Source organism: Chaetodon trifascialis, chromosome 10 (assembly GCF_039877785.1).
Source record: "Chaetodon trifascialis isolate fChaTrf1 chromosome 10, fChaTrf1.hap1, whole genome shotgun sequence".
Lineage (NCBI taxonomy): Eukaryota > Metazoa > Chordata > Actinopteri > Chaetodontiformes > Chaetodontidae > Chaetodon > Chaetodon trifascialis.
Window position 1 is genome coordinate 13,454,475 of NC_092065.1, and position 137,996 is coordinate 13,592,470.

A 137,996-nucleotide genomic window follows, 5' to 3' on the forward strand; every position below is an offset into this window, starting at 1 on the left:
TTTTAGGTCTTTTCGCTGTTCAGGTGTCGCCCTCTGCTGCTACAAAGGTAGCATTGCAGTTGCATTGTGCTTAATGTGTTTGTCAGACACATTTACATGAAGTCAAATCATCAAATACTGTGATTAAATACTGTAGTGTGTTGTGTTTTTTAATAAGGCAGCATGACAATGTGCCCTATGTGCAGTAATTTACAGAACATTTACAGTGTGGAGCTTGTGTTTACGGACCATTTTTAGTCTTTTTCTCCATCACACACACACACACACACACACACACACACACACACACGCATACACACAGACTTAAAAGAAACAGACTACATCAAATACAAAGATTAGAGACATATTATCGTTTCATTTTTTTATGAACACTTGCAATCACAAAACATCTAAAAAATATCAATTCTAATTCCGCCAACAATGATCCCTTTGAAACATAAAATAATGTTTAACGCTTCTACTACGGACACCTCCTGCAAGATTTCTTGCTTCTGAGGAACACTCAACCTCAGGGTTTTAAGAATCGCAGTTGCATTTCCTCGTCCCTTCAGTGCTTAATATATACGCAAAGAGGCAAAACTGCTTCTCAGAAAGTATGACAATGGCTAATGATTACACAATAAATAACACCGACTGGGTTGATCTTAATTTACTGAAAAGGTTTGAGTGGAAAGGACTAGATTAATAAACTATGAAAATGTCTGGGTTAGCTGCGATTAACAATTGGGGAAAGAGGCTCATTTTAAGAGGATTACGACTATGTGAATTCTGACATTAAAATCAGAATCTTGAGGTCGTCATATGTGGCCTTAATCCTGTTCTGTTCAAAAGAGACACCAACTGTGTCTCAACAGCCTCCCTGAATCACTCTCAACATACTGCTGGTCGGTGTTTGGTGCATACAACGCATATACTTAAGCATTAAACAAGTGTAGTATACAGTACATGTAAGAATGTGCAGAAATAGCCTGTGCAGGAATTTGCATAAAAAGAAGTGTGTGTATACTTTGGCTGAGGTTGTAATAAATTTAAGTCTACAATTTTGTATGAAGGATACTGTTCTTTTTCTCCACCTGAGAAACAGGCACCTCATCCCCCTCTTCCTCTTTTATCTCCTCAAACACCCCCAGTAAATCCCAGGACTGAGGAATTACTTGGTGACAGAAGCCGAGCTCCATCAACTTAGACACTGTAACAATAGATACCAAAGAGCAAAGCATGGCCAGAGTCCTGTAGGGAAAATACTGCGAGATCACTCCGTCCTCCTCCCTCCAGCCGGGGTACAGGAGGAGAGGAGGAATCCCAAGCACTGGTTCCCCGCTCAACGCACGCATCAGCAGTCCCACTATGAAGCCGCTAATAGCGCCGTAGCTATTAGCGCAGCTGAAGTGCAGCACGCAGATGAGCTGCGGGAGGATTATGCAGTAGAGGAGGTCTCCGCTCAGCAGCCAGAGGGCGAACACGCTGTCATCACCAAAGGCCAGGCCCATTCCTGCCAGGCCCACCAGCAGCACGCTAACCCGGATCACCCGCTGCAGCTCTCGCTCCGAGGCCTGCAGGGAGAGAGAGAGAGAGGAAAGAGACAATAAAAATGGAGTTACTTTGCTTAATGCTGAACCCAACACACACACGCTCACACACACACACACCTGCTTCCTCAAAGTCGTCTTGTATATGTTTTGTGTGAACATGGATGCAGAGGACAGCAGCACAGAGTCCATGGAGGACATAACTGCTGCAGCCACAGAACCAATGCCTAACACTGACAACCAGGGGGGTGTGAGGTAGTGCAGAGCCAGTGGCAGGATCTTCCCTGCCTCCCCTCGTTCAAAAGGAGGGGGTAGACCATACGCAGTCTGGTTCCAGTCTTAGAGGAAAGGAGAGGAAGAAGGAGGAGGAGATATAGAAGTAGAGAAAGAGACAGCCAGGGTTGAGAGGAAAAGAAATAATGGGAGGGGAAGAAGCTTTTATGATTACAGTGATGGCATCAAAGCAAATAAAATAAAAGCACAGGGGAGAAAGAAGCTAAATATCTGAAAACAGGCTACATGCCCCACCATACTGATTATAATATGCAACCATCACCGGTGACGCAAATGCTCCCACACAAACAAATGCAACAAATTATATCATCCCACGCCATTTACCCCGGTGGTGGGAGCTAATTGTTCAAACATGTTGTTTAACTGAAAATATGTGTGTGTCCTGCGTGTGCACAGCTGAGTGTTTACATTCATGTGTACCTGCGGAGGCAGCCACCACCCCGATGACAACTGAAGGGATTCCCATGATAAAAACGGTCCCAGCAGCAGCAAAACAGGTGACCTGAGCCTGAGCGGAGGACGATGCGGAGAGGATCCTCTGGTACAGAGCTTGATAGGCCAGTCCCCCCAAAGCCTACAACACACACGTACACATGAGAAACGCACGATTTTTCAGTGAGCAACTAAGCAATTTGTGCAGTTTCAAAAACAGATGTTTCAGTTTAGACTGGTCAAACTCAGATTTATCTAAAAAGATGAATAACGGCTGTGTTACATTCAGATGTGCCAGCTCTGGTATTGTGCATTGTGGCTTGCTAGTATGACTTCCCGCTGCATCTTTAAAGGACTGGATGACACTTGTTCAAGTGTTTCAAAGTAAACAAGATGTGCCCATACAGGCCCTAAAAAGACGCTCTGCTGCAATTCCAGTGGAGGATATGGGGGGCAAAGTCAAAAGTCCTTGTTTTGGGCAAGAGCATATCCCAAAGCTCAGCCAAAGCTAATATGAGGCGTGTGGAGTCTGACTTAACAAATCAAGAGTGTATATTCCAAACTTGTGTTACTAATCCTTTACAGCAGCTCAGCGAGGGAAACACTGCCGAAGAAAACAGGAGAATTTTGAAAAAAAAAAAAAAAAAAGACGATTTGTGGGTTTTGTCTCCCATCAGTTACATTCAAATCCCACTAGGAGGAGATCTTTTCACTGTCAGCATGGGCAGGAGGAATTATTACTGCACCAAAAACCATTTCAGTGTACATATGAGTATGTAAGCATTATGACTGACTGACAGTTGTGAACTTCTCCTTGAAATGGAACAGAATCATCATCAATGTTACTGATTGCTGCTTTTCATTTCCTGACATGACGAAGTCCAAATGTCCACAGCCATAAATGCTACCAATGCTACAACTGCATTTCCACCTTTTTCCCCCTTAAAAAAATGTACAGGGGAAAAAGTTGTGTTCTGCTGCACAGGAGACATTTTAACATGTCAAAGACAAAAGCTAGATTCCATTTTGCTGTTTCAGTTTTGACTGCAACAGCAGGATGTAAGCAGAGCCGATTCTCAAGAAACATGTTCTGTGGTTGCATGTGTGCAGTGATGCAGCTTGGGATGTGGTATTTCAACCGCCTAACTCTTATAAACACAGACTGACACAAAATAAATTTTAAAATCTAACCAATAACAGCATTTCATCTGCCCATTTCCCAGCATCTGCCAGCTCCAGCTCTCCTAACCAGGCGTTGACACTGGATTGGTTGAGGTGGACTCCTTGTGAGACGTCAGTGACGGCAGGACTGATTACCAAAAAAGGAATACAGAGAAACTGAAATAGAGGGAAAAGAACAGCTGTTAAAGCAAAACCCAGAACAAGTCATCAATTGCATTACTTAAATTTATGGTGCTTCACCATGGATGTATTCATCTATCTCATTTAAGTGCCTTCATTTCTGTGGCCATCCCTCCACCCTCCTCCCTCTGTTATTTCCCTCCCTGTGTGCTTCCTGTGTTTCTCACCAGGCTGACAAAGATGAAGGAAAGCTGAATGATATCAGTATACGCGACGGAGTAGAGACCCCCTAAAAACGTGTAGATGATGGAGACAGCGGCCGAGATAATGATGGAGAGGGCGGATGACAGTCCAAGAATTATGCTCATTGTTCCTCCTGGAAAGCACACAGAACATTAAATCAGAGATGGAACACAAAACATAATGTAAGCGTTAAGATTTCATGTTACAGTCGACTGTGGTGGGAAATCCGTATTTACAGCTTATATTACTGTCTATATAACCATGATTACTTTTCATATTTTATATATTAACTGTGTATATCAAGTGTGTCGCATGTAAGCGTGCAGGCCAGCGTGCAAGTCCGTTTGACCGACGCTGTGAGAAGCCCTTAAACTTCTACTCTCACACACACAAACTAGAAGGTCCTGTCTCTGGAGGACGGCAGGGAAGATAAGACTCAAGGCAAATCTTTCTTACAAATGCTTGTGTTGTTTAAGCAGACAGAATGAAAAGATTACAGTTCGAAGAGCTTTCACTTGTTTATGACTGCCGAGAGGACAGTGAGAGACAGATCTAAATATAAAGTCTGAGTGAAACTGCATTCTTTGGTCTCCAGAAAAAGGTGTGAGCCCTGTACGCATATGAACAGCTGTCAGAAACTCTGAAAGAACCGCTCTGTTGAATTCACTTTGCTTCAGACACTTCTATGACCGCGTTGGCCCTTAAAGACTGAGGCACATTACTTACCGAGGGCAGCGAGGATGCAGGCCACCCACAAAATATCACTGACCAAAGCAGGAAGCAGCAGTGTTGCGGTGAACAGGTTTCCGTAGCGATGCTGAAATGGGTCCAGCATGGTCACGTAGCGCTTTGACCTCATTGGTTTTGCGAAAAACAATCCACCTTGAGAATGTACACAGAATAAAAAAGGGTTGAAGAGATAAATTACTTGAAATAATGTTTTGTCATTAAAAATATTCAAATTTTAGTTGTCCAACAGTAACAACTGAGAGACAGCAGCAACATTTTTGATCCATCCATAAATCATTGTGATCATTTTCTCAGTAAAAGTTGACTGGTTTCAGCTCAAATGTGAATATTTTCAGCTTTTTATAGTCTTCTATGATAACAAAGTTTGGGTTTTGGACTACTGGTCAGAGAAAAGGAGACGTTTGAAGATGTCACCATGGCCTCTGGTAACATGGACATTTTTCAGTATTTGCTGACATTATGTCCAAATAATTAAAAAAAGGGAATAATTCACAGAGTAGGTGATAGTGAAAGTAATCATTAGTTGCATCCCTAGTATCATGTATTCTAAAAAAATCCTATGAAACCCCCCCAAAAATCCCATTTGCTTTTGCCAACTAGGTATGGGCAGAAACTCTGTCCAATCTGTTTTCCTCACACAGAGGCTCTGTTGTTAGTGCTGTCACCTCAGAGCAAAGAGTTTGTGGGCTTGGATCTGACTGGAAAATGCCTGCGTACAAATCCTCCCTTTGTTGGGGTTGCCTTCCTCCCACAGTCCATGAAGACGCAGGTTAGATGAAATGGAAAATTTTTAAATTGTGTGTAGGTGTGAAGCTGTATGTGTGAATGTCTGTTGGCCCAGATAGGAGAACAATCTGCTGATGGTGTGTGAAAGAACCTCGATGGGAAAAATAATGCAGTTGCACAATATAATCTGACTGCTGGGCATGTTCATTTAGGCTTAAAAATCAGCATTTTCTTTCTTATTTAAGTATTGTCATGGATTATCAATTATTTCAATGAGGGATAATGCCTGACAAGGTGTCCGTTGTCAGGAATCAGTGGACGACGGGGAGGCCAGAACAATCCAACATGCATAATTCCTGATTACAACTGACACCTAGAGGGGAATTATCCCAGTAAAACATGGTCACTTGCCAAAGGAAAAAAAAATGAAGATCATTCATTTATATTTTCATGCACTCTGTAAACAAAGTCTTCCATTTTTCACTAGTCATAACTTGTTTTCTCTGGTAACCTCTGAGGGTTTGACTAATACATGGACAAACCATTACTTCCCATTTGGTTCTCCTGCAAAGGAAATGTTGTTCACCACACCAGTAAACACGACGATCCTTAGAAACGGCTTGGCAACAAGAGATATTTCTAGCACACTCAACTTATATAATCCTTTGGCTCAGAAAGCTAACGTTATGCTAGCAAGATTCAAAGTCATTTGCATTGTGTCCAGTTGACAAGGTGAATATAATCTGACAGATCTTTACCAGCAAGACTAGCTAGCTGTCCAGCCATGTCATGGTTCCCAAATCAATATCAAGATTTAGATGACCAAATGATAGGTCACGTGTACTGAATGCAGCCTAAAGTAGGAAGTTGAATAGCAAACGGCATGTGAGATGGTCGCTAGTGTGTCAGAATGTGCAGAGGGACAGTGTGCTGCGTGTTACTGTCGCCATCCTGTGGTGTTCAGAGGATAAGAAACCGAGGGATCACACTCATTGTGCTGAAGTCACCCATTGTTCTAATTAGCTGATAGCTTGTTAACGTGTTGAAATAAATTGTAAACAGAGGCTTTGACTGTCTCCCTGTTCCTATGGCTGCTCATCTTAAATGCAAGCTGATACCATGTAGCCAGATCATTGATTTAGATGATGAACAGACAGTTTTACTGGAACTATTAGATAGGCATCCGTTATTAGGAATTAATGGACAAGCTGCATCCAGTCGGAATCGAGTACTCACCCAGACCATGGTATAATCTGTGGGAAGGTTTTGATTTCCAGGTCTTAAAAAACAGAATTAGTTATTGCTTGGCAGACATCCACTTCTAATTGGACTCTGCCTGACTCTCAAGTAAAGTCTCGAAGTATCTCTACCCTGCTTCTCGTCCAGTGCACGCTGGGATAGGTAAAAGGCCACAACAACATTAAATGAAGACAAGCAGGTAAATGGTATGAAGGGATGAAATACCTTGCTTCTTTTTAGATGCACAAAGTTACTGAGGCTGCTGTATGCTTTCTAATTTTAATTGCTCTTTTATAGTCTGTACTTTTAGATCCATTCTTATTTTTATTCTATGTACTTCTAATTATTTCTTCTATTGAAGTACTTATTTCTGTATCTATGCTGCTGCTGCAACACCTGAATGTCCCATTGAGCACAGGCTTCTATCTCAGCCAGGAACCTTTACTTTCACTCTTTCAGCTTGCCAACATGACAGATTTCATTTCAGTGTATGTGGCACCTTGGCCCTGAAACAGGTCAGTGAAGCCAGTGTTGAGATCCTATTAGCTAGGTATGTGCAAATCCCAGTCAATCTATGCCCTTTAAATAGTTTCAGCATGACTTTTTGTATCTTCTTGACTAAACTATTGTTGAAGAGTCCAGAGCATGTGACTAATCATATCCTGCAACACTTGACTATGTGAGGCTGAAAATAAAACCGCACAGTGCTGCTACTTCCCCATGACAAGAAAAGACCTCAAAATGCCACAATGATTAGATATGTTTTTGCAGCGGTGTAGCAATCTTGATTAGGCTTGTACCATAACCCTCACCTATTCCGCTGCAGTTTGTTATTGTACAGAAACTTCATTTGTTTCAGCTACTTACCCAACAGAAAATTGATAAGGTATGCAGGAGGCCCCATAGCCCAGATGAGACCTTGACTGGGAGAATAAACAGCCTCAGCAGTTCCCATAATGTAACCTCCACCTACCCATGTTGCTACAAGAAAAGCACAAAACATTATCAAGTGAAAGACAGAGACAAAAAACCCACAGAGAATGGAGCAGAGAGTGAACACAAAAAGGAACATATATAAGAACTTCTAAATGACTGGATGGAGTCAAAGTTCTACCTGTCATGGTGAAAACGCCAACCAGGACGCTGATGTTGCGCCCGCCAACAATGGTAACTTCACTCTTGTTGGCAGCGCATTTCTTCTCTACTTTCTTGGATTTTCGAGACGCCCAGATCCCAATTACCAGGATGACAATGTAAAAAACCACCACAGCCACCAGTCCAGGGACATTCACTGCCATGATTGTCTGGGCACACAATGCACAGTCCATCAAGTACACTAACATGTAACATATAAAACATAGTAAATACACTTAAATATACAGAAAACAGCTGTTGCCATTCATTTAGCTGCAGTCAATGAGAGTTAGAGCTATTGTCTTTTGTTATCTCCAGGGAGCACCAAAGATAAAAGCTATAAGACCCTGTCAGCCAACTGAGTCTCAACTTTACCTTGACAGGCAGTGAATAAGCACAGAAGAAAGACTCTTCTCCTTCACTTAGCAAGTCAATCATTACTGGGTAGTCATAGCAAGACTTCTGAGAGAATAATGTGACCAATCTTCACAACAGTACAGTACGACCTGCTTTTTATTGGGGGAGTTTGGATTCTTCAGTTAAAAACACATTTCCTCAGGGTGCTTCCAATATTTTAAGATCCAGTATTTTTCCACTAGGCTTCAGTCTTGCTCCACCAGAGTTTTTTTCCCTAGGAATGTTTTGAAGCAGCAAGCAGACCTTCATATTGGGAAAAAGACTCATTTCAAATGCTTTATTTTGAATCACAGGTCCATAATTACAAAGTCAGTTCATTGGCAGCTTCCTGGAAAGTGCTATGTAATCTAGTACTAACTGCAGGGAATAAAGTTGGAGAAGGACAGTTGTTTTAGTTAGAGCTGACCAGAAGAATTTCCTCAAATTAACTATTCCAATAAAATGAACTTGCAGAAAAACAAAATCATTTTCACTGAACTAATCTGGCTGTGTAGTTAGGTTGCTTAGATCTTTCACTCACATTTCACACACCCACTGTTCAAGTTCAAGTAATGCAGTTACTCACTTGTGCCTAAGCTTGTTCCAGTATCACCTGGTTATCAAGAGTGCTGCAGGTCATGTTGACATTGACCATAAATTGTTAATCCAGATTCAGATTGTCTGGTATTTTATTGTTTAGCCCTTTTCTAATGTTTGATTTCATTTGAGCAAGTGTGTGTAGAATAGTTTCTGATTGTTAAATGTGCTTCAAATGCTTGGTAGACAGCAGCAGCAACATCAGAACCAGTCTTAGCAAAATCCTCATTAAATCTGTGACCATTATTAAGCTAAATTCTGCCCTTTGAGGTATCACTAAGCACATTTAGTTTCTATTCTTAACCTAAGTAACAAACACAATGTGAAAATACTCAAGTAAATTCACATTTTTACTGAAGTGCAGACACTGGATTATTACCAACAAGAGGTCATGATGAAGGCAGGATTGTGCTTTCCATCGTGTTACAATTCTGTATCACTGATGTACTCATCTGCAAGCAGCGTCTGTTTTATCGACTCGAGGTGATTTTATCTAAAACAATACAATGTATTTTGAAAGATAAACCTTTTTTGTGTCTAACATTCGCAGTGTGACTATAAGCCAGCTGTTAAAAATGGTGAAGCCAAAGGGAAAAAATTGCCCTCAATGTGTCGGACAGCGTTTCTGGCAAAACGGCGTTCTGTAAGGTGATTCCTCTGTAATCAACGAAGTAACGTTCAAATATCTTCGTAATCACCCTAAAACAACCGCAATCCGCGAGAAAATCGCCACAAATGATGAAAGAGCCGTCGTGTAGTACATGGGTATTTTATAAAAGGATTTATGTGTCCCAGGTTTAATTCTCTCGTAAAATACCGTTTACTATTACATTACCGACGACAAGACAGGCCAGACGCCAGATCGACGTTCAATTCTTCAGGACGGACATCAGCACTAGCTACAGAGCGTTAAATTGTTATCTGCGTGGTTATCAATATGTTGAATATTGGTTTTATCGCCTGGAAACAGGTTCACATATCTGCGCCCTCTCAGTCGGGCTCCACCATTCATTACATTATTTTTCCTTTAGCTAGCTTAAAAGTTAAAGGCAACAGTTAACGTTAGCCTCAAACCGCAATTTAAAAAAATCCAAATATTAGCCAAATGAGCGAAATAAATCCGATGTTTATCTTTATTAAACAATGACCGTGGTATTTTTGTCTACATTTAACAGCAAGGTTAAACGTAAAATTGTGCATTATCTTCCCATGTGGTGGCTAACGTAACGTACCTTTCAGTCGAGCCGGAGCGCTGTCCCCCACACATCTGCTGCCTCCAGTGTGGTCCTGAAAAGCCGCGGCTGGTCAGTTCATCCCTATTGTCGTCCCTTTGAAACGTGACACCTGGGGTCGCGTTCAACACGGTCAAAACGTAAAGCTTTTTTAAAAATAGGTGGCGGGGTGATAAATGTGAGTTTGCGAACGGATGCAGTTGCTGCGCCGCTTCCTTTACATCATTTGGAGACAAATCGAAAGCGTTAAGATACAAGATATTTTTAGCGCTGCTGTGAAACGCACTTGCGCACAATCGGAATGGAACAAAAGGTTGCAAAAAACGGAGGCGTTTAAACGTTTTTCACTTGAACGCACCCTGGACCGTAGGCCATAATAATAGTATTAGCTGTGGTAGAAGGTGCACAGATTCAGTACATAATACATCTCCCACCATACATGACGCTATCACGAGTGACAGGCCACACGTATTCCACTCCCAAGGCGTGCAAATGTACCATCACGCGCCGTTTAAAGTCTAAACGTAAAAATGTTTTCCACTGTGTTTATGAGGATACAGAAATAAGATGCCCGAAAGGTGACACTACCTGCACAGTAAAGTGTTGTGCAACCACGCAGGCTGTGTGGAGTAAATGTTACACACGTTTTTCACGAGAATATGAATGAGGCATGTGCAAAACCAGCAAACACATGTACGCACACTCAGTTGTAGCAGACTTTGCAAATGCACAAATTACTTACATAAAAGACTATAATAAAATTATATAACAGTACTATAAATAATAAGAATACATTAACTAATGCAATTCAGAGATACACATCACACATATAAGTATTGGGGAAAATAAGTTTTCAAATTTGAAATCTATTAATGCATTTTGCCTTATCACGACCTCATTGCTTGAACACACCATCAGTAGGGACCCGAGTGAGAACGACAGCAATGAGACTGCAAGCAGGAAACAGCAACCGTGATCACATGTCCTATCATTTTGCTTCAGTTGAGTGACTGGTTTAAGATGCATGAAGTTGAAATATTATTAATGATCCTACTTCTTTCCTCATCAGAAGACAATAATAAAGCTGCCATTAAACTTTTCACTTTTGAGAGTATTTTTAACACACTGAAAAGGGTGACAGGACTGCATTAAGTCAGCTGGTGAGGACTGCTCTGATTCATTTTTCTTGAATTCAATGTCCCTTTCATGACAGGGCCTATCCTTCGCTCCCTTTTCTCATTAATATTCTTGTTTAAAATTTATTTCAGAGGAAATTCAAAATGCGTGGGGAAATCTTGCTATTACCTAACTAAAACAATGAACCCCAAGTTTACCCCTCCTTTGTTTGAAGAAAATATCAAATGCTTCTTTCTACACAACCTCCTGGTGGCTTGGCTAGTTAATGTGTATCATATAACCTCAACATTCCAGGTTGGAGTCCAGCCTAGACTCTTTTTGCTCAAGAGGAAAAACTCAGTGACCCAAACAGAACAAAAAACAAACTTTATTTAAAAAAGTTTAGGTGTTGATAATAATGTGGTGTCTACCTGCCCTATTTGTACACATTACAGGGTTATGAGAGTGGATTGTGTTAGATTTAGATGACAGGGGTTGCCTGCGTGAGCTCCTTGTTGTTAGCCGCTGACTGTGGGTGGTTGAGTAGTACAAGCCCATTTCCTGCTGGGTCAGAGGTGCACAGTATCCAGTGGTTGTTGTCCTGTTCAGCTTTATGGGAATCCAAGAAGGTGTGTGCTGTCACCTCATACTCTTTGCCATATGTGGTCCTGCAGGGACACAAGTACTGTTACTTATAGAAAGACAGCAGGCATGCAGCCATCACTTTTAGCAGCCATATTGGAGGTCATCACCTTGTGACAACAAGTGGCTCTCAAGAGCTAACTGAAACTGAATACTGTACTTGCCCATGCCAACAGATATGAATCTACGGGGTGCATTTCTGACATATTTAGACAGGAAACTGATTATTTTTATTAATACATATCAGATGTCTGTTTGGGTTAAGAAAGCAGATTCTTGTCCTACAGCTACAACTCATTGTTGCCTTGGAGTTGAACCTCTTAGACATAGACCTCTTTTTGAAAAAAGGAAGAAAAAGACACACATCAGACAGCTTACATATAGTAAACTGACTTGCATCGACACTGAAGTTATCTTCCTCTGATATCTCTCGTCTTGTATATTACATATTTGACTATTATTACTATCCATTTTTCAAAGGACCTCCAAGATGACATCAGACATGAGAGCCACACAAATCAAAAGCCTTCATATTATATTTAACACAGCAAGATATTCCTCTTGGTTTGGGATTACATTTAAAAGGTGAATGGAAATACCAATGGACTTGATCACTCAGAGCAGCGAGAGCCTGGTTTGTCTTGCAGTGTATGATCAGCACCTTCACATTGGCCTGGAAAAAAACAAAAGCATGCAAGTAAGCATGCACACAACTGCATGGAAGTTCTTAATGTAATGGAGGTGAGAGGAAGCACAAGAAACACGAACCATTTTGTAAACTGTGTTTAGTTAAAGATTTACAGAAAAAGAAAATTCCATGACAGGTGGAATAATTAACCTTGAAGCACAGTAACACTCACAGGTACTGGCAGTTCCTCATATTCAAGCCTCTCCTGGGGGTCAAAGTGCACTATCTTCCACCACGACAGAAAGCAACTGTCAACATCCAAGTTCACTTCTTGTAGGCGGGACTTTTCTGCACACTTTAAATGAAGTCACAATAATATGAGTGTGCACGTGTGCATGTAAGCTTTCCTCCTTGAATAAGTAATTAATGTTAAGACTAGATCTACCTTTTGAAAACTTTGCAGGTCACTCGTCAAGTAAAGCTGAGGAAAGAATGGAAGAGAAAATACTGTATGAAAACATACAAAGTGATGCGCACAATGCAAAGTGAACCAGGGTTGCTACTTAAAAATCCCCATATAACAGAATCATGCCAATTCGTTGCTTTTCCAATACAATGAAAAGACAGCACATCTGTTCAATAAACTAAATGACCATGAAGAGCTGATGGTAAAGGGGGTCTCTTATTTTTATCAAACATTACAGGTGTATCCATCAGTCTACAGTCTGGTATTGAGCTTCCACAAAGTTGGGGGACTTTCTGAGAGACAGATTTAAAAAAGACTAGTCAAGATCAAAGCAGCTGAGGCAAAGATGTTCTGACTTTTAGTCCCTATTATTACACCTCCCATACTGCAATTCAGCTGCAGCTATCATTACACCCACCCTGCCTAGTAAATACCCTCTTCTTTCAAAGTCCACACCCCTAGTTTGTAACACAAGCTTTCTGTAAAAACGTTAAATCCTCCAAGCCCCACTGAGATAATCTTGATCCATAATAACCCATCATCAGGGTTATTTACTTATTCTCCCTTCAGAGCCATAGAGGATGTTTCACAACTGTTTTCACAGGCTCTGGAGTACAATACAATATCACATTGAACTCCGTGTAGAAAAATGGTGGAGTGCCCCTTTGACACTGTCAGTTTTTGTGTACTTAAACCTGCAGTTTGGAGCATTTGTCTCTCTTTCTAGCAGTGGCAATAATTACCCAAACACAAGACATGCTCACTATGCCATGGGCTCCGCCATACTCATAGTTGCTGTAGCCTACTCCATTGATAAGGCTGCTCCCCGCTTCAGCTCTGGCAAATCAATCATTGCTGGTTGACGTAAAATGCGTCACTTCAAGTGCACCTGCACAAGGATGTTACCAAAGACACCAGATTTAAAAATTCTGGTGTACTGCAAAATACAGGGACTTACCTAGCAGTGACAGGCTCATTAAGCATTCTGTGATCTTGCTTGGCAAGGGACAGGGACAACAAAAGGGAAAATGGGGAAGTTGTGGAATGCTCCAAAAACACCTGTTTGGAACATTCCACAGGTAAACAGGTTCATTGGTAACAGGTGATAGTATCATGATTGTGTATGAAAGAGGCATCATGGAAAGGCTCAGTCGTTCACAGGCAAGGATGGAAAGAGTTCACCACTTTGTGAAACATGATTGTATAAAGGTGTGTGTGTGTGTGTGTGTGTGTGTGTGTGTGTGTGTGTGTGTGTGTGTGTGTGTGTGTGTGTGTGTGTGTGTGTGTGTGTGTTGACTTACTCCCCTGGCAAAGCCACTGGTTGTTTTTAGGGCAAAACTTTGCTCAAAATGCAGCATTGATCCTTCAGGACTGCCATCTACACTGCAATCACACAATCAGTGTTAAAGGGTGTACCTGTGGGTGCCATGTGTGTTGATGTAGTTTTACGTGTGCTTGTGTCTGTACCTGGTAATGATGAAGGCAGTGCGTGTGCAGGCCTGAACAACTCTCCCTGCACTGACTCCACACGGGGCCTGAATGCCGGGCGAGGGAGTCTTCGTCAAACTGTTAATGTCTGTGTTAATGCTGACTACACTGCACTCCCTGTTTTCTCCTCCCATGTTCACTAATATCACAACATCCCCAAAGTGCAATCTGCCATCACTAGTCACTGTGAGCTTCACCTACACACACAAGCAAACATGATCGTTACCATCCCACTCATCTTTGTGATATAATTGTTGCTGTTAACGGTGCTTTTGAACAGTTTAAACTCAGTTTACCGGTCTCAAGAGGTTCTGTTTGAGGAAGTCTACTTTCTGGATAGTAAGCTCGCCCTTCTCTTTCTTCTCCAGATACTCTTTCTTTGCATCCTGGAAAAACATCAGCATATTAAATGTGAATTTTTCAACATGTCTCAACTACTGCTACTTGTATACTCTAAGTCAAAATAAAAAAACTTTCACAATATAACTTCATCATGCTTAGGGCTACTTTTTTGCTATAACCCGTTGTCTTGACATAATGCTATATAACTGTATGAACTCCATGGTTCACGTAGTTATTATCTCTCCCTAATCTATATTTTCCTTCTAGTATTTGTTTTACAGGCTGTCACCATAGCAGAACAAATGTAACTTAATAGCTACGTTAACTCATAATAACCTAACCTAAACCTAAGTGGCTAACCTGATGACTAACGTTACTGTCTTTACTCATTACAGTTCGGTAAGCTGAGATGAGTATATATATATACATATACATACACACACAGACACACACACACACAGACACACACACACACACAGACACACACACACACACACACACACACACACACACACACACACACACACATATATATATATATGTGTGTGTGTGTGTGTGTGTGTGTGTGTGTGTGTGTATAAAAGCATACCTATAATATTAGATAAGATGGATGAGTTAGATAACGCTAGCTGCTATGTGTCCAATGACGTGTTACGAACGGCTTTAAATTATCTTAACCATGAGAACTTCTTTTTGACACAAACCTCTGTTAAGCGCAGGTCTTCATTCCAGTTTCCGATTCTGACATTTGCGCGATACTTTCTAATATGAGTCATTTTGGCTCTAACACTGAGAACTATTTGTGCACTGATACGATAATAGCTACGTTAAGCTACTTTGGGTGTTTTCGCCGTTAAACTTACTGTAAACCTTGTTTGTGTGGTGGTTGCTATGGCAATTGATGGCGAAGAGTCGACTGACGTATCAGCTTGTCAATTCTCGCTGATTGTCGCGAGAGGGCGTGCTGGGAAAGCCACTGATGCACAGTGCTTCAAAGCCAATGAAATCTCTTCATATTTCTGCTTATTTTCTGCTTCCCGCAGCAGCAGGACGAGGTCGTGGAAAAATACTGACACATACACAACAGTGCTGAAGGCATAAACACACATACAGTAAGTCACAGTCTTATAAACATGAATTTCCCTTTAGTTTTGCGTTTGAGCTCCAACAAACACATGTACACACGTGAATGTCATCATTGTCATTATCATCATAAAAATTCTCAGAAACCGTGCAGCTTCATCTCGGTTAACCTGTCAGCCTTCACAGTTCCTTTAGAAGTGACATTCTCTGCTTAAGCATATTCACTTGTTGTATATATATGCAAATGGGTTGTAACTGCTGAAAATCAAACTAAATCTGTCCATGTGTCTGCTGTCCATTTTCCTTTTCCTCTGTTCTTGTCTGTCTGTCTGTCTGTCTGTCTGTGTTAATGCCCACTGGCCCGGCCTCTGGCTCCAGAGCCATTTGTGTGACTCGATTTGTGATTTCTTTCCTTTGATGAGTCACTGTCATCCTCTTCTTCATCACTCCTGTCATCGCCTTCCAGCTACAGGATAAAGATGAGCCGTAGAGAAGAGGGAGAAAATGAGGGTGAACCAAAGAAAAGCAACAAGATGTAATTTGTAGAATATGTATAAATTTCAGACATTTCTTTCTTTAACAGAAATGAATATACACACAGGAACACCTATAAACACACCTTGCTGAAGATAAACTTGTTAACCATTCGTAATATGAGAAGAGCCCAGTAGAGGTGGAGCATCTGTAGAACCACCAACATCACATTGAAGAAGTAGTAGCCGAAAAAGGGATCATAGCTCTCCATTGAGTACACCCATGTACAGTGGATCACCCTGTGAAAGATATGCATACCTAATACAATATACCAAGACCATCATCATGCATCATGCTGCATTCCTCCAAGTCACACACTTACCAGAAAGGAAAAATAACAAGTCTTGTCACCATAAAGACAGCTGCAAAGACCACAAACATGCCGTTAGTAGTCTTCTCCCACCTGGCGTAGTTGAATAGCTTTCCAGCCTGTGAGAGAAAAACAACTCAATTCAATTCAAATTCTGTTTGTATAGCACTACCTCATTAAGCTTTACACAGAAACAGAACAGAAACAGCAAATATGCTTATAAGCAAAGACAGCCCCTCTCTCTCTGCACATAGAGATACATACAAACATCATGCACACTGTACAAATATGGGGCATTCATTTAAGAAAATACTTGATTGAATAAGAAGATCTTTGATTTGGTTTTATAAGAACACAGTGTTGGAGATCAGCAGACTGACTGTTTCATTCCTTTGCCACATAAATGCTGAACATCATTTCACCAGACTTGCCCTCGGCACAAATGTGGCTTCAAATTTCCCAAAATTGTGACCAAAGAGATCTGCTGGGATTGTAAACTGACAGCGTGTCTAAAATGTACTGTGGAGCCAGATCAGCGAGCGCTTTGTAAACTAAAAGCAGGATTTTGAATTGTTACCAATTAAGGTTAAGGAGACCCAGGATGGAGCTCTGTGGGACCCCACACACAAATTCATGTCTGTTGATGTAAATTTCTCCAAGTGTGATAATGAAGTGTTGAGTACACAGGTAAGATTCAAACAACTGGACAACCATACTAGATAGACCCACCCAGTTTGTTAACCTTTCCAGCAGGATCCACTGAGTCAAATGCAGAGCTTAGGTTTAAGGGTATCAGGGCTAATGGGTCTTTTATTGTCACTGCTGATTTCCATGTCATTAACAACTTTTAACAGAGTGGCTTCTATCCTGTGAGACGTGCAGAAGGTAGACTTGAATTCATCATGAATGTTATTATCTGTTAGGTAACCTTTCAACTGCTGATATACAGCCTTCTTGATAATCTTACTGAAGAAGGTGAGGTTGGAGATTAGCCTGTAGATTCTAAGTAGGTTTGGGTCCAGACTAGGTCCTGACTATCGACAAGATGTCATCTGTTCAAAAATTTAGAACAAATTGAAAAATGGATGCTGGGAATGGATAAAGGGCTGTTCGAGGACTTGAATCCATTTATGGCATCAGAGATCTCTGGAGTCCACAGTGTAGACTCCTGGGAAAAAAAATCAGGCTCACTTTTTTGTTTAAAAGGAAAAGCTTATAGTCAGCCATAAATTCACTGCAGGCATATTTGCTATTAATATTTAGTTTGAATATTAAAATAATCCCCATACAAGAAGGTTGTTCTCTTCCTGTTTTTATACAGAAGGTAGATAACCACCTTTACATAGCTGCCGGGCAAACACAATATTCAGGCTGGAAGGGCAGTAAAGAATGGAGCCGGAGAGTTGAGTATATATTCTTTCTTTCTTTCTTTCTTTCTTTCTTTCTTTCTTTCTTTCTTTCTTTCTTTCTTTCTTTCTTTCTTTCTTTCTTTCTTTCTTTCTTTGTCATCAGGCCTATGTGTGTCCTGGCTACAGTGATTTTAGCAATCAGTCAGACAACTTGAGGCTCTGAATCAACCACAAAGGCCCATTTTTAGCCTTGTTGTGATGTTTTTCTTTGAAGATGTAAAAAGACATCTTTGTATTCTTGAATAACTTTTCCAAGTTGATCTTCTGCTGCAGAACCATGACAGTGCAAAGTCACAGTTATATTCTAATACCACATCAGCCTACAGTGTGACAACAGATATCACATAGATTATCTTGTAGATGCACTGATGCAAAAACAGCGCTGACCTCTAACAAGATGTCAGAGGAGTCATGAAGTGCCATCACAATGGTTCCAATACGGATGAAGTTTGAAATCCAGGAGAAACTCAGAAGAATCAGAGTGGCTGTATGATGAATCACCTGCTCTTTGAAGTCCTGCAAACATACAAATGACAGGTAAACATGCACGTATATGACACATGGACACCCCCAATTTATTTCATCTTTTTAATATAAAAGGTAAAGACAGGTTTTGTTTTAAAACTGATACATCTGCACGTATCTGAGCACTCACCTTCCGTTTCACATCAAAAGTGAGCCTGAGGACAAGAGAAAGGTAGAAGCCCAATTCCAAGATGTAATACCAGTACTGAGATGGCAGCATGGACTGCATGGACACATAACACACAGGTAGTAGATGTTTATTAAGCTGCATACTGTAATATTGTATAAGCCATCTTAAAAACAATGGCAAAAACACTTACTTGTTTAGGGAAGTCTGCCCAAACCTCCCTCAGATTATAAAACCAAGGTTTCTACAGCCAACAAAAACAGAGGGAGAGGAATGTGACGTAGGATGGAGTCTAGCCTTGAAAAAAAGTAACTAGGGTAAATGTTAGCCACAAGCTCATGCATAATAGTCTCCTGTGTCAATTGCCAGAGTGTGAGAACAACCCTGAACTCACAGAGAGACATGAGATAGGGAGAGAGACAAGGAGTGTCACATGCTGGACACACTGAAATCAAAGTGGGGCACACAAATAGACAGACAGAGAGAAGTACGGAGACAGAAATGTCCCACAGCGGCAAAAGCAAACAATTTGTGCAATGGAAAAAATGACTGACACAAGAAACAACCCCTAAAATAGAACAGTCACTGTGATAAAACATGGGAAAAGGCCAAAACTACTTACATCATAGAGAACTAGGACTCCATAGACAAATGCGAGTAAATAAAACGCACATCTCCAACTGTTGACAGACGAGAATAATAATGTCATATATTTACACATACATGCTTGTCGTCACTTTGGCATATAATCACACAATTCACAAGCAGACACACACCTGGCCTCGCAGAACCTCCTGCGAAGCCCTGGACGATCCTGGTTCCTCCTCCTCCTGAACCAGACTTGAACTCTCCTTTCTGGCCAGTTGATCTTCTTACACAGAGCCCTCACATCAGCCTGAGAAACGAGGGAAACAGTCCAGTCCTTATACACACTCTCTGAAGTTATACACCAGTACAAAGTTTTAATCTCTGATAGAAGAACATTTGATTTACTGTGCAGCAAAAACGTCCAATTTGTATTGACAAAAAACCAACCTACAAGTACAGTGACCCAGAATATCTGTAAAACACCACAGAAAATGCTCTACCTAAAATGTTATATACCATATGAGTGACTGTTGATTGAGACTGTGCCGTGTAACCAACAAACCTCTTTTGTTTTTTAGTGAAATGCCCCTTTTAATATACCTGTGATGGAACTCGTGCTTTGCTGCAGAAGTAGTTTTCTAGGATAGGGTTTGGTTCTGCGGTGGCACGTCCCCTGTCCTTGATTCCCCAAACATCAGCCAGCGGTGTAGCTACATACCTGCAAAAGCACACAAGCAACATAACAGTAAACGTGTCAGTGTTTCATACTGAATAACAAATTATCTTGACCAGCGCAGCACGTCTTTGGAGTCATTGTTCCATGCATATTGCACAATATAATCCCAGTGCTCTGAGACCAGAAGATTGCATTGCTAAGCTTACAGCCACACCACCACATTTTACTGTCATACTATACTCTCACCTCTCAAAAAGGTATCTGACTAGGAGTATGCAGAGGGCATAAGGCAGAACAGCATAAAGATGAGAGGCTTTAGCGTAGACGTGACCTTCGCTGTCCTCCAGATCGGACCAGGAGAGGTTTCGTGGCAGCCACAGACGCTCCCAAAACAGCCACTCCTTGACTGTCTCCAACATGCTGCTGGGACACAGAATACACCCGTGAAAAAGACACACATCTGATCAATCAGATTTGAATGTAATGAATGTTAAATTCTGACAATGTGAGAGAAGTCTTCTTTTCCAGGACAGAACATTAGGTCACTGATGTCAGAGTCATTCCAAGATTTTTTTTCATCTTCCTTTACAAAAAGTCTGGTTTAAAGACTCTTTAAAATGAGATTAAAAGATTTGTTAAAGTGGATTTATTCAATTTTCCAATTATAGCATGAGAAGATGTCAGCTGGCCAAAGCAGTGCACATTCACTGTATAGTCACAGCCAAACCATTTTATTTATTTTTTTATATTATTTTATTTTTAATCTGGACACAGGCTGGTATGCTGAAGCAGGCTGGTTGGCATTGCAGCCCAAAATGCACCACACTTTTTTTTTTCTTTTTTTTTTTTTTGCCTTGAATCACAGTGCCAGTTTTTTTAGCTGAAGCCACTATGACTTGCCAGTACCTCCCACTGGTCTCTGACAGTACAACTTCTCTGTGGACATGAACTCATGAAGAAAGTGCGTTATGTGGCAATGGAGAATTACAACAGATATCAAAGGGCAAGGAAGATAAAGATGGGCGAGGATCAATTTAAGGTAGTAAAGTCCTTTTCCCCTCGGACTCTGCCCATAACAAAGTCGAGATAAAAACACGTCAGAAAATTACCTATAAAATGTGCAATCAGAGCTGTCTAAACAAACATAAATAGTTATAAATATCTGCTGTGATCTCCTGAATTATTCACTGAGATACAATATAACTCATATGTCCCCACATCCTAATGTAGGTTAATAAGTCAGCATGGGAAGACCACCATACGTACCTGTAGGCACTGTTTTCTTGACAAGTTCCAACAGATGAGAGCAAAGCTGAGGCAGAAGGTGGATACAGAAAGAATGTATCCAGTGAAACTTAAATCTTCACTTAAAAAAGGTCCCGTTTGTATATTCAGTCCTTTGTTGTATGTCAGTTACAGATTGTGCCTGTGTACACACACACACACACACACACACACACACACACACACACACACACACACACACACACACACACACAGACTCACCTTCAGTAAGCCCACCGTGAGATGTACAGTGTTTTTCCAGGGAGCTCTCTGTGTGGAAAAAAGTGTGTTACTCATTCACCTCATGGACTTAAGTTATCCTAACTTACCCTTATCTAATAGCCCTGTTAGATCATACCTGTTTACTCTTCGAGCTATTGTGAAGCCATTCTTCAAAGACAGTGTAAAACATCTAAAAAGAAGGCAAATATTTACTCATGAACTAATGCGTTCCTTAATCTGTATGATGTACCTGTTTGTGCATGAGATTTTGGATTTTTGTGTGTGGTCGCTCACCTGGTTAGAAACAATGGGATCCTTCCCTCCCGCTCTGTTTGCTCTTGTGATCACACCCTTTCCGGTTACAGCAAGTCCTTCAAGGTAAGGTTAGCTCAGCACTGGATGCCCCTCATTGCACTGGAGCATTTTGTGTTTTCAGTTGTAAAAGGCATAAGCTGCAGCGGTCATCTGAGTGTGTGATTTTTTGCTTACCCTCACCTGCAAGAATTCCCCTGGAATGCTGGGAAGCCCCCACAAAGGCCCCATTCACTGGTGGGGCAGGGGAGGAGGAGCCAGTGCAGGTTATGGATAGAGGAGAAACAGGAACTTTCGCACACAAAGAGACAGAGAAATATCGCTTGGACAAACAGCTCCGTGGGTTAATAATAAATCATGCCAGTGAAATCCAAATGCTTGCTTAGAATTAACTGTTTTCCCTGCTCAGCTTCCATGGTGAAGATGGGAATTTCTGGTTGTTAATTATGTGGAATTAAGTGGATGGTGTTCATGTTTTATATTTTGCAGGACAACTTTGAAAATGTATGGTTTCAGGGGGATACACAAGCAAAGTAACACATTGCTGAGGACCCATATTCAAATAGAGGACAAGGAATAACCTCTTGGTGTTTCACCGTACACCAGAGGGGGGCAACAGAGACAGCACAATGGGCCGATCAGTGTCAATACTGTCACCATCTCCCAATGAGGATTTACTACTGGCATGTTATGAATGGTGTTTTTTGTAGTTAGTATTTATTAGTTAGCATTTATATTTGTTCAGCCCGCCTATATCTGGATATTTGACGTTACTTGTCACCTTTTATTTATTGAATTAAGAGTCATGTCTTAACATAAACTGCAGTAAATACAATGCTTCCAATTTCCATCTTTCTTGTCTGTAATTTAAAGTGAAAGACTGAAATGCAACATGGAACGACCCCTGATCACAAGAAGGAAATCAACAGATATCAAAAATATGTCCTTCTTTTATTATATTTTTACAATTTTATATATCAAAACCTCTAAAAATAAACAGTAGATCTACAAGCATAACTGTGTATACTAGCTGTGCTGTATATATTTCCATCTTCCTCTACAAGGCAGCACTGCTGCATGTGTGGGACTGAAAATAACAGAGGAGCAGTGGCTACAGAGCTGTGTTTGTGGGCGAAAACAAACCAACAAAAAAAAAAAAAAAAACAATCCAAAAAAAAAAACCACACCAAAAAAAGGAATAGAAAGAGTTCAGTCCAGTGGTATTTTGGTGGTATGGTTTACAGGAAGAGTTTCAGAGCAGTCATTCTGTGGATTGTCCCGCACTCCCCTTGTCTAGATCAGCCCTAACCCACTGAGGAGTATAAACATCTCTGTGAAGATTAAGAGGATAAAAAGGACATTGCGTTGATCTGGATGGTCTCTCTTTAGACCCCAGGTATTATGTATGCAGATAGGAAGGACAGACGGAGGGGTGAGGCTCCAGGCCCAGACAGGAGAGGCTAATCTGGATAGTCCTCCTCCTCCCTCTGCCACCCTCTGTCCCTTTCCCTTGCCATCCAGCTTTCCTCATACTGGCGTGTTACGCTTCAGTTCACTGGGGGAAGGGGGAATGCGGCCCCCCAGCTTTGTAAAGCTGGTGGAATGGCTAGGCTTGGTGGAGGGCTCCTCTGGGCCAGGAGCTCTCTGTCGTGGAGGCAGGGTGGAGCACCTGGCTTTGCCCCTGGAGCGAGGCTGTTGAGGCGGAGGGCCTTTCAGCGCAAATAGTTCACTGTGGGCTTTGGGCTGTTGGGCTGATGGGGACTGTGTGGGATGTGGAGATGACGGTGACACCGGTGTGTGTGGGGGAGAAAAGGGGTTGGATGAGGCTGATGATGAAGAGCCCAGAGGGACCAGGGGAGTAAGCGTGGCCACCTGCTGGAACCTCGTGAGGCTGGTGGAGTGGCTGGGCCGTGGCAGGCTGTAACAAGCCTCAGCCCCTCTGTGACGGGAAGGCAGGGTGGAGCAGCGGGACTTTGCACTTGAGCCTGGCTCTCTGGGAGGAGGAGCAATTAGGGAGAAGAGCCTAGTGTCAGTATCTGATAATGTAATGTTTGCCCTGGAGCTCTTCAGGCTCTCAGATGAGCCTCTTTTAGACGATGGAAGTGATGGAGGCTCCTGGTCTTTCTGACATTCCTGTTTGGAGCCTGAGCGGGGAAGCTCTGTCGCCGCAGCTGTGCTCGGTGAGGGTTCTTCATCTGTGCGACAAGAAACGGAAAAATTAATCACAAGACACAATTTCTTCACTAAAACAGAAAGCAGATATTAGGTTTTCCTTTCTCACCCAACAGGCCCAGCTCGCTCATGAAGGAGTCCAGATCAACGGTAAAATTTTCATCTGCCTTCACTTGCTCTTCTTCTTCTTGCTCTTTTTGTGTTCCTTCCTCTTTTTCTTTTTCTTCTTCTTTTTCTTCCCCCTTTCCAAATTCTTCATTCACATCTTGTTCCCTTTCTCCCACTTCCACCTCTCCACCCTCATCTTCTCCTTCATCTCTTTGCTCTTCCTGTGCATTTCCTTTAATTTCTTCAGACGGCCTCCCAACCTCTGGATCACTGTCGCTGGTCTCTCTGGCTGCATCCAGATTGATCTCTACCTCTTCTGCTTCCTCCTCCTCCACCCGCTGCTCCTCACGTTCTTCCAGCGGTGCCTCCACCACAATGTCTATGCTGGCGGGGAAGCAAGGGATGGAGCGTGCTGGGGCGTGAGATTTGACACGTGCTTCTTGGTCTTGATTCAGCAGAAACTCCATCAGCATCATGTTCTCTTTCTTCAGCTGTTCACGCAGAGATCGTGGCACGTCTGGGATCATCCAGGCAACCAACATGCTGAGGAACATGGCAAGGTTCTGCAGGGAATAAGACATGGAAATGATTTTTTCCTTTACGTTATTATAGGATAAATATTTCCCTCGTGGAATCAATTTAATCAGTCTGTCTGTCTTTCAATCTGTCTATCTACCGGGTGATATTGACCTTATTAAGATGAATGGATAATGGCCAGACTCGACTAACCCACATCTACATTATGCTGCACATTATTTTGCAAAAGTCACTATAAAATTCAATGTTTCTGCAATTATATTCGTGAGTAATGCCCCATTGCCTTACATAAAAATGATACCAATGAGCTCCCCACAATGAGGTATACAGACTTTCAATTTGCAAAAAAGAAAGCACTGAGATCAGATCAGGAATCAGCAGGTGCTCAATGCTCATGTATCAGAATCAGTTGGGTCAGTGCATCCCTACTTATCTATAATATGACATTAATGTTCCAGCTTTGAATACAGACAATGGTGAAGACATTGATATAACCACTATTGTAAATATTATTTTTATACCTGGAAGAAAATTACAAAGGCCAGTTTTGCAGCCAGGATGGACCAGTATTGTTTAGAGAAGGTGTAGGCATCTGGGTCCCACGGCGGGTCTCTGTAGTCCTTATACCTGGAAAACACAGACAGCATGAGAATTAGCAAGGGTGAATCTGGAGTAACATGAATGACTGTGGTTTACCACCAAAAAACCCCCCCCTGCTAATTCTTAGAAAGATTCGCATTAGTAAAATCCCTGCTATAAATGCCAGATTTTACAGTTTCTGAAAACCCCAGTAAGAGTTAAGCCGTGGGGCTCAAAGACTTAAAAGGAAATCCACAAGGGTCAAGGTTAAGAGAGTCACTCTGACCTGCACATGGTGACTCCAGTGATGAGGGTGGTGGTGGGCGCAGTGCCCGCTGGGAAGTTGCTGACATTAAAGTAGGACAGTGAGTGCTCTGTGTAGCCATTCATGGTGCCATTTTCACTGTACATGTACTGGTAAACCATTCGTGGGACAAACTCCGACGTGAAGGAGATGACAAATGCCTGAGAAGACAAAAAAGAAGTGTAAATGACAACATTATGATACATCATCCAGTACCAATTTTGCGGTTGTTTCACCTGTTTCACACAATAGGAAACAGCTCACTATCTTTTGCCAGGCAACACTGTAACCAGAATCACTGAGGCTGACTCAGACATATGCTGCGTTCCAGTACCCATACGACCATATTATTTACTCTGCCATAAAAAGATTTAGTATGTCCCAGTACATAATATGTCAGATCCAGTACGGAAAAACAGCAGGATGTCCTACTACATCCAATCCTGTTTTGCAGTATGCAGGCCAGCACACTTTCTGGCTATTCTGACCCAAAATCCTCAATGCTCAAGGAGCCAATTGCATTCATACGGCACGTAACAATGCGTTCTTTGCAAGGACAGCTGCAGTACATACTAAAAGTGAAAAGAAAAAATATGTGATTGGAACGCAGCCCCAGGCTTAAAGATACACTGTAAGATTGTTGACCACTAGTAGTGCTATAGAGCACTGTTTTCCAGATTAACCCTGTTTGGACACTACATGTAGATTCCTGCCACCAGCTTTCTACTGTTCTACTGATTGACAGTTGGCAGCGGTAATATGTAAAGAAGTGGAGCAATGCATCAACAGAGGCAAAGAAGAGAAGGACTGTCAGCTAGAAAACAAGAATTTAAATTTTTTAAATTTAGGGAAAATTATTTAAAAAAATGCTTTGCAAATGTTTCACGAGGACGAACATGGCTTCAACATGTTTGTTAGACCTCGGCAATGCACACCATATGTTTTGGTGAGAAACAGTGAATGTAAACATAATTTTGTTTGTTTACAGAAAAACTCCACAAGGCAGCTTTAAGGCATGATGAAGGTTCACTGGCCCCTTTAAAACTAACTGTGCTACAATGAAAATGAAAAGATGGAAACTTTACTTTAAAGACTTCATGATGTATTTTCACTTGTACCATCAAACTCACAGATATGTCAGCATGAGTAAAACGCTCTCTGTCAGAGGTTAAAGGTTGTGTGCGCAGTAGACACAGACACACACACACACACACACACACACACACACACACACACACACACACACACACACACACACACACACACTTACATTGGTAATGACAGAGAACTTGCTGATTCCACAGAGAATGTTGTGCCAAATCCCTGGAGATAGCACGTGCATGAAAAGAAACAAAGAGGGGAAAGGAAGTGTGGCGGTCCATGTGTATGTGTTTGTTTGTTTGTGTAAAGGAAAGCGACAGACAGACAAACATGGAGACAAAGAGACAAAAATGGAAGGGCAGAGTGGAGTAAAGGAAAAGACAGTGATTAAAAGTTCCAGGATAGCTATTTCACATTCACACAGAGACTGTGGACATGCTCTCCTGTGTCATCTGTACCTATGTCTTTACACCTCACAGCATCAGGCCGTCGGATCTCAGTGACGAATTTTGCTGCATCAAGGCGAATCTCAATGACGTTGTTGAGCAGAGCGAACGCTGGCGCCAGCGGGAAGGAGGCCACGAACAGAGACACGAAGCCGTACTGGATTACTGTAAATATTAATATACACATGGTTAAAAAAACAACCTTGTGTTATTGCAGCAGTGGGTGACTCAGTGAATAAAAGGGCGAGACTCACTCATTTCCATGTACTCCGGGCTCACGCCTTCAAAGGGCTCAAGGGTGAAATCTTTGTCAAACTGCTGCTTTGGTCTCTTCTCCTCTTCATTCTCCTCATTATTTTCTGCTGCTCTTTTCTTTCCTTTTTCTTCCTGTATTGTCCTGTACATCTTTTTCAGCTTACTGCAAAAAACAAAGCAGATGAAGTCTGAGCAAAGATAGCACAGACTGGGAATTTGGTAAATGAGGCAGTATTTTGAGAAATAAAATAAAAACATATATATGTATATACATACGGTATGAGAACCTCAAACACATTGTTTTGGATGAGCTGCTTTCCGAGCATGATCATGCTGAGCTGAATGCACAACTCAATGAGGCAGCCGGGTGGAGCGCACTGCAGAGAAAAAACACACATTTACTCAAGACACAGATGCACATTCACATGAACATACACATAAAGAATGGCCACTAATGTGTCTAACTGAACCTATACCTCCTCCATGCGATAGTCTCCAAACACGTAAACATAATCACCAGGCCGTCCTGCAAACCTGCATGAAGAGAGGACACAGTCACATGACACGGAATAAAGATGGATGCTGGTTAGAAGAGAGTGACTATAAAAGACACATACCTGCCCTTGAAGAAGGCCACGTAGAAAATAGGTGCAAAGGCGTTCATGGATTTGAGGAAGAAAGACTTAAAGATCAGCCGCTCTTCAAACTCCTCCTTTGTCTTAGGAAGTTCTGTTGGACAAGAGACAACAGCTGTTAAACGACTTGATCATAACGTATGTTTGAATCACAAGGAATGACTTTCATCAAACTCCCTGAAATAAGTAACATACAATAATCTGTGTTGAACTGTGTTCCAGGTTACCTCCTCATGACTGTGTTTTGAAAACATGTAATGCATACAGTCCCATTAAATATGACTACCAATGCTCAGTACTCAGAGTCTGTATCTATGATAGCAGATAGAGACCAATGAACATCTTATTCTGTAGCTTTTTCTGGTGGGTCAGAGAACAATTGCTACGTCTCAAGAACAATAGCAAAAGAGGTTTTCTTCAAATGGCAAGTCTGTGATAGAAATCTAATCAGAAAAACACTTGGCTTAAGATAAGTTTCTTGCAAGATAGAATGGACAACAGTAACGTTACGTAAATTAAAGAATTATGTCTCTTTAATCCTGCAAACTTCTCAGTGTTCACAGTATAATGTAATGGCGAAATAATAGATTCTGTCTCCAGTCATACATTTGATCAGTCACCACATAGTAGCGCTAAACACTGTGAGTCATAAAGTCCCTATTTAATGCTTTATTTTGTAACAGCATTTGGTACAATACCCAGTTCAGTCAGCCAGACGGCGATGGCTCCGTAGACCTCTTCCAGCACCAGGACGACCAGCATGTTCAGGATGATGCCCGTGGTGGTGACGGTCATCCTCACGCTGGCCTTGGCCTCAGGATCAGGGTTCATGGACCACACACTTAACATGCAGATGCGATAAACCGCCACCCCAAACACCGCAGAGAAGGTCACAAAAATCTGAACGCATACAACACACACAGCCAAAACATTACACAGTTAGATGACGAGACTCTGGTGTAGAAGAATATTTGTTTACTTTGAGGCAGTTTATGATGATAGATAATATAAAGGTAAAGGTAATATTTAGTACATGTAATTATCTATTTTTATATATATTTCTTCTTATCTATTGATTCATCTTTAGCATTATTATTGTTTTAACTTTAAGTTATTCTCAAGGGTCACTGATGTTGAGAAATTAATGGATATAATAAGGGAAACAGAGGAAATTATATACATTATATACATTTATATAATTTATGCAGATAAACTGACAAACATTGTGATTTCTGTTAAATCCCTGAGATATTCTGTGATGTTTATATAGAGTATATGCAGTACCAGTAGTAGCAAGGTGGACACATTGATGAGATAACCTGACAGGTGATCCTCAATGTCCAGGGATTCTGGCTCTCGCTGTCAGGAAAAACATATAGATTATTTGAGTGTACACACAAAAACACACACCTACACACACAGGTGTGTGTATTAATGCATGCACAGTATGTGAACGCTGTGCACATGTCCTGCACACATTATGTTTTCTGTCTGGCAGGTGCATGTTTGCCATCTGAAAGGACAGAAATCCCCTCCCCTTCTTCCTCTCCCTCCTCCTTTTTCTCTGTCCATCAGTAATCTGAGCTAATCTCAGGCAGGTAAGCAGCTTTGGACTCAACCACCCGCTGTGGGTGAAGGGGGTTTCTTCTTTATTCACTGGCATACACTCATACAGACAGAGTTAGTCTGTGATAGTGTTATTGCCGATGAAAAACAGGCTACAATATGTGCTTGTATATAGTTGTCTACCTTCACTGAGTGTAGTGCAATGGAAGTAGTGAGAGCCATGTTAGCACTCGCAATGAAGCAAATTTAAATCACCTCAGCGAAACAGAGCAACTCTGCATAATGACCTATCACAGAGCAGTGCAGAGCTACCTGAGAGGCCAGCATCCGGTCTGTTTCTCCATCTACACCATCGCCAGCTTGAGTCATCTACAACAGAGTGAAAACACAGTGAGAAGACATGTTACTATGTGTGCAGTTTATGTTACGAGTCAATAATCTAAGACACACACACGCACACAATTACAATACCTTCTTCTTGGACTGTGCTTTCATCTTAGCTTTTTTCTCCTGTAGAGCCTCTTCATATTCAGGCCTCATCTCCTCCTGCAGCGCACACATGCACATGTTAAAACACATGGGACAACGCCACAAAGTAAGGAGTCACTAGCTGCTCACAGCTGTGGCTGCAGTCACCAATTACATAGAAACAACTGTCGCAGAGGAAGCTAAAGCTACAAATTCACACAGCACACCTATCATTGTCTGGCATGTTTTTGATGGCTGCAGTAAGATTTTAATTTCAGCTACTAGTTACATTGAAGACTAAAGTTTTACATGCAACATATCTGCTCAGTTCATAAAATGCAATACATTATAGATTAATTATAGATTATTTGTTATACATTAAACTACTCAACAATAAAAAAGAAGGTAAGATTATCTTAAAATTCTTCATACACTGTATTGTATATATAATCCTATAATGTAATGTCACACTGTGACTCTGTTTGCACTCTTCAGTCCTCCCTGCACAAGTGACCTCATATCTGGGGTCACAGCCTACAGTGGGACACGTTCAAGATTTAGCCACACAGCATGATGTTGTGTGGAAGTGAACTCAAAAACATGGATATTTTCAATTGTATTTTCTGTCCGAACACATGTTGTTTACTGTTTCAGCACAGGTACGGGATCTTCTCAGGGAAAGCTCAAAACATGCTTCTCAATTATAAAGTGAGGAGGAAAATGTAGATGCTGCTGAACTGCTTACAAACAAATTGGAAATAGAAAGTAGAAATAGAAAATAATACAGCTTCTTCTTCTTAAACCAGATTCTGATTCGCTTCTGATTTCAAAGTGGGTGCATTTAATCGGGGCAGAAACTCACCTGAACTCGCTCCTTCAGTGAGCAGAGTCAGACATAAATGAAAGAGAGACACAGAAGGTGACAGAGAGAGAGAGAGTGTGTTTATGTTGAGACCACGCCACGTCATCTTATGCAGCAAGTGCAGTGCTTTAAGACCCAGCCAATCCCATTACAGCCCCTTACAGGGCAAAGGGTCATCTTAAAGCATGTATACAACTGACCATGTGTCTTAGAGGGAGCGCGAATGATAATCTACACAGCAAACCACAACATCGCTGTCGTCATGGTTGACCCGGACCATGAGGTTAACAGACTGACCTGGCACTTAAGCAAACAGGAGTTATGAAAACAGAAAGGCAGGACACAAGGATTCACACTGATATGACTCCAACTGGGTGCATTTTAAAATGATGTATGTATGTGTGTTTATCACACGGTTCGCACACATACAGTTTTCTTGATTCTATTTTTGTACCTCCTCATCCTCCAAGCTCGTCAGGTCCCAGGCATGTTTCAGACACATCTGTCGTCTTTTCCAGTGCTCAAGGAAGCAGGCAGCTGAAAGAGGATACACAGAGGGAATATGTGCACCAGAGTCTTACAGTGTACAATCATGTTTTAGTGTTTTGTGTAGAACAGCTGCCCTCTGTGTGCCCTTGAGCATTGCAGTGAATCTGGAGCTTAGTATATTCAGAGGAACAGATTTATGAAAGCATTGCTAGCATGGTTCAACATGGATTAAAGGATACGCAAACACTTTTAAGACAGAACTATTAAGAAGGTCCAACAGAAAATTAACTGACAAATGCATGAACACATAATAACTGTACCTCTACTGCAAGCAATACAAATATGAGCTTCCTGAAAGTTGGCCTGCAGTATATTTGCATGGCAGGTAGCAGCTTGATATTGATATCTGTTTACTCACTCCAGTCATGCACCTGACTCCACTCACACATCTTTACTGAAGAGCAGGGACTTGTTTCTGCTCACATAAGAGCAAGTTGCCTACATCAATATGTATATCCTGGTTAAGTTAATAAAGGATGCAGTCAAACCAACTGTCACGCTGAAATACACCTGCTGCACTGCACTGTATGATCAGGAAGGTGTGACTGAATGTATAGTTACCCCACAGAGACATGAATATAGCAAACAAGACAGTGGCTCCATTGTCGAACAGGTATGACGCCCGGGCCAGTGAGCACACCGTACTCAGACGCCAATAGTCGCACACTCCATCACACAGTGGACACATGGTGATGTTCAGGTTGTCATCACACGTCTCCTGGCTGAAAAATACACATGGAAAATAATACGTGTCGTGATAACATGATGTGCTTTTGATGAGCATGCATAAGTCTGAAGAGTTTATATCTGCTTACCTTGGCACATTGGCATCCACGGTGAATATGCCGTACAGGAAGACAATGATGCCCAGTACAGAGGGAGGGATGAGGAGCTGAGTATAAACACCCAGCCAAGCAAAATACAATCCAATCTGCTCCCCAAAGTACTTCCTGTTACAATAAAGGCAATGTGTCAAAGAGCTGTCGGGATTCGCAGGTTAACAGATTGTTGTCCCGCCAGCCTAACGACGTCGATGTCAGTCGGTCCAACACCACACGGCAGATTATTCCAGTGACGACTAGTGGCACCATCATATCAACACTTTCCCTTAAGCAACACTTTAGCCCATGATAAGGTGTTACCAATTACTTCTTTTCCATGAAATTTGCTGTGGGAATTCATAGTTTTCAGAGAATAAATCCTGATGTTTTTACAAACCCCGTGACCTTTCCTCTGCACCACTCCAGTCTCAAGCTATAGCTATATCTAGACTTTTACTTTTGTCCAGTACCTGATCAGATCCACGGGCTGGTATTTATGCATGACTCCATAGTTAGCCCATTCTTCATGGAGGAGCTGAAGGACATCCAAGAGTAAAACAGTTAATAATTAAATATATACGTGATACAAATGTCAGAATAAAGACATGTGTAGTCTGTGTGATGCTTTCAGAGAGAACAACATAGCATTGGATTGTTCATCACTGTAGTAACTACACATTTAAAAGAGTGCTTCACTGGTCTATTATTGCATTTTACATTCTATAACATAGATCAGAGATATTGTATTGTTATTCTACCTGGTCGAACATGGTGCCAATATTACACCCACAATGCAAGTTGACCGCATTCAGCTCAGCCAGATATTCAGGTGTGTTATGCTAGTAACCGCTAATACAGAGTTAAGCCACTAGCTTCAAAGAAGATAAGGAGCAGACTACAGAGGTACACGCAGGTAAACAGTCCACGTGGACAGCAAAAGAAGCAGGATGCACTGGTTGAAATACTACAAGATGATGTGCACCGACTGATGACGGTGACCTGCTTTGTTTTGCACAATCAGCACAAGCTCATTATCAGTAGCAAAGGCCCAATCAGGAGAATAATCAGGCTTTTAATAGCGTTATCTATTCCTGTCTTACGATGGCTGATTGACATCTTCGCAGTGAGTCCACTGATATTAGTGGAAGGCTACTCTGAAAACACTTGAGGCCTCTCTACTCACCTGTCTGTCATTTCGCTGATCTTTCCGTCCTCTTCTTGTGAATGACCCCTAAAAAAATATATATATATATATGAGAGTGTGTATATGAGATACACTGCCTCACAGTATGCCATATTTTGCAGAATCATAAATGCAGCATGTTTCCATTCAGAGCGTTTGGATTCTCCCCTGTCCCCCCTTTTATCTCCATAAAGGTCCATGCAGAAAATATGTTGACAAACCTGTCCTATATGATACCTTTTAAAAATCCTTTATGTACAGTAGATGTAGGACACACATATAAGATGCATTTGAATGGATGCGTTTTCAAATGTCTTTAATATGAAAAGATGAATCATTTCTGAGCAAATATACTTTCGCATTGTCCAGTGAAGTTGCTATTTCTGTTATACTCACATCATGCAGAGGGAAGGCAGAGTCATAGACACCCCGAGCCAACAATGAGTTGATGCCTTATGACATAAAAAGGAAGTGAAACAGTTTTGTGACTGTCAGCATACGGACACAGGCAGCAGGAAATTTGACTGACAGCATGCAATTGAGAATAAAACCACAATAAAAGTTAAACCTCACCAGTAGTTTGGCAAGTTTGTCTGCAGGTTGTGCGTGAAATAATCTCAGCCACCTGGACGCAAACATAGCAGAGTCCACATGGTAAATGAGATCAAATACATGCAAACAGTGAAAATATTCCTCATAAAATATGTGAAATTAGAAAAGATTGGTTACTGCACTCACTATTCTGCTGCGTGTTGCAGTGTCAAATACGGTCTCTGTTGACTTGATGTCATACCTGCAGGAAAAGACAAGGATATCAACAACAGACATTCAGTGGAGTTATGGATTAATGAGTCATGAGGTCACACATATTCAGTCAGCCTAAGAAAGTTACTGCAAAGCTTATCAGGTGTGTGCCAGTAGCACACAGATTGAAGAATTCACATTTCTGTGGTTTAAACAGTAAAAATTCAATTTGTGAGAGCTCATGATAAGGACGACAAAAGCACACAGCCTGCAGGTGTTGATATTAGAGTGTTATCTCAATCACTAACCACAGCAAACTGAAAGACATGCATGTCCCCAGCCAGGGGCCACTCAAGAAGAGGACTAATATTTAGATACCAGTCCACTACATGTGCATGTGACAGTCCAGGTACTCACAGGTGGAGCTTGTCTCTGATAAACGGGTGTTTGAGGGTTTTGATTTGGACATGAGTCTCCGAGTCTCTGTGGATGTCAAAGTCAGGGACGTCTGGCTGAAACGGTGTGTTGACTTTGGTCATAATGGAATCCCAAATCCCAGCAATGCCCATCCGTTTCCGCAATTCACACTTCTGTTTCATGAAAACACACATGGAAAAAGGATGAAATCCCATTCTGCTGTATTTACCACACTACACATATCTGTCCTATCAGGATCCATGTCAGACTCTGCAGCTCTCTGACATACAACTCCTCAGTCTTAAAACCCAAATTAATCTTCTGCAAATGTTAAAAACATGTTACATAAAGCAGGATATTAAAGACCAGAGTGTGTAATGACTGTGTCAAACTGCAGACCTTTTTCACAGCGACTTTGATCTTCTGAAGCTCCGCCTCTCGGCTGAGTATTGACCATGGGATGTGCAGTCGAATAAAGCCCATGCCGTTTGACCTCTGCACGTAAACACACATTAACAAATTAACATGAAATTTTGAAAATAAAAAGCACTCTATGCATAATGCTGAAACATCAACCAGATTTGCTTGGCAGATGGTTTACAACTGGAAGACTATGTTTCAAAGTTATTATTGCGTGCCCAAATGAAAAGATTAACTGTGTAACTGCCTTCCTTGCTCTCTTTATCTTTGCATTTAATTGCTCCTGCTCAGCCAGATGAGCCTTCTTAAAACCTGTAAGTATGCTACTTTGCGTTATAATGATGCTGTTTTGTAGGAAATCCCATTATTTCAAGCCCAGAAGCTCCCAATCCTCTGAATTATAGGAAATGAGCCCAAACAATTATTACCTGTTGGGTTAGGTACCTGAAAGCCACCATAATGTAGCCAATTACCAATTTTGATCATGTGAAAGGTGATAAGCTATTACCGTTCTTCCGGACTACTGAATCACAAGCTGTCCATGCAATTACTGTGATGGCTTTAGTGCAAAGCAGATACAATTGCATGAGCTCAAACAACACCTCTGATGTTCTGTTTTACCGGCAATTTTGTGGTGGTAGCACTAAAATCTATTACAGCCTCTTCACAGTCACCAGACTCAGCACTACTACAAGCAGGCTACAATATATCAAAATATTAAGGTCAAAATGAAAGAAAATGTAAATTAAAACAAAATCAATGCAAGATCCTTGATAGGAGACAAATTCTGATTAGGTTTTACCACTATGAGGAAGATTACTATGCAGCAAATTATGCTGCATTGCATAATCAAACTAGCATAAACTTCCTCATGTTGTCACTTTCACAAACAACACAACTGAGCATGTTCCTTCCCCGATCCACCACCAGGCTAAATATTCAAATGGATCCGTCACTGTTCAGCTCCAGAAACGCTAACCTAATCCTATTTGACCACAGGCAGACAGACACAGATACACGCTCCGATACATTACACATTGATACCCACTGAAGCAACATTAAGCCCATCAATCACCCTCCATATACGTTCATGTGCCAGCACGCACACTTCTGAGTAGTGGATCACTCTCTAATAAGGCCATATAATCTGGCCTTTGGCTTCACACTTACGGTCAGCGGTCTTAATCCTCAACCAAAACAGCAGCTGATTTAACACAAGCCTCACGAACACACACACACGCACACGCACATGCACACACGCGGATAGACACAAACATGCACGCACGCACATGCACACACACAAAGAACGCAAAAACAACCCCCAAACACTCCCACTTGCACATGCTGTACAGTACATGACAAGAGACACGCACCATACTCCTTATTGTTATCGTTGTCTCAATTATTACTGTATTAACCTATGACATGCCACTGATTTGAACAAGTTCTCTGTTTAATTAGAGTGCACGCAAGTCCTCCAGCTTCAAGAGACAGTCTGAGTCTTAACCTGTTTGGCAGCTGTCCAATCACAGGATTTGTGTTCACATCACTAAAGAACGGCACTGACCTATAAATATCTATTGGAGTGAACAGCAGTTAAAAAAATAATCATGGTGAAAGCACCGTAAAAGCAGGTTCACACCTCTTTATCACGCTCGATCTGCAGTCCAGCTTCCAGTAGACCTGCTTCAAACTCCTCCCTCATTAAAGCCTTTTCCTCATCAGACAGCTTTGACTCCTCCACATCTCCTGCTGGTGCGCCCGCCTCCCCAGACTCTGTGTCCCATCGGCCCGTAATCTGTATTGGTATACTCCCATTGGACGCAATGGAAAGGCGTGCCTTGGATGCCCGCCTTTTTTTGTATTTGTAGCAGAGGATGTAGTCCACTTTTCTCTTGCCATCAGCGAAAAAAAGCCCAGGGCCTAGATCGATGCCAGACTCCTACACGAACACACAAGAGCACACACAAGTCATTATTGAAGAAAGTGATAAGGGTTGCAAGTAAGGAATTTAGGGAGTAATATAGTGTAAGAACCAGCCAATTAGGCAAAGCTCCATGTGTGTCAGTTCAGGGATGGGAAACCTGAGCTGGCAGATAACTGCAGGATGGTAAAGCTACAGGATATGAGTGTTTGCATCCAGAGGAGACCATACCGGAGGAGGGGGCTCATCAGCGTTGGGGGGGTTGATCGGGCCTCCATTGGCAGCATCAAGCCCAAGCCCGGATAGTGATCGGGCCAATGAAACAAGCTTCACCGAGTGAATGGACGACGACTCACTCATTTCTGTGGTGACAGGCATGCATTCGTTTCCGTTTCATCCCTCTGATGGAACATGAAAAAAACAAGAGTTCAGTATTCAGTAGTTTGGATGCTTTGGTCCTCAGTGTTTCTGGGATCGTGACTACTTAATGTAGAGAGATGTCTTACTGCAATGATCGTCACTGGTTGTATATCTACCAGTTGCTAAGAGTGGATTTCTCCTTTTGTCAATACAAATAGTTTTTATTGGCCTGAAAATGTAAAATGATGCAATAATTCACAAGAATAAAAGCAAACAGTAGAGCAAAGGCTAAAGAAACAACACTGAACAAGAACAGTCTTATATAGAAGCCCATTAATGCCACTTGAAAATTACCTTTTCCTATTATTAAGTGTTTGATTTAGTGAAGAGATACGACCACATGAAGTTAATTTTTCATAATTATTTTTGCAAATGAAAAATTATGCAATAATATACAAATAAATATATTTTTCTCTTTCACTTATCTCATAAGATGTCACGTTCTGTAATAACAATGGCAAAAATATATTTTTCTGGCAGAACTGTGCTTCCACTCGTTCAATATCTGGAGAGCCGTCAGACTTATCTTGAGACCCCTCATGGGGTCCTTAGCCTATAAAATGCAGTTAGTATTTCCTTTACCATACAAATACAAATTTCGTTTCGTTTTTTCATTTCAAAGAGCTGATATGGCCATGTGGCAGTTACTTATCGTTTAGAGCCAGTGATGTGTATTGTAGATAAATTTCAGGTTGATTTTATCGTCAAATGTTGTGTTTTAAAAATCACACAGTAGTCCCTGTTTTTGACTGACAGATCAACTGTGAGCCAAAGTTAAGCTGTCTCATCTCTCTTTTTTTCCCCCAAATGAAGCTGTAGGCTCAGATTAAGCTCACATTGCAATCCAAGCGGAACAGTTTACAATCTGTTGGGGCAATTTGGTCACTGGGCTCATTCTTTGGAGATAAAGAATGAAGTGTTAAGAGACTACTGAGTACTTAAGTATCACACTACTAGAAACACATGTGTATCCTCCAGGCTCAAATCCACAGACACAGAATATGGAACATTTCTTTAAGTGTAAGTGCACCACATGGCACGGCTAATCTTCCAAAAAATCAGTTCAGTTTCTCAACTGTTCCTCAAGCTCAGAAAAAACATAACAAACAACAATACAGGAATCAGTTTACAGTTTTATATGATTGTGTGTGTGAAATCTGCTTGGATCGAGGCACAGCCATCACATTTTGGGCTAATCTCATGCTTCCATCCATGGCTCTATCACTGTATTGACTGACTTTACACTTTAAAGACACTCATATGTGACTGATTGTTGATGCTCTCAGACATTTAATTCTTTGACTTCTAAAAAGTAGGGGAAAATTATATAGCCATGTTCGAATTACAAAATTAGTTTAATTTAAAAGAGATTTTAATGTGCGATGCTTTACTCCACTTTTTGCTGCAGGTTCAAAATGTGAGGTCTTTTCTAATGTCTCTCAGTGATGTCAGTCTCAGAAATCATACAGCTTGTGGGCTGAGTCAGGTGAGGAAGCGAAAGCTACACATTTGAGACATTTAGTATATGAGTCCTTTAATAATGATATTAATCTCTAAGCATAGGTGCCATCCACACTCCTCCATCATCATGTGTTCTAGCAGGTGAAAGAGAGAGGATTGCATGTAGGGGTGGTCATGGTCAATGTCATATTCATAACACGAGACATACAAATACACCCCCAAACAAAATAAACACATAGAGAGGGCTTCACCAGTCAATCCCCTTACACATACTGTAAGAACACGCAACTACGATAATCCCAGTTTACCATGTGTTAGCAAACACAGAGCCAAGGTGGAAATGGAGAATGTTGTTTAGAGTTCAAGAGGTCAAAAAAGACTTAATGTAAATGATTTATCCCTCAGGACACAGCAATAGTTAAACGTTTTGCCTTGTGATCCTCTTAAAACAAACTTCTGCTCCTTGTGATCCATCATCTCATTGTGGAGAGTTGGGGCCAATTCAACCAAAGAATGATATTTCCTTTCCAGACTTTTTGATTTGAATGGTTTTCACACACAAAAAAATGTTATATTATAGAATATATTTTTTGTTTAACTTTTTGCTCTTGTAATGGCTCAGATTAATCTTGGTTCCAAAGATGACAGCTTTCTAGATGTGTTTTAAAATGACATCTATACCAGTATTGCGTACTGTAAGAGCTACTATGGTTGGAGAAATTTTTAGATTTTAATCTCAACAACACTTTTACCTGGTTAAATATAGGAAAAATGAAAAAAATCAAACCAGCAGCCAAGTTTTCCAGTGTTTTCTGTGACTTTTAGCAGAAACATTTGCCATAAAAATGGTGGTTTAAGTGCACAGAAAGCCTGCCCATTATATGCAAGAAAAGACAATGATCAGGGCTGGTGTTTGCGTTTCAAGACTAGATTTCATTTAATTCTGCCAAAATTGCTCATTTACACACAGCAGTTTAGCAGTATGAGTAAAATTCACAACAGAGCTCGAACATACGTCCGTGGCAACACAGATCATACTGTGTTTCATTATAGTTTCTTTTAATTGACTTTTAATTTGGGTTTATTACCTAGACATTATTATCTCTTACACTATTGTAAGGCCTAAATCATGTTTGTATATTTGAATGTCCTTCCTGCCAGTTCACGGTGGAGCAGGTACAGGAGGAGGGCGCAAATGTATCAAAGTGTGCGTCTCAGCGCGGGGCTTAAAGGCCTGTAAGCTTGCTGACAGCTCAACAGCGAAGGCGAGAGTGTCAGCTGCACCCTCACATTCCCATTAACGGGGCAGAGGGCAACAGGGGAGCGGTCTAATACGGTCTCTCCTAGAATACAACAGATTACACATCGCTAATTTTAACAGCTGCTTGCACCTTTCTAATGCCATAAGAGCAAACATGCAACCCAAAGAAAGATTTCAGTTTGGAATTATGTGATGAATCAAAATGTAGCAAACTTTGACTTGAACCAGCGCACCTGTCTGCAAGCTCTCATTTCCACACAGCTCATTCAAGACAAAAACATCCAGAGCACAGACTACATCAAACTAATTGATTTATCTCCATTTGGACTAATTAATCCCCGCGCAGTTGTCAGGAGCTGCTTATTCGACAAATATGTGTTAAATTAAACGCTCATGGGCGCAACAGTTGTGCGCACCCAGATGGCCGGATGGAAAAAAACTGCCTCAGCACCCTGAGAAGCGCCGCTGCGCCACAGTAGCCACAGGAGGATTTCAAGAATAAAAGCAGTGGTTCAGGTCAGGCTTTGTTTATGGAGTACCGGACACACAAGTAGCTATTGTTCAAAGAAATGAGTGTAAAAGTGCGAAAAAGGCGCATTCAAAGCGGACAAGAGGGAGTGGGAATAAAAGAGTGGCGCGCTAAAGGTCGAGTGCGCAGTTTTACAACATTTCAGATGGAAGAAAAGTGCAAAAGTGGACTCACCAGTGCTCGTGGAGGATCAGTTCTTCGCTATGGAGATGGATGACAAAGACGCGCGAGGAGCATAGCCTGGCGAGGGGCTGAGATGGTGGACAATCCGCGCGCGCTCCCGGAACCCCTGGCTTAACACGCTCGCGCACAGGGCGGCTAATTCCCTGACCGTTTCATACGGGAGGGAAGGAAGGTGTGATGCATATTAACCGATGCAAGAGGTGTGTGTGTGTGTGTGTGTGTGTGTGTGTGTGTGTGTGTGTGTGTGTGTGTGTGTGTGTGTGTGTGTGTGTGTGTGTGAGTGCGTGCGTGTAAGCCAGAGAGGGGTGAAAGAGCTTACAGGTGACCAGACATGAAAACCTCGCCTACCCTCTGCAGGCAATGGATCTCAGATGACGGGAAAAATAAATCAGTGCAACAATAAGATTATTATCTCACATTACTTTTGTCTTTATTGATTAATATATGTATTATTTATTTCTATTAATCAGTGCTAAGTAGGAGGCAAAAGCATTCAATTATAATAATAATTATCAGAAATTGAGAAAAGCAACTTATTATTATATTAGCAACCCTTTGCCCTAACAATGCTGGACGCATTTTCCATGGTGGAAGTTTTCAAATCATTTACTTAACTAACAAAACTGCAATATGAAAATACATTACAAATACAAGCATTGCCCTGAAAACTCCACTCTGGTGAGTTTTATGCTTGTATATATTTGCTTGTATATATTGCTATTTATATATTCCGAGATTGTTGTTAGTGATGCATTTAGGTGCAGGTTTTGTATGTTGCAAAAGTCATTTGTTTTGTATGCAAAATCTTAACTACTAAAGTAATAAGATGATTCAATATTTTAGGTATCAACATGATAGGTAATGTCAGAAAGCTGATGATAACCTGTGATCACTTTTAAAGTATTCAGACATCTAAAAACAAATCAATCTCTACAATCCCAAACATTTCAATAGGAAGATCCAGATCCAAATAAAACACAGAGAAAAGTGGTGCTTACAGAAACTGACAGGTTTGTTTTATTGTTATTTGTGTTGACATTTTTTAACTGTAAATGCATTTAAATGCAGCCATGTAGGTTATTTTTTATAGGGGTATATTTTATTTGGATACACACATACCATCTGCATATATAAACTCTCTCTCTCTCTCTCTCTCTCTCTCTCTCTCTCTCTCTCTCTCTCTCTCTCTCTCTCTCTCTCTCTCTCTCTCTCTCTCTCTCTCTCTCTCTCTCTCTAGGTACACTGCTTGGACAGACAGTCGCATGAAGTGACAGACAGGACAGTGTGGTGGCTTCGAGTGCCATTGGCACACAGGACGGGAACGCTGAGCGGCTCCGTTGCCACAGCAGCACAACACACGCACTCCTGTTCCACAGCGGCCCTCTCCAGGGAGTACATGGACTTACTGCGGCATTTGCCCTGACAGACAGGCAGACAGATGGACAGATGGACAGCACCACAGGGGGAGACAGGAAGGTTGGGATGGTGAGGGACAGTGCTATGATTTCATTGAACTTTGTAGGCTAATCCGAAAGCGGAAAGAGTATTAATCATCCTTAAATATGTGTGTGCATGTGCGTGCGTAGTCTCTTACCTCACAGTAGTGCAGTTCTATCTGGTGCTCTGATTGGCAATCGTCCACTTTGATGTAGTTCAGCATTCCCACTGTCCTCCGACACTCTGGCTCCGTACCTTCACATATGTCCACACTGTTATTAAAGTCAGGCCACCCAGAGTTTTCAAAATAGTGTACTTCTCTTGCAGAGGACACAGTTCTACTTACACAGCTCGCAGCAGGTTGTTCCAATCTGGCTGACTTTCCCCTAAAACAAACAGAGAGAGATAACATTCATAGAAATGTGCGGCAGATACAGAGGTGTAGGTGTGGGAATACTGTGAGATGGATGGAGCGCAGCTTGTGTAGCGCTCTTACCCCCTGGTCCAGGCAAGCTTGGCGGTTAAAAGGAGGGCAGGTGGTGACTCTGGTTTGCAGGACAAGATCTCCTTTACTGTTTACACCACAGGTATACAGGTTGCAACCGTTCTCGCTAGTGGTGTTCACCTGGAGGGAGAGAGGCACACGTGTCCATATTGTTTTTAGATTCATCCCTGCTTAAAAGCTGTTCTCTCTCTTTTTTTATTTTTTTTAATTTAGTTAAGTAAACACACAGGTAAACATATTACATTTCCAATCTGGCAAACTTTATTAGGCCACATTTTTTGTATTATGGCAAAAGGACTCTTGATCTAGTAGATATAGTATATAGCATAGCATAGCATTGCATTGCATAGTATAGTACAGTACAACATAGCATAGTTTTGTATATACTATACGCTACAGTATGTCACAATACTCTTGTATAGTAAAGTACAGTATACTAAGTTTTGTATTATATTGTAGAGTTAATTACAGTATAGTCTAGCATTGTATATTAATATATATTACAATATAAGAAATACATAATATTGTAAAGTACAGTGTAGCATAGTATGTATAGTAAAGCATAGTTCAGTGTAGTACACTAAAGTTTTATTTAGCAGAGTTTATTATGGTATAGTATAGTGCAGAAAAGCATAGTATAGTTTAGTTTGGTGTAGTATAGCATAGCACACCAGTATTTCATAGTATCATATATTATGGTATGGTATAGCATAGCATAGTATAGTAAGATGCTAAAACCAGCAGAAAAATTCTGTATAAAAATATATAAATTTCATTATCATTATGAAGTTTTCTTGCTGCAGTAAATGAGTGCTACTGTCTGAATTCTGTGTGTCTGAGGAGTTTCATGAGCAAGGCTTCATCATTTCTGCAAAGCACCTACCTGCAAGCTGATCACTTTTCCATCTGGCCTTTGCATGATGCAGGCAGTGGGAACACATCGACCACAGCAAGCGCCTTCCTCCTTCTGCAGAGTGTATCCCTGAAAACAGTGTGGTTAGTACTGCATGTTATTTCATATACCCAGAAAACATCAGGAAGACATTACTGTAAATACAATGACACAAATTTGGCTGGATAAATCATTCGCTATTTACCTCTGTGGGTAGAGTGAATCACGGAAAACGACGTGGCCGCAATTTAATGATGAGCACGGAAAGAATGTGGCTAGTGGGTTAGAGAATCTTTGATGAAAACGACAGCGTTTGAATTTATTGGTAAGTCATGATGATGATGATGATGATGATGATGATGATGATGATGATGATGACAAACGATAATGGTGATGATAACAAATAATGATGAGATGATGTTTACCATGGGGCAAGCGGGACAGCTGATTCTCCTGCAGGACAGCCTGTATTTCTTCATGGCACCGTCCTCCACTGTACACTCACAGTGTGTACACACATCCACCATCAGCCTCTCCCCTGCCTGTACAAACACACACACAGATCGCAGAGATGGAGCGCTGAAAGCAGAATTCAGAATATTCTAATATGACAGAAGAGTGCTGCTTGTCTGCATGACTTACTCCTATCACAGTGTGGTTGAGGACACATGCATCCATAGGCGCTGCAGGGAGAAAAGCACAAAGGAGTTTACTGCCATTCATTAAACAGCATATCGGGCCTCATAAGGTCATGTCAGGATAACTTACTCTGGGATGACACCAATATAAGAGAGCCATCTGCTGGGCAGACACTGCAACTACAGCGTGGTATCTAACTGCGTGCATACACATAATTTGACATCAGGCAAAGTTTGTGTTTACCACAGTGGCAGCGGGGACAGCAGTCCTGCGTGTCACAGCGTAACTCAGTTCCCAGCGGGCAGGATGGAGAATCCATAGGAGAGCAGCTTACATTTGTTGCGGAGATGAATACCTCGTCTTTCACTTTCACACATTGTTGTAATATGCATTTGTCATGTGGAGAGTGCCATACCTCTCCCACCTGTAAACAGCCAGAAGTCAAAATCAACTAAGAGAGAAGAGAAACAGCTGCATCAACAACGAACATTTGTTTTGTTTTTTGCATTCACAGCCAGAAATATACTGCCCAAGCAGAGTTATTTAAAAGAGACATTAAGCTGTACATAAAGTTCAACACATTTTACTGGGAGATCAATTATATTTGTAGCTTGTACCAGATCAGTGGGGTTTGCCATGGAGGACACAGAATGAGTGCTTTTGACAATTACAGGAAACAAATAATAACTAAGCATTGGTTGCCTATATTAGTCCAGTTCTTTGTACACATACATGTCTCAGCTTTCCCCCAATCAGTGTGTCCCCTCGCATCTCTCCCTCTGACTCCACACAGCTGGTTGGTGTGCACTTCCCACAGCACTCTCCTTTTGCTGGAGTGTATATGGAGCCCTGAAATGCACAATTAATATATGAGAATGAATAGTTATACAGTAAAAGGATATTGCAGATGTCTATGTTTGGTGTGTGTGTGTCTCACCTCAGGGCAGGTCCGATCACACACAGGTGGGGTACACTGAGCAATGTGCAGCAATGTGTCCTTGTCCTTTAGAGGTGTGCAACTGCACTTCTCGCATCCGTCCTCCCACTCACTCCCCACTAGGTGAACCACGCCGCCAACCACACACACCTGAAGAGACAAACCAGAATAAAACAGGATAGTTTTAACAGAAACGGCACAGAAAATGGAGACGGATGCATCCAAACCAACACTCACCTCGTCGGGCAGGCAGCTGGTTTCCGTGCAGCCACAGTCATTGGTAGAGGACGACTTGATGAACCCAGCAGGGCAGGTTTGGGTGGAGTTCTGGCAGTTGCACACACATTCAAACACATCACAGCACTTTGTCTTTTTCACTGATAGTTGGCGATGTGCGGGACAGTCGGGGGGAGCTTGCAGGACACACTCTTCCTTTTTGCAGACTGAGAAGGAAAAGATATGAAGAAACACGTGAAACGACCACATGGACATGCATCCTGTTTTGTGTGTATGTTTGTGTGCGCCAGAGCAAAGCAGGGCTTGAACATCACAGCGAACGTGCAAATGTCATACCGCACTCGTGTACAGGCTGACATTCCCCAGGGTTTTTCAGAACCACAGTCTGACCGTCCTCACAGCGGGGCACTTCAGGCAGGTCACAGCTCACCAGATCACACACTGAAAAGTCACAGAGTGAGACAGTATGCTGTAGTTCACATGCACACACGCTTATATTGAATTCTGACAGATTTGTTCTTCCTGCTGTCATTTGATGAGGCGACTGTAATGTCTGGTCCAGAAATAGAAATGTTGTAATAATGCCACATACCACACTCATACTCTGGGCAGCACTTAGACTCTCTCTTCTCCTGCAGGATCTCACACGGTCCACACACTGGAGCTACACACACATACAGATGGTTTATTACAAAGTGCTACATCTAAACCCACAATGCAACACTGGTAATATTTTTAAGTTTTAGCAAAACCAGAAAAAAGAAAGAAATGTTAACAGAATGGGTGCTTGCCTTTGACGTCATTGCAGGGCCGGGCGGTGCAGTTAATGTGTTGTTGGTCCAAACACATGCAAATCAAACATGGGTTCTCATCTGGCACCCAACTTTGCATGTACTGTACAAAAAAAATTATACTATGTTCAATGAAGGTTATATTATAACTAAACACTAGAGGGCGTACACAGTCTACTTTAAGGGTGAACACATCAATAGTTGCCCCATCTGATTCTGTTAGCATGTGTCTCTGCTATGAAGAAATTGGTTCAGATTTGGTGTCATTCTCTCTCACATTAATTCAGTCATTCATCTTCTCATGTGTCTCACCATATATGTGCGTCCATGACGGTCAACACACTGACTGCATGCTTCTGGGGACACACACTGTCCGTGATGCAAGACCATTCCTCCGGTACAGAAACAGCCCTCAGTAGGTGTGTCCATACAGGATGACTCGTTACCCCTGGCAACCGACCAGTCGCCTGGCAACGTCTGTATGCTCAGACTACAGTCCTCAACGCACCCTGTCCGACATGCATCGTACTCCATGGAGCTGGGGCACTGTAATGCTGTAACGCACAGATCAGGCTAAAGTTTAAGTTTAGGCTCAGACAGGGCGATCGAATGTGCCTACTGCAGCGAGTAGAGTGAAGCATACATGCATCAAAAATGGACTTACGGCAGAGGTGGGGGCTCCTCCAGTCCACGCAAACACCTCTCTGCCTACAGAGGCGTGCATAGGCAGAAATGAGCTCGCACACGTCTGACTCCTCGCATGCCTGCTCCTCACATTTGGCGAGGAAAACCTGGACGGGAATGTGTGCGTGGCACGGTTCAAACACCTCCGAACGCAGGGCCTGACATCCCATCGCTGCTCCGGACACACACAGTGCCGTCCGCTTCGGCAGACACACTCCTCCATCTACAGCCACGGTCCAGTCTGAGATGAAGGCTGGCTGGTCAGTGGTGGCACTGCCATTACGTAAAGAAAGGACGTTCAATTTTTCCTCACCACAGGCACCTGGAGGAAAGACACAGAGAGAGAACAGTGGTCAGAGGAAGGAGACGGGAAGCAAATAAAGAGAGATAAACATTTTGAATAAATGGGTCAGCATTTATGTTACCGCAGAGTCCAGCAGTGTGGCCAGTGGAGGTGGAGCTGGGCAGTGTGATGGTGAACTCATTGCTCTGAGGAGTGAAAGTCAAGACGTAGCCGTGGTCTGACTTAAGCTGCAGCATCACTCCTCCATAACGCACCAGCTCTAGGCCAGCGTAGCGCCAAGGCAGTGCAAGTTCTTCCTTATCAATCACCGCCTGCTCAAACAAACACACATAACCTTTTGTAGACTCACATACAATGATCAGTTCCAGTGTCGGTGCAAGTATCCTGACCAGTAACACACACTGCTTACCGTCATATCATCCTTCAGCAGCAGTTTATGTGGCCCGTGGATCACCTCCATGGCTTTCATGCAGACTTGGTTGTAATTTGCTGAGTCCTGACAAGGGCCGCTGTGGAGTTTGACCTCTGACCCCTCACCGATGCCTCTGCTGACAGTGAGAAGCGTGTAGGTGCACAAACCCTCTCCATCCAGCCGAAGCGCCAAGCCGTCAAACCTAACAACATGATTGGTGGAGCTGCCCATACACATGCCTGTCAACACACACCAGGCAGGAGGAAGACAGTGTTTATACAGAAGTCAGAAAAATGTGATCTGTAAATAGTTAGTATAAATAGACCAGCATGCAAACCTCTAGCAGTCATCATCATCAGCTTGAGTGGGAAGTGACGTGCACTTAATATAGACGAGATTAAATGCGATGCTAGAAGCTTCAGAAGCTATTTGATCGTTTTGATGTACGTACAAGGGCATTCCCAGTGGCAGCCACAGGTCTCCTGTACTCTGACAGGTGGCATGTTGTTGCTGCAGGCTGGCGGCTCCAGTCTGTCACAGCTGACCTTGTGGTTCTGCACGGTCACTGCCCCACTGGGGTGGCACATGAGAGAGTGGCAGCCGTCCTCCAGTAGCCATGACTCACCAGGCTGAAACACATCACAGAGAGGTGTGCAGTTCATTACAAATAAAGGCTCTGATGGCTGTCAAAGGTCGTTGCAGTGCTGTAACCTGTATTCAAACTCTCAAAAGCTGCTCACCTTTCTCTCATTTCCATAATCATCAACACACACTCCTGGTGGACCAGCTGAGAACCAAAGGAAAGATTCAGAGTCAATCATTTTTATATGTAAAAAAATACACAGTATGTGTGTGTACGTGTCTGTAAGCACCTCTGCATATTCTTTCTGTGTAACCATGGTCCAGAGTCAGCAGCATCAGTAACTGATCCATGCTGTTTAAGTGCAGAGTGTTGTCTTGGTTGCCATGGCGACCAAGGATGCTCAGCTCACTCTTGTCATAGTCTGGTCCAACCCCGATGGGGAACACCGACACACCTGAGGGAAGAGACTCAGTGATACTACACCTGATGTAGTGATCTATAAAAACAAACTTGACTGGAGAATGCCTGCACCTGTACGTAAACTCTGACACATGTGCACAAACATTCAAACCAGCAGTGTTATTTGTACTTGCACGTGTAGGGAGCCATAACGGTTCCATAAGCACCTTTCAGTTTGAAACGATACGAGCCAACTCAAATCTTAAATCAATGTCCGCTCAATATTTCATCAGTGCTTTCTCTCCATCTCATTCCCATAGCCTGTAGAGCAGAGGAGAGGGCTGGGCTGTGTGCTCACTGATGAAATTATCATCAGTTGCGGAAATGGGAAGTGAAATATGAGGCTGATGCACATGCACACATTTCCTGGCCTGTGATTTCTAAAGGGAACATTGCCTGCAGGTGTGCTGACGTGCAGTTTTAGTCTGTTTTTTTATGCAGCATTCCATTTTCAGCCTTTGTGCACCTGTGCACTTTCCGTGTGGTATGTGAACTGGCATATTGACTGTAAATCATATCAGCGGTGACTACCTGCCGCCAGCGCCTCGTTCGCTGCTTCTTTGACATCATCAGCTGATTTGTCAGTCACCAGCATCACCACAGCCTTTGCCACACCGACTCTTCCACCGCTGACTGGCGAGATGGCCGTCTGCACAGCGAATCGCAGCGCAGAGCCTGCAGACAATCAGAGCAGTGAGAGTGAGTGTGTGTGTTTGTTTAAATGTGTGTGCACCCATTCGTTTAAGTATCCACCACCTAGTGCAGGGGCAGCGGTGGTCCTCCTTGGTATGCTCTCCACCAGGTTCAGGAGGTGGGATTTGCTCTGTTCTTCCTTCCAGGTGATTTCTGCTCTGTTGGTGGCCCCATACTGAATCACGCTCACCTGAGTGCCATTCAGCCCTGCACACATAAACAAAGAGCTAAATCACTGCAGAAATGCCAGGGAGGGTGATCCACAAACTGGTTACTTCAATAAGCATCAGTCGGATAAATGTACCTTAATGATGTTATGTAATAGTTTTGTAAAAACCCTAAAAAAAAATCCTTCTACTGCTACTGCGATGATAAAATTCTGGGTGACCACACAACACTGAGTAATTATCCAAATTACTGTTAAACTAAAACAGTTTGTTCTTAAAACTTAAATATGCTAAATAGATTTTGACCCATAAGGCAAACACTTTTGATTTGGAACCATGACTCCATCTTTAACACTCACATGGTTCTGACTGAAAAAATAATAAATGTCTAGCATCTAAACAGAACTATCAACAGTACCACGCATAAGGGAAATGCAGTGTGCATTACAAAGAGCATTTAGGGGTTAGATGAGACCTACCTATGTCAGCATTATTGATGAAAGTTTTGACGAATGTTTTCATGTCCTCAATCTGCTCTCCAGCTCTCAACAGGAACAGCACATCCACAGGCTTCTTACAGGGCACTGTGCAGACATACTCTCACACATTAATACAGGCTACTGACTCCATGTGGACTGAATGATTGAAATGAGCATATCTTCTATACCTGAGGGTGGCAGGCTGGAGAGTGTTGGGATGACCAGGGGTGGCAGTGTAGGGGAGCGGGGCCTGACTGTGTTGTGCGTGATATTGACGACACGGTGGACTAGGCTCGTCAGACGGTTGTAGTCATCAACCATTATCGGCCGTTGAGGGTAGCTAAAAGGTAGCAAGTCAATCTCACGTACTTTTGGTCCAACACCGATAGGATACACGTGCGTGTGGGTGCTTGTGGACGGCGGTCGTGTCACTGTGTCAGTAGGTGGGTTTTCTGTCACGAGGAAGACCAGCTGAGGAGGGGTGGGGCCGCGTGAAGGCCGGACTGTGGTCATTTCTTGAAACGTCGTGAGAGCTGTGCCTGTGTTGGTCTCACTTCCACCCCTCCAACGAATCTCCCTCAGTCGTTGCAGCAGCAGGGACCTCTGCCACCTCAGCTCCCACCGACTGATCTCCACAGTCACCGTGACCGAGTACTGGATCACAGTGATACGAATGAGCTCCTCCTCCTCCGTCAGCTGTGAGATGACCTCCTCCAGGAAGAGGAGCGACTTGTTAAAGTTGGCCTCGCCGACTGAATCAGAGCCTTCAAGGATGAAAGTCACATCTCTGGCTGGAGAGACGGAAGATGTCGACGTGGTGATGGGAGACAGGCCAGAGGGTGAGGTGGACGTGGGGGTGTTTGGGAGGCGTTGCGTGGGGTTGGGCTCCAGACGAGGAGCTGAGGTTGTGGTGGTTGTGCCCTGGCGAGCTTTACCCAGAGTGGATTTTGGCGTTGGAGGTTTCGGCACCTCAGGCTCCATCCCCAAGGTGCAGAGGTAATCTGTCAGCTCTAACAGACGATCAGGCAGCTCACGTGTGCTGCTGAGCACATAGGCCCTGTTTTCTGGGTTGACCTTGGTAATGTCATTAATCTGCCCCATGTTTACCCCAGGACCCAGTGCCACCGTCAGGGTGGTGATGGCTTTCTTGCGGAGCATTTTGGTGAGGGCACGGACGGAGCGAGGGTTTGCACTAGCAGTCAAGATGATGGCAACGCGGCCGGCGTGCTCACGCTTGTTCTTGTCATAGATGTTGATGACCAGATACTTGACAGCCTCGTCCAAGAAGGCTGCATCTCCTCCTGTGTAATGCAGCTCATGCACAGTCTTCTTAAACAGCCACTTCTGAACCTACAGGCATGAATGAGAGGGAACTAGAATTACCACCTATGCCTCCGCTAACCACTCATGTATCTTTCCAGAGGCATATAATATCCTGTATGGATGTATGTTTATTTATGGTGTTGAATAATGACCAGAAAAATGTTTTTTGCAGAACATGATGATGTCACAGTGAAGTTGACCTTTGACATTTGGATGTACAATGTCATTATTTTATGCTATGAGATATTTGTGTCAAATTTTGTCCTAATTAACTTGAGTTAGGGCCAAAAATGTGATTTGTAGGTTAACAGTGACCTTTGATCTTTGGCCGTCAAATTCTAATCAATTCATCCTTGAGTCCAGGTGAACATTTGTGCCAAATTTAAAGAAATTCCCTTCAGGTGTTCCTGAGACATTCATGAGAATGGGATGGACGGATAGATGATCAGGTAAAGTAGACCTTTACTATGACACTTGAGTCACCAAAGCATCTTATTTCTGAGCTATAGATGCATATACATATGCATATACAGATGCTCAATATAGTGCTGTATATGTGTGCAAGAATACAGCCTTGACTGTGTCGCACGGTATATGCTTATGTACCTGCAGGTCGTATGTTTTGACTCCAGAGTGGTAAAGAAGCACTGTGGCTCGAGTGTGAGCTGAGCCCATGCGGAATCGCTCAACTACTCCCAGTATAAACTCTTTGGTCGCCTGAAATTCATCTTCGCTCAGGGCTTCTGAACCATCCAGCAGGAACGCCAGATCCATGGCGCGGTCGCACGTGCCCTCGGGCATCAAGGTGGTGAAGGGTAGGGTTGTGAAGGTGGCGTAGGCAGGCGTTGGTGTGGGAGTGGTGAACACAGTGAAGGAGGTACAAACTTCACAGGTCAGAGTGTTGTTGGCACAGTGACTTCAGAAAAGAAAAACGAAGCATCTTAAACTGTGCAGTGTAATATCATCACATTCATTACGAATCCAAATGATCCAGACCTGTTTCTGAGTGTGTGAAGCAGTATTACCATATCTTGCAGTGGTCGGGGTCATCGTGATTCAGGATGACCTTGTTGCCGTGGGAGATTCTCTGACCCTCGTGGATGCACACCTGACACTGGGAGGGATCGACACAACGCATGGCCACTTCATCCAGGAGTTGGCCTGAGAAAAATGAGGCGATAGTTAAACTCACCCTCACTATTTGCATGTTTGAAAAGGAACGTATCTGATTTCATCTATGCTGTATGCAGTGTTTGTCCAGTGAGTATTTCTGTCACCTGGGGGACAGTAGGCATGGCAACCTTCCACACATGCGAGCGAACAGTGGAGGGGATCTGGGTGCTGGCAGGTGATTGGACAGGCTGGGCCACAAGTATTATACCTCCACTGGCATAACTCCTCCCCTACATGTGGGCTCTTGGGGTTCAGCTCCTCACAGCTCACGGCTGAGGAAACAAAATGTACTATTTTTTCAACTGTGTGACAAAATTTGGACTCTTCATTTGACCCATCCTAACTACATGGGTCTCTTTCTCGAAGATCAATATGATCCGTGACCTTGTGAGTAGTGAGCAGGTGCGGAAAACAAGTGAAGTTCCTCAATACCATGAAGACTTGATTTTCAGAATGTCAAATCTGATATCAGAGTATAGATACGATAAATTCAGGGTAACGTTTTCTTCAGAAAGCAGAACTACAAGAGTAGTTATAACACAAAAAAATGTCATGTTGGACAACAATAGCAGAACTGAAATTGGTGATCCTGTGATTGTGGTACATAAAGCAGAGCTGCTGTGTTTCAGGCAGAATTTCAGTCATTGCTCTACAGTCCACTTGATTTTGAACTGTTGGAAGACTCTTAGCTGGTTTAGCTTGGTCAAGCAGCTATCGCATATTTTCAAAAAGTGAGAGACAAAGTATATTTCAGTCAGGAAATACATGATGCTAAGCAGCAGTGAAAAACATTAGAGTGCATCGTGGAGAGATTTTTCACACTCACGGCAAAGATCATTGGATCTCCAGCTGACGGATACTCCCCTCTCTGAACAGACCTGAGCATATGCTGCAATGACATCACAGAAACACGCACAGTCGCCCACTGATGGACAGGAGCACGCTGCGTCCACGCACATTTCTACATATGGCTCTGCATCCACCTGGAGACACACAGGAACAGGTTAAGAGAGGACAAAGTGCAATGAACCTAACAATGCATGTGGTGTCATGGGATATCCAGCATGTCTGTAATTACACTCACTTGGCTGTTGCACTCTCTAAAGAGAGGACCAGTGATCACACGGCACGACTGCTCCACTGTTACCAACTTGACAATGTTGTCGCTGCAAGGAGCGGGTATCTGTACACACAAGAACACACACACATCAAAACATTTTTCACATCAACAACAACCTTTGCGTACCTCAAATGATGGCAGACCATTTCCAGAGCATATTTTACCTTGTGAGGTGAATTTAAAACCTTCCAGGCAGCCATTGTTTTTTTTTTATTTATGTCAGCGTGGTACACAACTCAACTTACACAGACTTGCCTGAGGTAGGTGATCCATCACAGTAAACATGTAGGCCCTGGTCACAAGTGCTCCAGATCTGGACGATGAATGGAGCCTTACTGTGTATAGCCACATCTAACCCATATTAACAGAGCCAGCCTTAAATTGTCCTTCAAGATATAGCACTGGCACCAGAGGTCAATCTCACACCTCAGTCAGGCTACATACCAACCATATTCCTCATACTTGTCCCTGATTTGACCAATGTCTCAACAATGGTAATGTTTTGCACAATGATTGATTCATCTTATCTGCCTCAGAGTTAATAGTGTTGTTAATCATCTAAAACATAAACAAAACTTCCAGGGACAATGTCTTGGGTAGAAAGCTGCTCCACTGAAAACTGTTGACACTGATTATGGATTATAATTATCTTCTATTGAGAAAAAAAAACACATATAAATAATAGAATATTCATTTTTAAATGCTTTGAGCAACACAAACAAGACTCCATCAACTTCAATTATAATGTGGTGGGGTAGAATTCGCAGAGTCAGATATAAATAAACCAAAACAAGAGAGAAAACCTTAGTTTTTAATTTGCAAACTAAGGTTAATGTAAAACCCTTTAATGTAAGACCAGACTTTACCTGTCCTACATCGGCACAGCTGGGGATGACCTTCCAGGAGTTCCCAAAGTGAGAGGAATCCACCTCCAGCTGATTGTTACTGCTCATCAAGTCATTGTTGACGTTCCCGTCAAAGTTACCACAAAGGCCACACACCCGGCCCTGCACACAATAAAATGTGTACGAGGACATGTTTAATATAAGATCATATAAATAAAACAAGGTTGAATCAGTCAAGAGCTGTATTATAATACACAAGTACCCTGTATATGGCTGAGATGTGAACCAGGAGACGAGTTCCTTTATCCCAGCTGAGGGAAAGGTGTTTCCCCAGCAGCAGGGTGTAAAACTGACCAGATCGCACAATCTCCACCTGTGAGCCCTGTAGCACCGGCTTCTTCATCTTCACCTGTGAGAGAGACAGATGGCAACCATGGGTGCATATGCAAACTGCAATCCATTTACAGCTTATATTCAAATGTTGTGCAAAAGGCAGCGTGGCGTAGGTCTATTATTTTTATCTGATAGTTAAAAATATTCAGGTAAAGAACTGGGTTCATAGCTACAGAAGAAGGCAGCTTTAATGATAAGATGATGTAAGGGCTATACTTCAGAGTACAACGCTCTTCATTTCTGATGTTTCCTTCTGGTTACATGCCATGAAAAACTTGAGCCGCATTTCAGGAAGGAAACTTCTATTGTGACAATAAGTTATTTGCATGTTTGCATGTATGTGTGTTTGTTAAAGGTATGTGTGTTACCTCTCCATCTTGCATTACAATCAACCCTCCCTGGTAGAAGACGGTGATAGCTTTTGCACAGTGATGTCCCACAATGCCACAGGCCTCATTCTCCACCAGCACTCTGAATGAGCCCTCTTCTCCGTTACACATATCCTATTGACAAGTGAAAGTTAAAAAAAGACGGAAAAATGTAGGAAGAGGATAGAAAGATGAAAAGAATGCAGATTATATTTTATTATTTTGACACCAGTGTACTGTGTGATGCAGCCTGGAGCTCTTTTGGATCTCTCTGTCTCTTACCTGGACCAGGACATACTGGCAGAGGCCAGGGAAGGAATATTTGAGGCCATCGAAACTGATGTAATGCCCCTCCCCCACAGTGCGGCACACACCATCGCACACCTTCTCCGTGCAACGCCACTTCCTGTTCTCACACACACTGTAAACAAGAGAACCGGTTAAGAAAGCAGAGTGCAGGTATTCCCCTTCATAACCATGTATGCAAACAATCATTTTACCAGGTGTTGCAGTCCACAGAGATAGTCTGTCCTGATGTATATGGCCTGTTGTTATGGTAACAGGGACATTGTTCCGGTGCAATGCAGTCTCTGCGGTGACGTACCTGAAATCAATCCGCTAATCAATCACCGTGTTCTATTTGAGATATATGGGTGCTTTATCTGCAGAACACACACACACACACACACACACACACACACACACACACACACAAAGACAATACACCACCTACTGTGCCAGGTGGACAGAGGCAGCCGGGGATGCAGGCGAGGCTCACACAGGGCAGATCCACATTCTGGCAGGTTCTGGCACACTCGAGGCCTTTTTCTTCAGCATCACACTCTGTTCGGATGAGTGGAGGCGGGCACTGGGTTGACCTGCGCTCTGCATACAGAAAACCAAACCAATATGTGCAGTTGGGTTAGATGACTTCCAAGATACCACATAGATGATGGATTATACAAGTCATGAAACACATGGACATTCAGTGGAGGTCTTGTAAAATACTGAAATTGTACCTCTGGATGGTGCTAGGTCATCGTCATAGAAGAGGTCAGACAGTAAAGTACTCATTTCGGGCGAGCTACAGCGCATGGAGCCATTCTCACAGTAGCTGCACACACAAGTAAAGAAAAACTATGCATGAAAGGCGATGTCTATTAGCTTATTATACTTAAAATATTTTCCGACTACGAATCTGTAACTGACCAGATGCTGCTGTGATCTGCGTAGACATCATTAGGCTGGTAGAGCTGTCCATCATGCAGGCAGGTGCACAGATCAGCTGTCACGCATTCTCCAGAGTCGCTCAGGTACTTTCCGGCGGGACAAAAGCAGCCCTCCTCGCACACCCTCTCCCCGTCGCAGCCTGCCTCGGCGCCAGACAGAGCGCGGCACGTCCGGTCGCAGACACTCCCACAGGCCTCATACACCCGGCCTCCAGTGCACTCCAGCTCTGACAAAATCAAACCAGGGGAGGGTTAGGGATCTATTCTCAGTTAGACTGTGCTTTCATCTGTAACAAATAGGAATTCTAACAACAATTCAACAACAACAACAACAACAACTTTTGTTGTTTGTAATGATTGTTGTTGTACTCTTGATGATAGAAATATTCAGAGACAGATGTTTATGTGGTGCTGATGATCTGATCTGCACCTACTTCAAATTTTGTCTTAATTATTAAAGACCTTTGCATTTGCTCTAAAATGCTGTTTTCCTGTCTAAAAACGTTTAGATTAAATGTGTGTGTGTGTGTGTGTGTGTGTGTGTGCGTATATGAATGATCAGCTGTAAATGAGTTCAGTGTGAGGGTTACCGCAGAGTGAGGGGGACCTCCAGTTGAGCAGCACCCCTCTGGCAGCGCAGGCAGCTGAATAGGCAGACAGAGCGGAGCAGAGGCACTCCTCACCATCCACACATGCACACACATCATAACGGCAGAACCGCTGGAACGGAGCCGGGTTCACCAGGAAGTGACACGGACTGAACACGTCTGACATCATCACCAAACACGCCTCTTCTGCAAATCGCACTGAAAGACGCAGGAGGATTACAGGTTGCTGTTCGTATTTTTTGTGGTGATGTGTGTATGTGTGCCATCCACGTGGGTGTCTATACCTCTTTTGGGGTTAATGGTACAGGGATCAGTCTCATGTTTGTGGCTGGATTCACAGTCTCCGTTGATCCTCCATGACTGGCCGAATGCCTGAGGACCCGCCTCAACCAGGCCAGATCCAGACAAGAAGTCATCACCTTGGTTACCATTGAAGTTACCACAGAGACCACAAGTCTGCCCCGCCCATCGTGGTCCCAGCTGGGGGGGTGGACAGCATTCAGAACGGCTGTTTGCTAATCTTTCCACACATATGCCATTTAAAAAAACACCTTTAACCATCCAAATTGTTTCTACCTTTAAAAGCACGCGGCCGCGTCCGTCCCAGTCCAGACGGAGGTCATCTCCAAACTTTACACGTACAGAAGACTGGACAGATCTCTGGATATGCAGGCGGCCTGTAAAATTGCACACACAGGGAGCTGAATTCAACAAATGAAACAATAAATAACAGTCCTTCCAGTAATCAACATTATTGATCACAAAATAGACCGATCTTAAGGAATCAGGCTGACAAAGATATTGAATGGATTCATTTTTTTATGTTTCTATGTAGATGTTGACAACGTCAGGAGGGAAACAATTATTTTCTGCAGCTTTAGCTGGTGTGTTGCCCTCTTTAGATTATTGGCAGGCTGAGGGGCGTTAAACACGGGGGTTTTCATAAGGCCTTGGAACGATTAACAATTCATCATTCAACAGCAGTTTGTATGTGTATATATGAGGTAGCGGGGGGATGAAGAAGGGGGACATGTATGATGCATAATGTTTCTTTTTTGTTCTTTTTTAATAAAAAATGATTTATACAAATAATAATATAACAGATCTATGCTTTTTGCTCAGATATACTTCAGGACTTACTTTCAGTATAGAACCATATGCAGTACAATGTACAGAGAGGGACTATAAATTGTAGATTTTCTCTGCCAAAGTGGCATACCATGGTGCATTGGGGTCTGGATGTCCATGCTGTTGACAGAGACAACTCCTCCATGCTTCAGCTTCACTGTCATGTCCTCCAGAGAGGGCAAGCTGAGCGTCACTGAGCGTGTGCACACAGCATCCTGATCATCTGCACACTGAAACACAATACCAGCAGCCAGAATACTGGAGATGACAAGCAGCGAGTGGCACAAAAGTGACAGAACTACATTCTCATGTAATTTGTGTGGGAGAAGAGCACATTTCAAAAATGTTTGGCAGCATTACCTGTACATTCTCAATAATGACAGAAAACCCGTTATCTGTGCAGTCCCTTGCCAGCAGATATTGACAACGACCAGTGAAGGTGAAGAACTTGTTGTCAAAGGTCTTGAAGTGAGACTGGCCCACGACCAAGCACTCACCTACACACAGATAACAAGGACATAACATGAGAAATTAGCAATGCGGGACTTTATTTTACTGGCAGAATGTGCAAATCGGTGCAATGACCACTACTGTGCATCTCTCTCACCGGGGCAGCCTTCATTGGTGCATTCCCAGGAGCCGTGACGGCACACGCTGCAGGGAAGAGGCAATTTAGTGAGGAGGCATTGCATTTTTCCTCTACCTGTGTATTTATACATGTTTCTGCATGCATGTTGCTCCCTCACCAGGTGTTGCAGTCCTGAGAGATGGTGGATCCTGGAGGAAAATGCCGTCCCATGTGCACACAGGAACACTGAGATACCTCCACACAGCGATTACCGTCCAAAACCTTACCCACTGAAAAACAGATGCACCGTGTTACCACTACTAGTGCAGAGGAACAGAGAGAGAGAGGGAGATATAGTGCCTGGGAGGTTACCAGGGCATGTACAGCCGTCCACACAATCTTCCTTGCAGACCTCCTGGATGTTAAGACTATGGCATGTTGTAGAGCAGGACTTGGTGCATTCGCTGTACTGCATCCCAATTGGGCACTTGGGGTCTGAACACACAAACATGCACATTATCAGATGATTAATGTAATTTCACAGCTTGCAACTCCCTACTCACTGACTGACAAACTTACAGCACTGGCTCTCCTCCAGCCAGCCACTAAGAAGTATGCCATGTGCGTGGCACGTGCGTGCGTACTCCATCAGGATTGGACAGTAACAGTCTTCCCCGTCCTTCCGGTCACAGTGACACGCCTCCTCCTGACACAGCAGCAGGAACGCCTCAGGAGAGACCAGGTGGGCACAGTGGAGGAACACACTGGACGTCTGCAACACGCTGCAGCCTGACAAAATCTACACACACACGCAATTAAGTTCAAATGAGCCATGTGGTTAAATAAAAGGGAATTCAATGATTTTAGGAAGTTCTCTATAACCTACTGAAAACTGAATTTGTTTTTGTGACTGAAACAAAAAAAGATCACAGTAGTTTGTGACTGAAAACGTTGGTAGTCTTGTCTTGTCTTGCTGTCCGATGTCTAGTCAGCTCATGTAAATAAGGCACAATGAATTCTAAAAATGACATTTGGTGGGTAAGATGTGAAAAAACACATTCCTATAACAACAATGGCTATTGGTGTCTTCATGATTGAATCATGGATTTCAATGATTTGAGGACCTTAAAATCAGATTAAGTGAGATAAAAGTCTGTAAGAGTAATCTAATGTGGAAGATATGCTTAGCTCTAAAACAAATATTCTCATTCAGTCAGGCTCAATTAAAATTACTGCATGAAGCCCAGTTACACACAGACAGAGCACCTAGTTCCTCCCCTATAGAGAATAGACCGAGACGGACGAAATACATCAGACTCGCAGTTAGTAAAGGAGACGCTGCAGACATTCACACTAACATGTAGTCTTCCTGTTTTCTCATATGTGGGTGTTACTGTAATACAAAATGTTCTCACTAAAACTGGGTTTTTGTCATATCAGCCCACCCGCAACGCCTACAGTATACATATTACAGAACAGCACCCACAAAAATACAATTTCTCATTTGTAATTTCTAAATCAAAACATGAAGATGGGGGGGGGGGGGGGGCACAAACCACTGTGGTTTATGGTTGGCTCCTTCTTTTGTCCTAATTTGTATCATCAGTAAGACTTAGAAAGTCAATTTATGATTTATGAGGTCAAAATTTTGATACACTAGACAGAGTGAAATACTGTTTTCAGAGAGAGACAGAGATGCTTGGATAGGAAGTGTAAGTGAGCTGCAGCTGAGGGTTTACACAGAGAAAATAACACATGCTGAATGCCAAACGCTCTTACATCAAAGGTTCAGATCCTGTCATGCTTTAATGTGTGTCTATCTTTATTTTTGCTGCTTCTTTGGATAAAAGGTTTTATTATGAAGAAAAATTCCTGTACATTTTCAGATGTGTGTGTGTGTGTGTGTGTGTGTGTCCTCTCACCGCTGAGGTCTCTTTGGTGCTATTACAGGACTGGGTGGGATTCGAGACACGTCGACATGACTGACCGGCCCCCTTCACTGCCCATGAATTCGCAAAGTCATAACTATCCTCTGTTAGGAATCCTGAAAACACACACACACACACACACACACACACACACACGCACACACACACACACACACACGCACACACACACACGCGCACGCACAAGCATGCACACACGCACACAGACAAAAACAAGATGACAGGTTTCTCCTTAATCTCATCCTACCACGACTCTTTCTGTTGCTTTCTTTCACCTCGTTATCTTTTCCTGTACTGAATCACTACTCTTCCTGTTGCTGAGTGCTGGTGACTCAAATCATTTCCTAGATTCCAACAATAATGAACACTCGCTAGTTTCACTCATGCACATTCACATATCCCAGTTGCAGACTTTCGACTGCACTCGTTTGCCTGCACGCTCTCACCTTCTTGAGCAGTATATTCATCAGATGATACAGAGTTGAAGTTGCCGCAGAGGCCACAGGTGCGGTTGGCATGGTGTTTGGTCAGCGTCAAGGCGATGTTGGCTGCATTATCAATCGTAACAGTGAAGCCAAACTCCTCACTCCAGAGTTTATAAAAGCCGAGCTCTGAGCCCGCAAACACAGCGTGTGATGCGTAGGGCAGAGGTAGTCTATGAAAAAGGAGACACGCGTCAAGCTTCTCCATCGTCGAATTGTTTCTGCAGTAATAAATATATAATTGCTGATTTTTGCATGAGAAAAGTTGCTCAACCTTTTTTCTCCTTGTGAGAGCCGCCCAACTACAGACAGGTGCAGTTCAAAGGCGTCCCCCAGAAACAGAGTGACTCCAGTTCTTTTCCCATTGACAAAATCACCTGCGGATTGGACACCATCAGATTTTATTTTGCGATCAGATTTTACATAAAATCTTTGACAAAAGCAGTCTGAAACGACAATGATGATCTTTCACTGTTTAAAGGATAAAAGAGAAAGCTATTTCAAACACCTCATGTTCCTACATTATAAGTACATACACTGTTTTCTTACACACCTAACTAGCAACAAATGCCTTGCAGTGGCCTTGCGTAAGACACCAAGCCACGCTGGATGAGCATCTGATGCCATTAGAATTCAAACCTGCTCGTTTCTTTATCGAACTGTCTGAGCGTGACTCACCCAGCAGCGTGAAGGAGCGGTGGTGGCAGTCTCCAGCCAGTAGGTAGCTGCACTCTCCAGGAAACTCATATAAAACCCCATCGAACGTGTGAACGTGGTGTCGTCCGAACAGACTGCATCTCCCGGTCATACTTGCCACGCAAGCTGGACACACGCAAAACACACCTATGTTCAGTTGACTGTAGAAGTAGGACTAGAGGAGGTCTTCACACATTAATAGTGTAAGACAGTGTCACTTTTGAGGATGAAGACCAAAAGACCTGATGACACACTCACCTGTCAGATGCAGGAGAACCAAAATTTCTTGTAAATACCTTCTCATACACACCTGAAACACATAAGTATTACATAAACATCACCATCCACTAATGTCTACTAAATATCTCATTACTCTGTGTACTGTGCATGGCCTGTTTGAAAAACTGCTTTCTTCAGTTCTCCAAACTCCAGTTCGTCCTACCTCCATGGCTCCAGTTTCAGTTAATCCACAGAGTTGCAAAGAAAAGGCAACCACAGTCCAAAATCAGAGAATCCAAACGTTGCTCTTCCAGACCTCATACAATCAAGGCATAGTGGAACAGTGCGATGGTCTGTGTCAAACATAAGCTGAACTAAGAGGTGGGTCAAAAACTTGCCATTTTATAGCAAAGAACGTGCCCCCAGCCAGTTCTCCCTCAAGACCCCTCCCCTTGCCAGGTTATGTCAAAGAAAGGGCACAATATGATTCTGTCCACAACTCTGTGCCTGCAGACTGACACCATCAAGCACACTCGGCAGGACAATGCCAGGATATGCCCACTGATCGCCTGGCTGAGTGATTAGTCTACACGTCCGTAGCTGTATCAGCGCCAACCCAAACAATTCTTGTGGAAAACACACTTACTGGAGATATCTCACGCAATAGCACTACTTTGATGGTGCCAAATGCACAAATACATGACTAAGCTGCACCAAACTTACACACACACACACACACACACACACACACACACACACACACACACACACACACACACACACACACACACACACACACACACTGGGAACACGTATAGGTCAACACTCTCAGGTGCAAATTTCACCTATCATCTGGCAAAAAGACAAAGACATACTCCCAAACATAAACAAGACAACTTTTTCTATCTGTAACAACTGAAATATTTGTATTGTGAGTCCAAATAAATAAATGGCTGTCCCATTCTGGTCCCAATTTGCAACAGTGTGCTGTTTTAACATGCATCCTCTCACGTGCTTTCATTAAAAACCAGTCCTCAGGTTGACGCCGGGTGGAGCCATGCTGGATTTGACATGTCTCGATATGCTTATGATGATGATACAGCAGAACTTCAAGTTCTTAGTTGACAAGAAAATTAACAAGTGAGTCAGGAGGATCAAAATCAAGCACCAGTGTATTAAGTGAAACACCTGTGGGTGGGTGTGTGCCATGGGTGTGTAGGTGCAACCAACATTAATGATGGTTCCTTTTCACTCAAGTGTCCCATTAAGCTATATAAGTGTGACAGTGAGCCTGCATGCACAGAACCGGGACCCTGAAAGTAGCTCACCTAACAGGAATGCAGTTATGTTTAATGTTATCAGTTACATCAGTGCTTTACCTACTATGCCACAATGCTTGCTGTGAAAAAATTCTTCTTAGGAATGTGCGGGATGTGTACTGACTGCGCCCACTTTATTAGGCTTTCTTCCAGTGGAGAAAACAAGATAAAGTGCCCTCTAGCTTGCCCTGGAGTGGAGAAAACGTGATGTAGCAACATGTAGGCTACATCGTGATATTCTGGGCTAATTATTTTTTTCACCCCTGCCCCTCAGACATCCTGAGTCCACCGCTGACTTACACCTTCAAGATTCTTGCTGGTAGACGGAGCCCAGTGAGCTCATATAATTGCCATCAGTGTAAAGGCTCAGTAAAAAGAGGGTTGAACCCAAAAGCACAGCTCTGAGAGCAGGCCGGTAAAATAAAAGTCGAAAAGTTTACTCAAGATCGAAAACAGGTAAAAGTCAGGCAGGCAAATGAGGCAAACTTATTTAAAAGGGGATCCGAACAGAGAGCAGCAGTCCAACAGGCAAATCTCAGGCAGGCAGAAGCACAACAGATGCTCCAGGGAATGAATGCAAGGGGCGGTATACAGTATGCTACTGGCTGAAGAGGATGTGTCATCTGCAAGTACACTGATTAGTCATCGATAATTGATAATTACATATTAGAGCACTGTTTCTCAACTCCGGTCCTCGGGCCCCCTCGCCCTGCATGTTTTAGATGTTTCCTGCTGCAACACACCTGATTCAAATGAGTGGTTCCTTATCAAGCCACTGCAGAGCTTGATGACGAGCAGATAATTTGAATCAGGTGTGGTGGAGGAGGGAAACATCAAAAACATGCAGGGCGGGGGGCCCGAGGACCGGAGTTGAGAAACAGTGTATTAGATGTTGTCTAATTAATATCAGTCAGTCATAATATCAAGTCTGTTGCTTTAAATGTTTATTTGTTAATAAATGGATTTGTATCCAGATACTCTGCAGCTCCTTTCCAGGATATAAGTAGTCAAATGACTTACATCTAATATATAAAGCACAAGTAAATAATTTATTAACTATTAACCAGAGGTGGAAGAAGCACTCAGATTAAGTTTTCAAGTAAAAGCAGCAATGCCACAGTGAAATACTGTTACAAGTAACTGTCACGCAATGAAATTTTTACTGAAGTAAAAGTTCAAAATAGTAAAGTAAAAGTAGTCATTGTGTATGTAGAATTATTGATGCATTGATGCTTTTATCACTAATGCTGAAGCTGGTAAAGGCAGTTGAACTACAGTTTATCTGCTGTGTAGCTTGCGAATTTCCCCTCAGGGATCAATAAAGTTTTATCTTAATCTACTGTATAACATTACACCATAATTTATTTGTTGATTATATTTTCTTATATTATTAATCTAAATCTGCAAAGTAACTAGTAACTGAAGTTGTCAAATAAAACCAGTGGAGTAAAAGAGTTGTGGCGAAGATGAAGGATAAAGCTGCAGAAAATTTAAATACTCAAGTATCAGTACTTCTAAACTGTAAAACAGTACTCGAGTAAATGTCCTCGGTTACTTTCATCACTGCTATTAATAAAGCCATTAGGTGCAACACTATTATTATAACAATTATTGGATCTATGTTAAATATTGCCTGCATTCAAAGACAATTATCTAAAACATTGTTATTGTTATTTGAGACCAAACGGTGTTATAGCTGTCCGTGAAGGCATCATGCACACAGCACAGACACCAAGATAGATGACAGCTCACTACAACCAGGCAAGATGGTGTTGTGAATAACAAGAAGTGGACCGCTTTATGTTTGCATGTGCTGTCTGCATGGGAGAGACGCAGCTCGCGCGGACATGCTCGTGCACCGTGTTCATTCATGTACAGTACATTCAACCCGCGAGCGCGCCTATCTTATTCTGGGAGAATTACGTCATCGCAATGCCCAGCGTGCTGCAGGACACTTTCAAGCAAAAAGCCCACAGGCTTCCGTGCAGAGCATCTATTGTGTGCAGGGAAGACTCACACTGAGCACAGGCTACAGGCTCCCTTTGCTGTGGGACCTGTAGGCTACCATTAGGAAATAAAGTAACCTATAATCTTATTTTGAAGATACTAAAGATACTAAAAGCAGCGCAATAAAGCTTGGCAATTCCTACAGTGTGATAAATACGATTCCCAGCTCCTGTATAAGAATATGAGGATAATTTCAGTGAAAGTGCCACAAAGAATGTCTGCATCATTACATCATTGAAAAGTCCCCAAAATGTAGCCTATCCACAGAAACGCTGTAATAACAGTGCTCATTTAAAAAAATAGAGCTATTTAGAGCAACCATATAGGAAGCCGAATTCAAAAAACAAAGTGAGAGAGGGGGGGAAGCTACAGGAGGCTTTGCCCTCGCAGTCCGTTATGTGTGGGGGCGGACCACTACAGGCGCGCACAGCACGACGCGCATATCAGAGCCGGCGCTTCGGTAAATAACCTCATTCTGCATACTGACTGTTATTTAGAAGCTCTTCTCCTCCACACTACCGTCGGTTTGAATAGCTGGCAGCAGTAGAAGTGTGATCCACAGCTCAAGTACCGCCATGGCTGCGCTGTCGGGTGGAGAGATGTGCATCAAATACCTGATGTTTGCCTTCAACCTGGTATTCTGGGTGAGTTTGAAACGAGGAAACGCATTGCTCTTATAGAAATTGCACATCCTGTCTGTGTTGTGTGTGCGTGCGTGCGTGCGTGCATCTGTGTGTGAGCTTTGCGTGCATGCGCATTCGTGTGTGAGAGGGTTACTATAGTGAATGAAATTAGACGACGTCCCAGATGCAGGATCGTACCGAGCGCTCACGGACAGTCTCGGTTACTTGATCGCAGTATATTCTGAGGGGCCACCGGCCACCACCAAACACAAAGTGTCCCAACGCGTGTGGAGACACAGCGGTCAGGAAGAATAATCCCCAGTGGCCAAGTGACCCAGTTCCACCGCGCAGACTACACTCTGGAGTTTGCGCGCACGGCATTTTAATAATTGGAACTGGGGGGCCTTCATTGGGTGGCGAATGTGACTGATATAATAATAATTAAGACTTCTGCTAAGCCACATGATTTGAAGAGGTGCGCATGCCAGAGAGGCAGCGTGTGTGTGTGTGTGTGTGTGTGTGTGTGTGTGTGTGTGTGTGTGTGTGTGTGTGTGTGTGTGAATCTTGGTATCCCATGTAGTCTATTTGTGTCCCGCTAAGCCTGCAGGGTGTGTCTTACTGTGTCCGTTTGTTTGATATGTCTGTGCGTGTGTGTGCGTGCGTGTGTGGTTTCAGATGGATGTTGTGCCCTTTTCTGAACGTTTGTAATTTGTGCATCTATAGATAGAGCCGAGGATAACTGTTCATTACAGGGCAGACAGGGGTTTCCCACAGTGTGTGTGTGTGTGTGAGAGAGAGAGAGAGAGAGAGAGAGAGAGAGAGAGAGAGAGAGAGAGAGAGACAGAGAGACAGAGAGAGAGAGAGATATTCTGGGTATTCATAAAATACAAAGAACAGCAATGTCAGTCATGAATAACTTAAGGTGACTATACAGTCTCTCAACCAAGCCTCACATCCACATGTAAGTGCAGATGTTTTCCAGGGGAGAGCAACCATATCAGGGTGGCTACAGCCCGCCCTTGGCAGCACCCCTGGGATTGAACAGGAACTGAAGATGTAACACACTCCAGTCACAACCCTGTTCATGCAGAAATCACATGACACTCAGATCTGATCGCAGCTCGGTCCGAATGCAACAAGACCGTACATGTGCAGCTTTGTGTCAGTGCATCAAGAGCAGGGTTGACAAAGATTGCTTTTAAAATAAAAGTAGCTTCTGGGAATAGTGAGAGAAAGTGGTTATATTTGAGATCAGTCCATTAACTGTAGTCACACACAGTTCAGACGCTAGAGCAGTAAATATCCTGCTAGGCAGGTTTTTCTAGAAAAGATTTTATGTCAACATGCCTCAACAGAGCCCTCAGAAAACACTGCATGTATGTATGTACGCATGCCCACACCACCTGCACACATGCAGGAGTTAAACACACAGACATGCATGAACATAGGACACCAGAGAGGAAGGAACATAGGCGGGAAATCATAACACATACACAATGGAGGGAAGGAGGCAGTTTCTCCAGCTCCTTTGCCACTCGCTAACAGTATGATCAGGTGATTATATGAAGGCGTGGTACTGAACAAGCTTTCGCTTTCCACCACTCTTTCCTCACTGGCACCATTACTGGATGCTTCACTTCCTTGTGGCTACAAGTTAGTTATTAAACACTCGCAGTGGTGCGCTGTGTAGACAGATTCAGCATGGCTGTCGCTGGGGGAATCAAGTGTGTCAAATACCTCATGTTTGCCTTCAACCTTGTCTTCTGGGTAGGTGTACTTTACTTCTTATAGTGTCTTATAGTGTCGTGTGTCTGGTAGACAGCGAGAGAAGTGGAGACGCTTCCTCAGCTCGTATTTGTGCCGTTGTGGTTTGCTCTAATCAGCCATTTCATTCACATGAAGGAATGTAAATAGAGAATCGACAACAGAAAGCCAACACAGTGAAAAAAGGGTCAAAGGAACAGCAGAGTACACACAGAAACATGACAGCCATCTTTCAGTCCAGCTCTCAAAGTTAAAAATTCACTAACACGTCTTTGCTGACGAGGCTTGTAAGTTGTAAACACATTGCACAATATGGCACTACGTGTGGACATTAATAGTGTACAGGTATTTCTGCTATTTTGATCACATGCTATGTGAAAAGAGCAGAATATATAAGAATTAGCATGCATAAAACATGCACACAGCTACAGTGTGTGTTGGTGGACTCATGCTGCTTTGCATCTATATTAAATACCTATCTAGTGTTGATGATGAGGGAATGTGTGAACATAAAAAAAGCAAACAAACCTGTTCTTTCTCATCTCTTCTCTGTGGCTCTCTTTTCTAGATAGGAGCAAGCACAGAAGCATACAAACACTGCACATACACACACGTACAAATTCACACATACAGCATATCATGCTCCCCATCAATGTGCATTAAAACCACTAGGATCAACATTTGACACCTGAGGACTTACGTGAGGAGTGTGGAGACTAGATACTGGTGTTGGTGAATATTTTGATATGCATTGAGGACTGCAGAGACGTCTTCCTGGACTGAAAACTGAACAGTAAAAAGTGAGAAGGATTCCAGACGAGGCCTGTCAGCGTCGATTTGAAATGATGAGCGGAGGCAGCCGAGAAAAGACCACTTTCAAAATCAGACAGCAGCAAGTTGATTGTTAAATGGCGTGGTGAGATCAGAGTCAGCTAATTGAGTTGACAAGTTGGGAATATGCAGAAATATGGAGAGGGCATGAAAAGTATTCTTCCCATCTGAACTTCTATTGATCTTAATTTCTCACTGTTACACTGTCTACTGTGATTTGTCTTTCTACTACACAGCCAGACTGCCAGTCTAGGAGTGTGCTTGAATCATTGAATGCTGTAATAACTAACAGTTAGTACTGCATTTCAAAATGTTTTTGTGTTTCAGCTTGCGGGCACTGCTGTCTTTGCTATAGGCCTGTGGCTCAGATTAGACCCCAAGACCAAAGGCCTGTTCGAAGGATCAGACTCTCCATATGTGTTTTACACGGGTGAGATTCTCTCAGACTTTAAGCAGGATTATATCCATTATCATTTGAGCCAAGTTTTGGATTATGTGACCTCTGCAATGCACCAAGTATGTATGTATCTCTGATGTGTGTGTGTAGGTGTGTATATCCTGATAGGAGCCGGAGCACTGATGATGGTGGTGGGTTTTCTTGGATGTTGTGGGGCCATCCGAGAGTCTCCCTGTATGCTGGGGCTGGTTCGTACCACTTTTTTATTCTTCACATGACTCTTCTTATGTTATTAACTTCTTTTGACTTAATTAACATAAAATCTTAAATGTATAATCAATAGCTCATGTCTCGCCGTCTAAGTCTTAAATATTTGGAGAGATCTTGCCCAGCAGCGCTTGGGCTTTTTTATCTTACTGGCCTTCACTTAGAAATATGAGATTGTCTGCCTTGTTTACTAAAAAGTATTGAGGCCAGAGAAGAGTCTCTAGATTTCTCTGTACTTGTTGCCTCCCTCCTCCCTCTCGCCCTGTCTGGCCCTAATCTTCTTGTACTAAATCTCTCAGGAGGAGGAGTCTATGCAAATTAGGTTCAGCTACACTCAAATGACCTTACTTGTTCACACATGCACGCAAAGGACATGTGCACATGCATGCATGGAGGCGCACATTTACACAATCAGCTAAGTTTAATTCTGACTTTTCTCTGTGCAGTTTTTCTTCTTCCTGCTTATCATATTTGCCATCGAGGTCGCAGCTGGAATCTGGGGATTTTCCAACCAAAACAAGGTAATGTACAAGTTTAAGGTATGATGATGTGAAATAAGTGTAAAAAAAAGAACATGAAGTGTTGCAGCAAGGGTTCAAAGGCACTATGAAGAGATGTTACTTTCGTCTGCCTCAGTGGCGTATCTGACATAACATTTTCGCTCCTGTGTTTCAGGTGGTGAACGATATCACTTCATTCTACATTCAGACCTACAATAACTACAAGACGACAGGAGACAAGCGCCTCAAAGAGACACTGCAGATGATCCAAATCGGGGTGAGCCATGTCTGGTCTGTTTCTGCTTCCCTCTAATTCAGCCTGACTCAGATCTTAGCCAAAAGGAATTTGGCACAAAAGGTGTTTCCAAGCAAATGCAATGTATTCCCAGGGGAAGTTATTTTTGTCACTCCACAAGATTTTTCAAAACTCCACAAGTATTATCCATAATGTTTATGTTGACTGCGAGTTGCAGATTCAGCAAATGACCTTAGAGGAAGAGTTCAGAAGATAAACATCAAGTGTGACCATAGAGCTTAAAGGCAAATAGCCTACTTTGCTTAGAGATTGGAGGGAAGGTCCAAGGTCAGAGCCGTGTCTGCCAGCACCTCTAGAGCTCACTAGTTAACACATTGTATCTTGTTCAATTGTGCATAAACAGTAGTGTAAAAGCATTAATGTGTTGTTGTGGGAGCTATGTGCTGTTACTGCTCCTTGATGAGCAACAGGACTTTGGGAACTAAAAACTAAACCATTTTTTTAACACTTCAAGTCAGATATGTGTTTTTCCATCTGCAAGTCACCTTGTTCTCTAAATGCATCATATTGTGCATGTTTCCAGCTGAACTGTTGTGGACCAACTGGTACCGTACTCGACGCTGCCAAAGACACCTGTCCCCAAGGAGAACCACTTGAGGAGCTCATTACGAAGGTACAACTACCCTGAATGTATGTATAGATTGGATGCCAGCACGGCCAGGTACTTCAGTCAAGATACAGAAAGAAAATGGTCCCTCGTACTGAAACACGACGGACCATCCACAAGATCTAATGATGCCAAACATGCTTCAGCTCTGTGAGAGCTCGGGCAATTACTGTATGTCAAATGCATAATGACAGTCTGACGTGTGTCACAAGGTTATCGGTCTTCCCTTTACAGACTAATTCCCTCAGCCTCCTTGCAGTGTTACTATGGCAACAATGGTTTACTGGAGCCAGTGTGCTCCCAGGCTGTCTGTTAAGTGTGCCATACCACAAGTCATTTTCAGCATAGGTTTAGAGGGAGCTGAAAGGCGCTGAGGAAATGAACGTCTTAAGTGAGAGGAAGAAAAGTGATGGCAAGAATATGACTTTGAGAATATTTAATAAAAAAGCTTTTGAGAGTGAATGCAGAGTCACTCGAGTATGGGTCAGAGCTGACTGACCAAGAGCAATAAGAAGCAGTACTTATATCAAATGTGAGTGGCATACGTGACCAGGCAAAGGAGGGGAAGCAGGAGGTGTCAGAAAGATGAGCAGATCTGGTGTGGGTCGGTTTTTTGGTTAGGTGTTCGGGGTACAGCTGTGTGTGCAGCTATGATTAAAAATAAAACTGTGTCTGCAGAGTTACCTCATATAGAGTAATTTTCCATCACAAAAGGGATAACACCTGTGTGTTGCAGAGCTGTCCTGACGCCATTGATGAGGTGTTTGACTCCAAGCTACACATCATAGGAGGAGTGGGCATCACCATCGGTGTTGTTATGGTAAATTGGTTCAACTGTAACTCATCAAATTCCAATGTCTGCTGCCCTGGAGGATGAACACAGTGCAGACATAAGATAACACAAACACAAGTAATGCTGCTCTCCCTCTCTGCTGCAGGTGTTTGGGATGATCTTTAGCATGCTCCTGTGCTGTGCCATCAGGAAGTCTCGGGAGGTGGTGTGACACCAACCATCACACCCTGAAGTACTTATCAATGTTGCATGATGTCATTCCTAGAGTCACATGACTCTCCACTGCCAACAGAAACACTGCTTGTTCAAGGGAGATAACCTAAGCTAGGCTGCGTGCAGATATTTCTGATTATTCGATTATACATTAGTTATAACTGTGCTGCTGACACTTAGGCCCACCTTCCTGGACCTTATAGATGCAATGTGGTTATCTGGCCCAACAATAGAATGGGTGTCATCTGTGCTTCAGTGGCAACGTAGTACAGAAATGTGTAATTTTGTGGTCATTTGATTGAAATTAGTGTTTGTGAACTGCCAATTATCTAAACAAAAGATCATATTATCGTATACTGAACACATTTCTCACCTACTGGCAAGAAGAGTCATGGACCAGGGCCGTCAAAAAGGCTCCCACCACTTTCAGCACAATACAGCACTAGCCAATGAAACTCTACAGTTCCATTCTCTTCGACACTGAAGTCAAACCATGGTGTAAAGTAGCCAACTGAATGCCGAGCTGTGAACTGTGATGCCTGTGGTTTGTTCCAGCTTGGCATAAGCGTAGCATTTCGGATCATTCATTGTGACGTTTCATTTGTTCCTTCCTTCCTCCATCTCTTAACCTGCCCTTTGTAAAAACGCCTTTAATTTTTTTTGTCACATATTGTAAATGTTATCTTTTTCTTATTTGTCAAAGATTTATACACATAGATGGTTGTATGGTACATGCACTTAAATGATGTATTTTATAATGTCCTTTTCATTTTACAGAGATTGGGTTGATTTTTACCATAAGCACCATGTTTTACAGAGACAAAAATTAATGAAAGCCAAATAAACCAAACTAACTGAGTTGATTCTTAGAGTATTGGTATTATATTATGGCAGTCACTCATGTCCACAGTGCACGAGTCAAATGAACTGTAAGTTCAAATTAAGCCTATTCTCAGCAGGTCCCTGAGAAAAGCTCAGTAACTAAACAAAATACACACTGTTAAATTGACACACTGCTTGACACTGCTTGGCGTGTAACATTTAGCTGGGTTGGTTATAGGGGGCATGAAAAGGTTAAGAGGGCGTGGGCCCCCTGAACAGACTGAAAACAACATTCAGGTTCTTTTCCTCATGCTCAGTGGAAAAAAAACACTCTGAATACTCTCCCCCCTCCTTCCCTGCCCTCTTTGATATTTGCGACCATCAAGTGTGACTCATGTAGTTTGATCCAAAACACAAACAACGGAGAGAACTGTGTTTGTCTCTGAGTTATCACATCATAATTAAGTTACGGAAAAATTCAAGGCAACTAGGAGCACACACTGATTACAGTAAACAGTGACCATTTATGTATGGTAGTGAGTCTAGTTAAATTGTAATGACTCACAATTTCCCCAAAAAGAGGTGAGAATAGGGTTAGTGTTCCTCTGATAAAAGCACAGGGAAGCAGACTTTGATTTGGTTGTTGACAGCTGGGTGGTGCCCTCTCACCCCACCCCCAACACGGAGATAACACTGATTATAAAAAGCAGCGTGTGTACAGCGTGTGAGACGATGCCTCTGTGTTATTCTGTGTGGATTCCTTTCACATAACAGAAATTGTACTGGCCAAGGGAAGAGGGCAGGGAAACTGAGATAAGGGAGAGAAATGCTGAAAAAATAGGAACTATGATGACAACTCAAGAGGAAAGAGGCCAACATCAACATTTACACTTTCACACTACTTCACATTAACACACAGTAGATAAAGACAGAACTATTTGATAATGACTGCACATTTTGTCCTACACAGAGATAATAAATCTCTTTTTTGTCGTTACTGTTATTGCCAAATCTAACGTTGACTCAGGACAGGATGGTACAAAATCACCGTAACATTTTATTGGCCTGCTATAACACAAAGTAGTATTGCCATAAAATGCAATTTACTATCTCAGTGAAAGCATAAACTTGCTTTACATATAAATATATTGTAGTGAGGCAAAAAATAAATGATATATATAAAATAAACTCCTGGAGCAATCTGCATTAAAGAGCAAATTATTTCCTTGAACTTTTGAATGATATCTAAGTAAGTATTGTGAATAAATGTGTTGATGGCTTTCATCTTGAGACACAATACAATCTCAGTAATCAGTTTCGTCCTCTGTGCCCTCCCAGGAAATGTTTGCAAGTCTGCGTGACTGTGTGTGTAAGGCAGTGTGTGTGCGCAACACAGTGTCCACATGGAGAAGACTAGAGAGACACTGCAGAACGGCCAGAAGCAGCTGGTATTTACAAGAGACAGATTCAAGGCCAGAGTCGAACATAAAAACTTCTGATGACATGTCAGCTTCTCTGCAACAATGCATGCTTTGTTTACCCTTACCCTCTACAGGACATTCACTGTTACCATGACCCCGTACAAGGACTGTGTTGCGTTCTTGTTTGTATACAAGGCTAAAAGGGTGGGACAGATTTTCAGTAAAACTTAGGAGCCTGGTTTGAGTCTGGAGGAAACGTTGTGGACTGTGGGAGTAAATCTGCCGGGGCACGCTCAGCAGAGCGTTTGCCAAGATCTGGGAAACAACAGGGATTCCTGCATTTGCGTCATCAGAGACTGAGCAACTGCGACCATGTTGTAGGAGGGCATGGTTTAAGAGAAACTCAAATGTCCCACCAGCAGGTATAACGCAGCCTGGTTCCAACAAACTCTGCTGGATGGGAGACGCACTGGGAAGCTGATTTTCCGTATGTAGAGATGTGCTTTTGTTTAACTGTATGCGCCTCTTTGATGGTGCAGCTGCAGTCATACCCATGGGCTCCCAGGTTGAAAGTAGCATGCGGATGGCATCTTGAAACGCACATGCATACTGGTCAGTTTGCCCTTCCCCTGGACCACAAATGACCAAACTACAGGGTTTGACCATGAGCCTTTCCTCTGAATCATGGAAAGCCACGTGGACATACCTGTGGAGGAAAAAAATAAATTCGATTTTTGACCTCTGTGAATCAAACTGAGAAAGAAAACACAAGTAATGAAAATCCTGTGTATTATAGGCATGTGTAATCCACAGGTAATTCCTTGTGACTCTGTATTTGCCAAGTATATGAGTGAGAGAGAGAGAGAGAGACGTGTTGTCATACCTATGGGCTCCCAGCAGTATTGGTCGGCAAAAGGTCAGTGTAGCAATGTGGTCTGGTTCAATCATCCTGCAGTCTGTGACAGGTCTGGCCCCGCTTAGCTGGGCAAAGAGAGACAGCTCATCTTCACTGATACACTCCACAATGCACATGTCTGCTTGTGCAGCTAAGGCCAGGACAGCTGCAGACTGTTTAACTGCAGACAGGAGCACAGAGACACCCAAACTCAGCAAGTTTGCAATGACACACTCTATCGACCTTTCTGCCCAGGCATTAAACTGCACAATACTTCCATCCTGCCTTGAGTTCTCCTGCATCCTTTGCTCTCCGCATCCTAGCTCCAGCACTTCTCCTGCACGAAGCAATTCTGGCTGCAGGTACTCAGTGAAAACTACAGCTTTCACTGGCTGGTGGTCAGTCTGAGGGCAGGCTGTGGCAAAGTCTCTGTGAATGACCTGCCCTTCAATCAAATGTGAACAACCAATAGGGAAGCCTGATACAGGTGTATGCAATGCAGGCAAGTTGTCATTTATAAACCGAAGTGATAAGGAAGGTTGGTCATTTTTACATTTCCAGTGTCTGAGCAGTTCACAGGTGAGGTCGCTGATAAAATCACACTGGGTGCGACCCAGTCGTGAATGAAAGAACGATGCCAACAGCTTCTGAACACAGTGATTGTTTGTGTGAGCTGGTGATTGTGTTTTTGCAGCAAAGTTTTCCCACGAAAGACAGCATCCATATGGGACCACTCCCATGGCAATGAGATCATCCAGCTCCTCCAACGCAAATGCCAGCAGTTCGTCAGCTATGTGTGTGGCAGTGGCAGCCTCTGCTGCTTCCCTGGAGTTATAGGTGTGAGACACATTAGCCTCTTTGCAGGCTGTGGTATGAATCATACGTAGTAGTGATGCCAAGAGTAGGATAAAGGTCTTGGATCCATCGCCTGTTACAGTGCTGTGTCTCAAGACACACTCCACCACCATCCTAATACGAAAAATACACAAATAAATCAAAAGAGGAAATGTACTCGACAGAGTATCATGGTGAAACAGTAGATGTACCTGTGTTACCTGGCCAACGGATGCTCCAGTCGTAGTGCTGTGAGAATGCGTGTCCCACTGCGGCTCAACATCGCCTGTCCTGTGTCTCGGGTGAACAGCACTTGTCCTCCTTCAGGGCCAAAACTGCGGAGGACGACTGACTCCAATACACACACAGTCTGCAGAACATGCTCGAGGTGAAGATGCTCCACCGGTTGCATCCCCACACCCTGGAAGGCACAGACGTGAAGTTTAAAAAGGGATAGGCAAGGGTTTCAACTTTCAATTACAAAAAAATACAGATATAAATTCTGCAAACAAACAACAGAAGCAGGATTTTAAATCTTAATGACTCACTCTTTGGATAAGCATCACAGGCAGTGTCCAAATATAGGTTTTGGGCTCATCGTGACAAGCAACAGAAGGGAACATAACAGACGCTTTCAAATATCACTGGCTCAAAACGCTACAAGTGGGCATGAAACTCTACAACTAACGCAGCAGAGTTGTGCTTAAGAAACATTTGACAAATGGCAGGTGTCAATTCTGGATCTTTGCTTAAATTTCAAGGTCCATGTTGTCAGTTTTAAATGTCATTGAATTACTAGTGCTTTGAGAAAGCCTGACTTTTAACTGCAATTTAATGTCATCATCTGATCAAGTGCTGCTACACAAATTAACATCAAAAACTTCAAAATATACAGAACAGACCTGCCATATTAGCGCCTCAATCTTGATTCCATACAAGTGTGCGTGATATAAAAACTGTTCTGGTTAACTGGGGAGGATAAGTTAGATTCATGTCTTCTGTTATTCATGCAAACTGTCATTTGGAATAACACACTACACCTCCTCTGTGGAAAAACTAAATATGTACTGGTTTGTCATGGGTAAAAGACACGAGAAGGGAGTATCGGTCGGCTGGTAATCGGTAGTCATCGTACAGCCTCACGTTTCGTTCAAGAAGTCCCTCAAACATTGAGTATTCAATCATAGCTGTTGCCGTTATAGCTGTTTGGAAGTTTTTTTGTCTGTTTTTTATTTATTTCTTGGTGCCGTGTTCTGACATTTTTTTGTTTCTATAGTGGGTTATTTATGGGTAGTTCACTTTATCATGTGTAGTGTAGTGTAGTTATTTTCTAATCTTTGTTTTATTCTGCATTTTATGGTCTAATCGGTAAAGCAAGATTTATTGTGTTAAACAGGACCCCCGGAAGACTAGCGACAACTTTCTGGAAGCTAATGGACATCAATCAAAGAATACAAAAAGATAGAGAATGAGTGTGCATTACTTATATTTTCTTCAATATTGTCTGTTCACAGTATTATATCCATGTTGCTTGCATGAACTTTCATTCATGCAAGCAACATGTATGATAGTTGAATGGAAGCGGACACTATAAATCCATCCATCCATAACAGACTTTGTTATCCTACAATTTACAAATTGGATCAGACTGCATTAACTTGTGTACTTTACATTGAACTAATTCCCCGCTACCAGTTGTAACCATACACACTTAACAAGGACTATCCTGTCCATCAACCATGAATACATCTCTACAGGAACATACATTAGATTACATACATACACTAAAGTACGGTACCAGAGAGTACTGCGTGTTTCATAAGCCTGATTGTCAGTATTCGCTTCACTAATCCTGCTTTGTGTGCGTTTCTTTTGATGCATATTTTCACGATTCATCATTTCAGTATAGTTTACTTTGCTAGTCGGTGAACTCAATTCTGATCACACCTGTTAGCTAAGTTACGGAGTTACGGTTAGCATCTGCTAGCTAAGCTGTTAGCTGAACCAATGCAGCATTTCGTCAGTGGCTGCGGTGAGCTTACTGAATTACATACCATAGAAATGACATCACAGCACTATTTTACAGCTGGCAGAAAAAAAACCCTAATTTCCAAGAACAACAAGCTTTAACGTTAGAGCACTTACCATCAAACCAACAAGAACGCTTTCTCTGTATCCTAGAGACGAGGCTTCTTCTGTGGTTTGTAGCGGAGATGTAATATAGATCAGAAATGATTACTGCCACCTGGCGTGCGGACACGTGAGTTGCTTTTCTATCCCTAAAACCAAGGACGCGGCTGCTCGTGTAGAAGTATGAAGGGATGATGGTGAAAGTATTGCATTAAGTATATATTTATGATCATTACCTTGTGAATATGTACTCACTGCATGTGGGGTTGTTGTGACTGTATATACCAGTTGGGATGTTTAACATGAACAATTTGTCTGTGGACATAATTTGTCCTTTCATAATCTCCCTGCCTTCACAGGGCTAATAATAGTGGTGCTATGTGCAGAAAAATGTAAGTAAGCAAACACACAACAACAGGCCTCTGTCACAGAAGTCATAGTGAAAGCACAGGTGTAAACAATAAAATGAATGACAGCTAAATTCCATTTAGCTGCTTCACTTTCTGGGTTACTGTGCTGGTGTGAATGCTGGCAAACTGCTAAAGCCATCATCAACGTTATTAGCAACATCTATGCTTTTCCTACTATAAAAAGTCAAAATGTCTGCTGTAAAAAAGGCTTTTGGTCAATGTTTACAAACTTTGTACAAAAAGTTGTGCATTGCTTTGCACTATGCATCCATTTATCAGAGATATTCAACAGTGGTTGTGTTCAGAGCTAATTAGCCAGCTAATGATACCAGATATTAATTTTTAACAGGTTTCAGTCATGTGTCATTGATTGTGATAACTGCTTTGCTGCCTGAACTGTCTCGTTGTGATGTTATATGATGTGAATGATGTGATCTCAGAAATCGCTTGTAAAATAGATCTCACTTTGACATCCTCAATAAAAGAAAAAACTTAATCTTTCTACACACATAAATGCGCTGAGGCCAAAAAGAAGGAGTCAAGATTCCAACAGGGGCTTGAGTCAGCTGGCCTCCAGACTGTCACAAAAATGATAAAACTGCACACTTCAAGAAATGATAATCACAACTGATCTAAAATGTTTGTCGTAACCACAAGGAACACCTAGTGTACATTTCTATACATCACAGACAAAGGTTATCTCGAGCTCCCTCTCCCCTGCCCGTCTCTCTACCGCCTCTCGTTCCCTGTCTCATTCCTCCTTCTGTACAGTACCTCTGCCTCCGTGGTACCTCAAGGTGAATGGGGCGGGGCTGGAACTTGATCCCTGTGTTGCTGCAGAAACCACATCCTAAGTTTCTAAATCAGGCAACATCATCTATACATAGACAGTATGAGACAGTTCTGCAGCTCCTGCCAGATGTACAGATGCACACACACCAACGGAGCTGTCCACTCTGAATGTAAATGTCCTCTACTGCTGAACTCTCACTATGCTAACGAGCCTTTAAAAAGCCATGTCACTACACTGATGAATATGCATCAGTGGCCCGGTGAGGGTGACCTGTAGGGATGGGACAGAGGTCACGAGAGGTCGGGCATCAGAAATAAGCATCAGCTCTCCCATGAGACCTGAATGGACAGAACACATTTACCCAAACACGGAGTAGGCGCGCACACACACACACACAAACACACACACACACACACACACACACACACACACACACACACACACACACACACACACACACACACACACACACAGGGAAGCAACACAAGATGACCGGGCTGCAATGCCACCTATCCCAACCGCATCTTGCCGTACCCTCCCTCTCTTTGTCTCTCTCTTGATCCAGCTTTCCCACACCTGCACTCATCTTCTCGCCTAAGAACTGATGAGACTCAAAAACTCTCTTACCTCACTCTTTTCCTCCACCTGTCCTGCTCTCTCTGGTCCTGTCAACTTTTCTCTCCCTCGTCCACATCTTGGTTAGGAGTAGGAGTACCTGTGAATTAGCACATCGCTGCTGGGAAGACAGGTATGTCTCTGGGTCCTTTTGATTTTTTCCTCTTTGTTTCACTGATCTTATGCACAGAAATAATATTAATCATGTTGGTGCAGGTCGTTATGTTGTTTACTGGATACAGGCTGAGGTGCAACAACACAATCGTCAGATTTATCAGTTTCTAACTCCAGTTTCAGTAATTTTCTTCTGAAGGTTGAGAACATTTCAGATTTCAAGCTAAAAACAAAGCTGTTTTTTGTTTTAAACTTGCCATTTTTGACTTGAGAACTTTGATCTTGCAGTGACATTGTATTTCATACACTGTAATGAATTTGCCACCTTTTTAGATTTGGTGGAAAAAGAGCTGAAGGGGACCATGTGGTGTGAAAACTGAGTCATTCATCATCATCTCTGCCGCAAAAATGAGGGAAAGATGATAATTTATGCATTTACTTAGTTACACTCTCACAAAAGCACATCATAATCAGAAATATTGTTTAAAACATTATAATATATACACCAGTATAACATAATAAATTATAACATGGTCAATATCAGAGGACCAGAGAGAGTGAGACATACTGTTCTGTTGGCCATCGCTATCTGAGGAATACCGAGTTACCTTAAATTGATTGTTTGATCACAGCGTATCAGTGGTGGCTTCTGTTTGTCTTTCAGGAAAAAACAGGGAAGAATCCTGAAAAAGCAGACATGAACTGAAACCAGTGTTCGCTTGGGTGTGCCATGACATCTGCTGACTCAACCGCAGACACTCAATACCTGTGATGTTTGCAGAATGAAAAATAACATCAAAACATTTTTGCATTTGGGAGCCAAGTCCGGGCAGCAGGACCTTTCTCTCATATACCTGCACTGATCATGACCAAGCACAACATTCTCACCTCTAGCAGCTCACCGTAAAACAGCAGCGGTCCACGTGTGATGCTTCGACTTCGCTTCTTCCCTTCCTCTCCTCCATCCCTCTCCCCCCTGCATGTCAGCAGGTTTGGCAGAGACAGCGGCTTGCATATCCTGTGTTCGAGCATTAGTGCCAGGCCAGCAGAAACAGGAGAAGTCATCTGACACTGATGGTCATACAGCAACTGGAAGATTATTGCTTGCAAACTTGAAGCTTGAAACTCTGCTCAGGCGTCTACGTGTGTTTATGTTGTTTCTTTGGATACTTCCTCAAATTTGATTTTGGCACTTTTGGAGGGCCTTTACAGATGTGCCTATTTCTGTTTTGTTGTATGGAACGTCACCTTGTTCATGTTATAGTTTTGTTCAGGCTAAGCTATCATTGTCTGTATTTCTGTCTTTCTACCAGTTTAATTTTGGATCTGCTGTCACTCCTCAAATAATGACTGGAAACCGCCGAGCTGCCCCGACTGCACCAGGCACCCCTGCTACCCCAACCCACTTGCCAAATGCAGCAACTACCCCAGACCAAAAACAACCTGCAGGCCACAATCCCAACAAATTCATGGGTGACCTACACAGTATCCACAGTGAGTTAGACACCTGACTCATTATTCGTCTCCATGGACCTTTAAGCGGATGCTGTATAACTTAAATGTTCCGGAATGGTGCATCCATTAAAAACTGCATCTTGAAAGATGTTTGAGTTTAATATCCGAGCACCAGAGACAGGTATAAGCCTGGAGGTGGTCAAGCATGTGAGGCATCAAAGTATCATCTTGTTTAAGGAATATAAAGGAGATCAAACTTTTGGCAAATCCAGTAAAATGTCAAGAGATTTTAGTTTAAATCTCTAAAATTGACTTGAATAAAAGAGATGAAGTTTAAAGGATACTGTGGAAATACTGGCAGAAGTGCAATATCTGGTCGCCTTCTCTTTTGTGGCAGTTATTGCTTTTCATTAATTCAGACATGACAGAGTTGTGGATGCATACCACTTGTAATGCTATGTGCATGCACTGTATATTGAATAATCACAATGAGAAGTCATAAAAGAACAGCCTGCTGTATTTGAGTATGTCACATGATATCACCATCACATATGGCTTCAACGATGCTTTAGGACAAGCAGAGTACATAGGAGATGGACACATGATAACAACTTACAAAATATATGTATTCTGATACCAGACCACAGATTGGAATCAGTGCCTCTCTGACCTTCCTTTCCTTTGTAATTAGGAAAAAAAGGTTTAATCCTGAAGGAAAACTCAAGGGTTAACACTTTGAACACGGTATTCAAGTGGCTGACTAAAAGTTTATGTAAATTAATTGTGTATCATCGATGTGTGTGCGTGTTTCACGTGGATTTGCAGTGCCGTCATGGGCTGCTGCTGCCCTCTGCATCGTGAGTTTGTGTGTGGTGCTGTCGTGTGCCGCATGTGTGTGGAAGAAGTGTTTGAAAAAGGACAAGGACAAGGAAAAGGACAAGAAAAAGGGAAAAGAGAAGAGCAAGGGAGATTATGACACTGAAATGGATGGAGGTTACACTAAGGTACACACACACACACACACACACACACACACACACACACACACACACACACACACACACACACACACACACACACACACACACACACACACACACACACACACACACACACACACACACACACACACACACACACACTCTCCCCCTGCAGATGTATTGTCCTTGCAGTGTATCACAGTCTTGACATCGGGGTCACCCAGGAGTAGTAAAACTGTCAGCGTGTGTTAAAACTAATGGATGTTTTGCACTTTGCTCATGCTGTCGTAAAGGTGGAGGTATGAGAGGAGTTGTCTTGGAGTCTTGCATTGCCTTTAAGGATCCAGGTCACATTTGAACATACTGACAGTGTAACATTTCCCCCTTTAAAACATAAATAAATGTTAGACGGTAACACTATCTTTGTTTAATTGCCTCCGGCTGTGTAATGATAGTAATGATATACAACATACTGTAGGAACACAGCACAAGTAGCTGCTCCACAAGTTGTGAGGGTTCTCTTTGATTACTTGTAAAGCTATATATTTCACCTGCATGTGATGTGTGTCTGTGTGTGTGTGCAGCCGCTCAAAGATGAAAGCAACAAAGAAACAGAGCTGTCAGATAATGAGCCCAAGGAGGAGGAGAAGCTGGGCAGGCTGCATTTCACATTAGACTACAACTTCACAGATAATATGGTGAGATATTGCTATTCGCGATGACATGATTTTGCCCACCATCTGCCAACTCTAAAATGTCACATTTTAATACCTTCCTCCTCTCTGTAAATTAGCCAGATTCTCATCTTGTGTTATTACTTTCCTTTGCTATCACTTTCTAGCTGGTAGTAGGCATCTTGCAGGCTGCTGAGCTTCCTGCGATGGATGTGGGAGGTAGTTCTGACCCTTATGTTAAACTCTATCTGCTCCCGGACAAAAAGAAAAAGTTTGAAACCAAAGTTCATAGGAAGACCCTGGAACCCAACTTCAATGAGACTTTCACCTTTAAGGTAAATTAAAACCAAAAATAAGAGTTAATTATCACGATCAGCACGTGACATATTCCAAATGATGGTGTTTGATGTGTGCTGTAGGTACCGTACACTGAGCTGGGTGGGAAGACGCTGGCGATGACTGTGTACGACTTTGACCGTTTTTCAAAACACGATGCCATTGGTGCTGTGAAGATCCCGATGAGCAGTGTGGACTTCAGCCAGTCTCTGCAGGAGTGGAGGGATCTGCAGAAGGCAGAGAAGGAGGAGGTGGTAACACACTGTGAAGCAAATTTATTTCGTTGTGCTTGGAGAACAAGGTTACTGATGCTTGATGTTTCTTTGGCTGGAGTTAATTCAAACTTTCTTCTTTTGATATTTATACTTCATTTCAAAGGCAGATATGCTACAAAGAATAGTCACCCTGTTTTTGAAGCAACTCTATCTCTGAGGAATTATTTCAGCTTCAATATTTTTTAAATGTACTTGTGAAGCCATGCTTAAGTTATTAGAAAAATCCCCAACAGCATACTCACGTCTTTTCTTTGCATCAGAGTGAGAAGCTGGGCGACATATGCTTGTCCTTGAGGTACGTGCCCACTGCAGGGAAACTGACGGTGGTGATTCTGGAGGCCAAAAACCTAAAGAAAATGGATGTGGGTGGATTATCAGGTAAGTCAAATAGAAAAGAAAAAAAAAATTGGTTCAAATTAGATTTAAATTTAAGCTCCACATCAAGTTGCTTTTCCTAACGTGCTGGAGTTTTTTGTTTGTTTGTTTTGTTTTTAGAGGATATTGTAGTGCCACAATACAGTAAAGCTTTTCAAAATCTTCAATAAGAAATATATATATGTCAGAATATGAAACAGGTGCACCCTAAATAGCCCAGGTTTGTTAACCATGGCTAAGCATTAAAGCCTTATAACATGTCTTTAAGTGGTGTGTCCACTTTCAAGCAGTTTCTATTTGGGGAAAACTATCGGGAGCAACTACAATAGATGTTGTGTTTCACTGATGGAGTTACTGCATCACTGCCAGGCTGCTGGTCTGTTCCTTTGCCATAAAACCTCTCTGTTCTCTCCATCAGACCCTTATGTGAAGATCCACTTAATGCAGAATGGGAAAAGACTCAAGAAAAAGAAAACAACGATAAAGAAGAACACTTTGAACCCTTACTACAATGAGTCTTTCAGCTTTGAAGTGCCATGTGAACAGATAGAGGTACATATATCTAAATGCACAAACACACAGATGCAATCAAAGAGAAATTCATTCATTTTCTTTGTGTGTGTCTATTTTCACTTCTAGAAAGTGCAGATAGCAGTGACTGTTCTGGACTACGATAAGATTGGGAAGAATGATGCCATCGGGAAGGTGTTGCTGGGTGGTAACAGCACTGGGACTGAGTTGTGCCACTGGTCAGACATGCTGGCTAACCCACGGAGGCCAATAGCCCAATGGCATAGCCTGAAACCGGAGGATGAAGTCAACACACTAATGTCAAACAAGAAATGAAACCATGACCTCAGTAGGCTATGAATCCTTGCAGCATTTACCTCAGCTACTTCTAATTTATGTTCTTACCTCTCCACTGATTCCCCTAAAAAAACCTTTTAAGCCACTTAACTATGTAAGTAAATCTACCCAATAATACCCTGTTTTACCCTTGACACTATCCAAGTCACCCTTATGGACTTTAAGCCTTCTTCCATAAGTAATTCCCTTCTCCTGCTTCTACCGAAACTGCTACAAAGAGTTTTAATGAAAGATGTATCACAATGTACAGAGCTATTAAACCAGAAGGGATTTTTTTAAACCTTTGTACGGTTTCCTTCTGTTCTGTGCTGTTCAACAACATGCACGCTACACCTGACATGAACATGATTAACCTGTAGAGGGAGACAATCCAAAGGATAATGAAATGAGATCCTTTCATCACTGCTATTGGTCTCTACCTTACTCTCATGATATTCCTTTGCTGGTTAAATAATTAGTTGTCAGTTCCTTAGGTTGTAACTCATGTACTCTAATTTTCCTTCCTTACAATATGAATGATAACTTGTAAAAGCTCAGAAAGCACACTGATTATGGTGTTGGAGCACAGCCTAGAATGAAAGCGAATGCCAAGATAAACGCTTTGGCATCATAATTTATAAACAGGTCTCTCTGTAACATCACAGGCCAGAATCACATCAAGAATATGATCAAATATTGTTTATCTATTATGGAATTATGAAAAAGGCCTATTTCACAGCTGACATTTTGACTTATGATCACGGGACAAGGAAAGCCATTACTGCCATTGACTTTCAGTACATTAATAGCTGAATTTCATTCAAGTGTCCTTGTAAGACATTACAGTGTGGCAGTGACGCAGCACGCACAAAACCAGAGCCCTGAAACGAAAGCAATTAAATGGAATTCAGGCATCACCAATTTTATTTTTTACACCCATACTCCTACTGTGACAAAATACAACATTATTGTAATTTAGTCAACTCATCACTATGGCTTGGCACTACACCGACCCGACTGGCTTTATCTGACGTTAACCTAGCCAATATTCAAAATAGCATTATTGCCATAAACCAGTTGTAGACAAAAGCTAAAGAATTAGCTAATATCTGGAAGGTAATGTTGGTTATTAACAATAAAGTTACATTGTGTGAATTAATGCAAATTCCTAACCGCACATATATTGACATAAGCTATCACTACAATAGTTAACTAGCTAACACAGTAGCTAACTAGCATTAACTGAATAGCTACGTGTTTGCTAACAATAGCTCCAACGATATCACAAACAAAACTCTGGAGGATACCAGTCTTCTACAGTATCTGTGTAATTAATCTTCAGCTAATATAGATATTTATTTCACTGGGTTTTCGATTCGGAATAGTTTCTTACCAAGTTAACTTAAAATAACAGCTTAGCTCAGTTAGCATTAGCTTCACCTTTTTCACAGATATGGTACGTTAGCGTTAACGTAACGTAATGTCAGTCGCCAAACTTGAACGCTGTTTAGTTTTTAGCTAGCTAAAACGTTGGCTGTGGCTGTAAAATTCGTGTGGTTTAATTACAATAGGTTATAACATCACTTTACTGTTCTGCACTATATTCTTAAGTTATTTCTGGTCAGTGTCCCAAGAACCTTTGAAACCGAGAGGTTTCCGCCAACTCTAGCGTTATCACGAGTGCAGTTGACGGTCTGGAGCTAGCTCCCCTGCCCCCTGTTTAGCTCAGTTAGCTCATGTCTACGACTGAAGTGTCCCACCCAGGTGGGATTTGTCAGCTACAAGATTACCGGTAACTTAAGAGGTGAAAACCTCTGTGATGGAGCCACAGACCTGCTGGCTCGCACACTCAGTCGACAGAGGCGAATAGCTGGCTGAGAATGCTGCAGTGGCAGAGAGCAGTACAGGCTTACCTGCCCACACAGGTGTAGGCAACTCGTCATCTGCTCAGGAGGGCTGTCGCCACCAGATAGGTTTTACAGGTACGACCAGGTATCGTCCCGGTACAGCCAAACATCCGAAATCCATCCTCCCGGGACCATTGAGATGCACCGTTAACGTTTCGGCGAGACTTCCTTTCGGACTCTGAGATGAACTTAAAGTGGACAGTGAAAAGATTTCTTCTTATGTCGTTTTCAGTCTCCCACTTGCTGTTACTTGAGGGTGAGTCTGACAGTTTTACATCACTTCCCCAAAATGTTAGAATAGTCATGTGATAAAGTTTATTACTGTATGTAAATGATATTAATTTGAGCTACATTTCAAAAATGGAGGAGTTAATAGATCTGCCATAGCAAGTAGAGATTATTATTCTTTATCATTATTATTGAACTAACCTTTCTTTTCTGTGTATATCATCTGTCAAAGACGATTTACTTTTGCAAATATCATAAAGCATATTTTGTGTAAAACCGCTCTCCCCTCCAGCCCTTTCATATTTTGTGTCATTAAAAAATGGCATAGGTGTGAATTACTCAAATGTGTCTGATTGGACCTATCAATCATTAGCTACATTATAATGATGATTTTACAATAGAGATATAACTAATACCTATTTTGTCAAATTAATATTTATTGTGCTTAGGAGCTCAGAGCCGACTTTCAGTGGCAGAAGGAAGACTACAGAGGTAAGTCAAAGGAAGACACTGAATCCATGATTCTCTGTCATTAATCGTGATGCCAGAATATGGAAAGTAATATTATATAAACAGAAAATCATCTAGGATTTTTCAAAGGTAATTCTCATACAGTTTTACTGGATGACATTGATGATTATATTTGCACTTTCTGTTTCTGTCACTAGAGTGTGTGACAGAGACAGCATACAGTGTGTGTGTGTGTGTGTGTGTGTGTGTGTGTGTGTGTGTGTGTGTGTGTGTGTGTGTGTGTGTGTGTGTGTGTGTGTGTGTGTGTGTGTGTGAGGGTTCAGTAAAGAATGGTTTGGAGTCTGAATTCAAGTGGTGTAAAGTGCACTTAAGTCTCCCCTCTGACTGTTTCTTCCCACTAATGTGCATGTTTGTGTGTGTGCAGAAGAGCTAATGCACTTCGGAGGAAACGGGATCTCCTCGGGGAGGAGGTTGGTACACTACACCTAAGAGAACCAGAGGAGGTCAGGGCACCCACATGCGCACAACACACTAACGGGCACAAAGCTGTCTTTGTAAAGAATGAGACACACTCACCAACACATACACTTTCTCCCACTCAGCCTGACGCAACTTTCAACTTACAGCAGCATATCCACCAACAGCACAGCACAGTGTCAGCGATGATGTCAAAGCTTGAGAATTACTCAGGGAACTTCTCTAAGTGTTTGTTGTTTGTTGTTTTCCAAGACATACAGACCACTGCTGTCGGAGGGTACTCTGTCACGCAGCATTTTACACAACTACACAGCCAGAGACGCCTCTTCAGGTAAATACACTACTTTTGAGGCAACCAGAAGCTTGACACTATTATTACCCATACAGACTGGACTAAGTGAATTTGAGTTTGTTCGCGTCTTTCCCAGAATATTGCGGCTGCCTTAATGGTGGCTGGTGTCAAGAGGGCGGTGTGTGTGACTGTGCTCAGTTCCAGGCACTGGGAGACCGCTGCCAGATCAGTGAGTAATACACACACACACACACACAAACACAGACACACACCTACATGTCTTCCTTTGGTGTCAGCTCAGATTCATCGGTATCTCATTCACACGATGACCTTATTGTTGATTGACGAGCACCATTCCTGGTATGCAACAGACTACCTCGTTAACATGAGTACAACTTTTTAATCACAGTCTACAATTACACACTTCATTACACATGAGTGTGTGTATGTGACTGTGTGTGTGTGTGTGTGTGGGCATCAGACTTTCCAGTCATTCAGCAAACGTTAATTAGAGTTCATGCACACACTCCAATATTAATTATCAGATTGACCCAGATCTCTGTCTTTCTTTCTCTATCTCCCTTTTGTTTTTTTATACAAATCTAGCATCATCCAATCAATTCATCCCCATGTGCGTGCGCGCACACACACACACACACACACATACACACACACACACACACACACACACACACACACACACACACACACACACACACACACACAGTTTACTCCCTACAGCAGCAGATATAGAATCACTTTCACTAGGTAATAGGGTAAGGGCTGAGTGATGGAGTTTCTGGTTTCTATATTCTGAACAGACTCCTTATACAGTATATCAGGAGATCTGAGGTCATAATTATTGTAAAGAAGTTTTCATTTTGAAGAACTAATTTAGTGTTGACATGTATGTTGGAAACAGTATAGTTCCTTAGGGACCTGTAACTGAAATGAGAATTGAAATGACATTCTGAAATAGACTCATTACAAGATAAAGAATACGCATTTTATCAGAATCAAGTAAACAAAGACAGCATGAAAGTGGGCCAGAACAAGATTTCTCAAAAAAAAAAAAAAAAAAAAATCTTTAATGATACTGGCAAGTTCTGTTAATTGAAGCATCTTCATTTACAAAAGTTACCATTTCAGATTAGCATTAGCACTGATAAAATTACATGTGACTCACTGTCACCAGGTCCCACCCCCCTCAGATTGTGGGGAGGGACTTGGTCAGCATCTTGGCATAGCCAGCTGTGGGGAATTCCTTTAACAAAGGGCTTTTTAGAAAATTCAGGTATTCATTTTCCACTGATAAGTTCAATGAAATAAAAGATGATGAAGGATTTAAAGATGATAAAAGAGATAGAATGTATGACTTGACCTCTCAGTTCAGTAAAGTGTCAATTTCTGCTGAAATGAATTTGTGTCACCACATGAAACTGATCCACGCCATCATTACAAGAACTTGTCTGAAGAATTGTCCATTTTTTTCTTCAGTTCATAACCAGGGCCAGGATAGAGACGGCATCTGCCGGTCATGGGGTCAGCACCACTACGAGACATTTGATGGAATCTATTTCTACTTCCCTGGAACCTGCTCTTACATTCTGGCTCAGGACTGCCACTCAGCTACACCACAGTACACAGTGTGGGTAAGAGCATACAGGTCGAGATTACCCACTGAGCTATTTCACCCTTATTTAGCTGATTTTTACAGACCTAATTTAAATTTTGGTAATAATTCTATATTTTGTATTGCCTAGAAATCCCATGAAAAGACCAGAACTGACCGTAAATCTGTTCGACTAACAAGTATTTCCTGTTTAGCCAAACCCTGATATGGCCCATTCGTCTATGCAGTAGACCTCCAGTGCTTTCCAAAAACTTTTGAAAACACATCAGAAAACCACTCTGTTGCACTGGGACTACCATGACAATGGGCGCTGTCATTTATTTTGAATGCTCTATTTCCTCCTGTTTAAGTAGCGTTTGCTAATAACTACAGTTTCCAACTGTTGAAGGAAATAATTTGGCTCTTTGAAGATTTTAATTTTATGTTTGTGACCTTTACATCTTCAGGATTTACATTTAATACAAAGTTTAACACATTTTTGGAATTGGGATTGCAAATTTCCATGCTTTCCCCTTCTTTGACCCTTTTTTTATTCTCTTCCATCATTTTTCTTGTCTTCTTAGGTCCACAACAGCAGAGTGTGTGACGGGAGTGTGTATTCATGCCCAAGAGCTCTCAGTCTGTTCTTCCCAAATGAGGAGGAAATCCACATCTCTGGATATCAGGTCCACCAGGGAGGCCGCAGGTGTGTGTGTGTGTGTGTGTGTGTGTGTGTGTGTGTGTGTGTGTGTGTGTGTGTGTGTGTGTCTGCAAAGATTTAGAGAGAAAAAAGACAGGTGAATTTCTATGTCTTCAGTTAAAAAATCTCAATATAAAATGTGTAACTAGTGCTGTCAAAAATATCGCATTATTAACGCGTTAGCGGCCCTTTTTTTTAATCGCGAGATTAACGCTCTTTGTGACCTAGTTAACTTGTAGTTTTTTTACAAGCTGTGGCCACTGCTACTGACGTAAGGAAAAACTACAGGATGTAAACCGGAAACAAAACAATAGGCACACCCCACGCACGTGTTTGGTCTCGCCTGCTCGCCAGGTGTAAAGAGTGGGCTACCGGTTTGTGTGGATGTCAAGCGCGAGACGCCGAAATGGATGCGAACAAGATTCTGAATGGAAAGTTTAGTTTAAAAAAGTTGCCCGATGGGTCGACTGACAAGACCAAAGTTATCTGTGTGTATTGTCAGTGTGAACTGAATTATCACTGTAGCACATCCAGTCTGAAATACCACTTGATGGCTAAACACACAGCGAATGCGATTTCTTCGCCGCCTCCTTGTCAAAACCAGGCGACAATGGATGGCTTTCGACAGAGGCAGGATGCATTATGTTCAAAGGAAACTTAAGAAAGGAAAGTTTAAGTCGTGGTTTAACTTCACCATAGCCTGAGTCCTAGTTTACAATGATGTGCACTTTGTAACTTTATTTTGGATCAACCTGTTTTGATCCCTTAGAAAGGGTTGTTGAAGGGGCTTTTTTGTAACCTTGTATTTATTTTTTTTTGTCATCTGTTTATTGACAGTGTTAAAATGTGTGAGATTTGATTCATTCAAATGTGAATGACTGCTCAAAGTGAGAATGTTATTGTGAAATATAACACTACACGTTGTTTTGAATTAAAAAACATTTGCACAAAGCAAGCCTATCCACTTTCCCATGTTGACAGCAGTATTAAGATGATAATTCAAGGGACATTTAGAATAGATAAAAATGTGCGATTAATTTGCAATTAATCGCTAGTTAACTATGACATTCAAGAGATTAATAGCGATTAAATATTTCAATCGATTGACAGCACTAGTAACAACAGAAAGGAAAAAAAGCACCCCATCCCCACCCCATCACTGTAAATTCATAATATCATGTTTTGCATTGTAGTAATGCACTCACTCTGTTGATGTGCCTGTCTCTGCAATGTCAGGTTAAATCTGCCTCAGACTGTTGGCGGTGTGTTTATTGAGCGACTGGCCGATTACCTGCTGGTCAAGAGTGTGTTTGGCTTTTCTTTGGCCTGGGATGGAGGTTCGGGTGTCTACCTGAAGATGAGCGAGGAACACCAGGGTGCCCCCTGTGGCCTGTGTGGGAACTTCAACCACCTCGCTGGCGATGACCTCACCACTACCCGTGGTAAGACCGGCCTGACCGGCCCCTCATCCTCTTATCCCTTCTCTCAGCACCCACTCACCTCAATTATTACTATTATACACTCAACACTGTTTCTGACCAATTATAGAAACCAGAGTGGAAGGATAGGAGAGAACTGATAGTTTGGGGTTTGAATGGCTGGAAGGAGCAAGTCCTTCCTCAGATGACCAGTAATATGAACTGCAGTTCCCTTCTTGTTTGAGCAGAGAGCTGTCCAGTACAGAGGATGAGCTCAGAGAAGGAGAGTAAACAAGTGGAAAGGCTCTGGCTATAAAGCTGCCATGGACACACAGTTTTAATCTTCCTCTGTTTTAGACTTCCTCTTGATTCCCAATTTCATTTTCATCAGATTTCTGATTAATGTAAATGTGTTTGATGACAGTCTGGAAACAGAAATGACTGTGTACATGTCTGAATGGTACTGTGCAGTATCTTTACCCTGTGTATGTGCTAAACTGTGCATCTGTTTCACATGGCTTGTGTGCTGGGTGTGCATACACACTGTGTTTGTGTTGGCTGCATGTTTTAGGCATTCGGACAGATGAGCCTGCACTGTTTGCTAACAGCTGGGCAGTGGACCTGCCGCATGAGAGAGCCTGTCCCTCAGTAGATCTCGACTTCAATGGGCCCTGCCACTCTGAGTCAGACATGGATGTAAGAACCACGGAAAAATGCTCAGTATTATCTTGGCATCCCCTCAAGTTGAACATAGACAGTGTAATGTACACACTTCAGAGGATACAATGTAATGTGTATTGTGTTCAATGACTGCTGCAGTGTTTGTGGTTTTGCAGTACCTTGGTGTTATTATGTTATGTGCATTATATTCATACCATACTGTATTTATTGTGAATGTGTACAGGATGCCATAGAGAAATGCAGTGCACTTCTCTTCTTCCCCTTTCTGTCCTGTCATGAAAACATTGACCCAAATCCCTTTGTGGCCAGCTGTGTGTCTGACCTCTGTGTGTAAGTCAAGACACTTGCATTGATTACTGATACCTTTAACTTTTAACCCTCTTATCTCTGTGCCATCACAAGCGTAAGCTCGGATACAGAGGAAACCTTTTTTTTTTCTTTTTTTAGATCTGATGATGAGGAAACGTTTTGTCGAGCCTTGGTTGAATACACTCGAGCCTGCTCACATGTTGGATATCCAGTAAGAGAGTGGAGAGACAGCTTCCCTTCTTGCAGTAAGTTACCACTGCAGCTCCACAATCTCAGTGGAAAGTAGTTAGTTCATGGCCCACCAATCCAGTGCATTTATATTAGGTCAGCATTTATTCCATGCTCATGCTCTCTATTCTGGCTTTGAGTGAAACTCAAGTGTGTGTGTTTTTGTGTAGATGATGGCTGTGAGGAGAGTTTTGTCTATAGAGACTGCATTAGTTGCTGTCCACCCACCTGTACATTTGAGAAAGAGTGCCTGGGAACCAACTTACATTGTCTGGATGGCTGCTACTGCCCTGATGGTATGTAATTATCTTCCTGTTTTCTGTTGAATTATGATCAGTGATTGACCTCTAAACTTACTCCAAGCTTTGCAATCCTGTTTCCCACAGGTCTTATCCTACAAAATGGAACATGTATTGCTGTTTCTCAGTGTCCATGTGTTTACCATGGTACATCATATGTACAAGGACACGTGCTTCAACAAGGATGCAGTGTTTGGTGAGTGTGGACATGTAATCACTGATGAGCATTTGCCAATGTGCTGTTTACCTACTGTGCGCTCTGTTTTTTAGCATGTGCATGGGAGGAGTGTGGAACTGCACTGAGACCAACTGCACAGGTGAGCTTACGCTTTGAGAACAGTAAGTTACTGAAGGGGGAAACTGTTCTTTCAGATTCATTACCGTACCTCTTGTCTCTTCTTACTTAGCGGAGTGTTCAGTGGTAGGTGACGTGTTTGTGACGACATTTGACGGTAGGATGTTTCTCCAGCCGGGAGCATGCCAGTATGTCCTGGCAAAGAGCCGCAGCAGCAGCAGATTCACCGTCACATTGCAGTACACTACCTGTGCAGAGGTAGTGTGCAGAATTACTTGTGTACACACACACTCAGCAAACCCTGCACATTCCTTCTACATTGATGTAATCGGCCCATGTGTATGGTCTGTGTGTCTGCAGCAGCAGGTGTGTATACAGTCAGTGACAGTGGTGTTGGATGAAGATGTGAGTCGTCAGATCACTTTGACCAGGGAGGGGGAGGTGATAATCGGTGTCAACCCAGCACCTGTCCTGCCCTATGTTGATGGTAGGAATCACAAAAGCCCTTTAATACACCACAGGTTTATATTATATATCAAATGCAGACAGATCACACTAAAATAATAATAAATAATAATAAAATAATAATTCCTCTTTGTTCTGTGATAATTATTACACATACCCTGTTTGTTTCTGGGTATATAGATGCAGTGGATGTGCGAAAGCTGACCTCTGTTTTTACACTGCTGAAGACAGGGATTGGTCTGAGGCTGTATTATGATGGTCGAGGGGGGCGGGTCTACCTGCAGCTGGATAGCCAGTGGCGTGGACAGACTCTGGGCCTTTGTGGGACCTTCAACGGAAATCTACGAGATGACTTCCTGTGAGCAAGTACTTCCCACTTGTAGATCAATGTTAAGTGTCGCTTTACTTGACGATGTGTGTGTGTGTAGGTCTCCTGCAGGTATGATAGAAGGCACTCCTCAGCTTCATGCCAACGCTTGGAAGGTTTCGTCTGCTTGTGTCGCTCCAGTCAATCTGCCCATCGTAGACCCATGTGAGATGAACCAGCACAATGGTAATAACGGCTCCATCTCTTCAAAACTTGTTTGGATGTACTTGCTATTTTTACCTTAATGAAGTGTAGGAAAATGATAGGGGTGGCTTGAAATCAAGCTGCAAAGTGCCTCACACAAGGATTAGAAACTTCCTGTGCTTAAATGCCAGCAACTCTATAGACTTCACTGTATATCCTGACATTCTGAATAGTACAGTACTGGTTCCTGGGTGGCAATGTGAGCTGGACAGGTTTTCGTTGCAGGGTATCTGTGTTTGTTCAGACTGCAATTTCAAATATTTTTAAAAGGCTTGTGTGTATATATGTTCTAGTGTTCTATGCATCCCAGTGTGAGGTGCTTGTGGGGACTGTGTTTGCCCCGTGTCATGGCTACATCAGTCCAAACATCTACCAGCAGCAGTGCCGCTACCAGGCCTGTCGTTGTGGGAGCAGCTGTTTGTGCACGGCACTAGCTCACTACTCCTACCTCTGCTCCAAACACGGAGTCAACATTGATTTCAGATCACAAGTCTCTGAATGCGGTGAGCGTTTTCTGGGTTGCTTTTATCCCTACTGTGTTAAAATGCTTTTAAATGTATGACCCACAGATTAAAAAAACTGGCCATGAAGTCTTTGGATCATACAGCGCACATGTAGAGTAAAAACATATAGGTGTGCAGTATATAAAATGTGTTACTTTGTGTGTGTATGTACACAGGAGTAGTGTGTCTTGGAGGCATGCTGTACAGCTCATGTGTGTCTTCTTGCGGGCGGTCCTGTCGTGCCCTGTCTAGCATGGAGACTTGTAACCCTGATGACTGTGCCGAGGGGTGTGGCTGTCCAGACGGCAGTTACCATGATGATGTACGGCAGCGCTGTGTGCAACTGTAAGATTTCACCACCTCATATGTCATCCTGACAAGGGTCATCAGTTGATATTTGGCAGGAACACACACACACACACACACACACACACACACGCACACAACACAGAGAGCATCATCATTAGTTAATGTAATAAAAATAATGTCGTGCTTTCTCCTCAGGTCTCAGTGTCACTGTTACTCCATGGGTGGTGTGTCACAGCCAGGGGAGGTGACCTTCAGCGCCTCTGGCCCTTGGTGAGTCACACCTGGCCTTGACCTGTATTTAAAAGTGAGAACTCATTTTGGCTGCTCTCCTCACTGCACACAGTGTAACATCCTTACACACACTGTCTGATACATTTGAGAAAGCAATAAAAGCTTGAGCGATTGTCAAATGAGACGTGGAGCACTTAAACTAACCTTGTGTTTGATAACATTACTCTCTTTCCCAAACACTCACTCCTTTTTCTCTCCCTTCCTGTCTCCTCCATCAGCCTGTGCAGAAATGGGAAGATGGAGTGTGTGCCAGAGGAAAAAGGTAACCTCTCTGCACTCCCCCCTCCCTTTAATTCCTACTCTCGTTCGTTCCAACAACAAAGTGCCGTTTCAGACCGTGTCCCTCTTGCTGAAATCAAGAGCCTTATGTCTGTGGTTGTAGCTTGTTTCCCATGACTGGCTGTTGCGGTTGATTTTTAAGGCGACAGGGGCATTGATTTTCTTGAGTGTGTGTGTGTTTGTGTGTGGGTGCATGTGAATTTTAGAGCCAGACAGTGTGGAGGTCGGGGAGTGTCCAGAAGGGAAAGTGTACTATAGCTGCACGGAGCAGAGAGGAGGCGTGGGCTGTGCACCAACCTGCCGTAACCTGATGTTGAACCTCACCTGCCCTCCCAGCGCACCTTGCATCCCTGGCTGTGGCTGCCCTCCAGGGTAAAATAACCTTAACCTTTTGTGTACTTGTACGTGTTTTTGAAATACCATAAAAGTAATTTTTCTAGCCCAATCTACATCCAATTTCATACTGCAGGGGTGGGGAACATCTGGCCTCTGAGTTGTATGGATGAGACCGTTTGATTCAGCCCGAGAGACAATTCATGAATGCAAAAGTGTTATGCAACAAGTTTTGTAGCAAGCGAGCTAATGACTAAGAAGCTGAAGTCTCATTCAGAAGGAGAACTTCTGGAGGAGTGCCTTGTTGCAGCTGTGGCGCTATACCCACAGGACCAAGTCAAATTGTTCCAAAGTGCCAGTTTGTCTCAGAGAGTTCATGGGGATGAAGGGAAAACAGGTCGTCAAACTCAGTGATAGCAAGTGGCTGTGTTATGGCCTTCATGGTAGACGTTACCAAGTACCTCTCAGAGCTGAACCTCAAGCTCCAGCAAGCTTCTCAGCTCTCTGCTTTCAAATGTGAAACCATTTGATGTGAAATTAAAGCTGTGGCAAGTGCTGCTGGAAAAAGTAAACACTGTGCATTTCCCTACTCAGCAAAACTTTGGTGAGAGGTTTCAGGATATGAAAAGTAAACAAAAGGAACTGAACATGTTTGCTACGTCGTTTAATGTGGAAAACAACTGATGTGCTTGACAACCTACAACACTAAATCACTGAGCTGCAAAGCAACCGCAAGCTCAAAGCTAGACAAGATTTCATCTGTGTTTGGGACAATCTACTAATGTGAGCAGTTCTTTTAAAAACTGACTGATCCAAACATGTAAAATCAGCTGCAAGAAGCATCATCATCACTACCATCTGACACCAGTTGCTCTCCAAGGAGAAGCAGTGTCAGCCATCGCATTAGAGGGTAGCGTGATATATGTGTTCAGGAATTAAGTGTAGCCCTCAAAGGATGTTATGAAAATTGAAATGGCCCTTGACAGGAAAAGGACTCCCTACCCCTGCTGTAAAGAATGCTTAAGATCAGTGCTTCATTAGAGTTTCTTGTCTTTGCCTAACCTACTGTACAATGATGTAACAACATTAGGAATCACATTGATAATTGTAATGGTTAGCAAAATCAAGTCTGTGCAAGTGGATTGCCGTACTGTAATGACTGATGGACAAACCAGCAGTTTAAAATTACTTTCTGCAATATGCATTTGAACTCATGTGTTTGCATGTTCTATACCTCCTACTCGAGTTATTTCTTATCTATGAAGGCTGGTGCTGCACCATGGCGAGTGTTACTACCCAGAGAACTGCCCCTGTGCCTGGCTGGGACTTGAATACCTGCCTGGAGAAACAGTGGAAACACCGTGTTACAAATGGTATACATCTCACCTGTAGTCTCCATTTGACTTTGATCAACACATTGATCGAGAAGCACGAGAACGAGCAGGGATACATTATTTACAAATGAATGCTTTACCTCATTTAGTAGGTGCAGTTTTTCATGTAGGATTAGAACTGTTTTCTAACAGAAATTAATAAAAAAAGTTTCTATGCGTGGCATAAAACAATACTACTGTCCCACCTCTGTTTTCTCTTGACTGTTCTCATGTGCATTGACCTGTGTGTCTCCTCAGTGTGTGTCATCGTGGCTACTTTAACTGCAGCTACTCACCATGTCCAGCTGTGTGTACTGTCTACAGCGATAGACACTACCACACCTTCGATGGTCTTGAGTACGACTACCACTCTGACTGTCAGGTCTACCTGCTTAAAGTGAGTAGTGTGTGTGTGTGTGTGTGTGTGTGTGTCTGTAAGGACTTTCTGATGTGTACATTTCAACTGTGCAAATAAAGGCATTCAATGACGTACTTGACTTGACAAATTCATGGATTCAGTGTGGGCGCTGAAATGCCTGTCAGGTGCTTGTGCATGACTGTGTCAGAGAAGTGTGTGTGAGAGATGAAGGAGCATCCTCCGCATGTCCTGGCCAAGTCTGATTTGGATCTGGGAAAGAAGATCCAAGCTCATTTCTAATCTTGGAAGAGAGAGTGTTTTTTAATTAGAGCAGATTAAGGTGTGTGTGTGTGTTTGTGCGTGCGTGCTGGTGGGTTTGCGCTGTGGTAATGCTAGCAGACGTTGTGCAAAGCTGTAGCAACACAAAGAGACCAGTGTTCGCTTCAAACCCCAGGGCTCCTGCGCTCCCAGGGATATAGAATTAGAATTAGCAGAACAGACATTCCAATGCAGACCCAACAGACTGACGGCTACCGAAAGAATGGGGAGGCAGGTCAGAGCTGTGTCTTAATAGCCTAGAGTTGCTTCCTCTTCTTGTCACCTCTCATGTATCCAGAATAGCAGTGTTTTCTCAACAGGTAGACTCAAATTCTAAGTTTGAAAGCCATGTGGCTTTCAGATGTTGCTGCTGTGGCTGTCGTAAATGGTGAACAAACCAACAGAAACACTGTGTTGTGTTTATATGACAGAGATGAGATGAACTGGCGAGGCAGCTTTCCCTCCTGGGAGTAATATTTTGTCTTCCCCTCTCACCAGAGTGCAGGAGAAACCGAGGTGTCCATTGTTGCCCAAAACAAGGACTGCTATGAGAGCGGCATTGTGTGCATGAAAATACTGGTCATTCACGTGGGACTTACCAAGATCTACTTCACCGACAACTCTGGCAACCCTGTATGGACTATCCACACACAGTCACGCTTTCTCTTTACCACTCAAGCTCTGTGCCTGTGTCCCATGTTCCTCTCAAAAATCTAAAAGTTATATATATCAATAAAAACTCAGCGATCCCTGCTGATACTAATAATCTGCTTTGTCCTGCCTTAGAGCCCCTCCACTGTTGTAGGTCGAGGGTCAGAGTTTGAGCTTTGGAAAGCGGGCTACTACACTGTGGTCCACTTCTCTAATCAGGACCTGACCATTCTCTGGGACCGCAAGACAACTGTACACATCAGAGCTGGTCCTCAGTGGAAGGTCTGCGTCCTCAGATATACATGTTCATATACTCTATGAAAGGAATCGAAAGCATCTGTTTTTTTTTTCATTAGGGCCTTCTCAGTGGACTATGCGGAAACTTTGACAGCGTGACAGTGAACGATATGACCACCTCCAGCCACATGGAAGTCAATAATGCACAGACCTTTGGAGATAGCTGGGCCCTGGGACAGGTATGAGTCAGCTCCTCTCCTCCATTAATTCTCCCTTTACCCTCTGTCCTCTTTCTGTCTTTGTCTATCTCCCGCTCATTCACTTTCGCTCCTCTCCAGCTTTCTGTTCTGCTCTTGTATTTTATGTGTGCTTCTCTCCCTCGAGTCCACTGTGATATTTAAGAGTAATCAGACACTTGATCACCTTCTTTGTGTGTGTGGTTTTTTTGTGTGTGTGTCAGTGTGAAAGTGACTATGTAGTCGAGCGACCATGTGAAGGGGACTTAGGCAGACAGCCGTATGCCAAGAGGGAGTGTGCTCTCCTCTACAGCGATGTCTTTGCACCCTGTCACAACGTGGTGAGTGTCATTGAACTGACGCACACACCCACACACACAAATGTCCGTACAGAGTGAATGCCGCTATGGAAAGGTTATCTTGCTTGCAACAGGGGAGTAGGGGTTGGTGAGGGGTTATGAGAACAACTCCTAACTGATCCCAGGAATACACTGTTCCTCAGAGACAAATACTAAATACCACAGCAGATGCAAGGGTACACACACGCACAGACACGCGCACAAACTTACACCTAAATGTTTTATCACAGTATGGTATTTCTCTATGTGGCCAGCAGATGGAGCCATCTATATACATGAACAGCTCAAAAACAGTGAAGACAAACATAACACTGCGACACCCACTTCACTTACTTGACATAATTAATAATATGCAAATAACTTCCCTCCTTAAGTAAGTGCTGTGATGGCATTTATTTGAGCATTAGTCACTCCTCAGAGAGAAACAAACACAATGCGCAAGAAAACAAAAACAAAATGTACATGGCTTATATTGAGCATATGCATGTTATTTGGCGCTGTGACCTTATGTACGTGTATATTGCTACATCTGTTTATAGTGACATGAGAGAAGCAAGAGCTTGTACTTCAGTTGTCATTCTGAGTGGCAGAGCCCACTGTTCTGACTCGGTGCCAGATAGAGTTTGTTTCTTTGCTTGAGTCATTGTTTGAAACACAGTTCAGCTTATTTGATGAAGCTGATGAACTTGCATGATTCCTGCAATCTTGGGTTGTATCCATATGGGTGAATGCACGTGAATGCATTGTAAGTCACTTTGGATAAAAATCATCAGCCATGTCAGCAATGTAATATAAAAGACAGTTTTACACAAATAAATAGATCCGAAGAGTTGTAGTAAAGTTTTTTCTCTTGTGTTCAGACATGTGAAGTGACTAGCACGCTTATACTTCAATACTGCCCACATTTGACAGGTTTTATTAACACAGATTTTGGATCTTTGGATTGTTCATAACCAATATAGAAGAATGTCTACAATATTCCAGAGTACCTTTTAGCAACATGACTGGATTTAGTCACAAGCCTGTTGCTCCACTCAGGATGCAGCACACTACCCAATCAATACTGGTGCTTCTCACATCTAAAACAATAATAATACCAAATAGAGTTTTGCTGGGCTGAAATGTGCATTACAGCCGCCAGTGTCAGAAGCACAGAGGCCAAGTTAACCTCAACCAACCAACTCATTGCTGATGCATTTTGTCTGTCTGTCATTGAGCTCATTTGATCCTCTGCACCAGCGGTTGACCCACATTTCTTTGTCCTGATATCTCATCACTCCTTTGCTGTCTGAATTATTGAAAACTACTCACCCTCTAAACAAGACCTCCTCTAGTTTCCCCCAGTGAGATTTGGCCTGGTTCACTTCATGATTTTGTGTGTGTGTGTGTGTGTGTGTGTGTGTGTGTGTGTGTGTGTGTGTGTGTGTGTGTGTCACCGTGTATACATGGTGTGTGGACCCTCCAGGTGGATGTGGCCTGGTTCTATAGGAACTGCCTGACAGACACTTGCAATTGTAACCGTGGGGGGGACTGCGAGTGTCTCTGTACGTCCATCGCTGCATATGCACACAAATGCTGTCAACAGGGGGTCACAATACGCTGGAGATCACCCTCTGTCTGTCGTGAGTACACACACACACACAAAGACAAATACACACAGGCTCATAGTAAATTGATCTACTCTGTGTTGGTCAGGGGAGGGGATCCCACTTACCTCTTCACATCAGCTAATATTCTGCTATTTTTCATCACACTTACATATTACCTTGAAATCCTTCATAGCGTCTGTACTCTCTCTCTCTGTCTCTTTCAGCCTATGATTGTGAATACTATAATCAAGGTACGTACCAGTGTGGGTTTGTTGTTATCAGAGAGCAATTTTGTTGATTGTCGTTTCAAAACCTTATACAATCGGAACCCCTGCTGGCTTGTCACCACATTAATTTCCCCTCCCTCTCTTTCACTTCCCCACAGAGTTAGGCAATGGTCCATTTTCTTTGGTGAGTGCTGTTTCTAATGACACCATGTTTGGAGTGAATCGCACCAACAACTCAGTGTTTCCTCTGGTGAGGGAGAGACCAGGGCAGTCGCCTGCCCCAGGCCTGCTGTTCAACTTCATGATCACAGCAGGCCTGCAGAAGGACAGAACATCACGTGAGCTTCCACATCCACACAATTGCCCTCTCTTTTTTCATGGGTGGTAAATTAACCCCCATTTGTTTCTTTTCCCAGGTGTCCCTGTGGTATCACTGGAGTCGGCAGAGAGACCAAACTATTTCCTCGTTGTGTCAGGGCGCAGCCGTCTCCAGATGGAGCGCTGGAGTCGAGGGGCGGACTTTAGTCGCAGGGCAACCTTTATCCAGCACCAGGGGCTTTTTCTGCCAGGTCACACCTCGTTCGAGCTCGTTGGACAACCTGGAATCTTTCTGACACTGACACGCACTGCTGCGCAAGCTCAGAGATACGACACCTCAGAGGGCTTCAAAGGCAGCAGCAGCTTCACACTGGAGGGTCAGACACACATGCATGTACCCAACCCACACACAGACACAAGCATTTACATACACATAAGAACTAACTAATCAGGTGCTTTTCCTCTCCTCTGGCAGAGAGCAGTTTTGTGATACCTTACCGTATGATGTGTGAGTGGCGCTACCAGGCCTGTGCCAGTCCCTGTGTCCACACGTGCAGCGACCCAGATGCCACACGCTGCCAGTTCCTGCCTCCGTAAGGGGTTTGGCTCATTAAATGCAATCATTTTACAACCAACATAACCTATGTTTAACGCGGTTGCTCATCTTTTCTGTGTTTGCAGTGTGGAGGGCTGCTTCCCACGTTGTCCCAAGAACATGGTCCTGGATGAAGTCACGAGAAGATGTGTCTACACAGAGGACTGTGAGTACAAGGGAGAGTTTTGATTTTGAGGTGCCATTAAAAAGTTGTGCTTTGGCGCTCCCTGGTACCTGAATAGTTTTTCTCAAGAAATACACACATTATTTACTTGCATGTATTTTTTAATCACCCACTAGGTGTTTCCCTTCCCCCAACTCCAACGCCCTTTGCGTATGTGACGCGGGCCAACAGAACTACTACAGCACCACCCACAACTTCAACCACAACCACTACTACTGCTACCACAAGGCTTACAACCACAACCACCGCTACTACTACAGCCACTATGACCACCACCAGGGCAACGACTACCTCCTCCACTACTGTCAGGTCCACAACATCCACCACCACTCCCACAACACCAGCTGCTGAACGTATCACTCTGCTCACCACATCTTCATCTACAACTTCTCCTCCCACCACTATTGTTTCCACCACTCTCCCTCCTTCAACTCCACCAGAGACAACCACTCTCAGCACAACTGAAATGACCCCCACTCAAACTACGGTAACCTCGGGGGTCACAACAACTATCACCACAGCAGCACCCTCCATTGTATCCACCGAGGCTAGCACAGTCCCCACAACTTCTTCTGCTCCCTCTCCTACTACTCTTGCTTCCACCACCTCGCCCCCTGCTCCTACCACCACCACTGTTACTTCTCCATCAACACCATCTCCAACATCCTCAGTAACTTCCACCCAACCTCCTCCAACCTCCCCCTCCACACAGCCTCCACCCACCACAACCGTCACAACTGCCCCCACATCCACCACTTCTGTCCCTGAAACCACCACCGAAACCACAACAACTCCTCAACCCACACCAGCGGATACAACCATAACCAGGGAGACCACCACCCCAATTGTGACAACAGAAGCGCCGCTTCCTACAACCATCGAGCCGACTACTGAGCAGGATACCACTGAAATAATCACAAGCCCTGCCACCTCTCCTGTAACAGAGGAAGCATCAACCACACATCCCTTCCTCTTGCCCACTACTCCCTGCACAGTAAGTGTCATTTGTGTAGTTGAAGTTCAATACACAGCCACTAACACACTGGTCATAAACATGTTCACTAGCACTTTGAAGATAAATGTGTGTGTACTGGGGCACCCTGGTAGCTTTAAATATTGTTGCTATGCATATGAATCCATAATCAATCTGTATATACAGGTAGGCACTTTGTAATGGATGAACAAGGACACTGGGGAAAAAATGTATAGAAATGCAAATGTTTGTGTTTACTGACACAAAAAGACTTATGAAGGAGTTCTGTGACATGTAAACAAGAAAAATGAAAGGTTTGCCTTTGTATCCACAGCCTCCATACTCCTATCGAATCGATGAGTGTGCTGAGCTCATCTGTTTCAATGGAGAGCTGCTGCTTCACAACTCCTCTCTACACTGTCGCTACAACACCACCCAACCCCAGTGCAGTCTGCTGGGCCTGCCCATCCTCATCAACACAGACCCCTGCTGTCCACAGTGGCAGTGCCCCTGTAAGAGTGGTTGTTACGTTAAAAATCAGATTTTCCTGATTCAGTGATAGGCCGGGCTTGTGATTAGAAACAGTTGTCTGCTGCAATAATCTGTGATTGATTTTACTCATACAGTTTGCTTTTTCCAGGTCGCTGCACTGTGATGTCAGACCTGCGGGTTATTACCTTTGATGGCAACAACGTGGCCTTGTATGATAATGGCTCCTATATCCTGGTTAACCTGCCCAGAGAGACTATTATTGGCACAGTGGAGAAATGTCCAACCAGCCAGGTAACATACAAATAATGAAATATGAACTGGACTATAAGAAATCTGAAAAGGATTTTATTGTGTGTGTGAAATTCTTTGTTTTCTTTGTAGAGTGTAAACTCCATCAGACGAACTGTGAGTACTGTCCCTTCCTTTTGGTTCCCTCTAAAAGCTCATAATCATTCAAGATATATTGTCTTGTATCATTACATTTTCTAATTTTACTCCTCTACAGAGCCCGACAGGTGGAACGTCTGGTCTCTGTTTTAAGAAGCTAAATATTACTACCTCCGCCTACAGAATCATTATCAATCGACTTGATCGCAAGGTGAATCTCTTTACATAACTAACCAAGAGTTCAACTTGCCACATGCAAATAATGTGATTCTTGTGTGCCTGTGTGTCCATCTATGTCCAGGTGACAGTAAACTACAGACCAGCTAGACTTCCATTCTCCCGTCACGCTCTTTATGTGGAAGACACAGGCAGCATGTACCTGATCCACACACCTGGTGGGGTCAACATACAGTGGTATCACAGTACTGGCATCATGGTGCTGCAGTACATCGCCACTTACAATGCATCTGTGCCCACTCGAGGCCTGTGTGGTGGGTCCACACACACATACACACACCAGCTTTGACTGCATCAGCACCAGCCTCATTTATCTAAGTGCCAGCTATCAGCACCTTAAGGCTTAGTGTCTAAACAGCAGCATCACTTTGACTCGACTCATTATGGGATATGACAATTTGAGATGTTGAGAGCCATTTGGTTTAATTAGGCACAGACATTATCTGACTCCACATTTATATTGCTCACTGTCAATGCAGCAGTATAGATCACATGGAGACGTACATTAAACATCTTCCTGCCTGTTATGTCAGGTTGTTGTGATGGGAACCCAGAGGATGACCTGAAGCTGCCCAATGGCACAGTGGTCAGAGAGGTGGGAGACATGATGCTCTTCCTGCAGGCTTGGAGAGTCCACACCACTGATGACACTGAACACACGCGCAGGGTCGGAGACAACTGCACCACCGGGGACTGCTCCACCTGTCTCTCCATGCTCCATCAGAGAGCCTTCACGCCCTGCCACAGCAAGGTAGCTGCAGTGCTCACATAGCATTTCACAAGCCTAATTGTGAACCATGTGTTTAGTTAGCTTGCCAATACTTGAGAACAGCTTTGAGAACAGATTAATCAATGATCATTAGTTCAGGCCCTACATGACTTTGGCTTTGTTGTGTATTTGCAGGTCACTCCAGAGCAGTTCTGTGACATCATGTGGGCTGGGGACCTGCACTACAAGGATCACCAGTGTGACTTTTTGGCGGCGTACGTGGCAGTCTGCTACACACATCAAGTCTGCATCAGCTGGAGACGACACAACTTCTGCCGTAAGGAGACAAAGAAGTGACACACGTGTATGCAGATGTTCTCACTTGTGTTTCTCATTTGCTCATGCATTCCTAAATGCCTGTCATCCTGTAGCATTGCGGTGTCCCCCCGGTAAGGAGTATCAGCCATGTGTGAGCACCTGCACCAGCCGCACCTGTCTGAACAGAGAGTACTACGAGGAGACCACCTGCTCTTTCATCAGAGAGGAGTGTGTGTGCCGCAGTGGAACCATCCTGCACCGCGCTGACTCCCCTTACTGTGTAACTGAGGATCGCTGTGGTGAGTGACAGAGTAATTACAGGCCTTTGTGATGAAAACTCCACTGTCAGAGAGTCAGTAAGTTTTGGACTGTGCTTTATATCACTCCTAGACTGTCTCAGCTATTTCATCAGTATATTTACTTGGCTCTGATGTATCCAGTGTGCACAGATAATGAGGGTAACCCCCGGGCCCCTGGTGAGGTATGGAATGGCTCTGCTCGCAGCTGCTGCCTGTACAAATGTATGGAGAATGGCTCTGTGGTGGCTGTCGAGCCAGACTGCAACTCTGTCCCGACACCATTGTGTGAGAGGGAGGGAGAGTATGTGCTGGATGTGGTTGAAGAAGGAGCCTGCTGCCCAAAGAAGATCTGTGGTGAGTTTAAAAATGAAGTTCTGTCTTGCCAAGCAGAGCATCTGATCCAAACACAGACGTCTGGAGATTGCATTCTAGAAATGATGGTTAAGTTCTTCCTTTCATTCTCCTTTTAAGTCTCACCCTTGGCAGTAATATTGTATTGCTGACAGGTTCTTTAGCTAACCATCATCCTCAAATACTTTTACTTTCACAGACCAAAACATCATAATGTTGTAGTGAGTATGAGACCCATGAAATGATCTTTCCTCCCCTTGTCTGGCTCCTTCACTACTTGTCAGAGTGTAACATGACCATCTGTGACAGCGAAGCTCCGCCTTGTGATAACGGGAACAGACTCGTGATTGGTTACAGCGCTCTGTCCTGCTGCCCAGAATACAGATGTGGTGAGAACAAACTTCAGGTTCTCCACAAATATTTAGACCTGCTGTAAACTCTTTATTTAATGTGACATTTTCCCTGAAGTTTTACTTTCACTGAACACTTTGCTGTAACTGGTCTTTCTCAGAGTGTGACCCCATGGCATGCCCTCCTGTGTCTGCTCCCAACTGCAGGGAAGATCAGTTCCTAGTGGAGGTCAGGGGCGAAAAAACCTGCTGCTACTCTTACCTGTGTGGTACGTTTTTTTTTTTTTAAATTGCAGTTCGCAGGTCAGTGTAAAACTGAAACTGCAAGTCTTTGGTGTGTGGTTGGCCTTCTGCTAAGTTTCCATCTTTGACACCTCCGTCAATTACAGCAACAATACTGAATGTGTTGTTTCTGTCTGAGCAGTGTGTGAGTCATGCATTGAACCCATTCCAACGTGTTCACATGGAGAAATTCTGGCTGTGGATCTTAACACCACCAACAGCTGCTGTCCTCAGTACCACTGTGGTAAGTATGTGTGTGTGTGTGAGAGAGAGAGAGTGTGTGTATGTGTGTTTTTATGACTTCAAAGTCATATTTCTGTTTTCTCAAATGTGTTGCAGTGTGTGATGTCAATCTGTGTCCCGAATCATCTGTGAGTTGTGCACCTGGTCTCTCTTTGGTTCAAACTAGTGTCCCTGGGCATTGCTGCCCACAGCACCACTGCGGTACACGCTCTAAACTCCTCACATTAATTCATTCACACGCATAAACACACACATATATCCCATTTGCTGCCGGTATATTTTGAGTTTATGATTGGAATAATCTTAGCAGTTGTTATGCCTGTCATAGACTGCATAACAGGCGTAACAACTGCATCTCCTTAATTTTCTGTCTCTCATTCCCAGAATGCCAATGTGAGGACAGCTCTCTCCCCATCTGCCAGGTGGTAAGTCAGCAAAAAGCTGCATCGCAAGTCAATGTCTAATCGGATTTTTACTGGAAGGAAGAATAAGTGAGCAAATTCAGTAAAGTCAGCACACTGTTTTCTCTCAGGGGGAGGTGCTGGTCGAGGTTACAGACAGCAGCAACAACTGTGGCTGTCCTCAGCATACGTGCCGTATGTGTAACATGCATGAAAGCTCACACACACCTGACACTAGTGTGACAATACATGTGCTTTCGACATTGTTTCATCCACTGTTTCATACTACTCAGTTTCCTGGCAGCTCTCTATTTACCATGAAAAAACTTTGTCACTTACAGTATAATTATTTGCCCTGTGTTTATGTGTATATGTGTATAGAGAAGGCAGAGGTGTGTCTGTTCCAAGGGGTGACAGTGCTGGGTCCAGGCCAGTCTCTGGTTCAGTACCTTGAAGGAGAGCTGTGTTATACTGTCCACTGCCTGCATCACAGAGATCCAGACTCTGGCTTCTACGCCATGGAAATTTCATCAGTCAACTGCTCCCAAAAATGTGGACCAGTATGTATCCAACACATTTATCAACATTTGACAGATAACAGTGATTTTGAGAAGTTTTTTTTCTCTGATTGTGTCTCTTCAGCTATAGCTTTTACACCCTGCCTCATCCAATTATCTTCTTTTCTTCATTCGCCTCATCTTTTAGCACCAGGTGTATGTACCATCCACAGACCCTCAGGTGTGCTGCGGCTCCTGTAAAAATGTATCCTGTACTTTCACTGATGAAAATGGGACAGCAGAGTTTTTCACGGTAAGAATAACCACTTCCACACGTGCGCAGTGCTCCCCTTTCTCAAGTCGCACTGATTCTGGCTGTGTGTGCAGGCAGGGAGTTCCTGGGTGGAGAACTGCACACGTTATGACTGTATGGAAACAGCAGTGGGAGTGGTGATACTTGCCTCTGGGGTGGTTTGCCCACCATTCAATGACACAGAGTGTCTTCAGGTCAGGACATCTAAATGTACTGCAGTTTATACTGTATCCGAATTTAAGGTCAAACCATTTATTGTTCACATTCATATGCCTAATACTTGCAGTAATATATCTCTTCATCTTTGTGTGGACGCTTTGGAGGTGTTAACATGGTGTTTCCCATTAACTCTGTGTGCTCTTCCTGTTCTCTTCCTGCAGAATGGCGGCGTTGTTCAAAGCTATGTGGACGGTTGCTGCAGGACATGTGAGTCTCCAAATTTATTTGGCGCTTCTGATACTGCTTTGAGCTGTCAATCAATCAGAGGGGTGAGCGCCTTGTTGCCTGGCAGTGGATGGGCTTCTTGGCTGAATGGTTGGGGGTGTGGCCTGTTGTAGAGGGTGCAGATAAAGCCTGTTGTTGGCCTATCACTACATTTCCCACAATACCTGGCTTTCCCAGTTTGTCCCTAAATCTTCTGCTGACATAATTCCGGAGCCAGCACAGCTCAGGCAGAAGAAATATTTGGTGGGACAACTTGAGGAAATAATGAGAAAAATTAAAAACTATAATTTAATATGACTACACTCAGAGTTTAGTAATCAACACTGTCTGAACTTGTGCTTTCATGATGATAACTTGTGAGCTGTTCTTCATACCTGCTTTACAAAGTAAGTTGATATTTTTTCAAGTTGTGTGGATTAAACCTTTAATAAAGATGCAGCGGTGACATTTTGTCTCTTTGGGGATTCGGCACTGCAGCCTCGCCCGCTTGCCTGCTTTAGCAGTGACCTTGCAGACTGGCCAATCGGGTGGCTCCACGGTGAGCGTTTTACCAATGAGGATGCGAGATGTTTCAGGGTTTAGAGTTTGCCCCGCTGAGCTTCTCTTTGTAGTTCGTCAAATGGCTGAGTTCCTTGGCTGACTGCCCGGAGTGACCCGAAAAAGAAGTGCAATCCACGTGCATGCCAGCTGCACTGATTCCGTCTTCTGTGTGTTTGTGTGTGACGCTGAACTGTGTTTTCTGAACCATGCGTAACCTTGTGTGTGTCCTCATGACATTCTTTGAACCGGATGGCTGCGGTCCCGGCGATGCTCCCAGGTTCTGGAGTGGGTGTTTTACCATTTACCGTTAATCCTGTAACCCCTACTGGTAGTACTAACTGTGACACAGGTACCACCACCTTGTACTGTTCCCACTTACAGTGATTTTTTGGCATCCTGACACACAGTGACTCATTCACTTGCACTTTCAAGCTTTGTGTGAATGTGTGCTGTGGGAGTTTATTTCTGTGTTTGTGTGTCTTGTCTTTTCAATTTCTTCCTCTCACTGTTTAACCCACAAAGCACAGTATAACATGAATAACACTCAATCATGCATAAATCTCCAGTGCAAAAACATCCATTAGACAATATGCCCTTTAAAATATTGTTGTGAGAGAAAAAGCTCCAGCATTACACAGTCATCCATTAAGAAAAAGCTGGAGATCACCTACTCTTTTCATACATTCCAGCACTACACAGAATCATTTTGACCAGCTCTGGTTGGCTTAAAAGTAAGGTTAAGTTAGCAGCCAATAGGACAGCCAGATCTCTGCTGTGAGAACTGTGCCCCCCATCACCCAACTGTCAATCAAAGCAAGCTCCTGCTGCTGGGCAACAAAGAGCCCTGCGCAATCGGCCTTTCAAGATTGTGTGAGTGGCAGGTCTCTGCAGTGAAATGATCAAAGTGTGTTTTTGTGTGTGAGCATATGTTTACCAGTGTATGTGGGTGTGCATTTCTGTGCCTATGTTTGAACTTGCACTTTCATGTTCTCTGCTGTTGAATGGTTATGTTGTGTTAGTAATTTGTATGATTTTGCTCTGAAGGCTTCCGTGTGTCTGGAGTTACTTCTCAGTGTCACTCTGTATGCGTCTTACTTCTGTGTGAACGTGTGTAGGTAAAGAGGACGGTAAAACATGCAAACGTGTGGCCATTCGGACTACCATTAGAAAAGATGACTGCAGGAGCAATGCACCGGTGAGAGAGGAGAGGCATGCAAACATAAAAGCCTACAGTTATTTGTTGTGCCTTCTCTTTCCATCACCCTGTCTCCCTCTTCTTACAGGTAACGGTCTATTCTTGTGATGGGAAGTGTCCATCTGCCACCATATTCAACTTTAACATCAACAGTCACGCCCGGTTCTGTAAGTGCTGCCGCGAGAGTGGACTACAAACCCGCTCCATCACACTCTACTGTTCGCGCAACTCCACCATCGTGGAGTACAACTTCCAAGAACCTCTGGACTGCTCCTGCCAGTGGAACTAAAAACTTAAAAAAAAGGCAGTCCAGGCAGAAAAATGAAGTGAAGAGAATATGTGAATGAAGGGATAAATGACGGTAGTTGTGGTGCTGCTGGTTGTGGTGGTGCTGGTAGGGGGAGGGGTGTCAGAGCTTTTACAGTACTGATGAAAGAGCATAAAAACCAGCCATGTTTCCTTTTTTTTGTCACTATAGTTCACTTTACAGCACCGACCTTGAGTCGTAGTTGTAACTAAAAGATGTTGAAAAGAGGTGATGTAAGTTGGAAATTGTTTTCAAGTAGTTTTGTCTGCACTTTAGTCAGACATCAGTCAGCTTTCTAGAGTTTCAAAGTCATAGTGGGACGCCATTAGCCTCTTATCAACTGTATATTAACAACTGATAACATGTTGACACAGCAGTTGGGGCATTTTTTATATATATATCCGCTGGTGCGTTCAAACAGTGTATATGCATTTTGGTTTGTCTTAGGAGATAAGTTTGGCCTTTGTACAATGCAAGTGTTGTGCGATGCTTTGTTTCTTTAGAAAAGTTTCACAAGTTTCTAAAATGTGACCTTTGGCCTCTTTGTAGTTTCTTTATTTTGAAGTAGGTGAATAAAAGATTTAACAGTGTCTTTGTCTGAATCATTGCAATACTGACTGATCTGCAGTGTGTCCCCTTCACACACCCTCCCAGTGTTTTGTTCTCAAACTCTTATTACGCACATACTCGTCCTGATTCAGCATTTGTCGTGCTGACGTGTGTTTGTGCTTCACCTCCAGAGGTTATTGCTGTGTGGGAGTCACTTCTTCATAACAGAACTCCTCAGTGGACTCCACTTTCTGTCTGTCAATCATTTCTCCCTTTCACATTCCTGTCATTCCACATGGGCCAGCGCTTCTACCGCACCCCACATCCGAGCCAAACCATCCTCACCACTGCATTGTTATGAACAATTTGCACAACAGGCTTATTTTAAAAGAACTAAATCTGAGACCTGCAGTCTGCTGTGACTGACTGTCGGTCATCCAGAGGCGTGAAACTGGCGGGTTTGCCCATGAGCACGTCTCAATTACTCACAAAGCCTCACCACATCTCCTGTCCCTCTCCTCCTCCCCTCAGTATGCCCTCACCCTCATCCCCAGCCTCCCCACCTCTCCTCTCCTCAGGAGCCCAGCTCTGGAGTGGCCCTGTGCCCACGGTTGCCATGGCAAGCTGCTCTTATCCCAACAAAGAGCCAGAACAAATTGGGTTGAACTCATACATCTCTCTCTCTCTCTCTCTCTCTCTCTCTCTCTCTCTCTCTCTCTCTCTCTCTCTCTCTCTCTCTCTCTCTCTCTCATGGAGACTGTCTCCTCCCTCTCATAAGGGTTTGTTTCTAAGGGGGGAGACAGCCATTGAACGCTGACTTTGAGCCCGTGAGTGCGCGCTAAATTCAAAGTCCGGGCTCTGCGTTAAAGTGAAGTACAGACAAGTAGAGATTTCGCTGGGATTTAAGACAGATGTCCAGCTGTAAGATGTAAGTCTTTAGCTGTAAGCCTTTTAACGTCTCAAAAAGACAGTTGAAAAGTTGATCGTTTTGACGCTTAGCTGTGCGTCAGCGACTAAAACAGTTTGGGACTTTCCCCAACCTAAGTTTACGCACAGCTGTCTTTGGTTTGCTGATGAGCAGACCAATGGCCGATAGCACAGCCGGGATCTGGGGTTTGTCGCCAGAGCAGAAGTGACTGTACGTCTCCAGGCGGCTGAAGATTGCTGGAAGGTGCGCTTGATGAGATGGAGTAACATTTCCAATGGGTGCAGCGGAGCGCCTGTGGTTACTTGCAAGTGTCTGTCAGGTAAGATAAAAGCATGCAAAACTTTCAGTGCTCTGTACAGCAGTTCATGTTCAACATCCGCTAATCCTCCCAGGTTTGTTGTAAGTGTATTTAAGGAAATCGGATTTTTGCCGTCTGTGACAGCATGTCATTTTCCTCGTCCTCAGGTGATCTTGCTGACCTGTGAACAGCGTTTAATCCCTGTTGAGGTTGAACTTCTCTTTCAGTCCTTCCCTTCCACTAAAACTCCAGACACCTACACAGTCACGTGCAGGACTGCAAGTAACCACCTGGTAAGAACACCTGCACAAGTGATAATGGCAGACATACTCAATGAGTTTGAACTTCTTTAGTTTGAGAACTAAATTATTTGTCACAATGTCTCTGCAGGTGTACGTGGAGCCCATTGATCATTCAGCATGCTCCCCTGACTGTGCAATATCCCTGCGATTAGTTGAGGACCCAGGAGGATATACCATCACATTAAGAGGAAGCAGAGATGATGCTGCTCTTGAGGCAAAGACTTTTCACTTCAGTGAGTGCCTTTGAACCTTAACACCACAGTACCGATGGAGAAAAATGACATACTTTCTTATTAATTCATGCTAACTGATGTTGCTGTCTTTCATCTTGTCTCTTGGCTCCTTCCCTTCTGTATTTGTGTCCAGATCCAGTCTCCCTGTCCTCCCTTGATCTACACAGCACGACGACAACTGCTCTCCTGACATGGAAACTTCACAGACAACAAAGCCTCTCCACCTTGAGTCTGTACGAAGCTCACACACAATCTGTCACACACGTCTTCAACATCAACTCATCACAGGCAAAGTCTCAGTACGCAGTGAAAGGTCTCCAGCCTGGGACACGCTTCAAGGCCAAAGTTGTGGTGACGACATTCCTCAGACACCTCAATTTGACCCTGAAGCAGAGACTCAGCTTTGCCACAGAAACAGGTATTGTGCACATTTGCTGTACCACAATCGCACAACTTAAAAATGACTGCACGCAGGGTGAAATCTGCTGGTATGAGCTGATTATGATTTCTGTCTCCAGCTCAGTGCCCCCGTAACTGGTTTGCCAATGGGAGAAGCTGCTATGCTGTGAGCAGGAGAGGCTTGACCTGGACTGATGCCCAGCACAGCTGCCGAGAGATGGCAGCTGGAAGCCACCTGGCAGACCTGAAGACCCTGGAAGATCAGGTTTTTATATCTTCTCACCTGCTGAGCCACAACACCCTGCTGCTGCTGTGGACCGGACTGAACGACCAGCAGGTAGCCTCCTTCCAAACACATCCATTTTAATGAGAGATACAAAGGGGAGATAAAAATATTTTTTTTCATCCTGTCAGGAAGAGCCATGATAAATAATAACTTTGTAAATCACTTTGATTAATTTTTCCATTTACAATGTCAGAATAGCTAAAGTTTCTTTGAGAATGTGCATGTGTATATATTATTTAATAACCATTTCTCACAGTCGATTGCATCAGAGAATTGCCATGAATAACTTATCATTTAGTAATTTTAAGAGGAATTTGTCAAGAAAACCTTTTGATTAAATTTTTAAATTTTAAGTGCTTACTTGCTATAGGAGTTAAGTCGTTACTGTCCTGTTATTATTTTTCAAGAAAAGGGCAATATTTATATTTATAGTAAATATACATAGAAAATGAGGTAAAAATGCTCTTTGTAGTATTAAAGATATTATAGATACAGATAATTCTAACATTTTAAAACCAGCCTGTCTTGACAAAGTGAATTTTCTCTTGGACTGCCTGCAGCGAGCTCCTCACAGATTACACTTTATCCTCTGTTACAAAATCATAAGCCAGTAAGACCACAAAGACATTTAGACTAGATTTTAAGCAGTAAGTTAGTAAGATCCACCAGTGATGTTGTGATTAGCAGGACAATGCTGGAAGGGGATTTTCTGGCAAAGTAGTTTCCTTTCTACACGGGAAATTCCCTGTGGCAGCAGCTACTCCTTAAAGAGGAGTTTTGTTTTTGATGAATGACAGTGAGCTGGTGATGTCTGTCGTGTGTATACAGCACATAAAGTCTCTCTTCTCTCACTCCACAGGAGGAGGGACAACCTCTCTGGTCTGACGGCTCAGCCCACAACCTGACGAACGTGATGATGTCATCGCTGCCAGCCAATCAAACAGACTGTTTTGCTTTTCAGAGGAATGCCACGGGACCGGGGTGGTTTCTCACTCCATTCTTCTGTAACATCCCCTTACCCTTCATCTGCCAGTACCAGAGTAAATAACTTTTTGCTCAGTCTCAGTGTAAATATCTAATGCAGCGTACTTTCTAGTTAACTCAAACCATGTAATTTGTCAGAACTTTTTTCCCTCGTGTTACTGTGATGCGGCTCTTCTCCCTCTTTCACAGCCCCTCCAGTCCCCGCCTCATTCTCCTTTGACCTGGTTCAGGTGACAGAGCATCAGGTAGAGCTTCGTTGGAGTGACCTCTCACCTTTGAACTCAATTAATCTTTCACCTTTTGAGATTTTCCTCCAGTACCAAGAGGAGGCTAATGGAAAGTCGAGTCAAGGTGAAGGAGACAAAAGCAGGAGTTTAGAGGACCAAAAGGGGACACAGAGCCAAAGCAGTGCTAAAAAAATTGTCATGGTCCCCATTTCCTGTTCATCCAGAGGAGTAACTGTGGCAGGTTTGTCTTCAGGGAGCATCTATTCTTTTACCCTTCGAGCCGCTCAGCCTGCTGGCGCCGCCTGGAGCTTGGGACAAACCCGGACTGCGTACACTAGTGAGTCTGCTAATAATGTGTTGCACACATAAGTTACACAAACAACATCCTGTGCCATCAGGTGTAACTTCAACCTTCTCTTTCTTCCAGGACCTCTTCCACCTCAAAATATCACTGTTGGGCCCATTACTGTCAGTCAGATTAGTGTCCACTGGACGCTGGCAGATGCACAGGTAAAGTTTGGATGGACATTTGTTGTGCGCTATTTGGACATGTCTTCAGGAGAGGAGAGGATAGTTGGAATGACCAACGTCTCCAGGGTGTCGCAGACTGGTGGGTTGCAGTCATACACTGCTGTGATTGGAGGGCTGGAGTCTCACAGGAAATACAGAGTTGACGTTTACACAGTCACCCTGTGTGGGATAGAGAGCAGTGGACAGACGCCTGTGACTGCACAGACTGGTAAGCATGGAACAGTTTGAACTTTGACCTAACTAAGGTTTGACCCACGTTAGCTGACAACTGAATAACATTGTGCCTTTGTGCCTCTTAGCGGTGAGGGCCCCTGGTGGTCTGGTGGTGCAGAGTACAACAGGAAATCTGACAATCTGCTGGTCCAGTCCACCTGACGACCCACCAGATGGTTATTATATCACATCCCACCCACTCATTTACCCCACTCCAAGTTCACTGTGGATAAACCAGTCCAGTCCTGGTGCCCACTGGGTAAATGAGTCCGTGTGTGTTAACTTGGGCACATTTACTCCAGGTCAAACTTATGAAGTTGGACTGGTCTCACTGAGAGGAAAGGACAGGAGCAGGAGGACCAGCATCACACACACCACAGGTAAGAGAAACACGGGTACTGCCTTTAAAGGATAGGTTTGCAATTTTATAAAGTCTGTCTTTAAACAATAGTGAGGTGCCCGTCAGAACACTGAAGCAGTTTTTTGTTCATACCGGCCATTAAAAGTTTTCAGTGTGATGGGGGACAAAATCCTCATTTTGTGCATAAAATGTATTTAAAGATTTTAATGAAGCTAATAAGAGCCTTCAGCACTGTGAGACAGTCTGAGGTCGTTGGGGAGAATCTTCCAAAGTTGCAGCATTTGTGTTTCCCGAGACAGTATTCCCCTGTTGAACTGCAGTGGAAGGATGGGAACAAAATGAGGGAATTTTGAACTGAAAAGGCTCTAACTCTGGAGGATATGCACTTTATTTGACTGAAATGGAAACCCAGTGTTAGCTTCAGATAAAGTTTTGAATTCTCATTTGACAGAGGGGGGACTGTGTATTTTGTGAGGAATGATTACAGTAAGAAAAACTGATTTTGTAATCTCTCTTTGTCTCTGGATTTGTAGGTCCAATGCCAGTTCAGGTAGTAGTTCCTTTTTCAGTGGGCACAAACTCTGCACAACTGTACATCCAGCCTCCACAGCTGGGCCTGATGGATGGGGTGAAAGTGTGTGTTTGTCCAGGAGAGTGTGACAGTGTGTGTGAGGGATCGTGTGGATACACATGTGACTGGTACTCCCTCCCTGCCGGGGTTCATATCATAACCCTTCACAACCTCAGTCCAGGATCGGAGTACCAGCTCAGGGTGTACAGCACCAGCCGAGAGCAGATCGGACCGCCTTATTACACGCGCCACCTTAGAACAGGTGAGTAATGGTTGCATATACTAATGCACACGCTGGTCAGCTCACCAGTGACAGCAGACACATTCGAAATGCTTCTATCTTCAGCAGAAGCACTGTGGCTAATATCCTCTTTAATGAACATCGTGGGTCCATTCACAACCTCCCACCTCACCTTCATCTCATGCAGATTGCAGTAATTAGATGTAAAGGAATCCACTCTAATATTGGCACCACTTCAAGCTATGAGACAGATATTTTATTGTATGATAGATATTGTATCTTGTTCTGTGACGGTGTGCTTCTAAAGGCAAACTGATCCCTTTATGGCAGACACAAAGTCAAGCTGTGATGTGCTTTTTTGGGGAGTTTGATTAAAATAGCAGGGGGCCTGGTGAGCTTAAACCTACAGAATCCAAATCTTCTTTTGACTTGTTCTTAAAACAAAATTATAGACATGTATGTGGTGTCTTTCATGCTGTTTCTTTATGATCATTTATTAGAACTTCGTAGTCTTGTAAATGATTTATCTCTTTTATTTTAGATAAATTTGGCATCATCACATAATCCCTAGGCTTTTTAATTGTCCCCAACCAAAGGTAATTAGTATGTTAGAGGAATAATTACAGTATGGGTTGTGATTTTAGGTCTGGCTGCTCCTAACAGAGTGAGGGAGGGTGTGGTGACAGATTCATCCATAGAGCTGCTTTGGGATCCGGCACAAGGACAGGCTCACAGCTATGAGGTCGTCTGCCTCGACTGTGACCATTCACACATGGTAAGCGAAAAAAAGAAAAAGACCTCTTTAAATTAAAGATTTGTGAAAGATTTTATCTGTACTTGACCTGAGGAGCAGGTTTCCTACGGCTAATATCATTCATACACTACAGGTGCAGAAGGTTTTCAGTGAGAGTGCAGCATTTTCTAGTCTAACTCCAGGCAGGCTGTACCGCTTTGCAGTACGATCAGAGAAGGAGTCCTTCACAGACAGTTCCCCAGTCACCATCAACATCACTGCAGGTAAACGCAGACGTGCACCTGTACACACACCGCTCAGTCTTTCTATTCTAACTGCCATATACGATATTTTTAAACGCCAGCCCCGAGCCCGGTGGAGGTGTCTGTTGTCAATAAAACCACATCATCCATATGCATTGGTTGGAGTACGGTCAGGGGAGTAGTGAGCGGACTCATCCTGTCAATCAAGAACACAACATCCAGTCAAGAGCTGATTGTTTCTCATCAGGAGCCCAGGTCAGTCTCACTCTTGTCAGCTAGTGCACAAATAATCACAGTTTTATGAGACTGGAATTACAATCAGCACATCAAAACTTTCTTTCAGAACAACAGCTGATTCCAGCACGGATTACTGAAAGCTTGATCTTAAAAACTCTGACCTTTCACAGATCTTACAGCTTTGAAGGCCTTGCTCCTGGGAGCCAGTATACAATTGAAATGATTAGCACCAGCAGGGAAAAAAGGAGCAAACCTGCCGCTGTGATCCTCCATACGAGTAAGTATACGTCAAAGCCAGTGCGTGTGCCCACATGTGCATGTGTGTGGGAGAGAGAAAGAAAGAAAATGCTTTGGATTACAAAATCACTGGAGAAGAAAGTAAATAGTCGCAGGAGAGCAGGATGATAAAAAACATTATCACATACAGTATCAGATTTAGGGAATTTTGAGATTTCTCTAAGTGCAGGTTCCGGATAAACCACAAGAGACAAAGAGGAAATTATTTTTCTCTGCATTTCGTTTCAGTCTGAGTTCACTTCAGTGATAAGATTTTATTACCATATTGCGTCAGAGTGGGATGGTGGTTTGAAATAAATCATTGTCAGGATAGAAATTAGTACGAGCTTTGAACCATAGAGAGACCAGCTGAAGAGGAAATGATGCATGTGCGTCTTTGTCTTCAGTATTTGCTTTTAATGTTGTTGAACGGTGTTTTTACAGCTGATTATATTCTAATTTTAGATTCATAAAATATGTAAAAACCACAAAAAGTCTTCACATTAAAGTCGAAAGACTAAATTATGTTTGGCTCTCAGCACTCATTTGCCTCCACTATCTCCCCCTAATACAAAAAGTAATTAAAAAGTTCACGTCACACCTCTCTTCACATGTGTATTACCCAGTGTGACAGGTGACGATGATTAAGTGTCAGCACGTGGTGTCACATGCTAATGAGAATCTTGTCTGCAGTCCCAGAGGTGCCACAGGAAGTGGGTCTTTCAGGGCAGGCAGTGACGTCTGTGTTTGTCACTTGGACACCACCACCGGGACAGGTGGAGGGGTACAAGGTAAGACACGTATACTACTGCATCTGTCCAGGTCCAAGTAACAGTCACAGAAGGACAGACAGGCCTTAAAGGCTGTTACGCTGCAGTGACCTCCAGATGGATGTGCGGAATGATCTCTGCCACTTTTCTGCCACACATTACTCAGAATGACTTTTTTTTTCCTTGCAAGGACAAATGAGGCCACTTACGTCAGGTTCCGCACTCACCTGTTGGTTACTTAGCAACCGTTGTCGGCAAACCACAGATTCAGTTACCAGCTTTTTAAAGATGTATGACCTCCATAGAGCCACGGCCAGGAGGAATGACCAAGCACATTGCATGCACACTGAGTGCAAATCCACATGAATGGAAGACAGACACACAGGCGCACACACGCACAGAAATAAATGAGAGACAATGGTTGATGCACACAGGTAAAGCACAAAAAGTCATTTTTTCACTCTCAATGACTGAGGTCCTGAAAGGGGATTAAAGATTTCTTTTTGTTTTTCTCAGCTTGTCTTTGGCCTCCTGTCCGTGAACAGGAAATCGTGGATTGAGGAGCTTGTCCAGGCCACGAGTTATGAGATCAGGGATTTGATCCCGGGGTCAGACTATGGTGTCCGCATTCAGAGTGTGCTGGGCTCAGACACCAGTCAGGCAGTCCACAGAGAGTTCAGCACACGTAAGACACACACACACACACACACACACACACACACACACACACACACACATTCCCAAATTCTGTATAGTACATCAGGATAGGGGAAACTGTTAGTGATTCCTCAGTTAGAGCATCGTTCACATTAAAGAAGTCATTAAATTGTGGCCTAAATGATGAAAACTAGAGTGTGAAATTACAAAAATCATCTTCCAGGTCCTGCAGGATTATGCGCCCTTCATTTAGCCGGCATGAACTCGTCTTCTGTCTCTGTGAGCTGGGACAGTGCGTTCGGAGAGTTTGACTTCCACAGAGTCACTGTGGCCAACACCTCAGTCACAGCCACACTCACTATACCCAAGGAGGAGCGGGTTGCTGTGGTTACAGGACTGGTGGACGGCTGCAGCTACAACGTGAGCGCTGAGAGAGTGAGAGGAGTGACAGCGGGCAGCACCGCCTTTCTGACTGTAACCACAGGTAGATGATATTGCAGTCACTTCTTTATTAAATTGCTGAAACTGTCTCCACATCCATGACTCTGTTTCTCTATTCCTTGTCATTCATGAGTGCCGGCCCCTGCACGAGGAGTGCGCGTGGTGAACGTGTCTGCGCGTGCGTTCTCTCTGCGTTGGGAGCAGGCGGTGGGGTGTGTGGATCGTTACCAGGTGAACCTGCATCCAAATCAGGGAAAAATCACAGTGCAACCTGCACATGATGGATACATTCAGGTACACACACACGCTCGAAGAGACACACACTGCTTAGATGCATTAACAAGGTTGTTTTCTGAATCTACACTTTTTTCATCTATTTAACTCACTGTACATGCTTGGGCAAAAAGACAGCCACATAAATACAATCAATGCAGTGTTTCTTAAGAGCAGTAAAAGGGAGTAAGCCTGGCTTTGAGGTATGATAATGAAGCTACAAACTACACACACACATACAAACATACATCATATCAACATCTCTCCTCCCATTCAACCAAGTCCCACCCTGTACCGACTCTTCCCGAGTGCCAGGTGTCAGATACCCCCCCAAATGTAACCTGACACACCACACACACAGAGCACACAGAGCACAGAGTTGAGTAATAGATCTCATTATTTATTAAGTTGGCCTCATGAGCTCAACCCTGAATCATTCATTTGCTTAAGCAGCTCTCCCTTGAGAGAGAGAGAGAGAAAGAGAGAGAGACCAGAGGGAGAACGTTAGCCTCGTGCTAATGAAAGGACCCGCTGCCCTCCCTGGTTAGCCACTGAAAATTTGGAATACCTCAAGATCAAGAGCCATTTACATCCAATGCCTGGACAACTAACCCTGTGACCTTCACTTATGTCACTAACCAGCTTCTAGACCTGGAGTTACTCCTGTTCAGCTCAGTGGATTACCTGTAGACCACTGCTAACGATTGTGCACTAACACTGGATGCAGCTCTGCTGGTGAGGCCTCTAACCTGCAGTGTCTGAACTAACGCTAACTCTACTACCCAACATGGCCGTCCTCTCACTCATCCTGCTGCTCACACTCTGCCTGGGACAGGTACACTCACAGGTAAGAATTCAGCACTCTGTGTGGCAAAGCTGTGCACATAGATGTTTGTATAACACAGACTGTCCTTGTATCTACATACATGCAGCCACATAAAATCCAAAGGATACAGTGGGGAGAACATGCACAGATGCAGAAAAAAAATGTTTGGTCTTGTTTCTGAGAGGTAACATAAGGTATTACTGTGACACATGGCAATCCAACATACTGATGTCCCTGGTGCAAACGTCGGTTGCAACACACACTCAAGCAAAAGACTGCAGCCCAGGCATCACTGTTTTCTGTCACACAGACACAAACTAAGATATCAGGATACAAACAAGTGCAGCCACAAGCAGAGACAAGCTGTCATCCTTTCACAGCCACCCACCTTCATATTGATACAGATGGCTGATTGTGTTCCTTAATAAGCTCCACAAAACAGAATGCTAAGTGCCCCAAGGGTTACTGCGGATTTTTACAAAGTAATTTAGATTTATTCTCGCTTCTATTTGTGGAGGTTTTTCAGAGGAATGTTGTATTTTCCTAAGATAGATAAGAAAGATGGCCCAGCTAATTTGAATTGGTGAAAAAAACTACATCCACAAACTTTAAGATGACAGTTATTTTCTTCATTCATTGCTTGGTCTATAAAATGTAAGAGGATCTCAAAAATGCCCATCACAATTCCTTGAATGTGACATCTTCTCGTTTTTTCATAATTTTGAAAGTGGAACTTGGTAATTTTTGGTAATTCTTGTTTGAAAAATTACTTCAACGCTTGAAACAGTAGTTGCCAATTAATTTTGTGTCATACAACAAAAACGTATTGTATCAGAATTCTACCAGTATTTATTTTGCTTCTAATACACTTTATTCATACAGAACCTGTCACACAAGAAATGCACCTGAATGGCTTTCCAGCAAAGAAATGACATGCTTTACATACAAGCTCTTCACAAAAGACATACGATTTAAACAGGGATAGAAAATGTGTGAAAAAATAAGACAAAATAAGGATGAAATAAGGGGAAACCCCCCCCCCCACCCACTTACCTAAGTCACTACATACTGTGACTGAGAGAGTGCATGAAAACTACAGCAAGTGAGCAGAGAAGTTGAAATAATGAGGTAAAAGTGATGGATAGGTTTAAAACGTGCAGCATCGGCCAGTCCAAGTGCTAATACTATGAATACAAACTTGTCCACTGACTACCGCTGACAATTCCAGGAATAATTAATAGTGTTACATTTGTTTTGTTTTCATAATAACCCTTATTTAACCAGGATACGTCCCATTGAGATTAGAAATCTCTTTTTCAAGGGAGTCCTAGCCAAAATATGCAGCAGGACAAATTAAAATCCAGTTTAAAATTCATTCAACAAAAACACATTTGGAGCATGAGGTGTTGCAGATGAAGAGGGACCTTGGGTGTAGGTTGGGAACCACTGATCTACATAAACTCACTGATGGTGTTATGTGGGTATGTTGTGACCAGGTGTCTGTGTTTTGCTGTTGTCGCAGGCTGATGTGGTGAATGTCAGTCCGGGGATGCAATACACTGTAACGGTCACAGCTGCCTCCTCGTCAAACATAAGCCCTGGAGTCAGCCGCATGATCAATACTAATGAGAGCGGTGAGACGTGCACACACTGTTTGTTGTTGTTGTTTGGTTTTGGGTTTGGGTGTTAAAGAGCCATCAGGTTCTCGTCTGCCCTCTGCTGTTTAATTCAGTCCCTGCGTAGCACATGGACACGCACACTGAAGGAAAGGAATTTGTACAGTTACGTGTGTATTTGTGTGTGTGCGTGTGTATTACTCACATTGTGGGGTCAAAACACAATAATGTAAATGATTAGATTTTAGGATGAAAGTTAAGGTTAGGATAAGGGTTAGTGTCAGTTATGATAATGGTTCGGTTATGTCTCCGAGAAATCAACGTAAGTCGATGTAATGTCCCCAAAGGTGATGGAAACATTTCAGTGTGTGTGTGTGTGTGTATGTGTGTGTGTGTGTGTGTGTGTGTGTGTGTGTGTGTGTGGGTATACTCCCTTCCCTGTTTAATTCCTCTTAGGTAACTTAAGCCCAGGCTTTTGAACCACAGGATGAATGGGTCTGCACTGAATGTCAGTGAAATGCCACTGCTGTGTGAGGCCTTATTCATCAGAGTTCGGCCTAAAACACACTCACGCAGGCCCACGCACTCATGCACACACACACAAACACACACACGCACAGTCCCCTCACAGACAGCACTATTCTTCAAATGGCCCTGGTACTGTGGTCTGTTGAGTTCTGATATACAGTGGTTGTCATTTATCTAATTATTTGCATTGGATTCCTGCTGTACTGATGGCATTGAACACACACTAGATACTGGAGTGAAAGATGGAATGAGGAAACACTCCTCTCTTCTCTCCTTTACACATTTCCCTTCTCCTCCAGCTCCTGGTCCACCTTTAGGCCTAGAGGGAGAGGCCGTTGGCTCTAATGGCATTCTGCTCTCCTGGACCATGCCACCTGATGCCAATAATATCGACGGATATGTCATCAGGTAATTCTTTGTTGTCTTCTTGGAAAACTGCAATTCAGGGTTTATTTTGGTCCATTTGTGTGGGTCCACACAGGCTGTGAGTCTTAAATTCACAGTCCAGGAGAGCTTTATTGGCTTGCCTATGACAACAAAGTTGCAGCTGCAGCCACCAATCAGTTGAGATCATGAAAACATTGAATATAGAATGATCAAATATGCAACTGTCAACTTTAAGAAAAATGAAATGTCAACAAATAAAGAAGAAAGACGTGCCACAAAGATGTATCAAATTAAAAAAATTTGTTTGGAAGTGAATACGTACAAAAAATTTGTATTGCACACACTGACGCAGTTTTCAGAGGTGGAAGAAGTAAATTAGGTTATTAATACCACAGTTTAAAAATACTGTATTATCAGTTAAAGCCCCGCATCAAGAAGCTTACTTTAAAATAAACATATAGAAGTATTATCAGGAAAATGAGACTATAGTAAAAAGAGTAAAAGCTGTGCTTTATCCAGTCCTATACTGTTCACAGTATAATGTGAGTCTTAAAAGCTGATGTCTTCCTGTAGGTACAAGGAGGTGTGTCCCTACCCCGATCCCACCTTCACACAGGTGACCAAGTACCTGGACATACCAGAGACCCTGCTCACCGACTTCACCTCAGGTTCTACTTACCACATTGAGGTAGGAAACACAGTTCAAGATTGAAAACTTTATTGCCATCACAGTGCAGCTGATAGAAATTTGCTTTGCCGAACCCATAAAAAACATAATAACTATCACCAAACAATATGTATCAAACATGTATTGCTGTCAGACATTGGTGTATATATTTAGTCGAATAATTATATGTAGTAGATAGATACATCACCAGCAGTGATGTATGTTGATGTGGATGTTGTTAGCTGACACAGATCCCACAGGTCCAGACTATTCTCTTGATCTGGCTGAATACTGGTAATTGATCCTGATTGCATTATTAATCAGGTAAACAGATCTATGGATCAGCCTTGGTCTCTTTCCACTGTCTGTTGTCACTGAGCTTGAATGTGATCATGCTTATTAGTTTTCAGAATTCATTAACCCACAATGACCTTCATACAAATGGACTCTGCGATGAAGATACACATCATGATTCAACCTGCACATACTCTATTTGAGTGTGCGTGTGTGTGTGTATCATATTACTACATATCACGTGTGTGTGCTGGCCCACTAAACCACACACAGAGCAGCATCTCTATGTGTACTTTAAAACGTCCAGTTCAGAGAGGCATTGATTCCACTGTGGTCATTTCAGGCTGCAGTTTTTCTGATGTTGTTAGGTTGTTATTCAGCATACGCGGGTGTTGTGCTTTCAACACAAGTACTGGCATTACAAAATATTTTTAAAGCCAATGAGAAAAAATTTTAAATGCTCAGCGGCCAAGCTAACAAAACACGGATATTTTTCTTCTTAATTGATAAGTTGACATTTTTTTAAAATATGCAGTGTTTCTCACGGTGCTCCTGTTTGCAGTAAATATATTATAAATGAAAGCTGAAGATGGATGACTTCTGACAAAGTTTTGGAGGCAGCATTCATTATTGTATAATTTAGATAAATTCTCCATTAGCCTGATAATCAGTCTTAAATTTAATTTATGTGTCATTATCAATTTATTTTTCTCTCATTTTGATAAATCCTCTTTTAGATCTTTGAGGAAATCGACCATGTGGGCAGCAGTTCAGAGGCTCAGATGTGTTTACATTTTGTTAACATACATAATCTATGTCAACAGTACACGTATCATGTTGTGTACTGTTGTGTTTCTAGGATCACCGAATCACCTCTAACAGATTGTTGTTCCAGTTGTGATCATTACCTGAGATTAGCACCTAATCAGGATCTGATGACTGCCCTATCGACAGGAACATGAATTAATTAGGATAAATAGATACTACCAACTCTCTCCCTCTCTCTGTCCCTTTAGGTAGCTGCCATATCTCCAGCTGGAATAGGAACCTTCAGCAAATCTTTATACATAAAGACAGCTGAGTCCCGTGGGTATTCATTTGTACAGTGATCTCCAAATCTGAAACAGTAATTGTACATGCATAGTTTTGTATGTGCAGTAGATGTGTGCATACATTCATTCACATTTGCATTCCCTGCAGCTCCTGGTCTCGTGACCAACTTGACAGCATTTGCTCAGAACCACACCTCCGTCATGGTTACCTGGTTCCTGCCACACCGCATCAACGGCCTCATCACAAAGTTTGCTGTCAAGGCGAAACACGCTCGTACCGGGCAGACAGTCCGCACGTTAGAGGTCAACGCAGAAGACATCATGACCGGAGCGCTGCCTCACTGCAATGTACTGCATTATACCGTCGCCCTCTGTGCAATGTTCTTTTCCCGTCAGGATTATGAATGCTAAATTGCGCAAGGTCAACCACTTACACAGCCTTAGACCAGAAACTACATTTTTCCTCATATGCTTTTCCCTCTGTGTATGTGTTATATGATTTTGCATGTCCAGGATGCAGCTGACATCCTTTCCCGTGCGACTCTCAGTCCTTTGGAGATAACAGCATCCTCTCCACCCATCACCCTCTCCGCCGTTCCCCCTGCAGCCTCCTGGAGTGTGCCCATATCAGTAGGAGTTGATCAGCTACGACCTTACACGGCCTATCTATTCGAAGTGTCTGCCTTCACCTCTGATGGAGAAGGACAGATAGCCTCCACTATGGTCCGCATGCCAGAATCAGGTGTGAAAGAAAGAAGCAAACCAGTCTGTAGCTTCATGTTTATTTTGGGAATTGGAATATTTTTAGCATGTAGAGTATTTACTGCATGTATGAAAATCATTATTTCTGTGCATTGCAGCGCCAGAAGACCCGCCACAAAGCTTCTCTATATTAAATATGACGTCTAGATCAATCTCCGTGTCCTGGAACTCTCCCAACATTATCACAGGAAAATTCACCTACGTGGTCTACCTTTATGGACCTACAGGTTATTGAATATTCACTTTTGAACACACTTGTTGTTCACACATGCCCAAACAGGCTCAAAACTCCAAACAGATACAAATCCATGCAATTTTCTATCTCTTCATCAGGATATTTGTATGAGAACAGCACAGGAGACATGCGGTTTGCTTTTACCGGTTTGACCCCCTACACGAGGTACACGGTGGCAGTGCGAGCCAAAGCTGCTGGAGAAGTGGGACCAGCAGCGCAGGACGATGTACTTACACCTGCTGAAGGTGAGGACACCACATATGTGCTAACACATTTAGATGAATATCAGCTGCAACTGATAACATTTTCATTCTAATTATTCACTAGCTCTTGATTAATCCAATGATTATTTTGTCGATTAAATATCAGAAAATACTGAAAAATGTCCATTACAATATCCCATTGGAAGCTGGAACCAGAGACTGTTTGGCAGTTTACTTGCTTCTTTATACACGTCTCTTTGTGTGTCTGTGTGAGTAGCACCCAGTGCAGTGCAGGACTTGACAGCAGTCGCTGAGGATTCTGTTTCAATCCGTGTGAGTTGGAGAAGCCCTGCCCAGCCCAACGGCATGATCACACATTACAGACTGCAGGTTCTGGTGGGCGATGTTCTGCTGCAGGACATCACGCTTACTGGAGAAGTGGTGAGCTAGACGTTACAGCTCTATATAACCACCATTAATGTATCCCATTGCAGCTTGATATTGGTGAAAATTCAGTGTTAAAACCTGAATCTGTTCTACTGACAAGGCTTGATCAAATTCGAAGTGAATACGCACAAATACTTACTGTACATATTCAAGAAAAGTGAACTGTAAATTATCATCAACTCCTGTGCAATCCATTAGAATTGCCTTCCAAGAAAACCTGTATGAAGCTGTAAATCTATTTCACAAAGACATTGATTATATTCTTATATATATATTTTATATTATATTCTTATATATATTCTGCAGTTTTCAGACTGTTATTCGGTTTTTCAATATCAATATTTTTGTAATGCAAAACCGCCACTACATCCTCATAAATGAACATATTGTTCAACAGTATTCATTTTCTCATCAACAGTTGTTTATAAGATCTACAAATATAACACTTTTCACCCTCCGACCTCATGGCCAGCATTAGACTGTACTGTACTGTGAGTGCTGTGTCCTCTTCCTTTGCACGCTCCTTTGTAAATTCAGTTCAATTCAAAATGTATTTGTATGCCATCATCTCATACAAAAGCAGTTCAAAGTGCTTTGCATTTAAAAAAACAAACAAAAAAACACCTGTGCATACATACACGTACTGTACAAATGCACTGTACTCGTCCGAAAAGGAAGATCTTTAGTTTGGTTTTAACAGACCACAGTCGGACAAGTGTGAGATCAGCAGACAAACTGTTTCATTCCTTAGGTGCATATATGCTGAACGCTATCTCTCAAAGCTTCCCGGGAACAAAGGTAGGAGATTTCCTCCTTGTGACTGAAGAGATCTGCTGAGAGTGAAGTGACAGCGTGTCTAAAAAAATACTGTGTAGTCAGATCCAGTGCTCTGTACTCTAAGAGGAGGATTTTGAATTGTATTCTGAAAACAACGGGGAGCCAGTGAAGGTTTCAGAGGACTTGAGTTATGTGGTCTGATTTTTTTTAAACTGACAAATTTCTATAGTCACTGGGACATTTCCAAAAACATCCTCATATGCAACCTGTAAGCCATGTCCACTGTCTGCTGATGTATGCTGATTCAAATAGACATTGCTTTAAGGGTTGATGAGCCATGAAATGATTAAGAGTCACTGCTTTACACTGCAGCCAACCGGAAGAAATCAAACGCTACCGTCAGAATATAAAATATATTTTATCTTCCTGCAGAATACAACTGGTTTGAATGAAGATGAGACACTTGTCCCTGATGTCCAAACCAATCCTGGGCGACGTAAGAGAGCTGCTGAGCTTGGTCTGGTCACATCACCGCCGACTTTCACGGCCACTATTTCTGATCGCACGCTGCCCACTAGCATGACTGCTTCCAGCCTCTCGCACTCGCCTGACCAAATGACTAACACCCACCCAACAGCTGACTCCACAGACACTGAGAAGCCCGTCACCAGCTACGCTTCTGCTTCACACTCGAACAACACAAATATCCCGTCGACTGGCTCTGCAGTCTTTGGGCCTTCTGCCTTTTCTCTTACCTCTGTTCCACCTGCCACGCTTCCACCCTGGCTGACGAAGCAATCGCATGCTGTGGATATGACCTCAGATTCCTCCCCTTTGGCCCTGACTCCAGGCCAGCTCCGCCTGTCCACACATGATGCATCAAATACAGGGCACTTTTCGACACGCGGCGCTTCTGGTACCACAGGTGGGAGAATATTACCCACAGACACTGCTTCAGTGATTTTTGAATTAGTTCCAGCGCTTATGAATCCTGTCTGTGAATGCATTTTTCAGGCGTAACAGTGAGAGAGGAGGTGATGGACGTTTTGTCTGAGGAGCTGTCTTACCTGGTGTCGGATCTGAATCCCTTCACTGATTACACATTCAGGGTAACTGCTTCCACAGCTGTGGGAGAGGGTCCCGCAACAGATATCACTGAGAAGACCAGGGAGCAGGGTGGGTGATCACATGCACTAATAATAATTAACTATATTAAAAAAAACTCATGAAAAAGCCTTTTAAAAATGCAAAATGTCTTGATCTGTTTGTGTTAAGTTCCTAGCTCAGTCCTCGAAGTGTCCTACCAAAACATCAGCTCCACCTCCATATTAGTGAGCTGGGTCCCACCACTCAACCCCAATGGACGGATCACACATTACACCGTCTATGGTCTCAAACTGCACAGTAATCAGGCCCTGAAGTGGATTGCTGACACTACCAGCATACTGATAACAGGTAATCACTTTTCTCTACACAGTTCTCTACAGGCGTTCTAGCCATTATAATACAGGTTTGTTCTCTATCTCTGCTTTCATCTGTAGATTTGGACAAATATACTGGTTATAAGCTACGTGTAGCTGCATCCACAGCTGTGGGAGAGAGCTCCCTGTCGGAGGAAGATGACATCTTTGTGTTCACCTTAGAGGACGGTATGTGATGAATGAATGCTATGAATGTTTGACCAAATAAAATAGCAATGAACCTGTCATGGATTAAACACCGAAATGAAATGAAAACTGTCCTGTCAAACTGCAGAGAAAGTGACAGAGCATCTGGTGTTGGTGCAGCTGTCTCACCTTGGTGAATTATTGTAGGTGCTCAGTGTGTGGCGTTCATCTCCCACCGAGCCCCACAACATTTCACCGTCAAATTGATGATATTAAATACGAGACATTTGTCAAATTTACTCGCTTATTCTCTCAGGGATTTGCTTTTCCCAACCATGTCCTCAGAGCCTGACTCCCCCCCTGTGAACCTCACTGTGGTTGACACCAGCCCCTCCACCGCCACGTTGGCCTGGTCTCCACCAGAGAAAGCCAATGGGGTGATCCAGCATTATGAGGTCTTGTATGAGAACGAATCTTACTCTTCAGTGATGAACACGACCTCTAACAGAGTCACTCTGGTCAACCTGAAGCCATTCTCCTACTACAACGTGTCTGTGAGGGCATACACGCGTTACGGCCATGGCAACCAAACATCAGACACTTTATACCTGCTGTCTGGAGAGGACGGTGTGTTGATGGATGCATCCACCCACAGAAATACACACTGTCAACTGCTCCGATTTAAGTAAAAGTGCATCTTCTTGTGTCCTCTCTCCAGTCCCAGGCAGCCCTCCGTATGGCGTTACTTTTGAGTCAGTCAGTCCCAGCGAGGTGAACGTGACCTGGCAGCCCCCTCTGCTGCCTAACGGGGTCATCACCCACTACAGCCTGGAGCTTTGGAATTCCAGTCACTACCTCAACCTCACATCCTCAACCAACCACATCCGCATCACGCATCTGAGGAAGTATGCACACTACCGCGTCATGGTGCAAGCGCACACGCGCGTCGGCCCCGGAAACTACAGCAGCGAGCCGCTCAACATCACCACGCTGGAGGATGGTGAGAGGGACGGGTGGGGGGAAAGAGGAACGGGCAGGGTTTGTTTTCAGTTCCAGCACACGGCGCGATTACATCATGACATGAGTTCGAAGGGCATCTGATTAAATCTGACTTTCCTCTCGTCTTTTCCTCCTCGATTACATCTCTCTGTTTCTCCTCATGCTAATGATGTTACATCACAGGTATCTGACGCCACGTGACTCTCGTGTCTCTCGTCAGGACTGAGGAGCACAAACAACAACAGTCATTACAGCTAACCCGTTTTTCATTTCAGGGCAATACTCAGTTTCTCTCTGGCACGTCCAGAGCAGAAAGAATCACTCGTCACTTCAGGTCCTGTACTGATAGGACATACAGCTGTTTGTATAATGTTACTGGAGAGTCTCTTTCCTGCGTCTCAGCTCCAGACACACCTCCTCAGTTCCTCCATGCCAGGAAGTTGTCAGACTATGAGGTCGAGTTGTCATGGCAACCGCCACTTGAAGCCAATTCAGACATAATCTACTACGTTGTCAGAGTTTGGTGAGTTACTTAATCTACTTCTCTCTGACTCTTTGTTTGGAAAAACAAAAAACAGGTTGCAGCATGAGTGGTTGCTCTCTTTGGTAGGAATGAAACGGCTGAGGTGTGGCATAATGTGACAGGGACATCAGTGGTCATTAATGTAGACTCAGAGAGTCGCTACAACGCCTCTGTGTCCAGCTGGACCAGACTGGGAGATGGAGGAGTGCTGATCTACATCAGCTTTACCACCACCGATGCAGGTGCTGGATTAATTGTCCAAGAATATTTGACCGATAACTTTACCATCATATCTTTTTCAACATGCGTTTGTATGAATATTTGTCTGTGTGTCCTTTGTGTCTTCACTCTCTGGCTTGTAGAACCATTTGACCCCCCACAGAATGTGACTTTTGCAAATGTGACCGCCTCCTCTGTCACCGTGCTGTGGCACCCGCCTGCTGAACCCAATGGCATCATTACGCACTACACTATTTACTACTCAGACAACAACACTGTGACTGAGCAGGTGAGACACAGTATACTGCATATGGATTATACAGACAGGTGACAGGTTAAAGATCCACTGATCAATATTTCTATATAAAAATGGATCAGATGACATGTGTAATGTGGAAGGTGTCGCATTTTAGCATCTTTTAGCTCATTGTTTTGGTTTTCTGGCCCACAGCTTTCCTGTTTTGTCCACTCTCACTGCTCTCATTAGCCATTAACCTACACAACCAAACAGCAAACAGAAAAAACTAGCAACACAGGAGCGTTTAGCAGCTAAAGAGCCAAATATTTCTGTCAGGGGCAGGTGGAGAGCAAAACAGAAGCATAAGAGAGAGAACATTGGACTGATATTTGCCAGGTGCACACAAACAGGACTCCAAATAAATCCTAATGTTCCTTTGTGTCTGCTGGATGTGTAAACAGCTAATTAACACTAACTCACATCTAATTGCTAATACGTTTACCACATCAACTTTGTCATGCAATATTATGCCAGTCTTGTGTTTCCATCTTGCTCCACTGCCCCAAATGGCCAAACATTGCTCTCAGGAAAAAATCTGAACATGATAAATGCAGATGGTGGTGGAGCAGCACCTGACCGAGATGCTCAATGATTGGCTTTCCTTTCATTTGTACAGAGGGGTGACAAATAAGACTGATCTTGATTAAATGCCTGTTTGAGTGTGTGAAAGTAACCCTAATGCCTCTCTTCTCCTCCATAGAGGATTCCCGTTTCAGACTTACCTGCCCCCGCTTGTCCTAATTCATCCCACTCCTACACACTGACTCAGCTGATTGGGGGCACAAACTACACCCTGTGGATGACGTCCAGCACTGTGCAGGGGGACGGAGGGGTCCAGAGCGAGCCGCTCTCCGTGTTCTTACCGGAGGATGGTCAGTCAGACACACACACGCACAGTCCCACATACAGCAATACAAATTAGTGAAAAAGAATAGGCACAAACATAAAATGCTACACATCACGGCAGATAGTCAGCGCATACAGTAAATCAAAGTCTCACTGGACGGCATGCCTGCACCCTTTTTTCAAAACTCTTCCATTTTAAAAAAAAAATTACATAAAAACTCTGCGATTGAAGATGTAACTTTCAGTCTGTTCGTTAAAGGAGATAGCAGTCGGTCTGGCAAACTGGCTCTATTTCTGTCTGCCTGTGACACTGCGTCTTGAAGACAGCCAGTTTGTGTTTCCTTTTACTAAGCACGACGAAAGTTGTTAGGAATAGAAAAGCAGACAGGGAGAGACGAAACCGTTTATGATATGATGACACAGAGGAAAAAAACAAAGCCTGGCGTGCTTTGACGACGTTCATGCCGTGCTCAGGCTACAATTGCATTGTTGCCATGGAAACCAAAATTTGCATATAGTGTTTAGCTGTACTTAGGCTGTTTGATATGAAAAGTGAGATGCACATAAAGCTGGATCGCTTTGTTTTTATGTGATTTTGGGAAAAATGGTGCAGACAATCCGCCACGGGCTTTGTCACATACAGTACAGCACATATTTGTATGATGGGATTTATTTTTTCGTGTTAGCATTGTGCCTGTGAAGTATTCTCTGTCTCTGAATGATTACTGCTCATACTGACTCCGTATCTCTGCCTGTGCTCTAGCTGCTCCACTCTCAGCACAAGTACCGGACCTCCAGGGCACCTTGTCTCTCCCGTACAGCCAAGCCCAGCAGGGGCTCACTCCCCTGGGCTCAGACCCACACACACCTGGCCCCTCACATCCACTCATTCATCTTATGGATCTCTCAAGTTTTATCTACCCTTTCCCCCTTCATCTCCACTTTTTTTTCTATTCTGTGTACCCTGCTTTAATGTCGGAGGGGCTGAAACGATGAACAGGATGAGTATTTTCTCCTCAACCCCTTTCTTTCCCAAGGTTTTCAGTGTGCCAGTTTTCCTCCCAAATGCCTCTGTGTGCCTCCAAATGGGCTGTTAGCTTTATAGGATATTGTTTCTGTGTCTGTTTATGGTACTTTACTTTGCTGTGTTTCTGTGTTGCTGAAGTCTTGCCATGTTGCTCACTTGATGTGTTGATTTTGTTAATGACAACAGTGCTGCCAATGATTATGATGGTGCTTGTGACAGAAGATGATAATGATGATGGTGACTGGTGCGCTGTTCATTTTCCCTCAAGCGTCAGAGTGTGTGTGGTTGATTGATGCCCTAATTTACTGCCTCATAGTATTGTAAACTCACATCAAAAGGCTCACAGTTTTCAAGCATTGTTGTCACTGGCAGTTAATAATAGTGACGCTATTCTTACCGTCTCTCTCTTCAGTGCCAAGCGACTCGGTCCGAAACTTGACTGCTCAGATCTTCAGCTCCACAGCCATCATCGTCAGCTGGGACCCTCCACTGGAGCCAAACGGCCGTCCCTCCTACCTGCTCACCTTACAGGAGGCTGGCATCCCCCCAAACGTATCCAACCAAGGGACTCCAGCTGTCAATAAAACCATCAAGCATACCACAACTGACAATGTCTTCCTGTTCACCAGACTGAAAAAGTATTTCCCTTATGTGTTGACTGTCACACCTGCAACTGGTGCTGGCCCTGCCTACAACCATACCAGCACGATGTACCTGAGAACGGATGATGATAGTGAGTTTATCTATACATACATTGACCTATGCAGGGTATGGTTTGTGTATTTATTGTGACACTGACTTGTGTGTGGGTGTGTTTCTCTCTAGTTCCTAGTTCTGCTCCGTTGCTGGTGTCCACCAGGAATCTGTCATCGTCCTCTATCGCAGTGGTCTGGCAGCGCCCTCTCGAGGCCAACGGGGAGATAACAGAGTATACCCTCACTCTGTTTGGCCCCAGGGGCTCCAACATAACGCACACCCCCAACACCTCGTTCAACCTCATCAACCTACTTCCTTACACAGCTTACAACCTCACCATTACAGCTGCAACACGTAAAGGCTTAGGGCCTTATCTGCTGCTGCAGCTGCACACAGATGAAGGAGGTCAGTTTGACGGCAGGTTTAAAGTCTCTCTAAGATCCTGACGACATGTTTTTAGCTATAGGCGTATATCTACTGTCTGTTTCAGTATTTCTTCTTCTCTGTCTTCCTAACTGTGTTTCAGGCCCCATGTCCCCACCCCATAACCTGACTATATATAACCACACAGCAGTCTCTGTGTGGCTGAGCTGGGAGCCTCCTCTGGAGCCCAATGGAGTAGTGATACAGTACGGCTTCAGGATCCGGGACCTCATCACACACACCATCACACACAGGGTACCGTTAATTTCACACACTGAAAGCTACTCCACAGTAGCAACAACACACACACACACACACACACACACACACACACACACTTAGGCACACTCCAGAGAACCACTCAGTAAGAATACACACTGTTACACAGACCGTAGCTCTAATTTCACACTCCAGATACCACTCAGCGGTAACATTATACACACACACGTGCGCACATACGAGTGCTGATACAGCAATATTCACACCAGCAATCAAGATTGCATAATTTAATCTCATAGGTGTCATTTTTTATGTGTTTGTTTTTGTGTAGAATTCCTCTGGTCCGTCAACCACAGAGTATCTCTCAGGCTTCAGGCCTCACAGCTCCTATGAGATCAGTGTTTGCAGTTACACCAGAGTGGGCCACGGGAATCAGTTCAGCAGCCCCGTGACCTTCACGACCAACGAGTCAGGTGAAGGACATATTGTATACACACAAGAATTGCAACACTGATTTATGTTAATACTCAGTTTGTGACTTGTAATTCACCAGTCTTTAAACACTAAGATTTGTAGCATATATTGTATTCACTTCAACTCATAATACATTATTCAAGGAAACCAGGTTTGCAAACACAGAAGCACACAAAAACACTCAAGCATCATAAACAATTCAATAATAATAATAATAATAATAATAATAATAATAATAATAATAGTAATAATCATCATCAATAAATAACAGGTTCTAATTATAGGAACGATTACAATAACTTTAAGATAAAGCTGATTTTCTTTGCTTTCACAAAAAATATGTATCAGTATGTATAATGACAGGCTGCACATTTGTAGATTTCAGTTAGATTCCTGTGCAAAGACTGTGTGTTTGCAGCAGCCTTTGTTGACATGTGATAAAACGTCCAAAGGTAAATACTGAAATTGAATTCGGTTCTTTCCTCTTATAGTTGGCAGTGACGAATGCTAATGCTAGTATAACAACGTCTCTGTCTGCAGTGTCTGATGCTGTGGGGAACCTGTCTTGCTCAGGAGTGAGCTGGGATTCAGTTCAGATGTCTTGGGAACTTCCAGCCAACCCTAATGGGCAGATCCTTTTTTATGAGATTCTGTTGGAGGTAGACTTGCAGTTCTACACACACCAGGCTCACACACCGGAGTACACAGTGAATGGGCTGTCACCAGAGCAGGAGTACACACTCACTGTGGCTGCAGTCAACTCTGCAGGACCCGGAGAGCGAGTAAACTGTACTGCATCCACTCTCTCTGAATCAGGTAGTCAGTCCTATTGTCATGTGTTTCAATTTTGCGTCTAATTGCTAAAATACAGTAACACAGACTGAATACTTACTTCAGTCCTCTTTGTCTCCCTGGACAGTCCCAGCTGCCCCTCACTCCCTCACCATCTCTCAAGTCACAACTAACAATGTGACACTAAAGTGGGCTCCACCGCTCTCCATCCCAGGCCTGCTGAAAGGGTACCACATCATTGCACAGCTGCTTTCAACCAGTTGTGAACCAAACATACTAACTACTGTGCAGCCGGCCCCAGAGGATGAACTGACCTCAGACTGCGCGGACTCTAATGTCACGGTGTCTGTGAATGCATCGGATGGCACCAAAGACAACCACAGCGTCACTTTCCAATTCCTGGCTAAATACCGATACTACCGCTTCAAAGTGGCTGCAGTGACCAACGCTGGAGTTGGAGAATATACACAGTGGAATTATACACGCACCCTGGCTGGAAGTAAGAACATTGCAGTGAGGATATGACCTTTTTGTGTTGCCAGGGGAGAGCTGGCAGTTAGTGAGTTAGTCATACTGTATCTGTAAGGCTTTAATATTTTAATTCAGTCTCTGGAAGAAAAATGATAAAAGAACCTTATTTTTAAGTCATCTTTGATATATTTACTATTTGTTCCATGTAATTTGAACCATTTCATTTAAGTTAATAGCACATCATAAGCTGTGTTTCTCTTATCCCCACCCTCAGACCCTGATGCCCCTCCCCGTGAACTCAATGTGACCCCCACATCCAATGGCCTTCGCATTGCATGGGACGCTCCAGCTGTTCTCTCTGGACCAACTTCGTATCTTGTGCAGGTAAACTCATTTCTTTTAGTACAGACACACAGTCAAACACAGATGTTCTCAGAACTGGTCAACATGGTGTAATGATGGTTAGAGTTTTTAAAACAGCAGTAGTGGGGGGGGGGGCAGTGAGCCCCTGGGAGGGGGCGTGGATGTCATGAGGAAAATATAGAGTTTAATTAATATGATATGTGGAAATGAAAATAAACAAACATGACTTTGCTGATGCTAATGTGCTGAAATGTCACTAAAATTCAACTTGGATCCTTTTTTATTAGTTGTTGCCTGATCATTGATCACATCTGCAAACAAATACTGAATCTCTCCATGAACCCTCCGGTCCTGCCAGGTGGACGGTCCTGATCTGAACATCTCAACAGTCCGAGCTCCAGGAGAGCTGACGACCATCGTTGTGACTAACTTGACTGCTTTCACTCGTTACTTTGTGACTATCACTGCCTTCACTGGTCCATTGGAGCACGCAGCCAGCGATGGGAAAGCCATAGGGCCTA

At 43.2% G+C, this 137,996-nt stretch overlaps 10 protein-coding genes across 14 annotated transcripts in view; 4 read left to right on the forward strand and 6 right to left on the reverse strand.

The window, feature by feature from the left end:
* Positions 1-346: 346 nt before the first annotated feature.
* On the reverse strand, positions 347-10,476 carry LOC139337804 (high affinity choline transporter 1-like). Of its 2 annotated transcripts, XM_070972571.1 has the most exons (9): positions 9,875-10,476; positions 7,630-7,819; positions 7,383-7,496; positions 4,527-4,682; positions 3,785-3,933; positions 3,447-3,593; positions 2,244-2,397; positions 1,650-1,867; positions 347-1,553 (listed from the first exon to the last, which is right to left on the reverse strand). In XM_070972571.1, exons 2-9 carry the CDS (start codon positions 7,811-7,813, stop codon positions 1,035-1,037), a joined length of 1,641 nt encoding a protein of 546 aa, XP_070828672.1. In that variant the 5' UTR covers positions 7,814-7,819; positions 9,875-10,476; the 3' UTR covers positions 347-1,034. The 2 variants fall into 2 exon arrangements, with proteins under 2 accessions (XP_070828672.1, XP_070828671.1); XM_070972570.1 differs by lacking the exon at positions 9,875-10,476 and having other exon boundaries at positions 7,630-7,952.
* Positions 10,477-11,362: 886 nt separating this feature from the next.
* cfap161 (cilia and flagella associated protein 161) lies at positions 11,363-15,449 on the reverse strand. Of its 2 annotated transcripts, none has more exons than XM_070972165.1 (8): positions 15,261-15,449; positions 14,511-14,600; positions 14,194-14,411; positions 14,028-14,109; positions 12,706-12,741; positions 12,493-12,615; positions 12,232-12,305; positions 11,363-11,658 (listed from the first exon to the last, which is right to left on the reverse strand). In XM_070972165.1, the coding sequence occupies exons 1-8, from the start codon at positions 15,330-15,332 to the stop codon at positions 11,472-11,474; spliced, it is 882 nt and encodes a 293-aa protein (XP_070828266.1). In that variant the 5' UTR covers positions 15,333-15,449; the 3' UTR covers positions 11,363-11,471. The 2 variants fall into 2 exon arrangements, with proteins under 2 accessions (XP_070828266.1, XP_070828267.1); XM_070972166.1 differs by having other exon boundaries at positions 11,403-11,658; positions 12,493-12,546.
* A 458-nt stretch (positions 15,450-15,907) lies between these two features.
* Positions 15,908-20,227, reverse strand: cers3b (ceramide synthase 3b). Its single transcript, XM_070972472.1, has 10 exons — positions 20,055-20,227; positions 19,733-19,850; positions 19,321-19,439; positions 19,167-19,224; positions 18,738-18,788; positions 18,548-18,640; positions 18,280-18,408; positions 16,496-16,602; positions 16,259-16,412; positions 15,908-16,105 (listed from the first exon to the last, which is right to left on the reverse strand). Exons 1-10 carry the CDS (start codon positions 20,225-20,227, stop codon positions 15,986-15,988), a joined length of 1,122 nt encoding a protein of 373 aa, XP_070828573.1. The 3' UTR covers positions 15,908-15,985.
* Positions 20,228-22,558: 2,331 nt separating this feature from the next.
* Positions 22,559-40,633, reverse strand: ano2a (anoctamin 2a). The gene is made up of 28 exons (XM_070971503.1): positions 40,563-40,633; positions 36,949-37,116; positions 36,436-36,735; positions 34,773-34,868; positions 34,374-34,546; positions 33,951-34,005; positions 33,786-33,837; positions 33,609-33,664; positions 33,213-33,260; positions 32,500-32,564; positions 32,024-32,158; positions 31,770-31,930; positions 31,114-31,196; positions 30,660-30,671; positions 29,801-29,875; positions 29,642-29,698; positions 29,048-29,122; positions 28,462-28,663; positions 27,746-27,857; positions 27,605-27,662; positions 27,405-27,505; positions 27,128-27,291; positions 26,886-27,038; positions 26,597-26,649; positions 25,309-25,487; positions 24,965-25,070; positions 23,908-24,469; positions 22,559-23,821 (listed from the first exon to the last, which is right to left on the reverse strand). The coding sequence occupies exons 2-28, from the start codon at positions 37,093-37,095 to the stop codon at positions 23,154-23,156; spliced, it is 3,948 nt and encodes a 1,315-aa protein (XP_070827604.1). The 5' UTR covers positions 37,096-37,116; positions 40,563-40,633; the 3' UTR covers positions 22,559-23,153.
* An 881-nt stretch (positions 40,634-41,514) lies between these two features.
* vwf (von Willebrand factor) lies at positions 41,515-62,246 on the reverse strand. Its single transcript, XM_070971501.1, has 53 exons — positions 62,112-62,246; positions 61,928-61,979; positions 61,652-61,795; positions 61,248-61,350; positions 60,938-61,146; positions 60,468-60,589; positions 59,125-59,344; positions 58,918-59,040; positions 58,724-58,835; positions 58,585-58,631; positions 58,338-58,474; positions 58,069-58,207; positions 57,426-57,526; positions 57,134-57,329; positions 56,832-57,047; positions 56,222-56,468; positions 56,032-56,126; positions 55,746-55,897; positions 55,513-55,616; positions 55,295-55,433; positions 55,013-55,147; positions 54,514-54,660; positions 54,273-54,413; positions 53,371-53,469; positions 53,113-53,269; positions 52,391-52,558; positions 52,139-52,274; positions 51,720-52,029; positions 49,979-51,140; positions 49,791-49,895; positions 49,208-49,351; positions 48,983-49,126; positions 48,282-48,446; positions 48,150-48,196; positions 47,861-48,038; positions 47,407-47,648; positions 47,119-47,308; positions 46,674-47,015; positions 46,322-46,563; positions 46,010-46,112; positions 45,811-45,882; positions 45,555-45,659; positions 45,219-45,424; positions 44,982-45,131; positions 44,777-44,893; positions 44,288-44,468; positions 44,048-44,088; positions 43,831-43,947; positions 43,397-43,495; positions 42,505-42,633; positions 42,355-42,394; positions 42,166-42,263; positions 41,515-41,990 (listed from the first exon to the last, which is right to left on the reverse strand). Exons 1-53 carry the CDS (start codon positions 62,115-62,117, stop codon positions 41,805-41,807), a joined length of 8,562 nt encoding a protein of 2,853 aa, XP_070827602.1. The 5' UTR covers positions 62,118-62,246; the 3' UTR covers positions 41,515-41,804.
* A 3,348-nt stretch (positions 62,247-65,594) lies between these two features.
* Positions 65,595-72,388, forward strand: cd9a (CD9 molecule a). 2 transcript variants are annotated; one of them, XM_070971917.1, is made up of 8 exons: positions 65,595-65,858; positions 68,760-68,862; positions 68,980-69,077; positions 69,543-69,617; positions 69,772-69,873; positions 70,436-70,525; positions 71,256-71,339; positions 71,458-72,388. In XM_070971917.1, exons 1-8 carry the CDS (start codon positions 65,790-65,792, stop codon positions 71,521-71,523), a joined length of 687 nt encoding a protein of 228 aa, XP_070828018.1. In that variant the 5' UTR covers positions 65,595-65,789; the 3' UTR covers positions 71,524-72,388. The 2 variants fall into 2 exon arrangements, with proteins under 2 accessions (XP_070828018.1, XP_070828019.1); XM_070971918.1 differs by lacking the exon at positions 65,595-65,858 and adding an exon at positions 67,418-67,604.
* bbs10 (Bardet-Biedl syndrome 10) lies at positions 72,200-77,708 on the reverse strand. Of its 2 annotated transcripts, none has more exons than XM_070971916.1 (4): positions 77,643-77,708; positions 75,719-75,918; positions 74,652-75,632; positions 72,200-74,474 (listed from the first exon to the last, which is right to left on the reverse strand). In XM_070971916.1, exons 1-4 carry the CDS (start codon positions 77,643-77,645, stop codon positions 73,652-73,654), a joined length of 2,007 nt encoding a protein of 668 aa, XP_070828017.1. In that variant the 5' UTR covers positions 77,646-77,708; the 3' UTR covers positions 72,200-73,651. The 2 variants fall into 2 exon arrangements, with proteins under 2 accessions (XP_070828017.1, XP_070828016.1); XM_070971915.1 differs by having other exon boundaries at positions 72,455-74,474; positions 76,046-77,701.
* A 1,734-nt stretch (positions 77,709-79,442) lies between these two features.
* syt1b (synaptotagmin Ib) lies at positions 79,443-84,680 on the forward strand. Its single transcript, XM_070972016.1, has 9 exons — positions 79,443-79,578; positions 80,873-81,053; positions 81,840-82,018; positions 82,579-82,692; positions 82,836-83,003; positions 83,088-83,255; positions 83,540-83,657; positions 84,073-84,206; positions 84,294-84,680. Exons 2-9 carry the CDS (start codon positions 80,906-80,908, stop codon positions 84,498-84,500), a joined length of 1,236 nt encoding a protein of 411 aa, XP_070828117.1. The 5' UTR covers positions 79,443-79,578; positions 80,873-80,905; the 3' UTR covers positions 84,501-84,680.
* A 1,910-nt stretch (positions 84,681-86,590) lies between these two features.
* otogl (otogelin-like) lies at positions 86,591-111,429 on the forward strand. The gene is made up of 57 exons (XM_070972015.1): positions 86,591-86,663; positions 87,085-87,127; positions 87,531-87,609; positions 87,836-87,914; positions 88,012-88,104; positions 89,373-89,527; positions 90,072-90,193; positions 91,424-91,629; positions 92,177-92,301; positions 92,510-92,616; positions 92,734-92,840; positions 92,994-93,119; positions 93,210-93,318; positions 93,393-93,439; positions 93,530-93,675; positions 93,778-93,904; positions 94,063-94,240; positions 94,311-94,435; positions 94,747-94,956; positions 95,133-95,301; positions 95,461-95,535; positions 95,775-95,818; positions 96,042-96,207; positions 97,434-97,541; positions 97,800-97,938; positions 98,716-98,850; positions 99,004-99,150; positions 99,225-99,344; positions 99,566-99,682; positions 101,166-101,322; positions 101,514-101,540; positions 101,675-101,854; positions 101,933-102,211; positions 102,310-102,427; positions 102,516-102,595; positions 102,730-103,607; positions 103,921-104,098; positions 104,227-104,369; positions 104,460-104,483; positions 104,584-104,676; positions 104,767-104,956; positions 105,236-105,453; positions 105,607-105,748; positions 105,843-106,028; positions 106,170-106,382; positions 106,664-106,768; positions 106,891-106,998; positions 107,154-107,255; positions 107,351-107,455; positions 107,639-107,679; positions 107,787-107,850; positions 108,037-108,215; positions 108,361-108,465; positions 108,540-108,659; positions 108,846-108,891; positions 110,565-110,644; positions 110,733-111,429. Exons 1-57 carry the CDS (start codon positions 86,591-86,593, stop codon positions 110,931-110,933), a joined length of 7,839 nt encoding a protein of 2,612 aa, XP_070828116.1. The 3' UTR covers positions 110,934-111,429.
* A 1,273-nt stretch (positions 111,430-112,702) lies between these two features.
* Positions 112,703-137,996, forward strand: part of ptprq (protein tyrosine phosphatase receptor type Q) — a 35,426-nt gene continuing 10,132 nt past the window's right edge. Inside the window, exons 1-45 of the mRNA XM_070972265.1 lie at positions 112,703-112,747; positions 112,894-113,019; positions 113,117-113,261; positions 113,395-113,679; positions 113,780-113,997; positions 114,806-114,986; positions 115,120-115,494; positions 115,585-115,896; positions 115,988-116,281; positions 116,796-117,095; positions 117,719-117,849; positions 117,962-118,091; positions 118,172-118,325; positions 118,478-118,584; positions 119,277-119,374; positions 119,870-120,038; positions 120,234-120,494; positions 120,585-120,745; positions 123,073-123,184; positions 123,994-124,102; positions 124,655-124,769; positions 126,059-126,128; positions 126,243-126,442; positions 126,608-126,836; positions 126,955-127,083; positions 127,190-127,336; positions 127,572-127,735; positions 128,951-129,443; positions 129,533-129,694; positions 129,794-129,973; positions 130,060-130,167; positions 130,471-130,752; positions 130,844-131,125; positions 131,527-131,647; positions 131,735-131,889; positions 132,010-132,155; positions 132,865-133,036; positions 134,450-134,770; positions 134,863-135,138; positions 135,260-135,411; positions 135,707-135,848; positions 136,390-136,665; positions 136,769-137,140; positions 137,387-137,496; positions 137,834-137,996. The exon at positions 137,834-137,996 is cut by the window's right edge and continues 24 nt beyond it. Of these exons, the coding sequence (XP_070828366.1) occupies positions 112,703-112,747; positions 112,894-113,019; positions 113,117-113,261; positions 113,395-113,679; positions 113,780-113,997; positions 114,806-114,986; positions 115,120-115,494; positions 115,585-115,896; positions 115,988-116,281; positions 116,796-117,095; positions 117,719-117,849; positions 117,962-118,091; positions 118,172-118,325; positions 118,478-118,584; positions 119,277-119,374; positions 119,870-120,038; positions 120,234-120,494; positions 120,585-120,745; positions 123,073-123,184; positions 123,994-124,102; positions 124,655-124,769; positions 126,059-126,128; positions 126,243-126,442; positions 126,608-126,836; positions 126,955-127,083; positions 127,190-127,336; positions 127,572-127,735; positions 128,951-129,443; positions 129,533-129,694; positions 129,794-129,973; positions 130,060-130,167; positions 130,471-130,752; positions 130,844-131,125; positions 131,527-131,647; positions 131,735-131,889; positions 132,010-132,155; positions 132,865-133,036; positions 134,450-134,770; positions 134,863-135,138; positions 135,260-135,411; positions 135,707-135,848; positions 136,390-136,665; positions 136,769-137,140; positions 137,387-137,496; positions 137,834-137,996 (8,680 nt within the window). The remainder of the gene's footprint in view (positions 112,748-112,893; positions 113,020-113,116; positions 113,262-113,394; positions 113,680-113,779; positions 113,998-114,805; positions 114,987-115,119; positions 115,495-115,584; positions 115,897-115,987; positions 116,282-116,795; positions 117,096-117,718; positions 117,850-117,961; positions 118,092-118,171; positions 118,326-118,477; positions 118,585-119,276; positions 119,375-119,869; positions 120,039-120,233; positions 120,495-120,584; positions 120,746-123,072; positions 123,185-123,993; positions 124,103-124,654; positions 124,770-126,058; positions 126,129-126,242; positions 126,443-126,607; positions 126,837-126,954; positions 127,084-127,189; positions 127,337-127,571; positions 127,736-128,950; positions 129,444-129,532; positions 129,695-129,793; positions 129,974-130,059; positions 130,168-130,470; positions 130,753-130,843; positions 131,126-131,526; positions 131,648-131,734; positions 131,890-132,009; positions 132,156-132,864; positions 133,037-134,449; positions 134,771-134,862; positions 135,139-135,259; positions 135,412-135,706; positions 135,849-136,389; positions 136,666-136,768; positions 137,141-137,386; positions 137,497-137,833) is intronic.

What these genes read in the sequence shown, in the direction of transcription:
- LOC139337804 (XM_070972570.1), bottom strand. Translation starts at nt 7,858, where the DNA reads ATGTTAGTGTACTTGATGGACTGTGCATTGTGTGCCCAGACAATCATG. An exon ending in GGTGGTGGCTGCCTCCGCAG is followed by an intron (nt 1,868 to 2,243) that starts GTACACATGAAT and finishes CTTTCCTCTAAG; the next exon opens with ACTGGAACCAGACTGCGTAT. An exon ending in AGACGACTTTGAGGAAGCAG is followed by an intron (nt 1,554 to 1,649) that starts GTGTGTGTGTGT and finishes CTCTCCCTGCAG; the next exon opens with GCCTCGGAGCGAGAGCTGCA.
- cfap161 (XM_070972165.1), bottom strand. Translation starts at nt 15,332, where the DNA reads ATGACTCATATTAGAAAGTATCGCGCAAATGTCAGAATCGGAAACTGG. An exon ending in ACTGCCTTCATCATTACCAG is followed by an intron (nt 14,110 to 14,193) that starts GTACAGACACAA and finishes GTGTGATTGCAG; the next exon opens with TGTAGATGGCAGTCCTGAAG. An exon ending in CCAGTGGCTTTGCCAGGGGA is followed by an intron (nt 12,742 to 14,027) that starts GTAAGTCAACAC and finishes TTCTTTCCTCAG; the next exon opens with CTTTACTTGACGAGTGACCT.
- cers3b (XM_070972472.1), bottom strand. Translation starts at nt 20,227, where the DNA reads ATGTTGGAGACAGTCAAGGAGTGGCTGTTTTGGGAGCGTCTGTGGCTG. An exon ending in GTCAGATACCTTTTTGAGAG is followed by an intron (nt 19,851 to 20,054) that starts GTGAGAGTATAG and finishes GTGCTTTTGCAG; the next exon opens with GTATGTAGCTACACCGCTGG. An exon ending in CTTTTGATGTGAAACGGAAG is followed by an intron (nt 18,409 to 18,547) that starts GTGAGTGCTCAG and finishes GTATGTTTGCAG; the next exon opens with GACTTCAAAGAGCAGGTGAT.
- ano2a (XM_070971503.1), bottom strand. Translation starts at nt 37,095, where the DNA reads ATGCCTGTCACCACAGAAATGAGTGAGTCGTCGTCCATTCACTCGGTG. An exon ending in ACAAACTTGCCAAACTACTG is followed by an intron (nt 33,665 to 33,785) that starts GTGAGGTTTAAC and finishes TTATGTCATAAG; the next exon opens with GCATCAACTCATTGTTGGCT. An exon ending in GTGTTTGAGGTTCTCATACC is followed by an intron (nt 27,292 to 27,404) that starts GTATGTATATAC and finishes TGTTTTTTGCAG; the next exon opens with TAAGCTGAAAAAGATGTACA.
- vwf (XM_070971501.1), bottom strand. An exon ending in GCTGTCCCGCTTGCCCCATG is followed by an intron (nt 43,496 to 43,830) that starts GTAAACATCATC and finishes CACTGTTTTCAG; the next exon opens with GGATACACTCTGCAGAAGGA. An exon ending in TAGAACTGCACTACTGTGAG is followed by an intron (nt 41,991 to 42,165) that starts GTAAGAGACTAC and finishes CCTGTCTGTCAG; the next exon opens with GGCAAATGCCGCAGTAAGTC.
- cd9a (XM_070971917.1), top strand. Translation starts at nt 65,790, where the DNA reads ATGGCTGCGCTGTCGGGTGGAGAGATGTGCATCAAATACCTGATGTTT. An exon ending in CCTTCAACCTGGTATTCTGG is followed by an intron (nt 65,859 to 68,759) that starts GTGAGTTTGAAA and finishes TTTGTGTTTCAG; the next exon opens with CTTGCGGGCACTGCTGTCTT. An exon ending in TGCAGATGATCCAAATCGGG is followed by an intron (nt 69,874 to 70,435) that starts GTGAGCCATGTC and finishes GCATGTTTCCAG; the next exon opens with CTGAACTGTTGTGGACCAAC.
- bbs10 (XM_070971915.1), bottom strand. Translation starts at nt 76,120, where the DNA reads ATGTTCCCTTCTGTTGCTTGTCACGATGAGCCCAAAACCTATATTTGG. An exon ending in CTGTGATGCTTATCCAAAGA is followed by an intron (nt 75,919 to 76,045) that starts GTGAGTCATTAA and finishes TGTGCCTTCCAG; the next exon opens with GGTGTGGGGATGCAACCGGT. An exon ending in ATACTGCTGGGAGCCCATAG is followed by an intron (nt 74,475 to 74,651) that starts GTATGACAACAC and finishes TTTCCTCCACAG; the next exon opens with GTATGTCCACGTGGCTTTCC.
- syt1b (XM_070972016.1), top strand. Translation starts at nt 80,906, where the DNA reads ATGACTGGAAACCGCCGAGCTGCCCCGACTGCACCAGGCACCCCTGCT. An exon ending in TGACCTACACAGTATCCACA is followed by an intron (nt 81,054 to 81,839) that starts GTGAGTTAGACA and finishes GTGGATTTGCAG; the next exon opens with TGCCGTCATGGGCTGCTGCT. An exon ending in ACAACTTCACAGATAATATG is followed by an intron (nt 82,693 to 82,835) that starts GTGAGATATTGC and finishes ATCACTTTCTAG; the next exon opens with CTGGTAGTAGGCATCTTGCA.
- otogl (XM_070972015.1), top strand. Translation starts at nt 86,591, where the DNA reads ATGAACTTAAAGTGGACAGTGAAAAGATTTCTTCTTATGTCGTTTTCA. An exon ending in AATCTACGAGATGACTTCCT is followed by an intron (nt 94,241 to 94,310) that starts GTGAGCAAGTAC and finishes GTGTGTGTGTAG; the next exon opens with GTCTCCTGCAGGTATGATAG. An exon ending in TCAATCGACTTGATCGCAAG is followed by an intron (nt 104,677 to 104,766) that starts GTGAATCTCTTT and finishes ATCTATGTCCAG; the next exon opens with GTGACAGTAAACTACAGACC.